Source organism: Gavia stellata, chromosome 1 (assembly GCF_030936135.1).
Source record: "Gavia stellata isolate bGavSte3 chromosome 1, bGavSte3.hap2, whole genome shotgun sequence".
Taxonomy (NCBI): domain Eukaryota; kingdom Metazoa; phylum Chordata; class Aves; order Gaviiformes; family Gaviidae; genus Gavia; species Gavia stellata.
Window position 1 is genome coordinate 88,225,038 of NC_082594.1, and position 144,179 is coordinate 88,369,216.

General features: G+C 42.1%; 4 protein-coding genes across 7 annotated transcripts; 2 read left to right on the forward strand and 2 right to left on the reverse strand.

The window, feature by feature from the left end:
- The first annotated feature begins 9,599 nt into the window (after positions 1-9,599).
- Positions 9,600-40,259, forward strand: PRDX4 (peroxiredoxin 4). The gene is given in 10 exon segments (XM_059817302.1): positions 9,600-9,723; positions 9,816-9,825; positions 31,021-31,129; positions 31,131-31,410; positions 34,061-34,178; positions 35,210-35,326; positions 35,907-36,029; positions 36,686-36,816; positions 38,484-38,518; positions 40,128-40,259. Coding segments are annotated over 10 exon segments (1,098 nt in total). The 3' UTR covers positions 40,179-40,259.
- A 5,238-nt stretch (positions 40,260-45,497) lies between these two features.
- On the reverse strand, positions 45,498-69,865 carry ACOT9 (acyl-CoA thioesterase 9). Of its 4 annotated transcripts, none has more exons than XM_059817122.1 (16): positions 69,817-69,865; positions 68,223-68,314; positions 66,625-66,651; positions 63,569-63,614; positions 59,738-59,908; positions 59,604-59,641; positions 56,253-56,336; positions 55,555-55,658; positions 54,343-54,416; positions 52,153-52,220; positions 51,106-51,217; positions 49,881-49,971; positions 49,305-49,390; positions 48,424-48,511; positions 48,085-48,235; positions 45,498-47,832 (listed from the first exon to the last, which is right to left on the reverse strand). In XM_059817122.1, exons 1-16 carry the CDS (start codon positions 69,828-69,830, stop codon positions 47,774-47,776), a joined length of 1,305 nt encoding a protein of 434 aa, XP_059673105.1. In that variant the 5' UTR covers positions 69,831-69,865; the 3' UTR covers positions 45,498-47,773. The 4 variants fall into 4 exon arrangements, with proteins under 4 accessions (XP_059673105.1, XP_059673113.1, XP_059673124.1 ...); XM_059817130.1 differs by lacking the exon at positions 69,817-69,865 and adding an exon at positions 69,303-69,321; XM_059817141.1 differs by lacking the exon at positions 66,625-66,651.
- A 6,206-nt stretch (positions 69,866-76,071) lies between these two features.
- On the forward strand, positions 76,072-79,113 carry SAT1 (spermidine/spermine N1-acetyltransferase 1). The gene is made up of 6 exons (XM_059819131.1): positions 76,072-76,305; positions 76,642-76,693; positions 76,783-76,866; positions 78,060-78,161; positions 78,245-78,285; positions 78,597-79,113. Exons 1-6 carry the CDS (start codon positions 76,240-76,242, stop codon positions 78,765-78,767), a joined length of 516 nt encoding a protein of 171 aa, XP_059675114.1. The 5' UTR covers positions 76,072-76,239; the 3' UTR covers positions 78,768-79,113.
- Positions 79,114-97,232: 18,119 nt separating this feature from the next.
- On the reverse strand, positions 97,233-133,572 carry APOO (apolipoprotein O). Its single transcript, XM_059821172.1, has 9 exons — positions 133,541-133,572; positions 128,365-128,475; positions 125,864-125,983; positions 123,213-123,267; positions 122,089-122,184; positions 118,537-118,628; positions 112,846-112,953; positions 100,572-100,666; positions 97,233-97,591 (listed from the first exon to the last, which is right to left on the reverse strand). Exons 1-8 carry the CDS (start codon positions 133,547-133,549, stop codon positions 100,598-100,600), a joined length of 660 nt encoding a protein of 219 aa, XP_059677155.1. The 5' UTR covers positions 133,550-133,572; the 3' UTR covers positions 97,233-97,591; positions 100,572-100,597.
- Between the last annotated feature and the right edge of the window lie 10,607 nt (positions 133,573-144,179).

Here is a 144,179-nt window from a genome sequence, read left to right on the forward strand (position 1 = left end):
GAGACGTACAAGCACTCTCCGTGACATCTGAGTCTCACTAGAGGTTGCAGTGAGGGACCGAAGGGGCAGGTTTTCAGGGACAGACATTCTTCTTCCATCCAGAGACACAACAGGACAGAACCACAAGAGTATCCAACCTCTTAGCACAGCCAAAGCTGCAGTTGACACACAACAGTTGAGACAAGCCTTTGCCTACTGCTGTCTTACTCCCTCCTGGGTTTGGGTCTCATCTTCAAAACTGGTTCTGGCAATGTTCCTGAACTTTAAGACCCTTTTCTAGCTAGTAGACAGAAGAGTCACTGAGGAATTTAGGTGGCACAGGACAGGACAAAAAAATAGAGATGATGATAACTTCAAGGAGAAACATAATCTATCTATGGATCACTTCAAGTCCAGTTCCCAGCAATCACAGGTACCATGGAGGACCACTGCTCCCTTCTAGTCACCACAAGCCACAAAGTACTCCAGCAAGCTACAGTGAACTCCAGGTGCATAGTAAAAAAAAAAACAAAACCCATAAAGGATCATGTGCCTCGAGATGCAGTCAGAAAGATCAGGATCATCACCAATGAATGGCACTGGCATTTGGGCTCACTGGCCTTGCCCTGTTAGTGGCAGGCCATCCCACATATTTATTCCAGAAATTTAAAAATTAAATAAGAATCAAAAATCAAGTAAGTGCTGTTAACATCTGTTAAAAATGTCTAGACTTCTTATTTCTTTCTCTGTTCCTTTACCTAACTATCTGTGCTGCTTTAAAAACAGGAACTCAGGTTGCTGTTATCTCCACCGTACATGACTGAATGGACCTCAGTAAATCTGAAGGCCCCTCCCCACAACTTTTGCCCTCTGCTACATAAGGGATGTTACTTTATGAAGTTATTTTAAGGACAATACGATACTCTTAAATTAGGTTTAATTTCCTTTCAACAGGGCCTCAAAAGAGGAAGCTTATTTACAGTGTTCAAAAGTACTTTTATTTCCATATGGCCTGAACCTTTCTAATAAGAATTCGTGCAAGACAGAGCACAACATGAATTAATTATCTGTGTCTATATTCACTCGTGAGCCTATAAACATTTGCATCTATTTCCTTCTTGCTTTTTCTCCTTGTTGGATTTTTTGTTTTCTTCTCAACATAATCTGTTAGGGAACTGGTAAATCATTTACATTAGTACATGTTGCCATTTCCAACCTTGAATGTAACCATCTAAAGAAAAAAAGAGGTCAAGAAAGTCAACTATTTGTGTACTGTATGTAGTCTTGTATATTTTTCCTAAATATAATTTCCATTTTTATCTGGCAGAAGCTAGGAAGCTACAGCAATGATTTCTCTTAAAATGACAAAAGCTTAACAAATTATGGAACGAAATTTATGCCTCCAAAGGCCTATTCGCTCAAAATGTCCTGTGTGTCTCAGTATGAGTAGAGTTACATGCCTTCTCATTTGGACATCAGACTGTTCCCTGAGTGCCCTTTCGAAAAGAACATCCTGTCTGTAACTTGGACACTCATTAAATAGAAGGGAGGAAATGCTGTTTATAATTGTGTGCAGAGACATAGAAAATTATCCCTTGTGCATAACTGTATATGACAATTTCAATTATTTATACATATGTGTATATATACGTGTGTTTATATTTTATATAAATATAATAATATAAAGATATGATTAATTACTCACAACTAGAATACGTCTGCCTATTCTGGTGGTAAATGATTTAAGATATCTCCCAAGGGGTGGTGTCATTGCAGTGGAATTGGACAAGTGGAGTGGACAATTGCTATTGACGACTTGCTTTTCAGGCGGAGATGTATTGACAATATAGTCCTTGGTAGGTTTCCGTGGCAGATCTCTAACTATAGCTGCACCAGCTCTTTATATGACAACATAGGGAAAGCATTCAAATCATGTGAAGACTCACAGTACTAAAGCATCTGAAAATATTTTATGAAAATATTAAATATTTTAATGAAATGTAACTGTGTGGTAACTGAACTGGTTCAGAAGGTGCTTAATGTAGTCACGTATGGATGGCAGTGTTCTACTACATCTATCTGAAGATCTCTGTCAGTCCAAAATTAACCTGAGTTTTAATAAAGGCAAAGGAAAAGAGTAGTAACTTCTTAGCTTTTAGATTCTACCATTATGACCATGAACAAGTAGCTGAATTCAGTCACTGATCTTACATTTGAAATCACTTAGATGTCACCCAGGACATGCTGATGTAATAGCCGAAGACAATAATTAAGCAAGTTATAATACATTAGTGCTATACAGATACACAACATACAAGGAAAAAAAAAAAAAAATCACCTTAGCAAGAACACATGGAGGAGACCTAGTGCTTTTCCTGAAAAATTGTCTAAACTTCTCTCTGTAAATCTTTTTTAGGAGCACGTTGGGTTTTAAGGCCAATGTTCCTCACATATTAATAATGTGGGGACATTGATTTTCTTCATCAAGGCAGAGCTATAATCCATAAGACTGACAACAAAAGAATTCATGGTACTTTGTCCAATTTTCAGCTGATTATCATCCACTCCAAGCAAAGCTGCAGTAAGCAAAAAATTAACTGACTCATTCAAAAACAGACAAAACTGCATTTCTATCAAAAACTAAAATGTCCTTCTTTGGGAACACGCCGGCAAATTTAAGCGAGAAACTTATTTGTCCATGATCTACTTGGCATACAATTTATTTCATATATTATTATTTACTTGAAGTAAATCAATTTAAGCATTGCCAATAATCAAATCTTTACTTATTGAGCCCTAGTGGGCTTGTACCCAAAAAATCCTGATTTGCTCCTGGACAAAAGGCAGTATACCTGTTTAGATGGTCCCCGGTCTGACACAGTACGTCTTTGCTTACATTAGATAGGAGTACTGGCTATAATTTGATATGCAGAATTCAGAAAAAGAATGAGATTACATCAGTTTCCCTAGATCCCTTTTTTCCTTCTTTTTTTGGTATTCTGACAAATGCAAACAACTCACTATTTTTAAGAAGTCAATAAAGACTGTCATGTCCCTGCAAGTAAATGAATGACATTTAGACTTTCCACTATACAAGTTTGACTATCATATGATTGATTTTATGCTGGAGAATTTAGTTTAGGCAAGCAGTACCACTAAAGTCTCATGCATTAAAACAAGACAGACTTTCATTTGAGATCACCTGAAAAACAGAGTGAAACTGTGTGTCTAAACTCTTCAAGAACACTTGGATTGCTTGACCTTGTAGGAAGCACTCTGAGAGCTACATGTATCACCCAGGGAAGTGCAGCGCAGAGTGAGGCTATGATGTTTCCCTCTGCGTGGTCTCCTCTTTGCTACACACTTGCTATGAATGATAAAAACTATCTCAGAAATGAAAGCACAGATTAAAAACTGGGGCCAAGATGCTCTCAGAACAAGAGCATTAATAGCAGAGCAGCAGCTAGCAAAGTTTACAAACTGTCTGCCATCAGAAAAAAGCAGTGCAGAGACTCTTCAGCAAACTTCCTGGGGAAATAAGGTGGGCAGTGGGTGAAGAACTTGTTCTGACTTCAGGAACATCTGAACAAAACTGGCCCCAGCCACACCAGCGACTCCAGAAGGCCACGGAGAACTACAGCTTCCATCCCGGTACCAAACCATAGGTCTCACTCATCCTGGAGAAGGAGTGCCTGAGAGATTTCAGCCCACTGCACACTAAATCTAAATCCTACATTCACAAACTTTAAAGAAGAAACTGGACTGGACCCCAGCTCGTAGTAAACACATGCTTAATTCCCTGTGAAGGCAAGCGCAGGTAATCCATTGGGAAGGGACAGACCTATGCAGGGAACGCCTTCATTGCTTGTTGGAGAAAGCTTTGAAACTTGGATTTGAACCACCATTCTGTTAGATGTCAGTGTGATTTAAAAGCAAGAAATTCAAAAAGCAATTCAACTTATTCTAATTGGACTGGAAATCGATAGACAACTTATTAACTTGTAGAGCTCAAATTCTGTTTTTTAGCATTCTCACAATGTCAGTCCAGCTACTTTCTTTAGCTGACTAGTCTACAGTTAAATCTCACCATCTGATTTAATTCTGAATTTTCAGATTAATTTTATCTTTTCTTACCAATGTTCTGTCATTTGACTGGACTTTCTCACCCTGCTTATTAAGGAGAGAGTTTGGCTTGAGTTTTAAATTATGACAGCTTCTTCCCTGGGACTATGCGCTGATAAACAATGCTATGCAACTTCCGTAACCATGTTTTTAAGATACTAACCAAAGCAATAACAATTTTATCTGAAGAGCACAAATACATTTGAGGTGACCAACAAAGACAAAACAACATTTTATTAACTTAAATATTCTACAAAGTCAACACAATAAGAGTAGGCTGACTGAAAAACACATTGGTCAATAAAGCAACAATCATCATTTCAAATCACTCAGGGAAAAATATGTTTATATCAGCTGTTTTTAAAAGTGGAAATTAATTTAGCCAAATTTCCGAGGGGAATAAATGACCTTTTGCCAGAGCTGCCATAGCAAAATTGTAATTACTTTCTGACTTCCAGCATGATGGCAAAACCCAGAATCCCACACGGCATGTGAATGCAGAGTTCCATCAAACAGAGATCAAGGAGAGGATCTTGTATACAACCAATGCTAGTCCCCTTCGGAGCTATATATATTTATAACTACTCTGATTTGGGCAAAAAAAGAAAGCAGAGCAGGATGAATGTGCTAGCTCAAATCCATGATAAGGTGTGCTGCTGCATTTTGAATGAATTGCAAGTGGCAGGTCAGTTTTACCAAACAAGAAGGGAGTCACAGGTGTTACATCTCAGGAAAGCACGGGTTATTATTGCTAGATCAATACATGATAAATAACAGTGTATCCCACACAGACCACGTATCTTAAATCAGCCCTGCCAAACTATGCTTGTTGAAGCAGAGCTAAAAATGACATTGAAATTTTTCATGCGGCTTGTACTTCCGAATGAATCCGTTCAACCCGAGGAGACATAAAGCAGGAGCGGAGCCTCTCAGAGAAACTGCTCTTATCTAGAAGCAGCATTCCTGCTTTGCCAGGGCTGAGGGCATTTTTAATGCACCTAACCAGCAGTGTCACTCAGGCATCCCTTCCCACAGAACTGAGTCCTAATTTGAGGAGTATGCGAAGCATAACACAGAAGCGAATCACGACAGCTTTATACCCTGTGCCCTCCTCATGTCCCCAGACAACTCCACATTTGCTTTCAGAGACTAGTTTCCAAACTTTTCTGACAAATGAGTCACTACCCATCCACCCACGGTTTTTTCAGCAGAAAAAAAGCCTTGTGTAATTTCCATTATGCCGAGAGATAGCAACGCAGCTGTGAAAATGGCTATTGCCAGCAGGTCGCTGTTCACGAAGAGCACGGCGCCCGCCAGCGTACGGATCCACGCACCAGGCTCTCCCAGATCACAGCGTCTGCAGACCACCACCCAGAAACCCCCACCTCAAATAGAGGGACAGGGCTGGCTCCCCAGGGCCCACTGTGTCAGGTTTTTCGGTGCTGAGAAAGGCTCACCCATTGCATCTGGGTGGCCACAGTGAGCCAGAGCTGCAGGAGAGCTTGCCTCCGCGCCGCAGCCTTGGCCCCCATTGCTGTGCACAAAATGCTCTCTGAAAATGTCTGAGGGCTCCAGTTAACATAATACCACTATTAACAATTATCTCATACATCGGAAAATGCAACTTTTAAGTATTTTTTCCTGAACATTTGAAGGAACCATCTCCTAAATACCACCTTTCCTTTGAACTTCTGAGTTGACCCGGGTAGCAACTCACTCCATGCCTACCTCACCCTGCCTGACTCCAGTTTTCCCACCTACATTCTCCCCCGTGTTTGTTTTCTCTATTATCAATGTGCTTCTGCTTAGTCTCATTTTAAAATTAAGCTCTCATGTCCGTTTGTTAAAGTATCTTGATCTAAACTTGTTCTGCTGAAAAAGTAAATGGCATTGAGCATATTTGCAATTTCTTGAGCAAAGTATAATCTGAGCTGAAATACACCTCTAAAGATTTCAGAGCTGCTGCAGCTCCTTGTCATATTATACCCTGATAGTAGCCCTATCAGCTAACTAAAGATTTTACCTTCTTTGAAAATGTATGCCCTTTTTTTTTTGCTCTTTTCTTCTCAGACACAAAGTTCTGATTTTTTTAGTAGCACCTGATTTTTTCTGGAAGACATGTCCTGCAGATAGACATTCTGGAAACAGCAGCAATAATTTCTGACCTATTATGGGCAAATCAGCAGTATTAAATGATCTTCAAAGCACTTCTGTGGATGGTGCAAAGTGTATATAGGCCGCTACAGCCAGTTATTGACAAAATTATCTACCTTCTGGTGCCGTTACACAGAACAGCCTAATATGCATAATTACAGTAATTATGTGGAGCACAGCACAAACAAAAACAAAATTATATGCTGCTTCACACTGGCACTCTTTCAGCCAAATTCATTTCACGTTTACAGTATTGCAAATATGGACACATTATTAAAGCAGAATTTTAACATAATTATGAGTACTGACTCCACATTAAATTGCTGTTTTCCATCTTCAGTAAGTTGCAGGTAGCTGCTGTGATGTCATTTTGATGGTACACTAAACCACCTAAAGTCTAACAAGACTATAAAACTATCTCTGCTTTTCTTTCAGCAGTGTCACTGAAAGTTAAACACTACAGCATCTGTAATCACCTGCTGCCTTCAAGCTAACAATCCCTGCTTTACATAGCACGAGGAGCTGGCAGGAATTACCAGACAAGATATCTTGACTGGGACCAAACTGGTCCAAAATCACATCTTCAGGTAATTCTGAAAAGAAACATCCTTTCTGTTTTAGAATTTAAAACATACTTTTTAATTTCCCCCACAAAAAGAAAAAAGTCTAGAGAAAATATTTTAAGCGCTATTATTTCATTTCACTTCAATTATTCTTAAGAAAAATGAAACTTTGGAGCCCAAGCTCTGAGACTTCCCACACCGCAGTAACAACCTGCATGAGCACAGCTGTTTCCAGAACATATATCCCTCTATACCCTCTGATAAAATTTCAAGCTACTGGTATTTTAAGCACGTAGTTGTATAAAAGGAGAACCCCTGTTGGTACACAAGACTGGGCTGCCACTTTGGTTCATGGGTTGCTGGGAGCCATACTGGACTTTTTCCTCCTGCCAGCCCCAGCAGCTGGGCAGGGCTCCGGAGCAAGGACAAGAGGGAGCCAAGGTGTGCTGGCAAGTGTTTTAGGGGACAGTGCTGAAGGTACCTGGAAAGGACTCATCTGGCACCAGAGATAAGGCACTGCTGTGGCTAAAAGAGTATCCAGAACCCATCTAGACAAGCAGCAAGTGATTATAGCTCCAGCGTGTGATTGAAAGCAGTGAGTTATTGCCGGCGCAGAACACCTGCACTTGGAAACTCAGTAGATGGAAGAGGAAGAATAAAGGGTGGCCCTGCTTAAAGCCTCCAAGGGAAGAAGTTCGATACCAGCGCAGTTACGGAAGTCTTTTTCACCTAACTATTTGGATACCAGCTGTTTCACAAGTGGTTTCATTTATTCAGGCTTCGATGTTTGGGAGTGGGAAGGAGAAAGAAGGATCGTTGCAAGCAAGCTGCTGAGGAAAGCAAAAGTCTGAATAATCTGTTAAAGGACTAAATCAGTAGAACATTTTTCCACACTGACGCATGTTAATGATGTCCTCCTTCAGCTCAGAGTGAATACTCTGGCAAACATTAAAACCAAGACCACCAGAAAATGCAAAGCGAGGGTGCGTCAGCAAAGATTGCAAATGTGAGAGGAAACTCGTGAAGCCCCACTGTGGGTCAGCAGGGACAGGGTGATGTTCAGACTCGCACGGACTTATCAAGCATGGGAGAGGAGACCTTGACACCAACAGCCAGACCTCTTCAGCCACTGACCCGACCTGAAAGTCCCCAGGTCTGAAGAACCACGTGAGCAGAAAAGCACTGTTTCTTTCCAGACATTCTTTCAGTCAGCTTTGGTTCTCAATTTAAGAGTGAAAGCTAAAATGCCAACATTTCTTAAGGAAACAAGGATCTTGGTGTCTGCATCCATGCCTGTTGGTCTTTTGTTTGGGTGCCTCTTCCCTAACCTTTTGTGAGCCCATTGGCCAATTTTGATCTAATAAGACAAGCAAGAAGTTTTAAAGATATTGTTCCTGTACGTTTCCAGAAAATAGCAAGTGGGTGGAAGAGAAAGACCTCATTAATGCTGCCTGTAAGGGAAATGCTGTTAAACAAACTCCCACCTCTTTAGAAACCCGATTGCACAGGAGAGAGAGAAAGCAAGCAGTTACAAATATCTCAAGTGTGGGAAAGGCTTCACTGAGTGCTCACACCTTAGTAGGCTGAAGAGGACCCTGACACAAAGCCCGAAGCCACAGGAATCCAGACTTTCCTTTTTCATATATTTTGACATTTGGTCTTACCATTTGGGATAATTCAATCTTTTTTAGTTTCAGGACCTGAAATGAGAAGGGGACCAGATGTGTTTGTGCTTGGGGTCTAAGTGTGCACATCTGTGAGCTCACATAAGCTTCATATGAGAAAAAAACACGCCTCAAATAACACATGAAATTACTCATGTATTTTTAACTGTCCTGAGACTGGGGAATTTCCATCTGTAGTTGCTGATAATTGATGACCATTGATAAAATTGATGGAGCTCTGGTTGTTGAGTGGACTTTATTATACGGGCAGGGCGACAGCTTACAGGAAAGGAAAGGAAGCGTTTTGTTACCACAAAACAACTTAAAACTAAGATGAAAGCTTTATAATCAGAGTTGTGGTTGTGGTTCATGTATTAGAAAAATATTCTGCTTCTGTGCGGAGATGTTATCCAGCTGAATAGATCAGCTTTGACTCTTTGATAAAATTATCTATTTAATCAAATTTAGAATCAAATAGCAGCCAATTTCCTACGAACTTCTTCACTGTGAATATTGTTTTGATTTTTATTTTTTTTTTTATATTTTAGTATGTTGCTTTCTGTGTGGTCTGTCACTTGATCTCCACCAGGTGCAGGGACTCAGGCCTTCACTTTTTTTGGCAGAAAATCTCCTACAATTCCCCTGAAGTTCAAGCCTCAACTCCTACAGCACTCTGACTATATAAAGGTCTTCAAGTTGTCATTTAGGAGCTATGGCAACTGCTTGAAGACAATGGCCCAAAGCAGTTTTTCAAACATCTACTTTTTTTACCTTACATTTCTTTTAATCTTAATTTCTACAGAAACAAAATACAAAAAGATAACAAGATTTTAAGTAGGGCAGATGATATTTTAATTTAATTTCTTTGATCACAAGATTTTCAAAAATGTGTCCATTTCAAAAGAAAAATTTCTACTGCAAATTTTTGGAAAATAAAATGCATTACATAGAAGGTTTTCAGCTTCTCTCTTAGAGTCATGATATTTAATTTCCGTATCTGGTTTATTTTTTGGGAGTGTTCTGTCCATTTTACTTTATCCCATGATGTTGTTACAATGAATTAATTTTATGCTTAGATCAAACGACCTCCCTAATAGGTCCATTTATCCTTTCGGCCATGCTGCTGGTGCTCCAAGGCACAGTGCTGAAACTGCTGAGTCAGCACATGCAAGCCAGCGCAACACCTATCAGCTCCCAAAAAACAATGCAGCCACAACAGTACAGTGCTACACCTGAGCCAGGTGAGGTGGAACAAGGTGCTCACGCTACTGTAACAGCTCCCTGTCTGCGGCAAATGTGACAATCACTGGCTCGGGCATTTCTGCACTTGTAGAACAGAGCAGGTAGGTATTTCCCTTGGGGGCGAAAAAGAAAAAACAAAGAAAACCCTATCTGTGATGTGATTAGATGGAAATTAGCTATCTATTGACCCCTGTAGGCATTTCAGTCCAATACTGAGAGCCTCAAAAACTAAAGAGTGAGGGTTTCACACACTCACTGTCTAGTGCTACATGCCTGCCTGTAGGCATCTGCATTTTCAACTGTAAAGATCCTCTGATGCTTCAAGTTCAATCCTTGAGCATGCCCACACAGTACTGAGCAGACAGGGACTACCTCAAACCTGGGCTCCCACCAGGATTTACAAACCTCAGTATTTGTCTGTTAGCGTGTCTCACTGCTTCTGCCATTTGCAGGTGGCGCTACCAGGGCCACTTGAGGATAAATCAGCCCACAGGGGTTAGGGACACAACAGAACCTGAGCACACCCAGGGCAAAGGATGATTGCACAAGCACTCTAGTGGGAAGCCACCCATGGGAAGCCACCATCCTGCTTTAGGTCCAGGACAGGACAGATTAGCCTGAGCTTCTTCCGCCCGCACCAAGTGGACAGTGACAGTCAGGTGATGCACCACCAAGAGACAGTCACTGGATTTCACGTTGGCCAAGAAGGAATTTTCCTAATAAGCACTGATTAAGAGAGGCTGGAATGGTTTTGCTGCCTTCCTTGTGACATCTAGAGCACAAGCTTATCAGGAGAGGCTGAGGGAGCTGGGGTTGTTCAGTCTGGAGTAAAGGAGGCTCAGGGGAGACCTTATCACTCTCTACAATTACCTGAAAGGAGGTTGTAGCGAGGTGGGTGCTGGTCTCTTCTCCCAAGTAACAAGCGATAGGACAAGAGGAAACAGCCTCAAGTTAGGCCAGGGGAGGTTTAGATTGGATATTAGGAAAAATTTCTTCACTGAAGGGGTTGTCAGGCACTGGAACAGGCTGCCCAGAGAAGTGGTTGACTCACCATCCCTGATAGTATTTAAAAGACGTGTAGATGTGGTGCTTAGAGACATGGTTTAGTGGTGGACCTGGCAGCATTAGGTTAACAGTTGGACTTGATGATCTTCTATGTCTTTTACAACCTAAATGATTCTATGATCTTAAAAGGTATGGAAAGCTGGCATTAGTATTTACCAAACTCTGTCACAAATTAAGATTGCTCTGAGTGCAAGTCACCTACAGCCAAAGGCCAATCTTTCACAGTTTGCATGGGTAGCAGGTTGATAAATCTGGAATCATGGCCAGTCCCCAAGAAGAAACTTGTCTGAAAGCTGCATGGGACTTTCGTTTTTCAGGAAAAGGGCAAAAAGCTAAGGATCTCAAGAGGCCCAGTTTGATTCAATAGAGAGAAACCCTTTTCTTCAACTATCCGTACAGGACACCTGGGCTCTGTTCTCTGCTCCTTTGCATGTTCCCATGAGAAGGTCTTAACCACTGAGTGAAAATGTATTCTGTGTTCACAAAATCATAGACTGGTTGAGGTTGGAAGGCAGATCATCCAGTCCAACCCCGTGCTCAGAGCAGGGTCAGCAAGAGACAGTTGCTCAGAGCTGTGTCCAGTCAGGTTTTTAATATCTCCGAGGATGAAGACTCCACAACCTCTCTGGGAAACCTGTGCCAGTGCTAGATCACCCTCACAGTAAAAAATATAAAAATAAAAATTATTCTTATGTTTAAATGGAATTTCCTGTATTTCAGTTTGTGCCTCATCCTGTCACTGGGCACCAAAGAGAAGAGTCCGGCTCCATCTTTTTTACACCCCCATCAGGTTTTTAGACACATTGATGAGGTCTACCCTGAGCCTTCTCTTCTCCAGTCTGAGCATACCCAGCTCTCTCAGCCTCTCCTCCTATGTCAGATGCTCCAGCCCCTTAATCACCTTCACAGCCCTTCGCTGGACTCTCTCCAGTATGTCTGTGTCTCTCTTGTACTGGGGAGCCTATAGCTGGACCCAGCGCTCCAGGTGTGTCTCACCAGTGCTGAGTAGAGGTGAAGGATCACCCCACTCAACTTGCTGGCAATACTTTGTCTAATGCAGCCCAGGAAACCATTGGCAAAGAGTTGCCACAAAGGCACATTGCTGGCTTATGTTCAACTTGGTGTCCACCAGGACCCCTAGGTCCTTTACTGCAAACTTTCTTCCCAGCCTGTATGTACTGGTGCCTGAGGTTATTCCTCCCCAGGGGCAGGACTTGGCCTTTCCCATTGCTGAATTTCATGAGGTTTCAATCAGCTCATTTCTCCAACCTGTTGAGGTCCGTCTAAACAGCAGTGCAACTGTCTGGTCTATCAACCACTGCTCCCGATTTTAGTGTCTGCAAATTGGCTACACTTGGACACAGATGCCCCCTTACTTGAAGCAGTTCCAATTTTATTAGTCAATCACCTGAAAGCACTGAAAAAGCCTCTCTCTGGGTAGAATATCAATATTTACCTGTCTTTTAGCAGAAAGGCATGAGTTTTGCCTAGGGGCACTTCTTCCTATAAAGTTCAACGTTAAAAGAAGCAGTGCCACTATAAAACCTGTATCAAATGACTTAATAAAAGATGCCATCTCTCCCTAAAATGTCACATCTCTTATTAGGCCAAAATGGTTGCTGCAAGTACTACTGCTATTGCTACTACAAAATTTCAATCTTCTTATTTGGGCTTTAAGAGTAGGTTTTACAGATTCTTTACCAGTAGTTAAAACCCCCTGCCTCTTACCTCTGCATACTTGAACAGATTGCTTCATATATTCTGTTAAATTAGTATTAATCACATTTATTACCTGAAGATTTAAGCCTTTATTTGAGAGATCCATATAGAAAGTAAGAAGGTACACACTGTCACAGGGGCACATTGCTGAGCTGTCTACTTCTTCCATTAATCAAGGCACCGAAGGGAAGATCTTCACCAACAGCTGTACCGGTTCTCACCAGGCAACCACCTCCCTTTAACATCTGAAAAGCATTTCTTATTTAACAATGCCAGATAATTAAATAATCAGGGAAGCATATACCTAGGGAGAATGAGAAAAGTACACACCTATGGAGATTGTTCAGTCCCAGGCACAAGTGTGAGAATGGGGCGGGTTTTCCTCTAATTAGTATTGAAGCTAATTTCCTCCTTAACTCTTTATCTTACTGCTCATTTGAATGTCTCAGAAGCATTCGTTTTGCATCTAAGAAAAGCTGCCTTTCAAATGCTTGCACTTTGACTGATGTTCAGATTAGATCTCCTCGCAGAGAAAAGCGCTCCCCAGGATGGCTCTGCTTAGCAGGATGCAGGGCTCGGTATTTGTGTGAATCAATCCAGACCATTTCAGGGTCACTTTTAGCAAAAGAAAGCCTGCCTGTTAAGACCAGATAAGAGTGAGGTCATTGATTTATTTTTTCATCATTGTCTGGCAAGGTTTCAGTTGAAGCCTAAACTCATTATCTCTGTGGAAATACAAACATAAGTTGGTCCCTTGAAGCAAGTTAATTTAGTTTGAAAACAGTTAGGGAGTTACCTTCTGAATTCAATTAGCTAACAACTCCTGATGGGTAAAGGTCACAGGAGATCAAGGCACTGTGCTGGTTTAAGTTTAATGCAACTCCAGGTAATATCAGGGCAGCACTTTTCCCCTTCCTACTGAATCATGGCTGCAGCTTCTTGCCACCATCTCCAAAGTCTCCATCAATAAGACAGGTAAATTTATGCCAGAAGGGAACACTTTCAGGAATGAGAACAGCAGCAGTACCTTTGAGCCACAGCTTCTTCAAAGTCTTCCCTTTGTACAGGAAGGAAATCAGCAGGGGAAGACCCTGCCCCTTCCAACCACACTGAACGAAGCCCCTCTACTCACCTATGTTAATCAGAATAACGTGTACATTAAAATCCCAATCCCTCTCTGCAGCAAGGCTGCAGCCAAATGTGGGATCCGTTTTCTATTCCCAGATGTAGAGACGCTTCTTACAAGGACTCATGCCCACAGGAGAGACTGTGTTTCTGCAGAAGATATGACACTTCTGGATCACTCATGGGCCACCAGCCACAGAGGCTGTTTCAGGCTGGGCTGGGAAAACATTTCCAGCTTAACGGCCAACTTAGAAATAACACTGTGATAGAAACACTGACAGGCTTGATCACAGTATAATAACTGTTGGTATCACTATAATGGAGGGGAAGTAAATGGTGCAAGGGCGGCACATTGTAATTGTTCTCTCAAGGAAACGCCGGGCTCTGAGCTACCCTGGGCAATCACGAGCTACAAGCAGCTCCCTCTTAGAGAAACGATTTTTCATGTTACAATGTGAAAGCAAATTTCTTGCCAGTATTACCTCAGCTCATTAGCTGGATTGTAATTCTTGTGTTTTTCCAAACTGATTTCCACCTTAATTTGATTTTGAGCACCTGATTAAATTTACCCTCCCTGAAGAAACAGGCATTCAATTTAACTCCAGCCTGACATTATCCTCATACCAAAATACAGTTCTCATGGTTGCACTTTTAGCTATAATTTTATCACTATTTTAAAGTGGCATTCTCTAACCAATGATAATATATTGGCTTGCTCCTGCATGTCCGTGTTTACACACAAGCCCAGAAAGCAATTAGAACAATACACTGTACGATGCAAAAGGTGGAGCAGTAACTCTTCAGAGAGCTACAAAACATTGAATTACAAGATGAGGAAAGCCATGTATCATGCATTACTCAACACACTTTACCCAAGTGATTCTCTCCATCCCACCAAGATGCACCGCGAGATAACGTGCAAGGTGCAGCACCAGTATTCATTTTACTTCCTCATCCCATAAGGAATGGAATTCAGTACCCAAAAGCATGGGTGTATCTTTGGTTCATTACAGTAGTCCTCAGGGCTCTCCCCTCCTCAGGTGGCTGCATCAATCTGACCTTCTGGATACTTTCTCTTCCAAGACTCCGAGTGCACATCCAGGCTAGGTCTAAATTCTTTAAGTAGAGATCAAGCCTCGGGACCCTGTGGGTCTCTGCAGTATTTTATGTGCCTTTCTCCCAGACTGATTCCCCATAAAAACGTCATGCAGAAGGATTATATCGGATCAGATCAAAGATCCACTTAGTCCAGTATCCCACCGCTGACAGGAGCCAGCAGCAGATACCAAGGGAAACAATTTTAAATAGGGGTAACCATGCAGGCATTTTCTCCACTCTATCCTCCCCACATCCAGCAGCCTGCCACGCAGGCAGTTCCTCAGGCAGGAATGTCATCTTGCTGCCTAATAGCCCCTGATGGATTTTTTTTCCCATTAATTGGTCTGGTCGGTTTTAAGCCCATCTAACGTCTTGACACCCAGCAGATACTGTGAGACTGGTTCCAGTTTAATCACACAGCGTGAGGACCAAGTTGTTTGCTGTTGTTTGCTTAAGCCACTACCCGGTAATTCCACCTGACGTCCCTTGTTCTTGTTCTGGGAGAAACGCAAATAATCATTTGCTACTTATTTTCTCCATGCCACTCATGATTTTAAACACCGCTATCGCATGCCTTTCTACCTTCTCTTTTCCCGTCTAAAGAGTCTATTTAATCAATCTCAATTCAGAAGCCGTTCTCTATTTCTGAAAACACTTGTCAGGTTTCTCTGTCCCTTTCGGGCTCTCCTATACCTTTTCTTAGACAGGGAGACCAGAACGGTGTGCAGTAATCAAGAGGTGAATGCACAGCAAAATGATTATTTTGTTTTCTGTGTCTTCCCTAGCTATTTCTGACAATCTATTTGCTTTTTTGAGCATCGCTCTGCCCTCAGCCAACATTTCTTAGAATTACTGACAGCCACTCTGAGGTCTCTTCCCTGAGCGGTTAAGAGGTAGTTTAAAGCCCATCTTCAGCGGTGTACACTCGGGTTTATTTTTTCCCATGTGCATTATTTTGTGCTTATTGCACTGAATGCGGGCTGCCATTTTACTGCAATACCACCCGGTATTGTGAGATTTTTCCACGTTTTTAAAAGTAGATTTTTATTTTTCCTATCCTGGATAACTCAGTTTAAGAAACATCCAGCATGTCCCTGTTTAGCACATTTTCTAGACCACTTATGAATATACCAGCCATCACAGATCTGTGGGAATCCCTGTGGGATTCCACTTCTTATCTCCCACTGAAATGCCTAACAGTCTATTCCTACATAAGTTCCAGAGGGGATCTTTCCTTTCATCCTGCTACAGTTTCACTTCTTTAGGATCTTCTGACTGAGGAGCTTATCAAAAGCTTTTGGAAAACCTGAGCACACCATATGAACCAAATCACCCTAATCCACACGCTTGTCAGTGCTTCAGATGAACAGCAGCGGATTTCTCTCAGACACAATTTCTCTCGACAAAAGCCACACCAACATCTTTCCAGAGTCCTTTTTAAAAATTGGTGTCAAATTGCCATTTTCAGTTTCTGTAGTCCTTTAGTACAGTGGATTTGGGGGGAGGTTGTGTGGGAGTGTGGGTGTTCTTGCTCTGCTACTGAAAGTTGACTGAATCAGAGTACGCTGCGGTTGCAATGGCCAAGAGTGCCAAGAGTCCCTGCAGCACCAACCGTGCAAACAAGACCCCGCTTGCTCTTCTGAACGACACCAAGCACTTTTCTCCTCCCCGGGTTTTCCTGTTTAGTGGCTTCAGCAAGCAATCACTCACGCTGCTTACAGCGGCAGTCTCCCTCCCCATCACAATGCTTTCCCAGCCTACCCAGAGGCAGCCAAAGTCACCCATTAACACTCCTCGGTTTTTTTCTTCAGCTGCTCGGTTCTGTGGACTGTTTCCACTCCCTTAATGCCCTAAACACCCCCTGCAGAATAACCTTCCCCTCAGCAGCCAGACCTCTCCTGCAGCCAGGCTGCACTTCCCTTGAGAATTCAGGTGCTTCTGGAGCTCACCTGGAGTGCCGGGGATCTACTTTCATAGGGGTGAGGCCCCTGCCTTTCTCCCCCACATTCAGCCACCGCGATGAACATCCTACAACAGACTTGTCTTTTAAGAAGGATTAGCAAGAGTCTAATTTACGATTCATAGGGGTAGCCCAGTGATGAAAATTTTGAACCCACACAGCCATACTGGCCCTTCACTTTATGATTCTAGGTTCGTCATCTTAGTATTAGGGCAACTCATCTAAAGCCTGAGACGTTAATTAAATTACTGCCAGTGAGAGTTCCTCTAATAACACCCACCTATTCTTCAACATAGCTGAAGATCTGGTGATCTGGTAGTTATTCCAAAGTACTGTGATATTATTCCAAATAAAATTTAACTATGCAAACATGCTTTGGTTCTTTCTAATTTTACTTGGTTTAATGTTAACAATGGGCTTATTCTTATCTTACTCTTATCCCTTTTCAGATTTTTCATTCAATGCCTTGAAAAATATAAATGTGCAAATTTCAGTGGCAACTTAGCTTTCCAGAATACGTCACAAGTTCTTAGAGCTTTATACACACAGTCAATAAAAAATCCACCAGGATCTTAGGTACTGCTTTGCATGTATGAAGTGATACCTGTAAAATAATTTGATCAGAAAATTCATTACAAAATGTGAGAAATGGCCCAGAACCTCCAGCCTAGTGGATGCAGGAGTTTATGAAGTGGTGTAAAGGGAAAATTGTTTCCAGAAGGCGTCAGACAGGTAAGGTAGTAAAGATAAAGACTTCCAGACAAGAAATCGGAAAACAGACCACACAGAGATACAAAAACAAATGCCATTAGAATTCAAGATACCAATGCTCTAGTTAACAGGTAGATCTGTATACACTCATGCAAAGCAAGACTGGGGATTAAAAATGTTCCTGTCTCTGAAAACAGATATTATGAAGTATGTTAATATTAATGGAGTATTCTCCATTGAAGAGGTAAAACCTTCCAGTGGAAGAAAAATAATTAATTTGAGTTTTCTCACTGACACATCTATGTGTCTGTGTGTGTATATAAAGATGGACATGTGAACCCACAGAGCATTGTGAAAGCACGTGCTTCGAGCTTTGCAGTATTCTTTAAATTGAAACGTGAAACAGTTAAAGTGGTACTACTTTCCCCTTGTGAAACACCCTCAGACATTTCATTTCAGATGAAACACCTTTTGGACAGGACCATTTCTATCACTGGAGCTACAGTAAGTACTACTAGGCAGGAACTGCAAAATTTAGGGCGGAAAAAAAATCTCCCTCCACAGCACTCCAGAAGCCAGGAGGACACATGTATAATGAATATTTCAGTACTTCGCACTCAAAAAGAAAGGAAAACCCAACAGCGTTAGATCCCAAACCCAACCACATCAGGACAATCACTGCACAGAAGCACAGTTCGAATGAACAGTTTCCAACTAATTAATTAATTCCACCTTCCCAGCTGCTCTTACACAACAGATATGGGGCTCTGGAACTTGAGGGCCAGACTAATGAGGATATGGACGGAAGTCCATCCAGAGGGTTGCCTAGGGTGAGCCAGTCTGCCCCACGCATTACGACTACCTCTACTAAGACAAAAAGGAGGGTAACTGTCATAGGCGATCCCCTTCTGAGGGGAACAGAGGGCCCAATATTCCGACCAGACCCAACCCACAGGGAAGTCTGCTGCCTCCCTGGGACCTGGGTGAGAGATGGCACTAGGAAACTCCCTGGTCTGGTACGGCCCACTGATTACTACCCGCTGTTGGTTTTGCAGATTGGCAGCCACAAGGTTGCACAAAGAAGTCTAAAAGCGATTAAAAGGGGCTTCAGAGCGCTGGGGAGACTGGTTGAAGGATCGGGAGCACAGGCAGTGTTTTTCTCAATCCCTTCAGCGGCAGAGAGGAACACTGAAAGGAACAGGAAAACACACCTGGTTAACTCGTGGCTCAGAGGCTGGTGCCGTCGGAGGAATTTTGGGGTTTTTGACCATGGGGCGGTTTACACGGCACCGGGTCTGCTGGGTGCAGATGGAGTTCAACTATCCCCAAGGGGGAAAAGGATTCTCGTTTATGAGTTGGTGAGCCTCATCAAGAGGGCTTTAAACTAGATTTGAAGGGGGAAGGGGATGAAGCCAGGCTCCCTAGAGATGAGCCTAGGGGTGGCATGACGATGTCGGGGGCAAAACCGATAGCCCAGCTCAAGTGCATCTACTCCAATGCACACAGCATGGGCAGCAAACAGGAGGAGCTGGAAGTCGTTGTGCAGCGGGACAGCTCTTCAGGAAGGAAAGGCAAGGAAGAAGAGGGGGTGGGGTGGCTCTGTATGTTAGGGAGTGTTTTGATTGTATAGAGCTCAACGATTGTGACAAGAAGGTTGAATGCTTATGGGTAAGGATGAGGGGGAAGGCAAACAAGGCAGATATCCTGCTGGGGGTCTGTTATAGACCACCCAACCAGGACAAAGAAACCAACGAAGCATTCTACAAGCGACTGGCAGAAGTCTCACAGTTGCAAGCCGTTGTTCTTGTGGCGGACTTCAACTTACCAGACGTCTGCTGGAAATATAACACAGCCAAGAGGAAACAGTCCTGGAGGTTCCTGGAGTGTGTGGAAGATAACTTCCTGACACAGCTGGTAAGGGAGCCTACCAGGGGAGGTGCCCTGCTTGACCTGCTGTTTACAAACAGTGAGGGTCTGGTGGGAGAAGTGAAGGTCAAAGGCCGTCTTGGGCTTAGCGACCATGAAATGATAGAGTTCTCAATTCTTGGCCAAGTAATGACGGGGGTCAGCAAAACCACTACCATGGACTTCCGGAGGGCAGACTTCGACCTTTTCAGGACACTGATTGAGAGGGTCCCTTGAGAGACAGTCCTGAAAGGCAAAGGGGTCCAGGAAGGCTGGACAAGAAGTAAGTCTTAAAGGCACAGGAGCAGGCAGTCCCCATGTGCTGTAAGAAGAGCCGGCAGGGAAGATGACCAGCCTGGCTGAAGGGGGACCTCTTGCTGGGACTCAGGAAAAAAAAGGAGAGTTTATCACCTTTGGAAGAAGGGGCAGGCAACTGAAGAAGAGTACAAGAACCTCATTAGGTCAGGCAGAGAGAAAATTAGAAAGGCAAAAGCCCAACTAGAGCTCAATCTGGCCACAGTCGTAAGGGATAACAAAAAATGTTTTTACAAATACATTAACAACAACAAGAGAGCCAAGGAGAATTTCCATCCTTTATTCGATGCAGGGGGGAACATCATTGCCACCAAGGATGAGGAAAAGGCTGAGGTGCTTAATGCCTTCTTTACCTCAGTCTTTAATAGCCAGACCAGGTATCCTCAGGGTATTCAGCTCCCTGAGCTGGAAGACAAGGATGGAGAGCAAAATAAACTCCCTGTGATCCAGGAGGAAGCAGTTAACAACCTGCTATGCCACCTGGACACTCACAAGTCTATGGGGCCTGATGGCATCCACCCAAGGGTGCTGAGGGAGCTGGCGGAGGAGCTTGCCAAGCCGCTCTCCATCATTTATCAACAGTCCTGGTTAACGGGGGAGGTCCCAGATGACTGGAGGATTGCCAACATGACGCCCATCTACAAGAAGGGCCGGAAGGAGGATCCGAGGAACTACAGGCCTGTCAGCCTGACCTCAGTGCCGGGGAAGATTATGGAGAGGTTCATCTTGAGGGCGCTCACAGGGCACGTGCAGGACAACCAAGGGATCAGGCCCAGCCAGCACGGGTTCATGAAAGGCAGGTCCTGCTTGACCAACCTGATCTCCTTCTATGACCAGGTGACCCGCCCAGTGGATGAGGGGAAGGCTGTGGATGTTGTCGACCTGGACTTTAGTAAAGCCTTCGACACTGTCTCCCACAGTATTCTCCTGGAGAAGCTGGCGACTCGTGGCTTAGACAGGTGCACTCTTCTCTGGGTAAAAAACTGGCTGGATGGCCGAGCCCAGAGAGTGGTGGTGAATGGAGTGAAATGCACTTGGTGGCTGGTCACAAGCGGAGTCCCCCAGGGCTCAGTTTTGGGGCCGGTCTTGTTTAATATATTTATCGGTGATCCAGTCGAGGTGATTGAGTGCACCCTCAGCAAGTTTGCAGATGACACCAAGTTGGGCGGGACTGTTGATCTGCTTGAGGGTAGGAAGGCTCTGCAGAGGGATCTGCACAGGCTGGATTGATGGGCTGAGGCCAATTATATGAGGTTCAACAAGGCCAAGTGCCGGGTCCTGCACTTGGGTGACAACAACCCCAGGCAACGCTACAGGCTTGGGGACGAGTGGCTGGAAAGCTGCCCCGCAGAAAAGGACCTGGGGGTGTTGGTCAACAGCCGGCTGAAGATGAGCCAGCAGTGTGCCCAGGTGGCCAAGAAGGCCAACGGCATCCTGGCCTGTATCAGAAATAGTGGGGCCAGCAGGAGCAGGGAAGTGATTGTCCCCCTGTACTTGGCACTGGTGAGGCCGCACCTCGAATCCTGTGTTTGGTTTTGGGCCCCTCACTACAAGAAAGACATTGAGGTGGTGGAGCGTTTCCAGAAAAGGGCGACGAAGCTGGTGAGGGGTCTGGAGCACAAGTCTTATGAGGAGCGGCTGAGGGAACTGGGGTTGTTCAGTCTGCAGAAGAGGAGGCTGAGGGGAGACCTTATCGCTCTCTACAATTACCTGAAAGGGGGTTGCAGAGAGGTGGGTGTTGGTCTCTTCTCCCAAGTGACAAGTGATAGAACAAGAGGAAATGGCCTCAAGTTGCGCCAGGTGATGTTTAGGATGGATATTAGGAAAAAACTCTTTACTGGGAGAACGGTCAAGCATTGGAACAGGCTGCCCAGGGAGGTGGTGGAGTCACCCTCACTGGAGGTGTTCAAGGAACTTATGGACGTGGCATTGCGGGACATGATTTAGTGGGCGTGGTGGTGTTGAGTTGATGGTTGGACTTGATGATCTTACAGGTCTTTTCCAACCTTAATGATTCTGCGATTCTGTGAAAACCTAACGTCCATAGCAATGTTTCCAGCTCCGCATGCTTCACTAATGTTTCATTTTTTCCATTAACGTATATTTCATATAATATTTTAGCAATATTTGTGTCTCTTGATACATTCCTGATGCCCAGACTCAGTTCAGCTTCCTCAACTCTTTATTCCACACTAATTCCCTCAGGCACCTGAGTCAACCTTTCAGAGATGACATTCCTCCAAACCCAGGCCTGGCCCAGCTGTTTTGAGGTATTTAAGCAGGGCAGAGGGGTCCGTGGGGCAGAGCAGGAGCAGAGTAACTCCAGACTCCTCTGGTGATGCCTGTAATCCCCTTTTCTCCACCCGGCCTCCAAAAATGACAGACCCCTGACCCTGGTCCATATCGCAGCAGCAGTTGTCTGCCAGGGAAGGGATGGTGGAAGGAGCTGCTGGCCTTTTCCCCAGCCAGCCCATGGCAGGACAAGCCTGCGGGCACAGCAGAGGCTACGTGGCTGTGCAGACCCCCGTGCACGCTGCCCTTACAGCCGCCTTGCATAAGAGCCAAGACCAAATCTGATCCAGGGCAAAAGGAGAAGAGTCCTCCAGGTCTTCTGCCTTCAGCTGCCCAAAGGCTGGGCACAGTTCTTCAGGAGCATCACAATACTTGTTTATTTTCCCAAAATGCCTCCTTTGAAAGCCTCACAATTATCTGAAAACTCATCTTTCATTTAAAACAACAGTTTTGGGCTTCCATGGCGGTCCAGACATGTGAACCTTACACGCATACAAGGAACAAGAGACATCTAAAGGTCTCCACATCTATTACAGTTAACCGCTTTTCATCTCTCAACCTTTTAGCACCTGGATTTGGCAACACTGCACAAAAGCTCAAGGCATGTGGCTCATCATTTCCTTTCTTCCAGGCTCGGACCTGTTACGTGCCACTGGGGGTGAGGAAAGGGGACAGTTTCAGTCCAGTGACTTCCCACACTGGTCTGCCAAGAAGCAGAGCACTGCTGCCCAAGGAAGCTCGCACTCTTCAGTTGTGGGAGCAGCGCCGTCACCGACAGCAGGCTTCGCACCAGAGACCTTCAGGCTAAAAGCAAAATATTTACAGCTTCTGAAAAACAGCCAGCCCCTGTAGCTACAGACAGGGCAGATTCGTGTTTTCTCTGTGTGGGTGCGGAAGGATTTAGCACATTTGCTGACCAGGCTATACGTTCTGTCACCTGAAGCCTTCTGCTTGCTCTTTGTTTTCCAGAAAAAACACCTACCCAGCATGGAAACAGGTCTACATAACCTGTCCCCTTGGTGAGGGAGGACATACTCCAGGTTGCTGGTGACAGTCTGTTCCCTCCCTTCTACAATAACAATCCCGCAGTGGCTCTCCTGCCATTATCAGAAGCACCCAGGAGCACCAAGATGGAAACATGGATGTGCTGAAGCATGAAGCAGCATAGGATTATAAAGAGCTACCGACCCTTAACAAATAATTTGGTAAATATAAACAGCGGTTGCCTACGGTGACCTATTCAAATATGCCCAGGCGCCAGGCGCAGCGAGCGGGTGATTTGCAAGGCGTGCTGCCTGGGGAGGAACAGAGCACAAAGCCCATGGCACAGCCAGGCCTGTTCAGTTATCGATGCCAACTTGCCACAGCTGTTTCTGTCTGTATCCATGGTTTTCTAGTAAGTAAACTGACCTTACAGGTAATAAAAATGAAATCTCTGAAGAGATGATGCCAGGCATTTTTAATGAGGCGTTTTTAAAATTAATTATTCCTTGCTAAACAGTAAGAGGCTCCAGTCTGTTGGTTAACGTGGCTGCAGACTCACCAGGATGAAAAGACTTGTGTCAGCCCTCTGTGAAATGGCAGCAAATGTTGCAAATGACCTTGAAGACTACTTTCCTACAGGATGATCAGGAGATACGGAACCTGACTTTTCCTTGTTTTTTTAAAGTGCTGCTTGTTTCATTTCCATTAAAAATACCATCTGGCAGAAATCTTATCTCAGAAATCAACACGCAGGTCTAAGAGAGGAACTCTGCCCCACAAACTATTCTGTGTTATCAGCTTTCTTAACTGGGAACTTCAGCTCACTCAGCCAACTTTTTGTAACTATTTCAAAGCACAGGCCTGAGGAATAATTCCATGTAACAGCTAGCTGTGCAGCAGGTCAACACATTATTTTATTCATCTCAGCATTACTCACCATCTTCAAAATCTTAGAAAGTTTTTAAATCTTTTTAAAAATAGGGGGAATTATTTAGCAGCGCCTCCCACCCAGTGAATGGCAGAGATGACACAAATTTTGACAAGATGGCTGCAGCTCCAGAGCCGTTTGGACATACCCGTCCCCATGTCCAGGGACAGGCTTTGCTGCTTCGAAACGCATGGGGAGCAGCCCTCAGCATTAACGGGAACCATGCACGTGCAGAACTGCTACTTTATTTTCAGATTACCTGATGGCATGAACCAACCCATTCCCTTTTTTATCACTTTCGACTCCATACTGAAAAAAAACAGTCATAATATTTCGGGTTTTGCTCTTGTACCGTGATTTAAGTGCATAAGTTGCATACCATTCTTTATTTTAGGCTTCAAGAGCAGCAGGTAACAAGAAAATCAACTGCACTCACCTGTAGCAAGTACTAGTATCTTCTAAACATTTTCCTCCATATTTTGATTCTGTAATGGTGAATGAGATTGTCGGGTATAAATGTATCAATGCTTTGCATGTAGGTAGTACACTTTAAGTGTACTATCTTGAATACCTATAGTATCTTGAAATCCTTATGCTTTCACTTAAGAGTTTGTAAACTTGCAACCTTTTCTAAACTTCTAAGAATGATGCCTTTCTCAAGAAAAAGTAAGCACACAATAATAAATAAAACTCCTAGCTATAAACGATGGGCTTTTTTCCCTTTAATTCTGGGAAAACAACAGCACTTGATGTCAAGTTTAGATGTGGTAGATTAAATATTGGCTCTTGCACAGAGGCATGGCTTCCCAAGGCCCCTTGGGAAGTTCACAATACAAAGCAGAGAAGGAGCTTTGACTCAAACAGGGGTTATGTTAGCATTGACCTAAATTAATGTACAGTTTACTACCAACACAACTTATATGCTAAATTAGACTATAAGAGCTAACTGAAGGAGATTCAAGACATATAGCTATGGTCTGGGGAACACAAATATTAGATCTATTTCACTTCCAATGACTAAGAAATTTTTCTTTGCATGGAAACTTCTAGGACCAAGCAGACAAGCAGAAATAGTTGAATTTCTGAAATGTATGCAAAATTAAATTGGAACAGATGAAGATGTTACCATAAAAAATGGTAAAGTCTTCATTTATTTACAGCAATTCTAAATGGAGCACAGAGATTTCTGAAGCAGCAGAGAGGAATGAGGACCTGTGCATGCCACTTAGCTTAGTTAAAGTGGAGATGATAGCTTTCTGGACTGCTATTTAAACTCCCAGTAAACTGTGCAGATAGCAAAAAAGGAAGCAGACACAAAGATCCAATATTGATTTTAGTACTCCATAGTGACCAGGTTAAAATTTATCTTCTGTTACAAATTTCCACCTCTTTCACCACAAGTTTTGTGGCTGTTTTTTTCTTACTTTGTCCTCCTTTTTAAGAGACTACAGAATCACAGAATTCTACTAGTAGGATACTACTTCAGTATCCCCAGCATCTTCACTCTCAGAGGCATAATAGAGAAAACTTCTTACTGAAAAATTCTACAAGGTTGATTACCTTTATTGTTGTAACAGGTTCACAGGAACTGGGGTTGTTTATGAGTATTGAATATAGATTTCATCTTGCATTTCCTACACATGTGGACCTTGCATTTTAGAAAAAAAAAAAAAAAGAAAAAGCGCTTCTGATACTAGATCCTCACTTGGAGAATACATTACTATTTTTTTTAGTCGGTATAACAGCATCTTACTGCCACCTAGCGAGAAATGTAAAAGCGACTAACACATCAAGGTGCCTTAGTATTTCTGGTCAAAAGCCATTTTTCTCTTTCACAAGGCCCAATAGAAGAGAAAGGTGAATTTAGATATGGAACAGTGCTAGAAAATAGATAATACAAAAAGCTTTTCAAGAGAAGACTGAAGAGGGGCAGGCAGGTATAAGGAGAGGAGATGGGAATTTTTTAAGACCACGTTATCCCAGTATCATGGGGTACTCCACAGATCTTGATGTCATTGCCCATGCTTCAGGCAGTAGGGTCTACTTTTTCAACAACAGTTAAACATTGCATTTTCCTCCCCTCAGCGCGAATGCAAGGCAGCTAGCACACCCATAAGCTTGAGCAAGGCTTTAGTGACCACCCATACAAAAGGCATACCCCGGCGTCATCAACAACCATCAGCAACATCTGTCTCTCTTCTGGTTTGAGGCTGTGGTGCAGGCACTTGCAAGGGCAGGACGCAGCTTCGCTTTTTGTCTGAGCTGAGGTGACAAATTTTCTACCTTTCCCCAAAGGCTGACTGAGCTCGAGACTTAGACCAGACTGCGCTAGTCTCAGTTCAGACCCGAGAAGGCAGAACCCAGGGTAGGACCCCGAGGGCAGGAGCCTGTGAACCCTCGTGAATGACAGTGATGGAGACCACTACACTTGACACAGTGGGGTTACTGCTCTGTGGGTGAAGGTCTCTCTTGTTCAGCAGCAACAGACAAAGCTAGCTAGGTTATTTTGGCTAGCAAGCTCCCAGCTGTGATGGACTCAGGGCACGTCAGCAGCACGCTGCCAAGGGCAGGTACAGACATCCAGCGTTGGTTTTCCAGTGCAATACCTCAACCATCCTTCATAGCCCACTGACTTGTAGAGGACAGCATATGTCTAACAGGTGCTGTTCAGCGTTGGCTTTCTCTGCCCTCAGTTGTCAGTGCGACTGTCTAAAAATGGTGCTAATGCTCAGAGACATTATGGGCACTTTCTTTGAATACATGCTTGTTAAAGGAAAAAAAAATGGGCTAGAGTGTAAACACACTTCTAACCCACACCCCAGGTGACAGCCAAGGGAAAACTGACAGGGCTCCACAAGCACTACATTATTTATTACGTCAAGAAGGTGGTTTCACAAACTCATCGATTCTCTCAGCACTCAGAGAGGTAGAAGAAAGCTTGGAACAGGCGGTGCTTTAGGAACCATACTCCCCCATTGCCCAGTGACTAGGAGTATTGATCACCCTTTTTTATCATGCTCAGTCAAACCCAAACACATTAATAACATACTCAGTCCTGTTCCCATCACACAGGCCCTGCAGGGTTTCTGACACTGATGCCGCAAGAAGCAGAGCCAGCTGGAGGAGAAAGGGAAAGAAATGAAGCAGAACTTTTCTATGTATGTTTGCAGAGGAAAAACATAAATTCACCTCCGAACGCTAGTGTATTCCCCAAAGGTAGGTTTTGGGAACAAATAGACCTATGATACCTCTACACTACCGAGTAGCAGATTTGAAGAAGTTTATATTTACTCAGCCATACTGCTCAGCTAGCTGACAGTATTAGCAGCAGTTAGAAGTCAGGATGAAGTTCCTGTCAAAGCAAATGGCACCACCCAGCACTTCTCAGCCTGATACACTTTTTCTTCAAGGACCCTTTGCAGTCAGCACACACACAGCTGATCCCACCAGTCTAGCCTTATCAAGAGCCAAAAAGGAAAAGACTTCTGTAATTGTTAATTTTAATTATGATCATTCTGATCCAACACCACTTACAAAACAGAAGTTTTCTACCCTCCTTTCTCCAGCACAGTTTTCTACACTACAGATTTTTCATCATGCATGACAAGCAATGCAATATATTTGTTAAAATGTCCCTGTAAACCAAGAGGAGGATAAAACCAACTGCTAGTTTCACCAATGCAATATTGAACATCTGCACCATCTGTTCCAGGAAATGGTGACAGGCGTCTTGCTACAATATACTATGCTAATTTTTCCAAGATATTTTTATATTAGGTCATTTAAATGACAGTGAGGGGTTTTATTACTACAAGCAAGAACACACAGAACCTCCACAACCATTTCTAAACTCCTTTAATAGCCTAAATCACTCCCTGCTTCCATAACTTTAGTGCCACCGTGGCAATGACACCCTGCCACATTCAAGCCCTTTGCCAAAACTGAACCATCCTCGTGGGCCTGAACATGGCATGACATGCAAGAACACAGCCTGTAACGTCGTGGAGGAAAGGAAGGATTTAAGAGTTTTCACTTTGCACATGGTAAACCTGACCAATTTCAGAAGAGCTGTACAACTGGATGAATGTAGCACAGTGTTTCTCTTACTACATATTAACAGCACCACTTAATTTCATCAATTTAAACACAAAAATCAGCATTCAGTTCAAGTATTTGATCACTGGGCAAAGAAAGAAGGCTGCCCGTGTTCTCTGTTTGGATAGTGAAGATTGATATATATTTGGATTTCATTTACGAAATTTTTCATTTTTTAATCACTTGCAGAAGCCTTGATAGTACAGCAGCAGCCAGAAAGTCTTTTGTGTTGCTCTTTTGAACTCTGTTCCATGTTCTTAATCACATATGAACCTCTAAATTAGTGCTATTTAACTAACATTATATTCTGCAGATAAAACCTATTTTTGTCCTTCAGCATTTTCTCCACTCACAAGAGGCCTGATTCTTTTCTTTTTTTACTGCATTGATTTTACCGGTTTTCGCTCTCATTTATAAGTATTTGGGAATATCTTTTGACTGAGGTAGTTAACACTATGCAAAGCACATACCTCTCAACTGCTCTTTTTTTCAACTTTACTGTATGACTACTTTTCAAATTGCCATTTCCTATGGCTCAAAACACCAGCAAAAAGAGAAGAGCAGGGACAACCAAAATAGCTTTCTCTGTGAACTCGCAGAGGCCATGACTGTCACTTTCCTTACAAGCAGTGAGATTGAGGAAAGCTTGATATTAAATTCAATACTACTAGAGTTGGATCATGTAAGACAGTAATCTGTCAACACATTTTAGCAAGCTTAAATGTTAAGGCACACCTAAATCTGAAACCAGTGGGAGTACAAAGATTGTTGAAGTGCTTTTTTCCACCAGAGCTAGAGCACTTAATATGAGCAAATGGGTTTTGTTCATCCTCCCCTTAACGACATGCCCTTGAAAGGGGAGGGAAGTCAAACTTAAACAGCAGCACTGAAAAGAAGATCAGATTTTATCCTGCTTCCAGCATTTTAGGAGGTATAATCAGAGAGACTGGCCACCATCAACTCACTGTGAAAAAAGCAGGACAAGGGGATCTCATGTGCCATCAAGTCCATTTCCCCTGAGGCAGACATTTAATACAATTTTGTATAATTTCACACATGCTGATCAAGTCCGATAGCTATGTGGGTATTTTGCTTCTGTAGCTGTCGGAGGGTTGTTCCAGAGCCTTACCCTTCCCATCCTCAGTAATCTTCAATCCCTTCAGGTGGGCAAATACACCCAAGTAAGATTATTACTGTGACTCTAACAGTATGAGTGGCATGCTACAAGCATGATCCCTAACTTGTAGAACCTACACTGGAGCTTAAAGGCAAACATGGCAAGAGACGGGAAAGGAAAGGAGCTCCTTCTGGAGAGCAGTCAGAGCTTTGGGAGAAAGGAACACTAAAATCACAGGTTAAGAAGTGCAAGCATGCCTTCCAGGTCTTGTTTCTCCCACTTCCGTGAACTTAATTTTGTGAAATATCTTTTTGAAGGGTGGGTTCTGTTGTAGGAAACCAGAAAAATAGTAGGATTTTTTCAAGACACAATATATAATCATAGGAGCCTTGCTAATCCCTTGCTTCTTTTACAGAGCCTGTATTCTTTGAAAACGGCCCTCAGCATTTTCTTTTGGCTCTGCTCTTTGTGTACCTGTTTTGTATCATTTTTAAAAGAGAGAAATTGTACTGTCCATTCTGGTGTGGGTACCATACTGTCCTGAAGGTACATTTATCACAAATCATCTGCAGAGACAGGATGCGATGCAGATGTTCCTCTGCTAAGAGCCTAACTTCGTCAGTCTGGGGTAACCTTTTTACTGAACCACTAGTTTTCCCAGAGGGAAAGAGGTCAATGGTGTCCCCACCTTCAACAAGGGATAGGTCCAGCTCTCTCACCTCTTAATTTTTAAGGATTCTCGTTACAGTTTAACCAATACACTTGACAGACAACCTGAACCATCCCAGTCAAACAGATATGCCTTGCGTAACCTAGTTCAACCGGACACTGTGCTGCAAAGCCTTGCCTGCTGCTTGTCACAGCCTCCTTACTGTCTTCAAAATCTTCCTTGTTATGAAATATGCTGCTGAATTACCTTCTAGCTATGCTTCTGTTTTGTGATATGAACCACAATCTACTCAGCACTGGGCAAAATGACCTCTCACGAGGCAAACTTGAACCAAGACATCTGGGCCACGAAGATGATCAGAGGGCTGGAACACCTCTCCTACCAGGAAAGGCTGAGAGAGTTGGGGTTGTTCAGCCTGGAGAAGAGAAGGCTCTGGGGAGACCTTAGTGCAGCCTTTCAGTACTTAAAGGGGGCCTATAAGAAAGATGGGGACAAACTTTTCAGGAGGGCCTGTTGTGAGAGGACAAGGGGTAACAGTTTTAAACTAAAAGAGGTCCGATTCGGACTAGATATAAGGAAGAAATTGTTTATGCTGAGGGTGGTGAAACCCTGGCACAGGTTGCCGAGAGAGGTGGTAGATGCCCCATCCCTGGAAACAGTCAAGGTCAGGTTGGACACGGCTCTGAGCAACCTGACTGAATTGAAGATGTCCCTGGTCATTGCAGGGGGAGTTGGACTAGATGAACTTTAAATGTCCCTTCCAACCCAAACCATTATGTGAGTCTATGAATTAAAGGCACTTAGCAGCCTCATTTCTGTTTAACCACACTCTTAACGCAGCCACCACGTGCATTACATGAAGCTCATTCACAATTCGCTGCCCAGCTGGCAGCAATTCAAGATTTCAGACCTAAGGCAATACACTTTTTCACATTTTGTGTATTCGTTAGGCCAGAACGTACAAGCTGCACTTGGCATAGATTGGTATGACCGCGAGTGATGAAACGCCCACAGAACCCACACTGCCACAGATAAGAGAGATACCGGTCAGGAAATCTCATATATTGGCAGAGTTTCCTTCTGCAATCACACGCACTGGACGCCCTCCCTCCACGTGAGAGAATGCACGTGTATTTTTATTTTCTCTTTTTCTCTAGACACGTACATAATTTACCATTTCCTCTGGAGCTTAAGCACGAGGCCACAGCCCCGCCGGCGCGGCCCGGGCCCCGGGGCCCAGGCGGCAGGTAGCGCCCAGCCCCACCGAGAGGCCGGGTCTGGGGGCCTCGGGCCTCCGCCGCTCCTCACGCAGCCACCGCGGGCCGGCGGGCGGCCGCGCCGGGAGCGGCCGCGGGGGGCTGGCCGTGCGGCTGGGGGCGTGGGCGAGAGGACCGGCCAACTCCGCCCCGCCACCGCCCCTGCGCCGCCGCGCCGCGGGGACGTGCACTCGCTCGGCAGGCCATGGAGGCGGCGCGGCGGCGGCTGCGGGCGGGCGGCGGGGCGCGGGCCCGGCGCTCCGCGCTGCTGCTGCTGTTGCTGGCGGCGGCGCTGGGAGGCGAGGCGGCGGAGGCGGAGGAGCCGCGCCCGGCGCGGCAGCGGGGGGACGAGCAGTGCCATTACTACGCGGGGGGGCAGGTCTACCCCGGGGAGGCGGCTCGCGTGCCCGTCTCCGACCACTCGCTGCACCTCAGCCAGGCCAAGAGTAGGTGCCGGGCGGCGCTGGGGCTGCCGAGGGAGCGGGGGGCGCGCGGGCGGGGGATGCCGTACGGGCGCCCCGTGTCGCGCTGCCGCTGAGGGGCGGCCCGGGGCCGGGGCCGGGGCCGGGGCGGGGAGGAGGCTCCCGCAATGCGCCTCCACTCGCGCCGCGGAGGGAGCGTGCCACGGCGCGCGGGGCCGTTAACGGCCGCGGGGTGGGCGGGGGGCGGCCGCCTCCGCGGGCGCAGCGCGCGGAGTGGGAGAGCGGCGGGCAGCGCCACGTCGGGCGGAGCGCATTGGCCCTCCGCGGCGGGCGGGGGCGGCGGCCGCGGGGCGCCCTGTGCCCGCCGCAGCAGGGGCAGCGCGGCCGGGCGGGCTTGCGGCCCTCCCGGGGTCCCGCGGCCGCGCGGCTCTTCCCCGGCGGGGCGCCGCTCCCGCTGCCTGCCGTCTGCGCCGAGAGCAGCCCCGGGCCCTGCGCGGGCCCCCCGCCGGGTCACCGTCGCGGTTTGGTCGCGGGTGTCCCTGTGGAGGTGGTACCCGCCACACGCCCCGCGGCTGCCGGATGCCTTCCCTTCCCACATCGGCTTCTGGCCGTAGCAGCGTGCATGCTGCCTCCCGGGAGGCCTCGGGAGGGCCGGCCCACCCTCCCTTCCAGCCCTACGTTTTTATCCTGGTAAACTGACAACGAGTTTAACGTTTCGGAGACGTTTAGCGAGGTCTGTGGTTTCAGAAACGGCGAGAGAGTTAAGGGAAACGCTTTAAACAATATACAGAAGTGTTTTGTGCTCACACTGCGGTTAGAAGTACTGAAGAGTCACCTCTCGTAACGCTTACCAGTTATTACTGGGCTTGTTTTGTCGCTCGCTTTTGTGCCTACGCTCTCTTGTGATTTAAATACTTTATGTAATACTTTATAGCAGACCTAGATGCAAACATCTTTCATGGAGCCACAAGGTGTTCAGGGGCACCTGTTCAAGTCTCGTTCTGCAGAACAGAGAATGGAGAGAAGTCATGTAGAAACGATCTTCTCTGTGAGAATTCACAGCTTTAAATGCTTTTCCTCTACCAAGCCAGGACATAACTTCTGCTTTAAATGTTTGCAAACAGATGCTGCAAAAAAAATGCTGGAAAACCATTCAAGATATTTGTAACCAATACTATTTGGGTTTTCCTCCCTTTGTAATGTAAGTTATTACAGCATTTCAGACAAGTGTTTTTAAACCAAAAAGAATCACCTTAATTTAGAAAGGGGTTAAGATACAACACATTTTATTTAATTTCTTTTCCTTCTTCCTCCTAATCTGAAGGTCAGTTGAAGAAAATGTTTTGCTACAAAGAGATTAGATTTGCGGTGTCACTATTTTGTAAAGAGCAACATATTTGAAACGTTTTTGGAGAGCTCCAAGTAACTTGGAGATTAATCCTTGCTTTCACTTGGAAATAGTCCCCTACCTGCAAAAACTCAATAAAAAACCGTGAGAAGTCCGGGGCTTGAAATCTGATCAGAAGGAATTCTGCAGAAGACGTGAGAGGAAGAAGAGCGTTTCTTCAAAAAAATTCAAACTGAAATTATCAGTTGTACCTACTGACTCTCTGTACTTGTATTACTGCATCCCTTGTGGGTTGTATCAAGTGAAACCAAAGATGACTGCCTTCCCACGCATGGGGCACAATCTGGCTGATGATTTGGTGTATTTTTTGCAGTCCTTGGTGTACCTGCTCACTAACTATGTTCTTCAGCTGTGGGTTGTCCTCAGAAAAGGGGAGCCCAACAACACAGTCATCATCCAGATAATAATTAAGATTCCATATATTTTCTCAGCAGCATTTCCCGAATTTCCTGGAGCTGAATGTCAATGTCCTTGACATCACAAGTGTATTCAGATCACCTGTATCTCCAGCATACCCTACCTTTTGTCTCAGAATTCACATTACTAATGAAAACAGTACCTGGCAGAATCATTTTTAAAACTTTAAATTCATTGTTAATCCCTTTTGATAGGAATAGTAAATACACTTCATGCATTTTAATTGTTTTTTTTTTTTTTTTAACAACACAACTCTCTTCAAGTTACAATTTGCTTAGGAGTTTTAATTAATATACGCTGTGTTTTTAGGCATTTGCCCCTAAACATGTTGTAGCATGTATTTTCTTGTGGCCTTAAATTCCAAGTAGTTTTTCGTGGGGTTAAAGAGTAGCAATACGAATTGCAACCATCTTATGCTTCTGGTTCCCAACAGCTATTCATAACAAAATAGCGAGGGTTCCTAAAATCTTAAACAGTTCTCCTTCAGTCTAACAGATGTTCTGCCATGAGCTGGCAGCGCACACGTGGTTTTTTCAATATGCCCAGATAAGGTTTGTGTGGCCTTGATTGTCAGTGATTCAAAGGCCTCATGTATAAGCACAAGTTGGTCACATTATTTACTTTCCATATGTACTGAAACCTACATTTCTTCATGTCCTGTTACTTCTGACAGCTGTGAACTTTCTAAAGTGGTAAGAAAGTTTCATTTTGTAACTGTGTGCAGTAGGTTGTTTTTCAAGCAACAGGAGGTAGAACAGTTATCCTTGCACAGGAGCTAGCTAATGAACAGCTTTGTTTGAACACGTGCTTCATATTCTGACTTTTATTTGAACGGTTTTTGTATTTCAGTCTCCAAGCCAGCACCTTACTGGGAAGGAACAGCAGTCATTAATGGAGAGTTTAAAGAGCTGAAATTAACAGATTATGAAGGAAAATACCTTGTCTTCTTCTTCTACCCTCTCGACTTGTAAGTAAGACCACTGGAGACATACCAAGACTGAGTGCAGCTACACTAGACTCGCAGTTCATTGATTTTTCTCTTTTTTTGAGGTCTTGTTTTTTGTTTGGTAAGGGTTTGGGGGAGAAGAAAGGAGTGGCAGAAGAAAATATATTCTTTGCATTTGTGTTTTAATTATGCATTGGTAAAATTGTAACACAGTCTGCGTCCTAGTAAGTGTGCCCACTAATTTGTGTCTCCACAGAAAAAAATAACTTTCCGTCTGTAGTACCCAGTCAGGCAGCCTTTACATTTTGTATGACATTGTAAATCGCTGCTGCAAACAGAAGACAGCATCCCACCTGTATTTTCTAGAGTGTATGTAGTGTATCTAAGAGATGGCATTTTCCCTTTAAGCTCATCCCATAACACCCTAAGAACACTTAACATTACCCTCCTTTATTTGGAATGCAGTAACTTAATTGGTTGAGTGAAAACATTTCTGCTTTCTACCAGACAATCCCATTCATTTCCACAAAATGAAGAAAAGAGGACAGAGATGCGCAACTACCTAATATTATAAAGGAAATAACGTGGCTCTTGGCCCTTAGCTTCAAGGCCCTAGAAACTGATCTTTTCCACTTTATTTCTTCTGTAGTGCAGAAAGGGAGAAAGTTCAAGTCAAAATAGTAAAAATTTGCAGACATGCACAGTAACAACAAATTATAGTATGTTCCTCTGGAAAAAATGGCGTATTGTGCTTAAATTCAGCCACTTAATAGTCATAAAGTCTCAAAGAAAGTAACTGTAAAAATGCTTGTATCCAAATTGTAATCTAACTGTAGGTTTATCATCTTCTTCAGTAATAAACCATTTGTAACTAAGCTACAGTCTGAGGCTGGAAGATTTGTCAGGCAGCATTTCGGTTAAATACTTGAAGAAGCAATAAAAAATAAGTAAAAGCTGAAATAATTTATGATAAATCTACAATTTTAAGTTAAACAGAGAACTTGGTGGATGTTTCATGAAATTTTGACTTTATCTTATCTTAAATTATCTAGCACATTTGTATGTCCAACTGAGATAATCGCCTTCAGTGACAGAATTGGAGAATTCAGAGCAATAAATACCGAAGTAGTAGCATGTTCTGTGGATTCAAAGTTCACTCACTTAGCATGGTATGTATCTTATTCTTGTCTTCCACTAAAAATTATTCATGGGTTCATCTTAGCTGAAGAACTGTATTCCCAGATTTTTAGCCTATATAGGTATATCATAATGTGTAAAAGCATGATGCTATTGATACAAATGTTCAAAATATTTTTCAGTGGTAAAAATTTTTAACCCTAATGCATGAAAGTACCTTTATCTTTGAAGCTTGTTTAATATGTATTGCTCGAAATATATCATGTCTCAGTCAAAAAAATACTACAGATTAAAAAAAAAAAGAGACAGATAAGGATGCAAGTATCTGTAAATTAATCACACTGTCCCAATTCATGAGCACGTTGGTATAAAGCAAATATGACTGATAGGAAAGAGGTCATTATTAATAGGTGTGGCCAAAAATGGCAAAAGATCTACTGAACATTTTGCTCAAACCATGAATAGTATTCATCTCCCTTGTGTGCAGAACAAAAAAAAAAGTCACTTGCACTAAAACCTTCTGTCTGTAATGTTCTGGTTTGTGACTTCCAACTTTGTGCAGGGAATATAAATCTTTATGAGAAATACATCTGTATCTCATTTCTTTCAAAGGATTAATACTCCTCGAAAACAAGGAGGACTTGGACCTATGAAGATTCCACTTCTTTCAGATTTGACGCACCAAATTTCAAAGGATTATGGAGTATATCTGGAAGATCAAGGGCATACACTTAGGTATTTCACTTGGTTACAGTTCTGGTTTTGTTTTTTTGGTTTTTTGCTGGGGTAGTACTTGCTATTTTATATCTAAAGAAGCATTTGAAATTTTTCTTCAAGAGCAGTTTTTACTTGGGGATTCATGCTGAGAGGCAAAATAAATAATAACACAAAAAAATAGTCAGAATGAGTCAGAACAGGGGTGGAGGTTAATATCCTGTTTAAGGGCAGTCATCAGTAGATACCTAGGGCAGGCCAAACATGCAGAATTCCCCAGAACTGCAGTTACTCAGGGACCTCACAAGTCCAAGGGGAGTCAAGACTAAGGGTAAACTAATGGCCTCAAGAGATATATCTTTCATAAATTTGATTAGTTGCTTTTGGGATCCCTGTAACATCATAGCATCTGCAACATCCCCTGGCAGGGTCTGTCAAAGCTTAGTTTTATGTTCTGCAGAGAAGTATCCTTTTTTGTTTTTTAACTTACCCTCAGCTCATGTCATCTGATACCCCAGGTAAAGAATAGTAGGTTTCTAGTATTCTAAGGTGGTGGCTATTGTATGGTGTTTGCAGACATCAAATTCTTCCCATCCAGCAGACACAATCATGCGTAAACACAACACTGTAATTAGTTCTGTTTCCTAACACACACCAAAAAAAATATGTTTTCACAGAGGCCTTTTCATTATTGATGATAAAAGAATCCTTCGACAGATCACAATGAATGACCTTCCTGTTGGGAGATCAGTGGATGAAACGCTTCGTTTAGTACAAGCATTCCAATACACCGACAAACATGGAGAAGGTGCTCTTTTAAATACTTTCATGTTGAAGATGGTTTTACTTAGACTGGAAGCTGTCTTTGTAGCTTTTTGGAAGAAAGGTACTCAGTAGCAGTAGAGACTAGCCTCGTGCAGTGAATGAAGTGGTTTGATTGCCATGGTACGAGATTCTGTGGTCTTGGTACCTCCATAGGTTGCTTCTAGTGTAGTAGTTCACATTTTGCTTCACATCCATGAGAGTGCAGAGCATAAAGCATTCCTTCGTCTGAATTAAGGCATTATGTACCATCTGTCAGAAGCATAAATCTGTACAAAATATGAGGTCATGAAGAATCAGGCCCAATATTTCAGTACATTTTGGCATGCTAAAATAATTGAGATGCAGGCCATCCTTGTCCTGTGTCATTCATTGAGGATCTGTGACAAGTAATTGAGAGTGCTTCATGTCAAGATACGTGGTGATACTGTGAAAGCTAGACCGCCATTACTTGTGTTTTCTTTACAAGTGCTATGTGATCATTTCCCCTGACAAAGGAGCTTTCACTGGCTTCAGGTCATTACTTTGCCTCAGGAATTGGTATCTCCCCAGTTCAAGGATAGGGTGAACTTTTCACATCTCTTTAAATAATGTGTTTAAATCAACACGTTCATTTACTTAAAGATTTGTTTAAATATTAATACACATGTTCAGTGGCTTAACTTCCATTTTAACTCAATTTCACCTGATATTTGAAAGTACCTTTATCTGAAGATACAAATCATTATTATGCTTTGCTGTACAGATTTAAAAAGCTAAATGCTGATACTTAGGCAATGCATTTTTGACTAAGGAAATTCAGCCTCTCTTATTTAGTTACAAAGCTGTCTTACACTACATTGATCTGCAGTGTGTTTCCAGAGTACTGCATTTCTTTCCAGCTCTACATGGAATCTCACCAGCTTTTTCCATGAATGCTGAGGAGAGCCTCCCTAGATGCCTTATTGGATTCTTTGCACAGAACAGGAAAAAAAAAGTTCTTCACAATTCCTAACTGCATTTGCAGTATTTTGTCTGACAGCATGCCTTAAAGCAGCGTAATATGGCATAACTCATTGGGCTAAAGCCTCAGACGCAGAGCTCTGAACAGATGAGAGCTTCACGCCAGAATGTGCAACTGTACGGGTGGTCACAGGGCTCTCAGCCACACTGCCTGTTAATTGCATGTTATAATCCCTTTACTCCTGAGCAAGGCTTCAAATAAAAATCACTCAGTGCCTTGTGGAATCTTTGAACTGATTTCTTTGCTAAAAAATTTCCCCTAGCATTGGTTTTAAAGAAAGAAAGGTAGATCTCTGTGTAGTATCCTGAATTTCATCATGAAACTTTTGTTTCTACTAGAATAGGAGTTCATTCTCAGATACTGCTTTGCCGGTACTTTGTCTAGAAGGGCACAAGAATTAAACCAAGGCATAGACATTCATCCAGAGACACGCAGTTTGCAGTTAACAGAAGTGGTAGGTGGTATCAGGTATAAACTGTTATGACACCATCCCATGTATAAAGAAAACTGCGTATTTAATAGTTGCAGATACTTAAATGTGACACTTGTGTGCTGTTTTACTTCAAGTTCAGAAAGAGAATATTAAGTCCACTAAAGTAAGTGTGTGTAAAAATACCCTTACTAACTTTGTCCTTTTTTTTTTTTTCCAGTGTGCCCTGCTGGTTGGAAACCTGGCAGTGAAACAGTAAGTCACTGTTTATATTTAAATGCATGTACTACCAGAAAACGATCAGTTATCATTTCCACTAAAGCCAAATCCAAAGTCTTTGCAACTTTCAATGAGATGATATGAGTAAACTCACATTATTATAGTTACAGCTTTTAGATTACTACCTATTTCATTAGGAGCTCATTTCCCTCACACCAGTCATATTCCAGTTGTTTCAAATTCCCTGTGTATGAACAAAACTCTCTTGAGCAGCAATGAGTTCATGATCAAGAACTTTTTTTCCTGTTAACACTTGATGAGAGGAAGTTGGAAACTCTTGAGTCTATCCTAGCTTCTCAGTTATTTGTCCATATAAATTCTTGGTTCTGTGGAGTCTTACTGTGAATCCTAGGCACTACCCAAAAAAAGAAAGATATGAGTTCCCAGGCTGCTGTAGTATCTGACAGAGACAGCGTGCCACTATCAGAACTCCAGCAGAGAGCACTGCTTTGCTGCGCAACAGCTCTTCCTCCTTTGCTACTACTCGCCTACATGTGACTACAAGCAGAAGAGCTACGGTTCAAATCTACACCCATTGAACTCGTTTGTGTTCTCTGGGCTTGGATCAAGCCTCAGCAGAATAATGAAACTTTCACTAGAGGTCTGAGCCACCTAGTTCAGATGAGATCCCTGTCATTTATTTGACCGTGTGGCTTTCTTCTGAACCACCTGGTGATGACAGAGCATTGTTGTTTAAGAGCTGTCTCAACAAAAAGCAGTCCCAGCAGCCCCTAAGCAGAGTAGTGAGCATTGTAATTGATAGTAAAAACAGTGGAACATTAAACCATGTTTCTTTGCTGGATGTGAAAACTTCCCAGGATGACTTGAGGCTAGGAGTCACCTCTTTCAAGCTAGCAGAAGAGCATCTTAGTGGGGGAAGCTGCATATTAAGACTGCAAAATGAAAGAGGGCTGTCTGGCCTAACAGACATATTTTGGCACTGAAAAGTTCTGCCCTCCATAACCATGGATTACCTAAATAATACGACATTAAGATATTTTCTAAAAAACACTCTTACAATGCTGAGATTAACAGCTGCAATACTACCAATTTAAAGACCTAAAACAATAGCTAAGCATTCTCTTTCTCCTCCGTGCAAAAGATGCAGATTATTTAAATAGCAGAGTAGTTCAAAAAGACTTTCTCAAAGATGTAGCCATGCCTTCTAAATGTGTTTGATTTAATCAGATCAAACCAGAGGAAGCCATGAGAGTGTGGTGGCCAAGGGAAGAACTGTAAGTAAATTCTAAGACTCTGGATTACAGACGTTAATTTATTATAAACACCTTGCTTGTGGGGCAAACAGCATAGATGTATGTGCTCCCAACTGTCAAAATTCTTCCTTTGGTAGGCTGCACTCTCTCTCTTCCCCCAATTAGTTAAATCTTTCTGCTTACTGCTGTTAGGTACCTTTAGAGTTAAACAGTAATCTAGTATCAAGTCAACTGATAAATTACTCTTCAGTGTTGCTTGTGGGTTGGTCTTAGCATCATATTATGAAATACTATGCTGTTCTGGTTTTATGGTTTGTTGTGTTTGCGTGGTTTGTTTTTCAACTAACATTTTAATTTTCTTTCTTGCACAGATAATTCCAGATCCAGCTGGAAAACTGAAGTATTTTGATAAACTAAACTGAGGCTCTCTCCTATGACCTATATAATTCAACACATTCAACTTGATTTTTGCCAATAAAATTTCATTAATTTTGTTATTTTAATGAGTTTGACTAATATGTAACTGCAGTAGACCACTAAAGGTCTTGTTGTTTAAACAGGAGTCTAACCTGTGTGAAGCATGGGTACCTCATTAGTTATCAGAGAATATTCTTGTGAAATACATGTTTTCTCTGTAAGTCTTGTTTAGATGCTTTGTTTTCCCAAAATTTACTTCTCTTAACATCTCGGGTCTAGATTCATTACTTTTGCGATCGATAGATTACTTAATTTCTGCAAAAATCTTGTCTGCTTGGTCACATTCTAGGAGCTACAGCTGGAAAAGAGCCACTTGGTTACAGTACATTAGTCTGTAGTCCATAGGCAATAGCAGCTAACCCAAAAACCAGAAATAAGTTACAGTTGCTGAATTAAATTTCCAGTCTGTCCAAAGCTGGAAAACATCTTTAAACTACTAAGAACATATCCTACGCTATATAAATCAGTACAACTGCACTGAAAAAAATACAGCTGTGCCAGTTCATGTGGTTCAAGAGCTGAACCAGTATTTTTTTCCATGCTTGTATTTGTGGTGTACGTGCTGATAAGATTGACTCCATTTCACACAGTCAGAATTTTTTCCCTGGCCCTACACTGTTAACAGATGTACATAGCGGTGAGTGTCCTGTGCTGATCCACTCCTTAACCGTGGCTCCTAGTTTTGAGGGAGTAATTGCAGTCTTTTCCCAAGATTAGTACTGACATGTCCAGTGACCATCAGAAACTTGTGGCTCATGTACATGAATACCTTCTTTCAAGGGAAAAAAGAACAACTCCATGTAAGACATACTTCATACTTACGTGCACTAGAGATCTCTTTCATAAGAATGTCTTCTCTTGCTCCTTCCCACCTCTCCCTCTTTTTAACATGGTGTTCTACAGTCTGAACAACTGGGAAAACGGCACCTGGAGTCAGTGTCAGCCCTTCACCAGGGTCATCGTAGAAAAGGCTACAGAGAAGGCTTCCTCCCTGCTCCAATCCAGCACCGCTACATTATTACTCTTGGATGGATCCCACACTCATGAGAACTTGCTTCCCCTTCCCCCACCAGGCCATACAATTCCCTTCCCTAGACAGACACTTCAGTACAGTTCTGCAGAACTAGACGAGCTGTTTTATTCTCACTGTAAAGTTACCTGATTTTGTAGACTTTGATGAGTATTAGGCAGCTCTCCAGATTAGTCACTGCAGACAGAGATCAGAAGCAGCTGCTTGACTTTTGCTTCAGCTCTGATACAAATAACACCTAACCACATGCCTAGGGCAGAGGGAACCACGGCCAGAGCAAGCAGAACTCCACCAAGCCCCATCCCTGCAAGGCCTGGGGAAAGGCCTTGCTCCTGATCCCATTCAGAGTGTAACAGAGGCACAGCAGGACCAAGGCCAAATGCCGACAGCTGGTAATGTGCTGCTGCAGCTTATGTGATCTCAAAGACCAGAGGGCAGCATGTAAAGAGGCGGTTTCCCACATTACTAGGCTGCAAATCAGCCACTTGAATTTTACTCAGGATTTGTTTACAGCCTTTATCAACCCTGGAACACCAGAAACATCATCAACACAGAGAACATTCAAGTAACTCCAAGCAACTGCTGCGTGACAAATGGAGGCCCAGCTATTACATGGATATTCATAGGCAGCCCAAGGCACAAACCAAACCTAACACTCGTCTCTGCCTTAGAAATAGTGCTTGTGCCCTCTTCTTCAGCGGCTTTGCCTGCCTCTCCAGCCAGGTCGATCTCACTCACACCTAACGCTCTTCCAGCAGCAAAAACCTCTGTGGCACTAAGCCAGCAAATAAGACATTATAAAGACAGAGATGAGTTATCCCATGTGTTGAACACGCTCCATCCAGGCCACAGTTCCTTGCAGAGCCAGGCGAGTAGTGAGTTACAGCAACAAAACCATGGGTTGTATCGCTGTAGCACATACAGCAGCAAGAGCATCATACAAAAGCACATATCGAAAGCTGTACGAACCCTCAGCCGAGAAAATAGGACTGCGAACACTTACTGGCTAAAGAAAACTGAGGCCATCTGCACACTTTGATTATAGCAGATTTAGGTCCAACAGCAGTGTAGCTATGCCAAATTTGAAGGCCCCGCCCTCCAAACACATGTGGTAAGGAATGGGCTAAGGAATTTTTTTTTTCTAAAAGCAGTTCAAAAGGAATAAAATGTCTTAGGGAAACGGTCCTTAAGCAAAGACCTGAGTCACTATGTCACATTACATATTTGAAATGAAAGATTATTTCTATGGAAAAAGAGAATGGGTTTTTACAGATTTGGATATGCTGGTAGGGAAGTTTAGGAAGGAAAAGACTAGGCAAAAAAAATGCAAAAGTGCTGGTGTTTGCAGGGGATAAGTGAGAGTTGGGGGCGGGGGGAGCGGGAAACAAAGGCAGATCCTCAGTTACACACTGCCTCCAGGAAAAAGGGAAACAGAAGGACAGAAGATGAGATCCCTGAATAGAAGAATAATATAGGAAACCGGGCAGGGGGCAGGGAGGGAGAAACACTAAAGTCTGTGGGTTTGGGATCATAAGGATTTGCAGATGTGCAAGACAAACGGCAAGCTGAGGACCTGGCTTATCACTACCTACTAAAGTTACTGCCTCCCTCTTGCTCTACGACTGAGAACTTGGTTTCAGGGTACCTTGGGATAACATGTACCATTGAATGGCATCAGCTGATTGCTATACTGCCCTCCACCACGTAACAGCCTGATGAGCAGCTCTAAGCAGTACAGAGCTTCCTTGGGTGGTTGTTCCCCCAGCTGCAGGGAGAAGTCAAGGAAGGAGTGACAGAAAGCAGGACTAGAAACTAACAATATATGAACAGAGCAAATAAAGCTCTTGAAAGTATAAGCCCCTATTCTGAACTGACATTTCCTGGAAGAATCATGCTCTTTAACCTTGGTACACATACTATATATATATATATATATACACACACACCTGATAAATTCAGAGGCTCATGTGGCTGTTTAATTCTTTGTATTATATAATCAGCATGTGGAGGGTTTGAGATCTTCCAGCAAAACCATCAAGAAAAAATTAATTTCAGAATCAGAGTCCAGTATTACCAGTATCTCAGATAGGATTATCCAGCAGGCAAAGGAGTTTAAAGGTTTGCTTTAACTTTCAGTGTTTCGATTAACAGACTGCTGCAATCATCCTTCTAGTTCTGGTCTCAAAGTCTGCCTCTTATACTAAGCACATATAAAATATTTCTGAGCTGAAGGACAGTTACTGGGAGACTAAGCGACACCTGAGTGCTTTAGTATCACATATGGTCTGCAGTTGACAAAGATAAAATGTAAGTAGGTTCAATTAAACAGCTGAAGTTGATCCTGACTTCTTAGTGATAATGAATGCTGAGGCAGTACAGAAACCCACTCCTCTTCCACATGCACATCATTCATTCTTGCTTAGTGCTTGGATTAGGGATTGCCATGGCCTTGTTGGCATACCTGGAAGTGTCTCATGCACAGGTGTAGAAGCAAAATCTTCAGATAAGCACAAGCAGGACAAAAATTAAAATCCTAATTATTTTTTAGGCAACAAATAAAAATGATATCTTCTGAAAGAAAGAAGATCTACCAGCAAACTTCACTGAAGTCCACGTTGTGACAGACATCCTTAGCACTGCTTGAAATATGACCCTTTCAAATGTTGGTGCAGAGAGTTGAGTCTAAGAACCTGATCTCCAGCCACCGGTTTGAAAATAGCGATCCACATCACAACAACCTCAAACGAATGCAAATAGACCAGGCAGTGCCACCTGCAATGGTCTTTCACAAAACAGTAACAGAACAAATGACAGCGTGGTCTGTTCTTCCAGTACTCTTCACCTGAGGTTTGAAATAGCGGAAGAATTAAATCTCACACAACTCCGCTTCCCAAACCCTGGGATGTATTCACGGGCCTCTCCTGGAAATGCATGAAATGCAGGTGCACAGAGCTGCCATTGTGAACTTGTTTTTTCAAAAGAAAAAGCAAAGAGCTCCTGCAAAGCAAGTAATTACTAGCAATGAGACACCGCCTTCAACTTCCACTGGGGTTTTGGGCAAGCCTCTCACACATATGCCTCGACTGCTCTCTCAGCAGATAAAGAGATACTTTATACAGACAGCAGTGAGGTCTGCACATGAAAGCCAGCTCTCCAAGCAGAAAGGATGTAGCTGGAGTAGGAACTTCTGTGACAACACCACACCACTGCGTTTGGGACGGGTACTCCAGCAAGCCTCCCTCACTGAGCAACACCTGCAGATGTTGCCCCACCGCCGGCAGATGCTCTGAGAAAGTTCTGCCTCCCCAGGCAGCCAGTCCTGCCTCTCCTGTGGTGCAGAGCCCTGGCACTAGCTTACTTGTGATGCCTGTAAGAAGAGACTCACTTTTAGCAACATTTAATTCTGGAGATTACCCCCTCATAGGCTCCCCACAAGCTCGGCGGACACAGAGGGCCCAGGGGACCGGTCCCTGCTGCAGGACTGCACCTGAATTTTCTGCTGAACAGTTACCAGATAAAGAAGTGATGCTGTGAGCAGGGCCCAGAACCCATACCACTGTCCTTTCTGAGTCCCCAAGCACCAGTCCCCAGAGCCATGCTCCCCTCCTCCAGATGCTCCCCTCCTCCAGAAATCTCCCGTTTCTGCTACGTAATGGAAGGTAAAAGAATAAGGAGCAGCCAATGCCCAGAAGTGCCTCCAGCCTCGTGGACTGGAGCCCTGCAGGGATGAGGATCCCCTGCTGTCCAGGCAAGTGCTCCAGTATATTTTCTATGCAGGTATCGTCATCCAACTACACCTTCCACAAAAGGAGTCCCCACTTTCTATTTCATGAAAGTTGAATACTTACCCTTTTATTTTCCTGTTAGCTAGTGCCTAGCCCGTGAAGAAATAATCTCTCCCGCACCTAGTTAAAAATGCATTCAGAGGAGGACCAACAATCAAACAAGTCTGTCACCAGACAAAGGCTGGACTGACCATGTAGTAAAAGCAATTAAGCATGCAGTAAGTTTAGAGTGGGTTTCTGAACTAAACCTTCACTCAGTGGCCCATGCTGCACCAGCTCCAGCGAGCTTCTTCCCAGAATGCTATACACCATGACGTGGCTAGAAAGGAATTGTGCGTATTTGAAGAAGGGCTACCAGAAGCTGTTTACAGTAAGTTTGAGTAAGTAATTTTAATATTTACTTTTTTAAAACACAGAAAAATTAAAACATTTAAAACAAAGTGCTTTTTCGGCCACTGAGCTCAGCCAGTCCCACAGAAATCTCCTTTTATATCACCATTAACTACTGAGAGGGTTAGGGTAGGCAATCCAGATACCACAGACTTCCTCCTCCTCGCTGTATTCCAAGACACGATGGACACAGAAACATTTACTTCCCACTACAGAGCCACAGCCAATTACACAGATAGGTTCACCATAAATAAAAATATTTTATACCAATACGTTTAGGCTTGCGTGGTAATGGTTAGTCACTTACAGCAGTGATGGGTTGGTCATTAAGTTGAAATATAAACTCAACATTAATTACCATGTTAAAATATTTTAATTCTGAATGTGAGATCGGACAACAATTTTATCTCACACAGAAAGGTATACAGCAACGTGCATAAATAATACCCTTGAACAAAGATACATTTAGCCTACTATCAGAGAGGGTGACAACTTGGAGTTACCTTCTCAGAGGAAAAAATATGTGAGCACATATTCTATGTCTTTCTGTTTATTACTATATATATTTTTTTTTATATCTTTTATATATGTGTATATATACCCACACAAATTCTTGTGACTGTACATATATTTCTATAACTACTGTGATTGTGGTACATGATGAAATTATCATGAACTTTGAAAACACACTAATTCTTCTAAGCATCTTCATTTGTGGAATTCATTTTCTTCACTGCACCCAGAGGTTTTGAAGTCATGCCTTCCTCCCTACTCTATTACCTCTTTTTCTTCTCTCCAATCCCTTCCCAAGGCTGAATTTAGAAATTATGATAAATTCATATTTAAATACAGCTGAAAAGGCAGCAGAGGAATAATTTGGTACCCCCTTAACTTACAAATGTTATACAAAAGTGACCCAGGTAGGACCACTGGGTCAATGATAAAAACCTGCAGATAGTCAGGAGTAACACATAGTTCTGAAATAGATCCCTCCACTTCCTGCCTTCCCACTTATTTTTTAATAGCCAGCAGTGATCCACCCAGCGAGGGGAGAAGAAGCTGGGATAGAGTTTCAGTTCTTTATTTGTGTGGTCAGTCAAGTATATTCAGCTTCCAAAGAGTTTTAAAAAGGAGAAAAACAGAAAATACAATACATATCCACAGTGTCATAAGCATTAAAGAAAAAGATTACAACATCATACAGCTGAATCAGCACTGGAGTGTGACCAAAGAGAGAAACTCTATGTAAGGAACCAAGAGCTTACTATCACTGCAAAGCATTAATCTGATCCGGATCAGGCAACCAAAGAAATAATCCAGCTGAGGAGGTTTTCCTCCAGCTGTACCACCCCTCAGTGGGATAAAAATCCTCCACCATTCAGCTGCTGACTTGGGAGCTGCTGAACACAGATCCTCCAGACCCCTAACTCCAGCATCAAACATAACCATTACCGTTTGAACAGTATTTTACCTTTTCTGCTCCCAATCCCTAACAAACCAAAACGTTATGCTCTACAATACCATTTCCCAGTTCCACCCAACCTCACCAAATCAGATCTCTATTCTACAGGCCATGAGAAATAATTCATTAAGGAACTCGCTCACAGTTATAGCAAAAAAAAAAGTTAGAAGAGGCTGGCAAGGACTGGCTGTACGCAAACAGAATGCCAGAAGAGACCATCTGGCCACCTCATTTCATTGCAAAAATTAGTTTCCTCCCAAGGGAACATGAAACCATCCAAAACAGAAGCTGCAACAACACTGTAAAATCCCTGCTGATGGGAAACACCTGCTTTACATTGTGCACACACTAGTAACTTCTGAGCTTATGCTGCTTCCCAGATGCATGTGTCCTTGTTAAAAAAAAGACCCTAAACCTAATTTACACAAGAATGTAAATCAAATGGCTTCATCTGTGTACATCTACTTATTGCACACATTTTTCTGATAGAACTTCTATCCCTTATCAGGGAAACACAAAGGAGAGCTACTAAGGGAAAGAAGGCAGATGGTGACAAGACAGCAAAGGTCATGATGAAATCTCTCAAAGCAGACAAAAAGAAGCTATCTAAGGCTTAAGATTGTATTTTTTCAGGCTTTTTTCCTAGCATCAGCATGTAAAAGTAGAGTTCCAACAAATCCTAGTAGCAGAGAATAAAAAATCCAAATATATGCAAATACATAAATAGCACTTAAAAGGTATTTTTTGTTGTGGAGTTTTGTTTTGGGGTGGGTTTTTTTTAGTATTGCAAGCACCTGCCTGTCAGCCATCTCTGGTGACAACTCTTTCCAAGACAGCATGCTGCTACACTGCTGATGCAGCATTCAGTGTGTGTCAGATTTCTTTCATGATTGCAGCAAAGTGTCGCTTCCCATCTAAATACAGCATGGACTCTGAAATAAGGTGGAGAAAAGAGAGAACCACATTAGTAACTTAGTATCAATACTGGGCAACTACATAGAATGGTAAGATTAAGAAGCAATCCACACTAACATCAAAGCATAAAATAAATGTGGTTTGCCATGAAATCCTGCTAAATTATTCAAATGCCAATAGTTCACCTATTAAAATCACCAATGTTCCAACAGAAAGTAAGCCATCTTCTCTACAGAGTTACGATGACAATGCATTAATTGGATACTTGCCTCCATAAGTTTTGGGGACAACCCGTGGGACCTCATTTTCTGATATAAATGTAAAATGGAAGATATTGGTTGTCTGGTGCTCCCTGGTATCTGCGTCGTAAACCTCACTGTGTACTCGAACCTGGATGTAGTTTTTTTCTGTGTAACAGACCTACACAGTTAAGGCAAGAGTTACAGTTGGTAATTTATCACTGGCACTGAAAATCTGTAACAGACTTCATTGCACAGTTTAGCAATAAAAGCCACACACTCTCACAACGCACTGTTCGTTATCAGTTATTAACAGTGACTACAGCAAAGATAAGTTTTTCTCCTTTTCAAAAAGAAATCAACTCCTACCTGTCCAGAAAGCAGTAATAAGGATCCAACCTCAACTGGCCTCTGAAACATTATATCGTCAACAGATACAACAAAAGGTCTGGAACCCCTGAGCAAGAAAAAGAGAAATTTCTTCTCAAGAATAACGAAGGTATTTGAAGAAAGCTAAAATATTTCATTGCCAGCATTTTAATGAAGGGTTAATAGAAAATAGATCTCTTAAACACAGGCCACAGGAAGTGCTAAAGATGTCATCACCCAAGGCAAAAATAACTGGAGGAAACCTCTCACATGCATAAAATTACACACTCTCTAAGGATACATTATTGCATCATTATTGTATCTTATGACTTACACTTCCTAGGCAATCTTCATGCCATCATTGCTTAGGCCTCAGTTTTCCAAGCACTGACAAAAAACACTTCTTTTTCTAGTAGGCTATGCATGTTCCATTAAACTTATGCATAGATCTTTGCTGGGTGATGACCTCCGTCACACTTTCCAAGTCCAAGCAGTTACTAGAAGAAGTTCAGAAACCATTCCTCTTGTGTACAGAATGAAAAGATGTAATATTTATTTGATAGAATGTCTATTTTACACGGTTAGAAAGAAAATGTATCTTCAAAAGTCAATCTTAGTAGCTTGGTAAGATAAAAGAAAACAGAAAAAGGATGTATTTTCTAACTTGTCATGTAATGCTTAAAAACTAAGCTCAAAATCTCTTCGTAAATACAACCGATGCTCTAAGTAAAACAATGCTGTGCACTAATAGCGCAAGATTCTACTAGACACCTAGGTCTTTTCTATTCAGATTGTCATTAGGTTGGTTAGCTTGGCTTCCCGAACTATGTATATGTGCACAGTGCTCTGGATTATTTCAATATTCCAGGTCTACAACTCACCCATAGCTGCAAGCAGTTGCCCATCCCAGTTCAAATGCCTTTCTCATGAGAAAACCCCCAAAGATCCTATTAAAGATGTTCCGTTCCTGTATGTAGAAACAAAAATCAAACTGCTATATTACATATACTCTTTTCAAAGCATTGTGTTGAAGTCTGCACTTCAGTTCACACTATTTAACAGAACTCCCAGCATCTGAATGTATAAAAAGCACTACTGAAATACATATGCAAAAGTCCAAATGGCTGAGGAAACTTTACTTAATAGGAGCTCACCTGACTCATTTGACAACATAAGATAAAACCTCAAAATTGTGTCAGCAACCAGAAGCCCAACTTAAACACTTTGCAAAGGAATTTCTTTACATAAAATGAATAGTCTGGTAAGAAAACAAGGTAATTAAAAGTGTTCTATTTTGCAGTGGTAGTCCATACAGATAATGAAAAAATGGCAAAAGCAACTAAGATCTAAATACATTGCAAGGACTGCAGAACAGAAACAAAATAATGGATTGACTAGTCTTACAAGACAATTCACAAGTAACTGTTTCTGTAATTCATCAATATTTTTCAAAATACCTGAGGATGGCAAATCTGTAGGCCTTTTAGCTTCGCATCTTCCATCCATACTGAATTGGGTGGTAATTTACGACTCTGGAAACTTACTGTCCTTTGGAAGAGACAATAAACTTTATAGCCCACATTAGCAGAATTCAGCAAGTCAAAAATGCACAAACAGCAAATGCAGACACACACTGGGAAAAAAAAAAGAAACAAACCCCAAACAAACAAAAAAACCACCAAAAACCAGAAATGCTATCACTAAAAGCTGTTCCAACTAACCTTGAAGCCTTATCTAAAGTGATACTTTGATTTGTTACTGCAATAAGCCTACACTCCTGACCTTTCAAAAACTTCTGCTAATGTTCAAGCTTACGTGAATGAACAAACTCAAGAAAGGTACGTGAAAGAAAAGATAAAATCACAACCACAAAGCACACTCTACCAGAAAAGCCTTACTCTGTTTTTAAGTCGTAATATGAATTAAAAGCACACAATGAGCTAACAGAGTAATTCAACATCAAACATGCAGATGGTTTGAGGTCTTCAAATCCAGACAGGTGTACAAAATAACTCTGCTAATTTTAAGGAAAGGCATGTCTCACTGTGGTAAACAGCTTTCAAAATAATAATTGTATAATATTAGCAAGTTAAAGAAATTATAAATTATCCACAAATACAACATTGAACTAATGTCATTAGGTATTGTTCTATCACTATTGGCACTGGACAATTTCACACAAATCTCAAGTATAAGAGAAGTACACCAACACTAGTCTCCCTCAAATAATGTTGCCAGATAATATACTTAAAACATATTGCAAGATTACGTGATCAAAATATGGCCAACTCCTGCCCTCACAGGGTTTTTCTAGATATCATGGCAGAAAACTCTTAGAATGTGCTGCAAAACCATTCCATTCCCTTACTTGGTTAAACATCATTAACCTTTTTCCTCAAGATTATTCGTAACAGCTTGCTCAGAAGCTCTTTGTACTAACACTGTCACTTTCACCACAGCTAACACTCTTGAATAACATAAGACTCTCTTAAGAGGCATAGATGTCATATTCAATTTTGTACCTGTGTTTCAAATAAAATGCCCCAGCGTTTAAATTGCTAAATGGGAAAACAGAATGTATGCATTTACTCCAGACTACCCTCTTACGAGCACCCACTCAAAAGGCACGTTACTTTTCCCTCTCGTAAGACTTCAGTTCTCCTTCACCCCTCCCCTTCTTGCCTTGTGTCCAATGTATTAAGGAATATGTCATGAACAATGTTTCTTTCTTCTGCAGTGGGAGCCATTTTCAGCAAGGAGGAAGTGCTGAAATCAATCCTCTTCAGCTTGTTCACTAAACATTAAAAAAAAAAAATAGAATTTAAAGAAACATATGGCTTGGCTCTGGAGATTTTAACCTGGCATCAGCTGTCTCTTTCCTTTTTTCTTTTCCCCCCTGTAAGTTAAAAGCTGTAACTTCACAGTCCCATAGATTCAAACATAAACTTGGCTTTTAGAATTGACTGCATCAAAGAAAAAATAAGGCAGAAGTTCAGTTACCTCACCAACGTGATGAAGACCTTTTATACGTATACTATGATACCCACCCACCCCTCCTACAGAAAACTTAAGTACTCCCCTCAAAGTACGTGAAAACATATCAAACAAGATACCCTACAGAACAAACAATCTTCTTCAGGTTTTGCCAATGGTACAAGAAGGCAAATTTATGATAGAACTCATTACCATAGGCCACAATGATTGAAATTTTAGCTTAGAAGATCTTCTGTCCAGTTTATTCAGTCTTTAATGTTACTCCAATTCTCTGCTTTAAAATTCCAGCTTGAAACAAAAGAAGACGGAACTACATCCTCCTTCCCCTGTTCTTCCCCCTTCTTTTTCTGAGTTTCTTTCCAAAAGACAGGTGAGGAGCTGTGATACACCCCAGCAGACCCACCATGGGGGCAATCAATCAGCCGGAGCATTAGGAAAGCCTGCACTGCACTCAGATCTGAAGTGGAGCTCACATCCTGGAAACAGTGAAGTCTACAGGGGATGCAGAGCACATCAGGAGTGCCCTTGTCTGTCAGTTTTAGCCAAAGCATTTCCAATAATGTGATAGCAGGCTTTTAAACTCTGTTACACTACTGACACATGAGAGAGAATGAAAATCTGATTTTGAACAAATTAGGAGCATTTCTAAGCAACTGAACTTCTGAAGTCTACTTCTTTCCAGCTACTAAGTTGAATCTGAGGCAGATGTGCATACTACCAGGAAGTATGACATACATTCCCCTTGCTTGAAGATTTCTTCTTCCTCAGGGGTCTCAGGAACGAGTGGATTAACAAATGCTGGCCTACGGACAGGAATTCTTTTTAAGTTACAAACATTATAAGAATTTGTCCTGTGAATACATTACAACAGTCTTCCATGTTTGCTTACATACATGTTACAAGATGAAGACATACACTTTAGGTTATGTGGCAGGTGCCAAGAGAACATCATATTAGATTTAACTCTGAAGAGGCAGTTAAGTGATCCAGCCACTATCTAGTATAATTCAGAAAGAGTAAGCGATATGTCTATGCTTCTTAAAGAGCTAAAACTGTACTCATAGATTATACTGAAGATTATTCAAGCAGAAAGCTGCTTAGAAACTCAGGAAATGAAGATGTGATGATCTAGGATAGTCTAAAAGAGATACAGAAAACTTGAACGGTACCATTCCTCCTGGAACAGAAAGAGCACAGTGCCATAGCTAGCAAGTATTCTTACAATCTACACGTTCCCATGACAGCCTTATCAACAGCCAAAAGCTGTTTACCACATGTACTACTTATCAAAGATGATATGAGGCTGCCTTGAGTACAAATTTGTATGTTTATTTTACTGCACAAATAAGTTTACTCTAACTTAATTATAGAACATTTAATTATTTCTTTTCACAAGTTTACTCTAACTTAATTATAGAACATGTAATTATTTCTTTTCACAAGGCAAGGCAAATGCTTATTTTCAAGAGCCATCCTTCCCCATAATTTCCAATTATTATTTTTGCTGAACAGTTCACCTCTACCCCAAGCCTTTACTTGGACTGGTGACAAGAAGCATTCAGAGAGGACCTTTTCGCTTGGAACAAACTGCTCTTTCCTGGTTTGCTAAAGCTCTGGATTTTGGAGACACACCAGCTTCTTCTCCATTGCAGAGCTCATTCTCCCTCTCCTCAGCTCAGGACACATCTACATCAGTTCTCCTGCCCAAGCCCCAAGCTGCCGAGATGCAAGTTTGCTATGGTCCAAAAGCCACACAACCATGTTACTGTGGCACTATAACCAACCTAGCATACCCTGTTCCTCTCTGAAAGGCTTCTACCTCACCCTGCTTATATAGAAAGAATGCTTCCAAAACACAGCTGGCTTGCGGCCAGCTGGCTTGAAGAATAGCCATTGAAGTTTTTAATCTATCTGCACAAGTCCATGTAGGCTTGTCCTTAATCAATCTGCCAGTATATAATTGCATCAGATTTGATGCAATTCTTTTGCAAAATAAGTCCTTAAAATGGGAACCATAAATACAAGTGTGTGTGTGTATATATATTTTTAAATGTATAGTATGTTAATGGGTTCTACAAATATCTCATAAATCTGAAGGAAACCAACCTAATAACTACTTAAAATATTATCAGGACTAAATAATTATGTCAAGCAAAACCCCTTCATTACACACATCCCTCTTCAGTAAATATAGGCAATTATTTAAACTAGTTAGAAACAGAAAATTGTTTATTATTTTTGCAGGCTAGACAAGAAAGAGGTACAAAATACAACCATTTTTTTCTAGTGCTGGAGTCATCTAAATCAAAACTGAAAGTGAGCAGCCTGTTAGTCTAATGACTAAGGAATTACAGAGAGAGTGAAATCAGAAAAGTAAGAAAGTTAATTTTGTTTTAGTTCTGTGAGAATACTTGTCAGTTCCATGTTACTTACTTAACCAAGTTACTTGTCAGTTCCATGTTACTTACTTAACCAAGCTGAGTTATTCTGATGACACCTATCATGTGTCTATTAGGGAATTAATGGCATTATTCACTCAAAGGCTATTTAACCACTGAGACTCAACCTTTTCATTTTTTTAGGGCAAGAAAGAAATTAATTCTAACAACTACTGTAGAATGCAGGTGGATTTCTAGCCAACTCATTCAATTCTATGATTATCAGGCCAGTCATTCAAACACAGGGAAAATCTATTAAAGAAAAGGGTCAGATCCCAAGACTGACGGCAATCCCAAGTATCATATGACTGCTGAAACCAAAGCTCTGAAGCTTGCCCCAGGAAAGTAACACGTGCCAGCAGGAAACATTGACTATATGATTTATTTATCACCTACACTATATGGTTTCTACACACACATAGCTGCCATGTCCGCTATTTTTACCATAGCAGGAGTCTGAAGACTGTTTTCCTGTCCTAAAAATTACCGTTTATTTTCTGGATCCCGAGCCACCATGACAAAGGTTGCATCTAACACAGGGCTGTAATCACCGTCATGTAGCTAAGAGAGACAGGAAACAATTATATTTTTAAACTCTAAAATTGTAAAAGTGCTTAAGCAAGCTATTCAGTTGACATGAACTATGTGATCACACTGTTAACGGTGTTTACTTTCACTTTCTGTTATTCCTTTCAAGATCTCTCACAACTGGTCAAAGAAGAAAATAACATAAATTAAAACTCTAGTTTCAGGAATTCTGCAATGTAAACAGGAAGCAGGGAAAGCTTATTAACTACTGGTTTCAACTGGGGGGCGTGAGGAAATCAACACGGGAATTGTAAAAGGACCCACTTACCCTTTATTCTGAGAAATGCCAAAACAACAATTTGTTGTCAAAACCAAATTGCTGCTAATGCCAGCAGCAGGAGGAGTTCAGACAACAAAGGTGTAACATTATCTTCTACATCAGAGACTTTACTTAAGGAGACAAACTGAATCAAAAAATATTTACCAGTCTATCTGAATTATGTCCACTAATACCACTTAGGTGTTTATGGCATATCTTTGTTACTCTAAATAATTAAATTACTGAATGAATGTTTCAGTTAACTAATCAACTGACAGTAAATATTCGATAGAAACGTTAAGGATTTTTTAACTGAATTATTAATATACCTTCTGCTTCCTGCACAGTGTAGCCTGGTTACACCCCTCATTTAATTTATTTTATATTATTTAGTATTTAATAACTTATGACAATAATTATGCTACACAGTAGATAAGATGAACACAAGAGATACAATTTAATACTGAATCTGAATATCAACATTAAAATGTATAAATCTATAAAATGCATAGATATAAGGAAAATAAAGTTTTCCAAAAGCAGGGAGAAACTTCTTTAAGAAAATGCGGAGCACAGCCACTTATTTGTTGTGCAGGAGTACTGTGTTCCAGTTTAATGACAAAATGCTGGTTAACAAAAATGCATGTCTTGACAGAAGGATTAGCAACAGAGTATCTTGCTGCACCTAGACTACAGGAAGTCGTCTTGGTCTTGAAACACCAGGGCTGTTTCAAGCCCTTCAAAAACAGTTATTCTAGAAAATATGATTTAGACTGCTAATGTCATCATCCCGAATTCACCCTGAAGCACCTCATGACTGTTGTAGGATGGAGAGAAGTCACAGGAACTAACCTGCAGCATATGCATCTTCACTTCCATTGAGGTCCTTCCAACCCAAGAAATGTTGCCTGTGAATTTGATGTCACAGTCTGGATATATTATCTTCTTGCACAAATCTACAAAGACGAACATTAGAGGTTACTGGAGACATCTAATATTAGAAAGACTGGATTCTGTAAGACCTTTTTCAGTTCCGTAAGTGGCAACATGCACAAAGAAAACCCAGAAAGGACAGCTGTTGCAAGGGACCACACTGCCAGCCTGCAGTTTCTGCCTTACCAGACTTCTGAAGCCAGAATAGGAGGAGGAAATAGGCATACAAGTGGCAGACGTATGTCAGACCCACAGAGGTGTTCAGCAGAACATGTGACACAAGCAAGGTCCAGTTCCACCAGAACAAACATTGTTTAATAATGAAGCTAAGAAACTCACATGCCAAAATAAAACCAAACACAGATGGGCAGGAAGCACGAAAGTCGTATTTTGAAAGGAAGGGAAATATGAAGTGCTGAAAGGCATCTACAAAATCCTCTTCCCTTCTCCCTTCAACAAAAGCCACAGTAATCAGATTTCAAAGCCAAAACAAGATGAAGTGAACTAAACAGGAGAGGGAAGAAGGTAACCTCAGTAACAACCATGGGAAGGCAGTAGCTGCTGAAAGAGTAAGACAGGCAGATGAAACCATTTCTACTGATCAAATCGCCACTTACTGATTTTATCCACCAGAGCTGTAACTATTGATAAGGGAGACCTTGGCTGCATTTCCTGCTTGGTGTGAGTGTAGCAAATAAGAACTGTGGAGAGACCAAAAACAGGAGTTAGCTCTCAGTTCTTCTATACTTTAACAAAAACTTCAGTGGAGCAGATCAAAGCCATCTTTGTGAAGCATGAGAAGTACCTGCAAAACTAAAGTATCATATTGTAGGAGTGCACAAAACCTCCACATTTTTATGTAACTCACAGGATTGCTATAAAGAAAACAGTGATTCAGCAGCTGTCTCAGCTATATGCATATTTACTTATTACAAAGAGACATTTAGCTGAGCACTTGAAATCAACCCATCACTCCTCTACTTCCAATCCCACTTTGTCTCCCACAGTATTCTCGTGGAGAAGCTGGCGACTCGTGGCTTAGACAGGTGCACTCTTCGCTGGGTAAAAAACTGGCTGGATGGCCGAGCCCAGAGAGTTGTGGTGAATGGAGTGAAATCCAGTTGGAGTCCGGTCACAAGCGGAGTCCCCCAGGGCTCAGTTTTGGGGCCGGTCTTGTTTAATATATTTATCGATGATCTGGATGAGGGGATTGAGTGCACCCTCAGTAAGTCTGCAGATGACACCAAGTTGGGAGGGAGTGCTGATCTGCTCGAGGGTAGGAAGGCTCTGCAGAGGGATCTGGACAGGCTGGATCGATGGGCCGAGGCCAACTGGATGAGGTTCAACAAGGCCAAGTGCCGGGTCCTGCACATTGGCCACAACAACCCCAGGCAACGCTACAGGCTTGGGGATGAGTGGCTGGAAAGCTGCCCTGCAGAAAAGGACCTGGGTGTGTTGATTGACAGACGGCTGAAGATGAGCCAGCAGTGTGCCCAGGTGGCCAAGAAGGCCAACAGCACCCTGGCCTGTATCAGAAACAGTGTGGCCAGCAGGACTAGGGGAGTGATCATCCCCCTGTACTTGGCACTAGTGAGGCTGCACCTCGAATCCTGTGTTCAGTTTTGGGCCCCTCACTACAAGAAAGACATGGAGGTGCTGGAGCGTGTCCAGAGAAGGGCGATGAAGCTGGTGAGGGGTCTGGAGCACAAGTCTTATGAGGAGCGGCTGAGGGAGCTGGGGTTGTTCAGTCTGGAGAAGAGGAGGCTGAGGGGAGACCTTATCACTCTCTACAATTACCTGAAAGGGGGTTGCAGAGAGGTGGGTGTTGGTCTCTTCTCCCAAGTGACTAGCGACAGGACAAGAGGAAATGGCCTCAAGCTGCGCCAGGGGAGGTTCAGACTGGATATTAGGATAAATTTCTGTACTGAGAGAGTAGTGAAACACTGGAATAAGCTGCCCAGGGAAGTGGTGGAGTCACCATCACTGGAGGTGTTCAAGGAACGTGTGGACGTGGCATTGTGGGACATGGTTTAATGGGCATGGTGGAGTTAGTTGATGGTTGGACTTGATGATCTTACAGGTCTTTTCCAACCTTAGTGATTCTGTGATTCTGTAATCTGTTCCCTTTACCCCTGCAGCTCACCGTCTCAGATCCTTCCTACCTCCTATTTTGATTTCATGCAGGTTGTCCAAGGATACCTGCTATCTGGGGACTTATTTTCAAATACTGATTCCTTTAAAGAGGTGCAGATCAGATAAACTGTGCCTTACAGGCATAAAAGCATAGTCAGAGGTATTTATCACAGTGTAATTACTACTAGCCGAACAACTATTTAAATTAATTAGCTCTGCTGACGAGAGCACATCCAAGTAAACAGACTCCTTAGAGTAATTCAAGGCTGCAAAGATTTTATTTCCAGTACTCAGATGATTTTCATTCAACACACATCTCCATAATCAAAAGTTTGTACTTTTGAGGTAAGAGAGGAGGAAGATCTCCATCCTTCCAGGTAATCTTTTTTTTCCCCCTAAAATTACTAAAGTCACAATTCTAAAAGCCGTAATACCTATCAACTCATGCCATCAATATGATTAGTAAGAGTCTGAATGGGATTTATCAGAATCCTATTGCCAAAGACAAAAAAACTAGAAGTCAATCAGAACTTTATGTAGCACATTTGCCAAGATCACAGAATATACTGGGGGGAGGATGAAATGGCACATTTTCCTGTGAAAACTGCTGACCACCATACTGAATATTGTGTAATTGGAACAGAATCTTGATTAACCCAAAACAACACATGCCCAGTGGAACTGACTGAAGCCCAGTATGACTACAAACAAGGCAAAGACATTCTGTGCTGCAACAGGAAAAACCCAAGATCTTCACAGATTTCCAGGGAAAATAAGCAAGGCACAGAATGAAAAACAGGCTCATCTCATCTACCAGTAGAGGGTAGCCAATAGTTTCAAATTTCCTTTTTGTAGTTCAGGACAGGTACTGAAGCCAGTATCTTCCACAGCCCAGAAAGAAATATAAATCATCTAGCTGTTTTGTCTATCCTTGATAGATAGGTGGCATCCATTCACTTGTTTCTCTGCCTTCCTCAATTTTGCCCGGCTGGACCCACAGAAGGTCTTTCTTTTCTGCCACAAAAACTGTTCCGTTCAGAACCTCCCCTTAATTATTCTTTGTCAAAAATCTCCATCAAAATGCTCCCAACCAGCTACAGAACTTTGATGAAGAATGAAGTCATCTGGTGACATTTTAAGAAACAAGTATCTCCAAGTTATATTAACAACCTAGCACTTATTTTAGCTGCAAAACAAAAGTCAAAGATCTTGAACTTTAAAGACCATGAATAAATGAAAAGGAGAAAAAAATTAAGAAAGCTAACTCATGAAACAACTGAGTTGTTTCTACCCTCAACATCAATTCAGAGACAGAACCCAAGAATCTATACCGAGTGTTTTTCATTTGTTCTCAATGGATACATTCTGTACTTTCCAGCTTATACTCTCTTCTTCCCAAAGGGAAGACTAAAATATCTGCCCCTCACTATCTGTTGAGTTTTGTGTGTTGTTGGGGGGGGGCGCGGTTTTAAGAGAAAAATCATATGTTTTAATTTGAAATAGCATGCTCTGCAAATTTTCTCTAATTTAACATTCAATGCAGATTAATAACCTAGGATCATTTCTCAGTAAATTATTCTTGTCGCTGGTCCTTTACAAAACTGGCAGAGGCAAGAAGCTGAAACTGAGCAATTTTGCTTCCATCTGTTCTTTATCATCCTTCTTTCTCTTTCTGCATTAGTATCTTTTCTTTTTTTTCCTTCCCTTCTGGATGGGACATTGATGTGATTCCCACTCTGAGGTCATACTATATCACAGCAAACAGCACTCAACAGTACTCAAACTCACTTTGTCTGCATTACTTGTGTATTCTTTACAAGAGCATAGATACATACCTCCTAAACAGTCGAGATCTTCAAGTATCCTTCCAAACCTGTAAGATACAGGGGGGGTTAACAATTAACTACCTACATCCATAGCAAATGGAAGTTAACACTTTCTGGTATGTGTAACATGGTTGCTTTGTTACCTTACACTGTTGTATACATTCAGATACTTTTCTCTTATTTCAGGTTGACTTCCTAGAGGCAGAATAACTTCCAAGTAGCTGTCTTTCATTCTCCTAGGAGGGAGATCTTCCTGCCGTTTTGCCAGTAAAGTATGAAGAGCTTTTCTTTCTTGCATTGCTTGCACGTGATCCCTGGTAAGAAAAAAAAAACAGTCTGTCTGGAGCATGACAACAGAACTGCAACCCTAGCTAAAAGATATCACACTGAAGATAATCAACATTAAAACAAAAAAGTAGTAAAAATAGCAAGACACAGTAAGCGTGCCTTGAAAAGAAAGTGAAATGCACATAATCAGATATGCTAAGCAAGGCTACTGCAGAAAAGTTTTAAATAGTTTTGTGTACGTGTGGCAAGCACATACTTAGCACTAGACAGATGAACAAAATTTATCTAATTCTGAATGCTACCAAAATGGGTCCCCTTGAAAAGAACAAATCAGACATAATTTAACGTATGAGGTTTTGTACATATTCCTGTCTTCCGTAACTACTGTATCACAACTCTTCCTATAGTGCCAATTTTAAAGGACTGACTGTCAACTTACAATCTCTGCCAAGAAGTAAAGTACATGTATAGTGCTAGTTAGTAATGACAACAGAGAGAACTAATCTGCTAAGATTGCTATCATCCACAGGTGACTCCTCCCTTTACAGCATCAGTTCATACAGCATACGCTAGATCAGCAGACTAAAAGAAAGGGAAAACTAAACTATTTCCCTCTCTCTTCCTACCCAGTTGTCTTACAACTATACAGGAAAGTTATGGAAAGAAAGAAAACAGAAAAGGGAACACTACCCTTTCAGAGCTGCTTTTCCAGCACCACCAGGTCAGAGGGGTTGCCACTCTCAAAAGGGAGTAAGGGCCAACTTAATAACACTTTTTTTTCTGATCTACCACGTTGGTTCCTTGCACAAGTATCTCCAAGATAGAACAACCTTGCCCAATATTCGCTTTTACCTGTTCCTCCAAAGTTCCCTCCCCTTAAAAGTGCAACCTGACTGAACAAAGCAAGTATGTCATAACATCCCTACAATCAATAACAAAGTATTAAAAACCTAAGGGTTAAACATGCAACAGTTCCAGTATAAAGCCAAAGAGTATGCAAAACTATGAATCCATTTCATAGAGCAAGAGAAGGCATAAAACACTAAGTAACCAAACATAATTTTAAATTTGTGGATATGTGCCATTCATCCAGTACTGCATGCTGCATTGCTGAGATCTGAGTGCCATTGTGTTTAACAAAATCAATTAAAAAAAAAAACCTGAAAGAACCTTTTCACCAAAAAGAAAATTTAAGTTTTTACTTTGGACGAATTCTGGGTATTAGCCATTTAAGATGAAGACTTTTTTTGGCTTGAGTTTTATTTTTGGGGAGAGAAGAGGTACAAAGCAGTCACACTTCAACATATTTATATTCCCTCTTTTCTGTTTAATAATTTTTGGGAAAATACGAATAATCCATGATCAAAGAGAGTAGAAGTCTAGCAGAACATTTCAGTTAGTTTTTTGTTTGTTTGTTTTACATATGAAATATGGTTTATCTCATCTGGGCAACATGACTACTGCAGAGTTCAGAGAAAACAGAAAGATAACAACCTCCTCCAGAGGGTTAATGTTTGAAGTTATGCCACTCCACAGCAATAGAATATACTAGATGAGTAAGGAAAGATACAGTGTCCAGGATGATGCATCTTTATGCTTTTTAAAAGATTTGTTTCCAAGGTCTTTCAGTGAAAGGTTTAAGAGAAATTAATCAGAGAGTAAATCAGAAATTTATCTACAAACACACAGAAAACAAACAATAAAAATTCAACTATATTCTGTTTTCACCAGTCCCATCCTGGCTCCTCTGAGGTCAGCAGCAGAAATCTTCTTTACTTCAGCTTCAGAATGTGCTCTTCAATATATGGAAATATTGGGCTCAAGGCAATAACATTTTTCAACAGATAAATACTGTTACACACTGCAGTACCAGTCATACAGTAACAATACTTCGTCTAAGTATTAACTAATACCTGCCCTAAACATTCTGAGAAATGACATTATTTATTTCTGAAATGGCCACAACTCTATCTAGACTATAATTAGCAATGAACAGATTAATAGTTTTAATTATAAATCAAATACAAAACCAGAATAAATATATAAGCAAGCTACTTCTTTCTAATACAAAATGCCACTGGCCTTTACAAGAGAAATTATGAACCAAAGTTTCCTTTTAGCAAAATTAATGGCCAAAGGCGTTCCTCCAACACGCATCTCTCCCCTCTCCCAGCAATCCAGATGTATGCGCATCAGTCCTTCCCTAGTTCCCATTTCGGCACCCCTACCACGCTATTTGCTTAGGTTTGTCCTCTTTAGTCATTCTGTGGTCTAACTCAATTAAAGCACTGGCTGTTCAGTTTCCTCGTGTATCAACACTTTGTCACTCCATTTTAAAAGTGAGATCTCAAAGGCTACACGGTCCATGTCCTCCAAACCTCCCATATTAAACCCGCCATTCTGAAGCACTCCCAGCTATGGGCTCCCCAGCTTTCCTTCTTCACGGTAGCTGAAGCATACAGTAATCTGCAAACCATTTCTGCTGTATTTTATACAGCACAAGAGACGTGTCTATCTAAGAAAAACACTGCTGTGGTGATCCTGGCTTCAGTCTACTCTCCTTCCAGGGTGGGAGCAGTGAGGGGAAAACAAATGGATGGAAGATCAGCGTTGACCAGAGCCCTCTCAAATCACGATCCTCGGATGATATTTCCATATGGCTTTCTTTCACCCCAGCTATTCTGGGCTGCAGGAAAGGCTTTTTTAAAAAAAATCAACTTCTAGAGCCCTTTTCAGCTGACCTACCAAAAATTTCAAGCCCCTTCATACTTAGATTCTATTATTACTAAGCAAAAATCAGCTTCCCAGATTCAGGCATTTTCTTCAGCATGCCTACAATCCTGTTTAGACAAACTTTGTCAGAACGCCTGGACACATCATATACTCCACCCAGGCAAGCCTCTCCATTTCCCCATCAGTGCACAAAGTGTGAAACAAGAGCTAAGCAAACACAGCCATAAAAAAATCAACAATCAATACAATAAATATGGGACCAATCAAACAGTAATATGTAATTTCCCCAGACTGCTATACTGACTTACTCAGAATTGTTAACAGTAGAGGATTACAGTCAACTCTGGCTTATTCAATGTAATGGAGGGGGAGGAAGGTAATCTGCATAAAGCCAAAACATCAGTGATTTCAACTGTATGTAAATTAATCTAACATTATGTTACAGCGGAGAAAAGAAATGCCCAAGATGCTCCTGACTAAGGAGACACAGACTTCAAGCTGACAATTTTCCAAAGTGACTGGGTGCTGCCAGGCCATTCGTAATGCAGCCTGCTTCATGCTGAACCAGCTCAGTTGCCTCTGAATCCAGTGCAGGACAAATCCACCACGCAGGTAATCCACCAACAGGTAAGTCAAGAGGTAACAGCAACATAACATTTCCAGTCAGACTCTACAGCTCTGAAACTTCCATCAGATTCAAAGCTAATGGTGAATCTTGTAAGCATCAAGATCAGGTATGTTGTTCCTTTAGTGCTAAAGATCTTCTGCCAGAGAAATCTCAGAAGTTTGTGATCCACAAAGTAACAGTTCAGAAACCTTGTTTGCATTATTTTTTAGCTGGATCTTTTTTCTTCCCCAGTCAGCAAGCTAACATTGTTAACTTCCACTACCACAACCCTGAGCTCTCTCTGGGTTCCACAAATAAAGTAAAATACATTTAATGTACACTGTACCTCCAGTTGGTAGATGCTCCCACTATATCCCTCAATCTGCTCCGCACTGAAAAAAAAAAAAAAAAAAACACCAAAGCAAATCAAGCATAGTTCTGCAAGTGATGATTGTGAGGTTGCCTCGTGCTAAATGGCACGATCCTCATCCCAGAACAGGAAAATTAAGCAAATTCATGCAAATAGCAGCCCAGAAACAAAAGTTTGGCCAAATTGACTGTTGCTGTTAGTGGGCATATCACAGTAATGGGTTGAGTAACATGATTCTGTAGCTTATTGTGTACAGCCAACAAAGAAAGCATCTCATCTCCAGTGTTTGTTAATGCAATCAAACACCTGCAATGCTAATAACAACTGAAAGGGACAGCGGATCAAGATCAGATTGAGAAATTTTGATGTGAAAATATTTCAGCCTAAACACAAACAAACTATGGAGATAACACAGATCAGAAAGTCATAAAAGAACATAAAAAGGAATGGTACAGCTTGGAGACAGGGAATGAGGAGAGTACTTTTTAATTAGTCCCACCCATGAAGGGCAGGTAATGTCAGCAGACTGGCTGCTGCCAGCAGGGTTTGATAGCCTGAATTTTTAGCAGCTTCAAAGAACACAGTGTTAAGACAGGCCTACAAAATTGCTTCCAGCACTGTCTGCACTATCAGAGTTAATACTAGCTCTGTACAAGTTTTTTCTAAATTTCAGGAATAATCTGCATAAGCAGTTTTTCTACTCTTTCCTTGGATGAGGCTATTAAGTGTGCTAAGGTCCCACCAAATCTATCAAACTACTCCATCACTGTTAGGCAGATGAATGTACGCTATTTGGACACATCTGAAAACAAGCGGCAACAATTCCCACTCTCAGAGTAGAAGAAAGTTGAGAATTGTATAGTAGGGATTCCTTGCTTATTTACAAAGATTTTTATACAAGGTGGTTCAAATATTAGGACAAAATAGTTAGGGATGCATCAAGGAAGGTCTACCAAAAAAAAAAAATCCAAAATTTTGTGGTGAAACAGAAAGAGGGCTGCTGGTGACTCACAAGCTGATCCTTTATACTTCTAGGTCATGAGACATCATCAGGTTTGCCACTTTGCCAGCTAAATGCCCAGTCAGAGCATTCACAGTGATCAGCAAGCTGTCTGGGAACCCTGGAGCAAGCAGAGCCTGATTTCCTAGGTATTTAAATCACATACGCTTCTCAGCCAGATCCACCCAGCTCTGCCCTGCTCCTCCCGGCTCCTCCCCATACAGTCACTTCAGTTTCTGCTGCTTTCCTGCTCAAGTCCCCCACACCTCCACTGCTGCAATACCCCTAACCTCCCCTTTCTTGTTCCTTCCCCTGCAAGACCCTCAGCTCCCATCCCTACACCCCCAGCCTGCTTCTGTTTTACCTGCCCTCTATAGAAGCACCACCAGCTTGAGCTGTGGCTAGCCTGGAGCTACTCTAGGGGCTGACTGCCAGCCAGCCAGCACACAGATCCCAGTCACTCGCCAACTGCCAGCAAACACCATGGTCCGTGGTTGACCCGAGCACTAGCTCTGGCACACTAATGAACCTCCGATTTGGAAGCTTCTAGAGACACGGTTCTCTTCAAGATTTGTGCTCATCTATTTTGGCTGACATCAAGTAACAAAAGATTCTGGAAGAGGGGGACAAGAAGATAGGCAAAGAGAAAAACAGATTGCTTAGGCCTCATTTCTTTAGGAAATTTGGCTAGAAACATGTTTTGAAATTAGAAGAGTTCCACTACTAATTCTAAGAACAAAAAATTTTCAGTGAAAGAAACTGATTGAAAATCTTACAGTTGAATTTTTTTTTGGAAGGAGGAGGGTCTGATTCTTTTTTTCTTAAGAAGCAGTGGGCTTGTTTACAGAATAAGTACTACTTTCCTGTTACTCATATTCCACCTGTGAAGCTGCCATAGCGTGCATTCGATCAATACGGTGTCAGCAGAAACACTGTTACAGCTTCTAGAACACAAAACCTCAATTTTCCAAAAGTGTGCAGACTGTGCTGGGATGGAGGGGTAATAAACCGCATTTTCTCCTTGTTTAAACTAAGTTCACCTTCCTTTTTAGCTCTAAAGAGGTAAAAAGCTCTGAAAAAAATCTCAGGTCCAAACCTGCAAACATGTATTTACACTGTTAGTCCCATTTAATACTTCTGATTTCAATTTTAGGCATACAAGTAAACACTTGCCAGGCTGAGACCACATAATTTTTATTTTAACAATAAAAGGGACAAAGTGTAGAAGTTTTTCTAAAACATTGCCAAGCTAAATCTAGTCCATTTTACAGGCCCATAAGTACATAGTTTTTATCTTTTTTTTTCCCCTGGCAAAACTATATTGCTCTTTTAGATATTAGTTATCTTACAACAGAAATTTAAGTAAGCAATTAAGCTTAAAAATCCATAAACTCTTTCTCTTTTCTTATTTAGCAAATGTCTTAGATGTGCAAAACAATTACAGCAAATGGGGTTTATCCATCATTATCAGGTTCCTAAACTGTGGTAAGTGGATCATTAATGCCAGAGTAGCAGGGTCTGCGTTTATTTGCACTGTGCTGTGAGGAAGGACACAAGAGCAGCTGGACAAGGTCTTTGCATTCATCCCTGCCAATGAGATCCATGCCCCCTTGTGCCGGTGCCTCCCCAGGCTGTATCCAGGTTCAGGTAGACCACTAGGACGTATTTTACCACCAGTTTTGGTATAGAGCTTGGTCTGGACTTCAGTGAAAGATGCAGATTCAAATGTCTACAATGAAGTTAAGTACTGCAGGAGTTGCTGTGTAAGAGCTTTTGTATCCCACAAGCCTCTTAGAAACGTGTTATCCAGCATGCCACCAGAAACACAGTGTGCTGACAGAGATCTAGTACAACAATATTGCCACAAAGAAGATCAGAGCCATTCACCGAAGGCAAAGAGGCTTTAAGCAAGTCGACAGAGAATAATAATAGCGTTTCATTTCTCATGAATGCTGAAGTAAAGAAAAACAGTAGCTGAGTAAGTTTAGTGTTATAGCAAATATTAAAATATGTACAGATTACCACAACACACCATTATTCACATGAATAGGTAAGTGTCCTGTGGAGTGGAAAACACAGGTTAGATTAACAATTAAAAGAAACAATGCAAATTACATCTATTAAGGGGTTACCTGACTATTCTACCTGAGTACCATTTACACACATGTTCCTTAATTTTAGTAGGCAACTGTAGGCAACCTGTCCTTGCCCGATATATAGTCAGTATCTTTGTGTTTTCAACCAAGTCAGTCCTTTCCTTCAAAGCCAGCTTTCCAGTTCCTTTATCTGCTGGCTCTGTGTAGCGTCTGCTTGCAGTGTAATTCCAATCCGTTTTTCAAATTTGGGGCTACCACGTACTGTTGACAAACACTATTAACTTTGGAAAGAACATCTGGAGAATTTTTCAGGAAGCAGGATGAGAGCTGTATCAGAGGAAACTTCCAAAGTCCTGCTTGGTGTAGCCTTTGGGAGAACCATGGAAGAAGCGAGGGCATTCACAACTGGGACCCAAAGTTGGGAGGAAGCATGCAGCATGTGAAAAGCTAGTAAGAATAAGTATTTGGTGCTTTGCATAAGCTACCAAATTAAAGGAAACTAGTTTAAATATCAGAAAAAGTTTGTATAACATTATTTAAATGTTAAAATTTTGGAATAGAATCTCAAATACTTAGAGTTATTATAATCCAAAAAATATTAGTATTCCTTGGAAACAAATCAGGGACAAGGCCAGGATGGCCTCACTGCTTCACTATTTTTAGTGGCCTTCTAGGTGGAATCATTATGAAATATCCAAATAAAAGAGCACGGTAATAATTTCAAGTATGCAATATTCTATATCCTTTAACCTCCCAAATTACTATTTATTAACAATAATGAAAAAAAGTTCTCTAACAACCAATAACCCTCATTTTCTCTTTTACTAGATAACCTGGAGTTTCTATTTAGAGAACACAGGGGAAAAGGAGATCTCAGAAACAAGCAGAACTCCACGAAGGAATTATTTGTACCTGACTCCAGCCCTTTTCCTCCTCCCCTTTCCTCAGTACATGGGATTCGAATGCAAGCAAACTTTTTTTAAAAGCTTCTGAAACAGGAACATTCTAGTTTACTATTAGACCGCTAAAACAATCTTTCAACACAAAGCCCTATTGACAAGAGCATTTTCACGAGGCAATGCTGCTGATCTGATTAAAAGATTTCTCTAAGTTTACGAAATTAATGGTATTAACACATTAAAAGTTCTGTAAGACATTATTTCCACTCAGTTCCTCCATTTCTCGGCCATTCTCTCCCGTCACCGTAGTACCTATCTGTACTACGTTGACTTTCTATCTAGAGGGAACTTGAGAAGCAGTTGTCCCTCTAGAAAAGAATCACACACTCTTCCAAGACTAAAGAACCAGATGAGCCCCTAGATCTGCAACTTCAATGATTATGCATATTTGTTGCCATTAATCTCCAAACACATACAGTGATTTTCTGCTACTTCCTAAACACTTACACTATGAGCTAACAGTCAAAGGCACGTCCATTATCCAAACCATATTAACACATGATGGGACACCATCTGAAAGAATAAACTCCTTAGAAATATTTCTAAATCTTCTGAAGTACAGCCAATTTTTTTACCTTCAGACATGTCAGGAAGCGCTGAGGAGCCACTGGTCCCAGAAGTGAGTGTCCTAGCCAGAACAGAAGGAAGCTTCCACATGGTGCACAACCTATAAGCAGAGCAGAAGAATTTAGTGTCATTAAAACTAATGCCATGAAAATAACTTAGGATTTATTTTTAGAATGGCACTGATTACTTCAGAAACCCTACCCCTTATTTTTAGCCTGATTTTTAGAACCAGATACAATCAATACAACAGTTCAAGCCAGCTGAAATTCAAACTGACACCTGTCCTTATCTGAAAACAGGAAGGAAGACTGATTCGCTGGTGGTAACTGTTCTCTTCACAGACTATTCAGATGCCCTGGGACAACCAGCTTAGACCGAACACTAGCTTTTACCCTGCAGACATCCTAACACACACGGGTTCTGTGTGCATCTAGGAAATCATCCATGACCTTAACCATACACTTCTCCTGCACTTGGCTTGTGTGCGTAGTGGTAGAAGATGGAATATCCCAGGAAGGCTATCACAAGGTTTCCTACACAGTCCCATTCAGCTAAACCCTGGTCTTCTCCTCCATGGCTTAGCACTGCTGCAACTCAGAACAAGCCTGAAGTGTAGGATATAATCTGCTTAGCTGTTCAGCAAGAAGGGACAATTGTGAAACCCCTCTGAGAATGTAATCCACCCAGAAATTCAGTAAGTGTTCAACCAGGTAGTAGCCAGCGCGACTCCTCCAGGCAAGCAAAACTGTGGTAACACAAAAATACACAGAGGGTCAGCAGGAGTAAAACCCCTCGTGATAGTTCACAGTGTTATCCTGACAAGGCACAGGGGTTGCCTGTCCCTTAATCTTTTTCAGCTGAGGTGGGTGTTTCACCTCAAAAAAGAAAAAGAGGCACATCCCCAGGCACCAGTGGAAAAGTAGGGCCATGTACACATCTCTCTCCATATATATATATATCCCTCATGTACATATCTACACATATATATCATGTACACACAAGTTTCCTTTGCCTGCAGATGTACCAGGATTAGTTAAGAGAGTAAAAAGGGATACACAAAAAAACCCCCTCAGCAGAGCCTCTCTTACCAGAGATGACATGTATGGTAATGATGAGAACTCTCTATAACTGGTGCAGCTCCTGGACTCAACTCGTGTCTCACAGTAAATGACTTCCCGCTCACCCCCGCCCGCACGCCCGCAGGACCTCACCAAGCCTGGTGCCACCCAGACGCGCCGAGCGAGGTGACGGACGCTCCCCACGCAGACGGGCCCGCACCGACAGGGCCAGACGCCACCACCCGAAGCGCGCCGCCAGCGGCGCTGCTGGAAGCGTTAGGGTGCCACGCCCTGACATCGCCCCGCCGACAAACGCCGCGAGCCCCCCGCACGGGGAGGGGAGGGGAGGGCAGCCGTGGAGGGAGGGTCGGGGCACGGCACCCCCCGGGCACGCCGGCGGCGGCCCAGGGCCCAGCCCCCCCTCCCCGGCTCCGCCGGGGGGAACCGCCGCCTCCTCCCCTCAGGGAGCGGCGTCTCCCCCGGCCGCCCCCCACCCGGCCCCGTCGCCGCGGGCAGGGTCTAAGCGGCACGGGGGCAGCCTTACCGGGTGGCCAGCATGGTGCTCGCCGCGCCGCCACCGGGGCCGAGGCCGGAGCCGTCAGCGGGGCCGCCGCTCGCCCAGCGCTTGCGGGACCACGCCTGCCCCCGGCACGCGGTCCTCCAGCACCACAGACTCGCGGCTCGCCGGGGCGCAGAGTGCTCCCTAAGCCGCCCGCCCACCGCGACGCTCTGTGCCCTCCCCACGCAGGGCCCTGCGCAGCCGGCTCCCCTCCCGGCTCCGGGCCCGCCGGGCGGAACCGCTCGGCCCCGGCCGCCTGCCAGCGACCGCGCCTTCCGCACGGGGGCGGGCCGCCGGTCCCTCCGTCCCTCTCTCCCCCGTGCGGCGCGGCCGCTCCCAGGGGCGGAGGTTGGGGCCGCTGGCGACCGTTAGGCGTCGGGCGGGCCGCGGCAGAGCGGGCAGGCCCAGACCGCCGGGCTCTGGGTGGGACTCGCTTCTAATAAGTACCGTGATTTTTTTTTTTTAATACTTGTTCTTAACTCCACGGTGTCCTGAGGAGGAGCGGGCTCGCGGGCGCACAGCTGGGCACTGCCCTGGCACCGGGCCCAGACCCCGCCGACCTCGCCCCAGCCCGGGCCGCGAAGGCGGGCGTTCAGCAGGCCTCGGAGGTGCGCCCCGCGCCGGCGGGCCCGCGGCGGCCGGTTCCCGTCTCCACACGCCTGTGTGCAAGCGGGGCAGGGGGACACGCGGCCTCCTCCCCTGGCCGGTCACTTGGTGGCACTGTTAGGGAAGGTAACGGAGAGCCCCGGTACTTTCTAGGAAAAGGAGGTTCGAGAGGAGGCTGCCGAGTTAAATAAGCTGCGCGTTTTCCGCACGCGAATAATCAATAAATGTAATTCATTAGAACTGGTTTTATTACCGGGAACTAAGAACCTCGGAAGGAGAGAGGACGACCAGCCTGCGCCCGCGGTCCCAGGGCGGAGAGGCAGCTCCTGCTCCGCACGGAGACGCGGCAGGGCCGGTAAGGGTCTCGCTTCGGGAGAACGGGCCTCTGACCGTGTCAGCACCTCCCAGTGACTCGTCCGTCGGCGGCCAGGTGCAGCCCGTGGCTTTCACACCGACCAGAATGTACCTGGTTCTCACTGGTCATCTAAATTTGCCAGCAAAATGGTGCTCGTAGGAGGTATGAGTCTGCAATGAAATTGTTAAACATACCTTGCTAAAGACTGACCAAAGACACCAGTGAGATTGTGTGAGGGTGTGAGAAAACATGTTCTAGCAAACAGTGAAAGAACATTAACCAGATCATTTACTATTTGCAAGAGTAACACCTGATCAGTCTTTTTCCTCTATGACCTTCTTTTTGATAAATTGCTTCCCAACAAACTAAACTAAGGCTATGTGAATTGAAAGATAGGATTCGTGTCTCTTTAATATGAGACTTGTGATATGTCGCAGTTTTCCCTTTTGAAAGACTGAGAGAATGAAGTTGCATGCCTTGCACACCGAGCAAAACGTGCCCGGAACCAACCCTTGCTACTAGCACGGTTTTTCTGTCATGGATGTGGTGCGAGCGCTTCCCTCCTGTTTCATGACCACATAACCAGGCACAAGCGAGGAGCCCGGCAGGCAAGACTTGTTCATGGAGGAGGCAGAGAGCGGGGAGAGCTGCAGGCATGGCACAACAGAGGAAAGGCTCCTCTCAGCTGACCCACACCCCCAAACATCTTACCCGCAAGTCCCATCCCCAGCTACAGCCCTTGTATACGCCAGCCCATACAGTCACACTCCTCTTGCTACGTGACCTCGCGTAGACCAGCTCTGCGTGTCTAGAGAGGAAAACGTCGAGAGCACTATTGCAAAGCTGCTCATTTATCTGGTGGTGGGAAACCTGGCAAAGGTGCGTGCTGAACGTTCAAAAACCAAGATGCCATGAAATCACCTCTGGGCAGTGCAAAAGACCGTGCCAAAAGACAAAATTGTGATTGTGGCCTGTAAGAAAAACACCTGCTCATCATGCCAACCCCCATCAGTTTTAAGGAAAAACGGAGTTTCCCTGGGTTTCTCTTTAGAGCCTGAGATATTGCACGCTGTAACACTGATTTAAGTACATCGCAGGATCAGAGCCAAAGGGACTTCTACTGTATCCAAAACATAAAGCTATAAAATTGAGGCCTGGTTTGACTTTTTTTCCAACATTTCTCTCTATAACTTTTATACCGCAAATTATTTGCATGCATGATGTAGATGATTTGTGGATGCAGACAGATAATTAGTTATGTCTGAATCCCAAATTAATCAAATTGCATAATTACAAATTACAAGATGAGATAGATCAGCTTACAGAAACAGGGTTCTAATGACCTAAAATATGGCTTCAAAGATAATAATGGAAAATGATGGTCCTTTTATTTCCAATAAATAAAAAATAATGTAGTTTTATTATGTGAAACTGTTGATTTTACATTTGCCCCAAATTTTGAGTAGTGCTACTGCAATATTTATTTACTGTTTTGTACTATTCTGATAGAAATGAGTATTTTTTTCTATGTACAGCCTAGTGTTGATAAACTGTCATTGCTTGAAAAAAAAAATCTGGAAGCAACTGTGAACTCATAAATATCAATGCAAGTTCTGAGTATTAAAAGAAATCATTCAGTTGAAAGTGCCAAGAATCCTGAACGTTGCCCAAAGACTACTCTGGAAAAATAACAGGTCAACACTGAATATTAATTGCATTTTCTGTATTTTGCTTCAGAGATTTGACAAGACATACAATTTGGAGATATAATTTGGACTGAAATACTTGAGAACATTTAATATTGTAATCAAAAATTAACTCACTGCATTTTAATGTGGAATAAGCAGTTCTTCTCCTTCCCTCTTTTATTTATTGTAAACAGAGAACCTTTGAGGAATGAGAGAGGCATTCATATAGGAATTCAAGGAATCTTCCTACTGAAGGAGGAAATCAAAAATTAAAATACTAGAAGTAAAGGAGAGTTTGATTAGTTGAACAGTAAAGAAAGCAAGCTGGTGCCCACTTTCAGCCTTTCCCTCCAACCTCCAAGATAAGAGAATATTCAGAAATTTAGATGCAAATAAAAATATTTTAACATACAAGTGTCAGCTGAGGTCTCCTAACTCTTTGAATAAATTGTTCATTTGCATCGCCATGAAAGGATCTTGGGGAATTAGCATGGCTATTTCCTGTACCTTGAGACTAGACAAGACCTCCATCTCCGGAGAGGATGTGGGGAAAACTTGCCTCAGTCACATATGTAGCACTCTGTGTGCTTTTATTAATACCAGTTCCTGTTGCATGCTAAAAAAGAAAGTGCTGCTAGCTATTTTGCATGAAATTTTCTGTCTCCCCACTTACAAGTAAGATTTAGGGAGGAGAGAAAATGAGAGTAAGAGGAACAACGCGCATGATCTTTTTAGATAATTCTAACCAATCTACCCCTCAAACACAGAAGTACCAGCCCTCCTGGTGGAAATGCAGATGGATTCACAGTCAGCAGGTTCTGCATGGAAGAAAGAAGCTGCTGGCTGGTAACAGAAAAGCAAGCTAATCCAGACTTCAGTGTATATTTCATTGTAACAGGTTATTTCAACATCGGTTTACCTTAGACACATTTGCTAACCGCTTTCCAGCATACATATTTGCATAATTTGAGAAAAACTATACTTTTCAGGACACTTACCACTACTCATTCCCCTGGGGAGAACTGCAAATAAACAGGCTGACCATTCAAGGATAAAATTCGAGCCCTGTGCAAGTCATTAGAGATTTCACCACTGACCTCAGCTACATCAAGACGACATGAAACCTGCTCAAAGATGAACAGACCTGAGACAAAAGGAAGAAGCTGTAAAGTACAAGGCCCATCAGTCTGATTCATTCACAAAACAGTTCTTTTCAAACCTCTTTGTAAAATATTCTTACCTTTCTTAGTACTCTTTCTTATGCTGAAAAAATACCTCTAGTAATATATAACTAAATAATTGCAGCATAGTTTCTGAGATCTCGGTATCTTAATTATGTATTTTTCATTTTCCCTTTTTTTTTTTTATTCATGCATTTCCTATTTTTCATGAAACTATTTTTGATACTTTAGGAAATTCTTTAATAGTTTTTTCTTCTGCCTTGTGAATTTGAAAGGTAACTCCAATGAACTGTATTCACTGGGGTAACACAATATTAGCATATTTCTTAGCAAGTTAAAGCAGGACTTTCAAAAACAGTCAAGGTGGAAAATGCCTTTTTTCTGCTGAAACTTCAACTTCTAAATTCATGTGACTTTTCTGACTTGAGAATGAAAGAAACCAGGCACTTTCTGCTCTTACACAACAATAGGTTTCCTGACAGCATGACTTCCTCATTGTGAAATGCAAAACAAAAAGAGTTGACACAACACAAACACTGTTAAGTCTTTCACAGAGACAGTGTTCCCTATTTCTGATCCCAATCAGATCATTTCTAGGGATTGAAAAAATGTGTATTCATTAAATGTATGTAGTTAGGCTGAGTCTATTCTTTGCTAGTTTATTCAGATTCAGCCTCCCTACCAAAAGCCCTGTCCTGAAGGATTTCCTGAAACAAATCTTAACATTTCTACTACTAGCCATTGGCTGTGGCTTTGTGTTTTGGAAATGCTTCTGTTCTTTGGGCATCTCCATTTTTGCTCCAGTAGAGAGTAAACTGAGCCAGTTAGGGTGTTTGCAAAAATACTAAATTACTCTTCCAGGACTGTAGGCACTTTCCACTGTGTGCCAAAGGATTTTCTTGGCTAACACTAGCCACCAGAATGCACGCTTCTTTATACAATTCTCTTGTAGTATCATGTTCCATGCTGGCCTCTCTGTCCAAATATCTAAATGAAGGTGAACCTTGTAGGTTGTTGGATACACTGAAAAATAGGGTGCGAGTGTTGTCAGAGTGTTTGGCAATACAGGTTTTAAGGATTGTAACTGCAGCAGTAGCATAACTTAAGAGTTTTCCCATATCCCAAATCACTCTTTAAACAAGTCAGATTAAGCTAAATGTAAAATAAAGAGCTCCTTTACAGTATCTAAGAATGGACATGATAGTTGCCAAGTTTATAGAAGAGGGTGAAAAGAAAATCATGCGTATGCCAAAGAATTATACTTCTCCTCTGGGTGGCCTAGCTGATAGGTCTATAGACACGCGTGGTCATCTAGATCAGGATCCTGCTCTCATTCCGCTGCATACATCTACATCTGTAAGTAATGTTCAGAGGAAGAGCCGGACTGGGGATAATTCCTCCAGCCTTTCACACTCCAGAGCCTTTTTGGGGAGTTTATTCAGATTGAATTTCTTCATCACACCCACCTCTCTCCTCAGGGACATCCATGCCTCCATCAGGAAGGAGTCTCAGCCTCCCTTAGGGCAGACCCTTTCTGTTTTGCAAACACTCCTGGCCTTGTGCTTCTGCCAGCACTACCCCTTCCTCTCCAGTCAGGCTGGTAAACCTGGTCGGTTACGGTGCGTGTGTCAGGCTGGACAACGTCCCAAGCCTGAAGTGGAACTTCAGTGTTTTGAACCCCTTTCCACCAGGACGCTCCAGACCAGGGGCGTACCCTGGTACCAGACACACACCCCCCGCTCCCCGCAGGGTTTGATACGGATCACTACGTATTATTTCAGGCAAGTACAGAGGCTTTTTTTTTTCCCCCCCCCCGCACACCGGTGAAAAATACCATGCTGAAAGCCGCCGTACTCCCCGGGCGCAGAGCCTGCGGCCACGGCGGCGCCACAGCCCCCAAGATGGTGCCGCGGCGCTCAGCACCCCCGCAGGGAGAGCCCTGAGTCCGCCGCAGTCGCGCTCGCTGGGGCACCGACGGCCTCACTTTTCGGGGAACAACCCTCGGCGCCCCCGGAGGGGAAGCCGGGGCCGGGAGAAGCACGCAGCCCCGGGGGGTGGGGGGGCTCCAGACGGGGACGGGGACCGCGTGCCCTGAGCCCCGGGCCCCCCGCTCTCCCCCCACGCCGCTGAGGGAGAAGGGGCGGGGTCTAACCCGGGCGCCCTGCAGCGTCGCCCGGCTCTGCGAGGGGGCGCCACCGCGCGGGGGGGGGGGAGTCACGAGACACCCCACACCGACTGTTGCTGGCAGGCTGCGGCAAGATTCCGGGGAGGAGCGCTATCATTGGCTGAGGGCGAGCCCCACTGTCGCTCCCATTGGCTTGTGGGCGGGGAGAGGCGGAGCGTGAGCGTCTATAAATAAGGAACCCGGGGCAGCTGACCGGCACAGCTCGAGTCGGGGAGGCAGCGGCAGCCGAGGGAGGGTCGCCTATCTGCTCAGCGCCGCCGGGACATGCTCGCAGCCTGACTGACCGCAGGTGGCCGCCGCGCCCGGGACACGAATGAAGAAGCAGTTGCTCCTCCTGTTCACACACCGGGGACTCGTCAGCCGAGGGGGCCGCAGGGGGAAGCGCCGTCGAAAATGGCCTCGTTCAGCATCCGCGCCGCGCGTCCTGAGGACTGCCCCGACCTGCTGCGACTGATCAAGGTGCGGGGCGGAGGGAGAGCGGCGGTTGCGGGGGCGCGCGGAGCGGCGGCGGCGGCGGGCGAGACCGGCCGTTGTGTGCGCCCCTCGCGGAGCGCTGCCGGGGCGGGGGCGCGGCGGGGCCGGGGGTCTGGTCAGGCGCTGGTCTCCCCGTGGCGGGCGGGCGGGTTTGGGGCAGATCCGCAGCCTTCAGCGGCGGGGGGGGGGGGGGCACCTTTGTCCTTCTCTCTGAGCAAAAACAAGCTCTTGCGCAAGGCTGGGGGGGGAGCGGAGCGGCCAATGGGGAAGCGGCTGCGGGGACTTGCGGGGAGAGTCCGCTCACATGTCCTTCTCTTCCAGGAACTAGCGAAATACGAGGACATGGAGGATCAAGTGGTGCTAACTGAGAAAGGTATAGAAGCGGCATCTCCTCGCCGCGCTGGTAGCCTAGGGAGAGTATCGGTACGGTAGCTCAGGTGCTGATTTATTCTCCTTTTCTAGAACTGCTTGAGGATGGTTTTGGCGAGCACCCCTTCTACCACTGCCTGGTTGCAGAAGTGCCAAAAGAACAGTGGTCGTCTGAAGGTGAGACTTTCTCATACTTACTTTTAGATGCTAAATACACGAGAGGCATCTTATGTTGTTGGTTATACATAAGGTCTCACCAGTGAATTGGGGTAGGAGGAATAGGTTAACTGTTAAATGCAGTAACAAATAGTGATACTCTGCTGAAGTAGTTGCTAATATTGGAGGCGTGGGAAGATCAGGTATAACGTAATGTACTTGACTCCAATTAATTAAATGGCTTTTCTTGTTTGACCCTGACTTACCTTTATGTAATCCTGTTGAATCACATTTTTTTCTTTAATTTGTCCCCAATCTTCAGGTTACAGTCTCTAGCTTCGCCATGTACATGGCCCTTCTGTGTACATGGATGGGCGGGGAGGTAACTAAAAGATCCGTTACACAATAAAGTAGATGATCATAATATGAGGTAAGGTCTACAGGGACAAGTGCTATTCCCAAACCTTTACCAAAGACACAGTAGATCAGAAATCTGTTTGCACGCTTCTCTTACAGTATGTGCAGAGTGTTATGGCAGCTGTAGTTAAAGTACTCAAGGTTTAGGTTTGAGTGGGCTGCTGTTGGAAGAGTTAGTTTCTCTTTCCTGTTGAGCCACAGAACTATAACTGAAGCTGCAGCTTTACTTACCGTGATGTTATGGTGCTGAAGGTAAAGAAAACGCATGACAGTCTCAGCAGAAGCGTAAGTTGAGGTGCTGGAAATGCTGCTGTAAAGATGGCCTGTGAGTGTGCCTTCTCATGTAGTGTAGTTACTGAAGAATATACGTTGAAAGATCACAGTGTTCTTTAGAGTTTGATAGACTGTTTTAGTTGCTAAGGAAGCAGAGTTGGGGCAATTACCTAGATTGTGAACTGCTGTGTAAAGGTTTTACTTGTATTCTGGAATGGAAATACTGATAAATCAGTAGGGTATGCATTTGTAGAGAAAAAGCCTTGTGTTCAGCACTTACTATGATCATGCTTTTGAGGAATTTGGGGTATGGCAAGGGCAATCTTCATTCTGTTAGGTTGATACAAGTTTGTCAGAACTTTTATTTTCATTTGTGTGCTTACTTGAAAACTTCATTCTTAATTCTAATCTAATAGCAAATGTCTGCATGTCACAGAGAATCTGTATGTTTAAACATGTGTGTAAGACTTGGTATTTTTGCCTTTTAAATTGAGACTAGCTGAAGTTAACACCCTTTGTTTCAGAACACTGCATTGTGGGCTTTGCCATGTATTATTTCACTTATGATCCATGGATTGGAAAACTGCTGTATCTTGAAGATTTTTATGTAATGGCTGAGTACAGAGGTATGTATTACAGAATTAGATGAGTTGCTTCCTATAGGGCGGCTTTGAAATTAGAACTTAGTTTCTTGTTGTTTCTTTTTTAGGACTTGGCATTGGGTCAGAGATTCTGAAGAACTTGAGTCAGGTATGTCTATGTGAGAAGTCTAAACCTGCAGAACTGAGGACACATGGCACGGCAGTGTTCTTGCTCCTCTTCTAACTGCATGAGAGCTTCTCCTTCAGCACTACTCAGAATTGAAGGAGGTGACAGGACACTAGACAGCTTAAAACATTGTCTAGAGTCTGTTAAACAGTGATGTGCTGAAGTGACTGATAGAATGAACTTGATGACTTCTGGTGATAACACAGTTCGTTGTTAAGTAGTCTCGCAAGTTCTCACTAGGCTTATCATCTGGGGCTGTTGTTTGAAATGTGTCATGTTGCACACTCTTGCAGGTTGCTGTGAAGTGCCGCTGCAGCAGTATGCACTTCCTCGTTGCAGAGTGGAATGAACCGTCCATCAGGTTCTATAAGAGAAGGGGCGCCTCTGATCTGTCCACTGAGGAGGGGTGGAGGCTCTTCAAAATTGACAAAGAATATCTCTTGAAGATGGCAACGGAAGAGTGAGAGATTTATTCCAGCAAATAAATTCTTTCTGCGAATATATATGCTCTCTGAATAAACTCCTTCTTGCTTTCTGTGTGCAGTTTGTAGTGGAATAAAGTAGTGTGGATGCTAATAATGAAAATGCTATGCAGGTGTGGTCATAGAGTAATTGGTGCTGTCATCTGGAGTTGAGGCATCTGTGAAGTTGAGTATGTGCTTGTGTGCATCCTTTACCAGTGTGGGCTTGTAATCTTTGTATATGGAAACTTCATTCTTGTAAGTGTCATTCAAATGTGTACAATGTACACACTGGTAGAGTTTGTTTTAATTATTGCCTTTTATAAAAATAAATAGTGTTTTCACTTCATGGCAGTAGTTTTGACTTTAATTTTCGCATACAGTTTTCAGTTAGATAACATGTAAATTAACATAAGACTCAGTGTTCACCCAAATGTTTTCACAAGCGAAGCATGATTTACCACAGTCCCAGAGAGAAAAGGTGCGCTTGCATGCCTGCGGGAGCCAGTGGTCAGGTCCTGTGCTGGACATTATGAGGGGTTTGAGACCAGTCTCTGTTCCCTGCATGGTCCAGAACATCCTGTCTAGTGAACATACTGTGCAAGTGAACTAAATTTGAGTTACAGTTGGTTCATTTAGAGTCCTTCAATTAGGCTGCTGGTCTCAGCTGTCCAGAAAGCAGCTCCAGAAAAATTGGAGCTTGTGGCCTTGCCTCCTTGGGATTCTAGGTAACTGCATAGCCTTGAAGGGGAAGGTGCATCTAGCTGTAGTTTCAAAGCCTAAACCACAAAAATGTTTGGTCAGGAGTAGGAGAAAGTATTTCTACAAACCACAAAAAACCTCCCTTATGTGGGTCTTAAAACACTGAACCGGAATGCTTTTGGTAATCCGGGTTTATGTACATGATTCCAGACACTGTACAGAGGTTTTTCATGTGCTTCAGTGCTGTGTAGTCAGTGGTGAGCTGCCTGTGTTAAGCAGTGAAACACTCAAATCCTGCATGTTTAAACCTTTGTACAGCAGTAAGTGAAAACAATGCTGCTCATCAACTTTTTAATCAGCTTGGAAACGAAGGTATGAACTTTGCAATACTGTGTTTGCCTTTCTTGTAAGTTGATGGTGAAAGTAGATGCGTGCAAGTTTTACAATGCTCTCCTCTTGCTCTGTAGTAAACCCACAATAAAATGCTTCTTTTGGCCAGCACTGCTTTCAGTTCAAAGGAAGGGAAGAGACCTGCCTTGTAATGTGCACTGGTTTAAATAAAACAAGGTTTTAAATGCATTTTGATCGACACATAAATCATGTCATCTGGAAGATGTCTCCTCATCCTAGAGAGTAGTGGGCAGTAACTGCTTCAACTATGGGTAACCTTAACTAAATCTAAGAACAAGATGTCCCTCTGCCTAGCAGCCGGTTGTGCAGGGCATTTAGCATGAAACTATTCTTGTTTTCTGTTTTGTTTTTGTTTTTAATGAAGGCATAGGCAGTGGAGTGCCAGCTCTGCCCAGGTGTGAGATACAGCTGTCAGCTGTTGCCTCAGGAATGAGAAAACGAGTAAGAAATACAGGAGCTCTTGGAAGACAGCAGGAGGTAGCATATGTCCAAGTGGTTGTCTGGACAAACACAGGCTGGACTGAGCCCAGAATCTGTCACATGAATTACCCTGATGTAGCAGATCAGGTTCTGCATCAGAAACAGTCATTTCTGTGCCTGCACAGCACCTCAGCTGTGAGAGCTTCACACTGCACACAGGAGCCTGAGGCTCAAATCCCACTCCTGCCCAAGGGCAACAGATCTCTGTGTTTCTTGCTTGACAGCAGATTAACTGCTAGGCTACAAAATGCCCTGTGCTTGCAGAGGTGTTTGATACTTGCTCTTGTTGAGCCTGTTCTACTATGCAATTCAGTAGGCCAAAGAACATGTGAGCAAGCCCACTGGATCAACTGGCCCAGTAACTAGTGCTGGAGGTGGTATGGGAAGGAGGAGACGGTGTCCAGCAGCTCTCACTGAGCCTCAGAGTGTTGTATCTTCTCATCAGTAAAGCTGCAGTAACTTCACTGGTAACCCAGTGAGCTACAGTAACCTACTCGTGCATCTCAGTCCTAGTGGAATCTGGTTTGAAGTTATTTTAAGCTGGTCCTTTTGGATCCGTCTATCAGTCCAGAAGGTGATCACTAGCAGACCAGTTCAAGAATGTTTTTCATTTTCAAATTAACAGTTCATTAGATATCTAGGACAGACCTGCTTAAATCTCAGGCCCCAGACTTCTGGAGCACAATAAAGCTATCAAAGCTGCATGACTGAATGGAACAAGCTAACTAATTAGGCATTATAATTAGGAAAGTAAGCAGCTTAGTCAAATTTTCAATCAATTTAAAAGTGTTTATCGTATCTTGTTCCTCTTCTTCTGCCAATGCAGTTTACCATTCCATTTTCTAAATGAATTCTGCTGAAATAGATTCTCAGGGAGTCAGAGAAAACAAGCGAGGCAGTATTAAATGAGAAGACCTTTTCTAGCCAACTGGGATAATTTTGAACATTCACACATGAAGGTAAAGACAAGGACTAACCTTTCAGATGTGACTTTCACTGAGGTCCTTCTAAGAGGCAGGGTTTTTAAAACCAGCAGAAACAGTTATGGTACAGAGTCTCCAACAGAGTGATGTGGTAATGCTGTGGCTCAAGAAAAGACCTATTTTAAATTCCCTAAATAACTTTTTCTCAAGCTACCAGGGGACCAAAGTGACTCTGTGAGTACAATCGAGACAGCTGAGTATTTTCTATGGGTTTAGGCATGGGAGAAACCTCACCCAGCTGGACTTTCTTTGTTTCCAGGATCATGATCACACCACCAAGCTGCAGTGCGAGTGGCTAAGCATAGGCTTTGAGCTGGTCACTGGTATCACACCAGTGGGAATCCATCACAGCACAGGCACAGGGCTTGTGTGGGGCCTGTGGTACGTCAGCCTTCTGCATTACCCTATTTCCTCTCTGCAGAGTGCCTGCCTCTGGGGAAGAGTTAGAGAGCAGGTGTTACAACAGACAGCGCTGATAACATCTCAGGGGAGGTGAGGTGCAAAGATCCTCCTCGCTCTCAGCTCTCAACCGCATGACCCGGGAAGTTCTCCTCATGTCGAGCCAGCCAGCAGACGACTTTGTAATTGCAGCATCTCCACATTCCCATCGGGTGGGGAGGGAAAGGTGACCTCGGACAAACTTGCGGCCGGAGGACGCGGCGGAGGGCCGTACCCGGCAGCAAGAAGGAGTGCCAGGCTCACCGCCCCCTCTTCGCTTGGTGTTCTCCTGCTGGCAGGCTCCCGCACAATGATCCGAGCTGTAGCCATAGTGACGGCATGGAAGGAGGCGTTTTTGCCTACATAATTTGAGTTAAAACATAATGTATGTGAGAAAAACAACCCTTGCTCCACCCCCCTTTTTTAAAGAGCCTTTGCTCTCAACGTAATTCAAAAAGCCAATGCAAACTCTTCCCCCAAAGAGCATATGAGTGCTTTAATGCATTCCTGCACACGGCATTCTTGTCTTGGGAGACTTGCCATCCTGGAGACTGGCCAGCTGAATGCGGAGGTCTCACTGACACAGCTGCAGGGAAAACACCAGCTACGTACGGAGCAGGGACTCAGGAAACCATTGTGTAATTCACCGCTGCACACTGTTACCTCGGGCTGGAGGCCACCCCCGAGGTGTGCTTCATGCCTCCCTTCCTTTGAGTTGACCAGAAGGTTTATTTCCTTCAGCTTGCACGAGTTTCCTCCTCACAGCGTTCGCTCCCCTGGGCTCTCCCTCCACACGCCTTGGGGGAGCAAAAGCTGAGCCGAAGGAGTGCGCACACAGCCATGCACACACGGCCATGCACGCACACACGGGCACGCGCCGACTGATGGCAGTGCCGATGAAACCGGCAGCACACAGCTGTTTGCCTTGGTTTAAATAATTCGCTTCACGTAACAGACTCAGCTTTGCCCAGTTGTTTTGCTTGCCTGGTCAGGATTGCTTAAATGCTTTTTTTTTTTTTTTTTTTGAACTCAGGTTCCAAAAGTGGCCACAATTTAAATAAAGGCACTGGCTGCTATCTGAAACAAAACAACACACGACTAGCGTGCCTGCCAGTAATGTTTCATCTCACTGCAAACTCAAAGCAGACTGTAACTTCTCCATCCAGGGGCAACTCCCTCCCTGGACTCTTCGTTCTCTCCCCCAAGACCTGGCTATCTTTTTTGCTGTCGAGCAGGTTTTTGCTAAGTGCAACCTTGATGGAGAGCTTTAGCGCCCATCAGGAGCTCAGACTAGTCCCCACAGGGAGCTCGTGGAGGAGAAGTGTAAGGCTGAAGCTGGTGGATGGGGGCTCTGGGGCAGGAGCACAGCCCAACACCAGTGCAGCACTGCCAGGTGGACTTCTCCTATTCCCCAGGCCTTGCCCTACTGTGCTCTGGCTTTTTTGCTACCAGAAACGCTTGTTGTGGTTGATAACAGAATAAAGCACAGGTACACACCTCTACTGAAAATGGGGGGGGGAAGGGATGGGCAGACGGAGGAATTCCATCTTCAAACCAGTTTCGATTTCATTTCACAGATTTACTGGAGGCCAAAGCATGAGATAAAAACCCCAGGGGATAATTAGCTCATGAGGATGAAAAACAAACACTGGTTGCAGAAACTCCTCTAAGTTAAATACTTTTGTTTGTTTGCATTTGGACCGTTGCGTATTTCTATTATTCACACAGGTGTGAGCTGGTCACGTTCACTCAAAGGGAAAAGGCATCTTCATTTTCTTGAGCCCTGTTTCCCTTCGTAAGATGAAACCAGGTGCCCGTCCCCTCCTGAAAGTTTGCTGTACAGCATGATGAGGTGGCTTCGTGTCTTCCAAGTCACCTCCCAGGAGCCCACCGTGCAGGGAAGGGACATGAACCCCTGAAATTCCTACTGGAAACCTTCCTCCACCTGGGGAAAAATGCATGAGAGAGACAGTAGCTTTCCACATGAAAGCCCACCGGTGTTTCCAAGCAACCTGGATATTGCAGTGGTGTTTTCCAAACACACTGGTAAAAGTGCAGGGTGAGAGTTTTCAAAGCTGGTTACTGTCATTAGGGACCCAGATACGACTGCAAAGATACCTTTGAACAGTCTTCCTCTAATTGCTCTCATGATGGGCAAACTCCAGTCTGGGCTCTTCACCATCTCCCTGAACTTTCACATTTGACCCGTTTCAGTCACTGATGACATACATAGAAATACCACCGTCCAGCCTGTACAGGAGGAAACGAAAGGACTCATAGTTTTAGTCTATAGTCTTGTGCCTTTTGCAATCAGTTCATATGGTAGAATTTTGGGTTTTTCCTCAGGCAACTTCCTACCATGGGCTAACATGAATGTACAAGAACATTTCCCACCACAAAGCCTGAATACATTCTAGCTACAGCTGCAGGCACCTGGGTCTTCCCCCCCCCCCCCCATTTTTTCAGAGCCAGTGTGGAGGAAAGGATCAAAATCTGCATTCACCACTTCTAGAGGTAATAACCTCTGTACAGAGCTGTCGCTTTGCCATTGGGGCAGAAAATGTGAAGAAAAAAAGAGGCAGGAGGAGAGGTCTGCAGCGGTGAAGGGGTGTCAGGTGCAGGGGCTGACCACATAGGCTGCCACAGGGAGCAACGTGCCCCATGGAGGCAGTGGCATCAAGGAAAATAGTTTAGGCTTTATTCTTTCCAACTAAATGTAATCAGAAGAAACTAGAAGACTCTTATTTCGCAAAATCAGAAGTCTCAGAGGTAAATTCCTGGGATACATTAATACTTTCTGGATTATTTTTACCTCCCATTGATCTCATTAGCCATAACCCAACAGATTAGCAAGCATTGGATTTAATGGTGCAGGAGCAGGGATTATCTGCTGCTGAAGAGCAACAGGCAGAACTGGCAGATAGAGGAAGCAACAAGCGCTAGCATCAAAGAAATAACACTATATTAATCCAGTTTTAAACAAAACTAGCTGAAAATTCAAGGGATAATAGCAGTCAGTGTATGCTGTTCCTTAGCCAGGCAAGAAAGCACACCCTTTTCATGTAACTACATATCTCTGCAAGCTGTCAGACTGTAAATAAGACTGATAAAACAAAGTCCACTGCATTACAAAGTACAGCTGGTCCAAACGACGATGATGTGAGGGCAAGGTTGAAGAATCCCAGAGGAAAAAAAAAAACACCTTTTCATAAACAAATACTCAGGATTTATAGGCATCAGTTGACTACCTTCTCAGCACAGAGAAGCAATAAAATGATCCTGCATTTCCATGCTGAGTTTGCAGTCACCAATATTTAACTGAAATTTGATTACAGAAGTCCTGCGGGGAGTCATGCCTAGGGGAAACCTTGCATGTGTGAGAAAGCTCTGCAACGGCCAGAACCCCAGAGCTCCTTTTCTTGCCATTTGGACTTGGTGTCAGCAAGCTATTATTTTCTGCTGTTAAAAGCCAAAGCATTTTTTTCACCCCTGCAGTTCAACGTACTCAGACATTCCTCCTTCACTCCCAGGCAGGACCAGGTTTGCCTCTATGCACCCATAGCCACGTGTCTCTCCAGCACAGTTCAGGCAGTTAGGGCTTCCCTTTCACCGGCTTACATCTGGTTTCTCAGCTAGGGTATTTTCTGGAATAAACACAGGACTGCAAAAGCCAAAGATCCTCTTAACACAGGTCAAAAGCAAGAAGGGTTTGTGAGGTGTAGAGGAGGATGTGACGGTGTCTCCTGTTTTTTTAGAGAAGCTGTTGAGCCTTTGGGATCCAAGAATTGATGGTCCTTTCATTTAAAATATAAAGCATCAGGTCCTCCTCTCTGCAGGAGTAAAGAATGTAGAACAAAAATAAATCTGCCTAAAGCCACGTGCAGCTTGCAACAGAAGGGTTAGAAACACAAGTATGCCGTGGGCTGCGCTGGGCCAGCCCTCACCTCTTGCTGGGACGCAGCCCCAGCTCCGCAGCTGGCTGGGCTGCCCCGCACGCTTCATGGCCCCAGCGTTATGGGGACAGTGGCACTTGCAGCTGGTCTCTCTGTTTCATGACCTTTTCTAAGTTCAGCCACAGTGGTCTTACTTTGCGCAGCTCCAAACAGCACCCGCATCCCCCCCAAACCCATCACAGGTGCTGCAGTGTTTCAGAGGAGCTTCTGTGGGAGCTGGTGCAGGATGGAGGGGCACAGAGGTGGCCACGAGCTGCTGGAAGCCCTCAACCTCTTGGTGCATAAGTACCTGCCCTGCACTGAAGGTCCCGCCGAGTACTCCATGGGAGAGCTGGCTGCCTGGGGAGACGATCGCAGACAACTCCAAGAGTGAATGTCTCATTGCATTGCCCCTGGTGCTACTGCAGCCAGCCAAACCTCCCCGGCTGCAGCGTGGGGAACATCGTCTGCAGGCTCGGCGCTGCTGACACGCCACGCGGACGCATGCCGCCGGCAGCCAAAGCCAATGCACCGTCCCTTTCCAGGGAGGCTGAGCCCCAGCAATCTCAGGACGTGCCAAAGAGTCTTTGGGAAGAGCCCGGTTTAGTCTGAGACAGCTTCTCTGCCGGAGGGCTGAGCTGTGGCGGACAAGATTTAGCACCCGCGGGGATGTGAAAGCTGGAGCCATGGCTGTGGGCCCGCGGTGGGACAGGACAGAGGAGAAACCCACTAAGGTAAATTCGGGAAAAGGCGGGGAGCAGAGGTGGGTTCGTCCCTCCTCAGGCGCTTGGGCACCTGACTGGCCGGCAGGGAGGCCCGGGCACGCCGGGGGTGGGGGAAGGCCGGGGGTCCGCTCCGCCGCTGGGCCCCCTCTGCGGCCGTTCTGCACCACGGGGCAGAGGAAGCCCACACTTCTCCTTCAGGCAAGGAAGCGTCTCATCTGAAGGGACTTTCGGACGCAAAGGCCGTGTTATGGGGCCACAGACACACACTCGGGTACCCGTCTCACAAGCTGCTGCCCAGCAGCCTGGGTAAAACGTACACCGAGTTTTATAAGCGAAGAAATACAGCGCCCTGCAGCAAAACAGCAGCCATTCCCAAAAACAGCTTTCTGCAACACAGTTGGCACGAAATATAAATATTTTTTCCAGAGAGCCCCTTTTACCAAAACCCTGCAAACTCAGCCACTGCCTTGGCCGGGCAGTTGCCGGCGGTTGGGGCCTGCACACCCGCGTTTCGGGGGAGTGCCAGGGTGTCCCCAGGGCCGAGCGGGTACGCCCAGGAGGATGTTCAGGGCTGCCCTTGAATCAGCCCTCAATGCAACACCTGCCAACGACCTCTGTGGACTGCCGGCAGGGCGACCGCCGTTAACTAAATACCCTCTTCTTCAATGTAGTTTATTAAATCACAGAGCCTCATAGTCACGTGTGACTCGTATAATGTGTGAGTGAGCACATGTACATGACTTCCTCTTCTTTTGCTCCGTTAAAGCTATAGTTAAAAGCCTTTTCCCACAGAAATGTAGTGGAATTTTACTTAATTCCCAGCAAATACAGTACCTGAGTGACAACGTGCATAAATAATGCATAAGTTGCACCTGCTCATGATGCGTTTTTGTGTTATTTCCATTAAAAGAGTAACGGTGAACTTCTAATAACCATATCGCAAGGAAGCCTACAGAGAGTGTGCTGAAGACACTAAACGCTGCGTTTGTGTATGAAGTAATTTATTCTAAGTAAGTGTTTTCTTCTTGAGACAAGCAACTGTACCATTAGAGCATCAAATAAGAGACTTTTCCAACCATCAATAACGAGTGCGTACTATACCCTCTGTTTTGGGAATCGCTGCCCATTGCAACCAAGAGCCATGTTTTGTGTATCCTTTGCCCAGCCAAGAAAGACACGCTCCACCCGGCAGCCCTGGCACGTCCCTGGCGGCATCCCAGCGGGGCAAGGAGCTGGTCCCTGCAGCGATGGTCCTCTCTGCGGCGACCAGCTCCTCGCCCCGCTGGGATGCCGCCGGGGCAGCCCCAGAGCGCCCTGGCCGGTACCTGCCGGCTGCCTCCCTGGAGGTGTTACGGGGCTTTGTGGCATGGGAGGAGAGCCCACATGCCGCTGAGCCCCGCGGCAGGCCTGACTAATGGCCAAGCCACATCTCCGGTGCAATCCTGTTTGCTTACAACAAGCCTGTCTCCCCTCTTTTCCTGGAGGGCAGGGGGTGGCCATTTGGGCTTTTTTTCTTGCCTTTCATTTTGGAAAAAGGGCAGGGGGCCCTGCAGCGAGCCCCTGGACCGCCCGTGTTGCCCTGACGTGCGGAGCCCAGGGTGTCAGCATCGCCTCAGGACCACCCTCCTCAGGCCATCACCTGGCGGGAGGTCTCGGCGCAGCCTGATACCACCGGTTAGCACCAGCGCTGCCTGCAATACCGGCTTCCTGCAAAGTGAGCCCTAAAAATACCAGTCTGGCATTCAAAACCTGCCAGTTTCTTTTTAGTCAGAGCCTCTGGCAGGTTTCAGATGCCCAACAGGTATTTTTAGGGCTCACTTTGCAGGAAGCTGGTATGGAGGGTTGGCACGGACACTCGTTTTTATCTGTCCTTTCCTGCCCTTTGACAACCCCTCATGTCATTGACTCACCTGAACGTGAACACTGCCCAGGCAACTCGGCGCTCAGCAGGAAATCCTCACCTCTGCTGTGGCTGCTAAAAGGTTACGAGACGCAGCTGTAACCTTCAAGCATGCACCAGGACAAACATCTGGCGCACTTTTCAGCAAAGCATTTAATAACATTTATTAATCCAAAACCACCACCGGACTGGGATTATCATATGATATATTATTTCAGGGTGTCTACTTCTGTTTTCAGTAAGACAATTGATGACTTAAGCTTGTCAAACTATACAGAGAATTAAGGCACTGTAATTGCACAGGCACGCTTGGAGAGGCCCAGATAGTTTCTTCTTTGTTGTAAGCACAATTTGGCTTCTCTCTTCCTTTTTTTTTTTTTTCTTTAGGACAAATTAAATAGATCAGATGAATAAATCAATGGCTAAATCTCCATCCCAGGAGAAGCAAGCAGCTCTTCTGTACACCTTACTACAAGTAAGTTGTCCTCCATGAATTTTTTAAAGATCTATTAATTTCCTTCTCCTGAAGTCAAAATGTTTAAATGTCAAAATATTTACAGAACATATTACCTACAACAATCAAAAGAGAAGTCAGTGTGAAATATGTATTTGAGCATTCCCTTCCAACAGTTAAAACTTGATCTAATTCTCATGCTTGTTATCAACATACTGTTGAAGAACTGCTATTTCCAGCAAAAAATAAATCCCACCTAAGGAGGGGAGAAAAACTCTCCTAGATGTATTAGCAGGCAGGGTTTCTCCACTGCACACAGATTAGCACTCGGTCTCCGCTATGCCCTACCACAAAACAAACAACATAAAGACCCCTTGCAACTACGAGGGTACATTAGGAAAAAGTGATTATAGCAAGACTTACGGGGCTACTGTAGCACCTTGAGTGAAATCAGTGTTGGGAGGGCTGTGTCGCTGGGCGCCTGCCCATTACCAGCCCTGCACATCCTGTAGAAATAAGAAGTTTTCCTCTTACACAGCTGGAAATCGCCCACAAAAATATCTTTTAAGCTTTAACCTGGGGAGGATCGTGGCCCTCCTCCAACTGTACTGCTGAGCTGGGAATGGGAAAGGGGAGAAAGGAGAGGTAGGAAACCAACCCTTACTAGTGGAAGTAGAAAGTCAATAATGGAGAGCACGCATACCAAAAATCTACCATAGTTTCTTTGCATGCTTTCACTGCATCCTTTCTGATCACAGCATACACTTTTGCTGTCCCTTGCTATGATGTTTCTTTTTTCTCTGGTTTGTCATCATCCTCATCCCTGCACTCAGCACAGAGGGAAGGTCAGGTCCGAGGAGCTCACCTGCCCATGGGTACCACCATGTCCCCCCCCGTCGGGGCGGCTGTCCCCCGTAACTGCCTTCACGTGAGCAGGAAACGGAGCATTAGAAAAACAAAAGCAACACCAATCTCTTCATAAATAAATACTTATATCCTTCAAACACATCCCTTTTATGCAAGGCATGCTGATGCCTTTGATGGTTTTGGCAAAACCTTTCAGACGGTTTTGGCTGCAGAGGGCCAAAAGCGGTGCAAAGCTGCCGTTGGCAGGCTTTTAGGGACAGCCACCCAGATCTGCAGCGTGTCCCATAAGGGAGGAGAGGCTGCTGCTGCACCAGCATGGGGAGACAACCTGCACGCACCCACGTCAGCACTGGGCGACGCGCCATGGATCTGTGCGCCATGTGTTTAGGAATAATGGCTCGGGGGGCACCAGGACCTCTCCAGACATGCCGGCGCAGAGCCAAGCCCCCCCATACTGGGTCAGATGAGGCCACAGGGTCAACACAGGCATCACCACTAAAAATTAACCTGGCTCAAAACCTTGACCTTTGAAATCAGTTATATTTAAAAACAAGAGTGAGCTTATTGTTCTCCAGCTCTCAAAATAATAATTGACCAGGTTTTAAGGAAACACTAGCTCAAAATCAGTAATAAAAGCTGCTAGCAGTAACCATACATGAGAAGGAGCTAGAGGAATCCATAAATGAGAAACCTTGAAAGCAGGGGGGATGAGGTGTCAGAATTCCTCAAGAAAATTACCGAGGCAAGAGAAAAATGTTGGGAAGACCTCAGCAGGGCCCCCGGGCCACAGAGGCGCTCCAGGCAAAGCTGGGAAAGTCCACCGGAGAGAGAGGTCACAAATGCAGTGAGAGGAGAAAGGCGAGAGAAAACAAGTTGCTGAAGAGAATTAGGTCAACAATCAAGTACGGAAACGTTACAGCATCTTCTGCCTAGGGACCCCAGGGTTGAGTTCCCACAGACGTGGCCAGAAAGGGTCCCTTTGTTCCACTTGGGAGGGACGGTGTTGAGCTCTCCCGTGCTCCAAGAGCATCCCTCTGGGGCTGGCAGGTGAGCTGGGTGGTTCACAGGATGCTCCTCTGCCTTCCTGCAGGCAGAGCAGTTTTTCAGCTGCAGGGGAAGAGGGGAGAACTTGTGTGCAAATAAAACTGTTCCCCTCATGCCTTTCACTCCACAAGGAAAATACAAACATATGGAAAATCCTGCAGGATTACCAGTTAAAATTACCATTTCACACCTCCTTAATGGTTATGATTTTATTTATGGCAGTTTACTTACGATTGGTGGCTATGAGTTTATTCATGGTAGGTAACCCTGTAGCATTCCAGGGCAAAAATCAGGCTCCAAGGACAGCATATTCTTAGCTCAGGGACTTGTGGCCTGAGGTATGTAACAAGCTCTGCACATCCATGTTATATCTTAGCTTACCCACCAGGAACCTAAAGTCACATGGGTTTTTTGCTCCCATAGTTCTGTTACTCTTGGGTGTGAGTCACCGGCTAGCCCAGGGCTGAGGGTGTTTTTACACCACCACTCCTCTAGCATTCCTCAAACAAGAGAGTCTCCTTAGCAGGCTAACATCATCTACAAATAGGAAAATAGCGTAAAAACAATAATGCTAAAAAGCAACCAGTAAATATCTGTCTTTTTCAAGAGTTTGAGAAGGGTTGTGGTAGTAAAAGATGTGTTCATATTTATGTTGTTACCTCTTTTTCCCACACGCTAAGACTTGTCCCCCTTTACTGTTTTCTTCTTGGTCAAAACACGATTGCTGATTTTAGCATCTGTGTATTTTGCTCTCTTGTACAAGGATAGGTTGTACTGATCTTACTCCACCAAGGCAAAAGTACAGCCAAAGGTTGTTTGGCCTCAGGGACATGTCCTTGTACAGTTGGATGCTGTGCAAAAGCTGCTAAATGGCAGAGGACTCCAACATTATGTATGAATTGGCTCACGCTGTCTTTTGGCAGAGATGGGGGAGAGCCCAGCAGATGCACATTCCCTTCTTCCATCAGCCAGTAACAGCTCATCTTTTTTATTGTCAGATGAACCTGGAGGCGAGCACAGAAGAGAGAAACACAACAGACTGCGCCTCATTGATCTCCCACCGAACCACAGACGGGAAAGTAAGTCCTTTGCTGCTGGTAGCAGCTGAGTTTTCTCCAGCATCTTCATTCAGTTTAGCATACGAAGAGTTGCGCCGGGCCCCGAGCCTGCCCGGGCTTGCCAGCGAGGCTGCTGCGTAAGCACGGTGCGTGGCACCGCGGCGGGGGCCGAGGCTGACTCACTCGCAGCTCCTGATGCCATTCCTCATCTCTGGCAGGATATGGAAAATGTGTCAAGCCTGGCACACGATAGTAAACATATTCCTTTGGGCTGGCTTTGGTGCTTTTACCAGCCCGTTTTAGCTCGGGCAGTTTGTAAACAATGCCTTTAAGACAGAAGATCAAAAAACCCACTGGTGTGGCTCCTCAGTAAAGGCAAAGATGACTTCAGCGTGCTGTGTTGAATAACAAAACTCTTTTTTTTGTACAACGCCAAAGTATCGGCACAGTGCTTTGAACTGAGGTTACCTTTATGATTCATGGCATGAATGAGCACTTAGTGGGCGCATACAAGAGCGCTGTACAAATCAGGAAATGGCTCTTTCAGGTCTCCTTACAAAAGGAAGTGAGTCTGAAGCTTGCTAAATTTACAGAGGGGACATTCGAACTATGTTCTTGAACTTAATCTAGGCCATGGGATGGGGGGGAAGGGAAGAATCCCTTTTCTTTCACTGTAGGTTGATAAACTAACTCTGCATGTTTCTGTACACGATTTTTAACAACAGAAAAGAAAGTAAAGGGGCTAGAACTGTGGTGGTGAGGGCTGCCTCCGCAGCTGCCTGCCTATGACTCTTAGCTGATGCGTGCACACAACCACGAAGTCTCTTCTGGCTTCATGTTTCAGCATCCCCCCCATCGCTGGGAAAAAGAGAGCTTTTCTACACCCCTCAGGTAAAGGCATGAGATGGCACAGGGGGAGCATCACCGCACACCTCTGCTCGGGGCATCCTTCCTTCCTCCTCTGCCTCTCGAGCCGGCTGCCTGCGGAGCAGGGGCACAGTGGGCTCGCAGGGTGCCTCAGCACTCCCGGCCAAGTGCTGGATGTGGCTCATTTTCAGTTCAAAGAAACATTACTTCCTCAAAGGCACGGGTGCTGCACCCTGGGGTTGAGTGAAGGTACTGCAGGTTAAGACACGGTCTTGGGAGGTTCGCATGCAGTGAGACTGAGAGCACCGTATTTTGAACTATTTCAGTATGGGAAGCAGTATGGTTCTGCGGCCTTCACACGGTAATGGCCAAAGAAGGAAGAAAATAGGTTCTCCTCCTGAGGTTATTCTTTTATCCAGGCATGCGGTTGCTGATCTCACTGCTACCTTAAAATGCACTCTGAGCAAGCCCCCAGGCAAGACGAAGTGCTCGTCTGCACAGCAGTCTCAGGGCTGCAAGTTACCTTCCTTGGGTGGAAAGACTGATGAACCCAAGTGATGAAGGACAGCAGCAACAGCCTTCCTGACACAGCATCTGCCCTCTGTCCAAAAGTGTGTAGCAAGTGACCCATCTTGCTACTTCATGGGACTGTCTTATGAACTTTAGGTTACTGTTGCTGACCAAGATCTGGACACTCAGAATACATGTAAAGCACATCCTTTAGCTTTAGTCTCTATCAAATTACATTCTTGAGTCTTGTGCAGGTTTATATTCACACTATAAACAACAAGAGAAATTCCCTGACCAAGATGTCCCATTGCCCCCACTGCTGTTTTCATGGTGGGCCACAAGGACTCTGGGATTGTGAGTCCGAGCACAGCTCAGGCTGCTGCACAGCTATTCCCAGACACAAAGTAGCAAGTCACCCAGGATCTATCTTCCTCTCCAGAAGATCCAGCAAAGCTTACCAATAACAAGATCATGCCTCAGCAACAACCTGGTGATGGAGCATCACATCCAGCTTACCTGCCACAGCTGGACGCAACCCACATGACTGACTAGCTTTGTGTGTTACGTGGTAGATTTAGACCTTTAAATGCACCCAAAACAAGAGGCTAGGAGGAGTCAAGAGAGCCTGACAGCTTAGTTTGGCGCAGGCATTGCAGCTCCATTTCCCATGGAGAAAAGTGTTTCAAGAGGAAGAAAACTGGTAACCAGCTGTGAGACATCCTGAGCCCACCCTTGATTTCTCCAGCTTTCAACACCAACGCAATGGCTACCAGTAACACCAGCTTGAAAACGTGGCTGTGAAAGCAACATGCTGGTGGAATCCACAAACTTCAAGACAAGATGAAAGTCCAGATCAGACTTTGGTCTTTAACCAGAGATGGCCAGCAATGACCTTCACTGACATGAAACAGGAGAAAACAACACAATTGCATCAATATGCCAACATTGCTTCCAGAGAGACCTTGAGAAAGCTGTCGGCTCCAGTCAATTTAAGAAGCATACAGTCAAAAAAATACCAGACTTGAGGACGGAGGGCTGCTACACAATTAGAAACATCTTTTTTTTCTGCTAAAACATCTCCTGCTTTGTAGTTAAGATATTGTTACCAAAGATTTTCCTTGTAAACAAGAAACTTTTGTACCTGTCAAAACCATTCCGCAGCAGGGTTGACCTAGCCAGCTGCCAGGCTATCCAGGTGCAACAGCCGACCTTGCTTTGAGATGCTACATCCAGGAAGGTCCAGCGGCAAGTTATGCAGGCCTCCGCAGCACGCCTGAAGAGCCAAAACACTCCTTGTCAATAGCATGCATTATGATAAAACTGGCTTTACAAGGAGCTTGGGATTTATGGGGAGGTAGGGGAATAACCTTCACAAAACAAAAAAAAGGGAAAAAGAAATTCATGCAGCAGGAGCTCATCTTTGTTCTGAAGCAAATATGCTCACACTGAGATTCTTCTGCCAGGGCTAATGAACAGAGCAGTTCATTAAGCCCCTTCAACTCCCAGGGCATTCTTTTCTCTAGGTCTAACACACGATTCCCTCCATATCAATCTTGCTCTTTATTGCACTGCAGTTATAGCTCTCTTTGAAGCTGACAGATGCAATGAAGAATGCTCCAAAACACTTCAGTCACAAGCTCTGCTAATAACTCTGTGTCTGGGGCCTTCTACAGTTAGAGCACTGAGTCTAACCCAGATTTTTGCAATGAACACCTGTGGCAAAATACTGTGCTTTTATTCAAGGCTGCAAGATTGTGCTTATTTACCTGGGCTAACAGGATTCCAGGCTGGTGATGCTCTTTCTAGCAAGAGGAGAGGCTATGCTGTCCACTTTTACTCAAACAACTAACACTACCTACAGGAATTGTCATCTGAGGATTGAGGGCAGCATAGGCCAACCTGATGATCTCCATTTCTATCATATTCACATGCTGCAGAGATTAAAGATCGTGTTTTTAAGAGAGAGCACTGCAACCTGGCCCAACATATCTGCTAATGGCCACTATGGCCAAGGATGCTGAGATGAGAACACTATTTCTTCAGTTGCACAGACTCCAGTGACCAAGCTGAAAGGCTTCAAGTGGAAGGATGACCAAACTGTTGACGTGAAATTTGGGTGGGGAATATACCATTTTTAGCTTGTGTTGTAATACCCACAGGCAAAGTCCGGCAAAAGAAAACGCATGCACAAATTAGTTGCATGCATCTGTGTATGTGTACATACGTACATATATACATGAACAGTGGCCAGCTGTTCTCCTGTTCCTCATTAGGAAAGCCTGTGCCAAGTGAGCTGAATGTTTGTGATCTCTTACACTCTTACCAGCATCACACTTTTTTTGTTTATTTCCTGTACTTGTAAAAACAGAAGACATAAGGAAAGGATTTCAGTTCAGGCTATCTTGCTCACATTTTGGAACCATCTCCTCATCATGTGTCTATGCAGGTGCTCTAAGGCAGTCATTTCCTGCTAGATAAAAGCATTCTGTTTTGATGTCTATCATTTGGGATGTTTTTAAGCAGCAGTGTAAATATGCAGTATGAAGATGTGATCAAGCAAAAAGCATTTAAGTCAAGTGATACTTATTTAACCCAGGATTTTTTAAACATGCACACACATACTTAAGTAAACAGACAAAGATTAAAAGCTGTTGTGTTTGAATAATGATTAGCTAATGAAACAGACTGGACATGAAAAGCTTCACTTTGCTCTCCCAAGCAGTAAAAAGAACGGTTAACAAATGTGTCAAAAAGGAGAATAAGGAAAGCACATCTTGGTGGAGTCTAGGGGTGAAAATACCTGATTTATCAAGTAATGTTCTTAAATGCCAATGTGGTATATGCCAAATATTACTGAAAAAAATACAGGCATCTAAATCTGTATTCTTGGTAATATTCAATGCTAATAATTTTCTCTAAGATATGAGAATGCATAACTGAAGGACTGTCTTTAAGGGAAGAAACAAATCTATGCTTGTATTGCAAGAGTGGTGTAACAAAGCAGTTACAGCTATGACCGGTATTTCCCAATTTTCCTTTCCACTATTGACAAAAACACTACTTTGATCCTCCCAAGCCTTGTTGGTGAATTTAAAGTAAAAAACAAAACACTCCCTCCCCCCCCCCCCCAAACCCCACGCAAGAACTCTGCTCCCTTTGCTAAATCAACATCCATCTTTACCAGCCTAAAACAATCATGAAAACATGCACTAAACATGTTGGGAGATATTGTTTTTCTGCCTGAGGCAACCACATGCCTTATGCCTGTATTAAAAGAGAGTTGGCCTGTGTTGTAATGCCCACACAGACTGGTATTTGCATTGCCAAGGTCTGTTTGGTTTTCTCTAAAAGTCTGTGCAATACACTTAGCCAGAATACCTAACCAAGTAATAACAAAGATGTTTAAAAGCATTTTGAATACAATTTACTTTGTATTTTCTTCCGTGTTCTTTGTAGACAGTTAACATATCATAGAAGCACACAATTCCATCCTTCCCCTTGTTGTCATATTCACTGATTAATTTAGGAACATTTAAGACTCACCAATAGAGCTTTAAATGCTCCGAGCTACTTGGATTACAGTAACTTGTGAAGCATAATGCGCCAGAAGAGAGACTCACAGAAATGGCAACAAATGGTGAAAGGGTTTTATTGTGCAAAGATTTCAAAATGCTGGAAATCTTTTTGTATTTCCCTTCACTTCACTTTTTCCTCCCCTCCCCTTGCTGGGAATAAGGAAACAGCCAAGTTAATTCTATAGTTGGTTCCCACCACCATAACGTTCTGGTTCCCATTGAGCTGTGCATTCAAGCAAAAACAAGGACAAACGTTAACAGCTCCATTCCCATCCATCTACTAGACAGGAACTCACAGATGCTTCATTATATACCTCCTGCTGGCACTGATGAGGCAGAAGATTTGTATAGAAAGGAGGGGGAGACTCAGACAAAACAGAAGAGTCATTGTAATTGTTCTCATTCGTAATTCTATTAGCTAATGTTAGCCAAAACATCATGCTACTTTAAGCTTTTCCTCTCTGTTAAAAAATACACGCATTGTCAACAACATCTCGAGAACCGTTCACAGACTGTGCAGATGTCACATACATGAGTTTAAAGAAGATAAGAGGAAGGATAAAAAACAGGACCATTTTGAGTAACTGGAATTTTATTTTATATATAAATAATAACAGACAGGAATTTTGAGACTTGCTACTTGCAATGCTGATCCTGCAATGGGACAAGCATGGGCAGACTTGAGTCCCACTGCAGAATTGAGGACTGACCCAAAATACATAGTGTCCTTTCACAGATTCCATACCAGCAGCCCAAGCAGCACACCGTTAGTCTTTCCTGAGGCAGAAGGCAGATTAGTCACATTCAAAATCAAAATGGATTCAGATGGTTTTCCTCTTTTTCTTGGGAAATTGTTGCTCATATCTACATTTTTTGTTCACCTATAACCAAGAAAAAGGGACAGAGGATAAGGGGGAGAGGGAGGGAGAAAGCAGAATTAAGTATCATAGGCCTTTTCTCTCCATTGTCAAAGTGCAATTAGAACTTTGTTCCTCAAATAGGTTTTGATCAACTTGCTACATCAAAGAAAATTCTCAATACCAATTTACTTCTAGTAAAGTGATTTAGCTCTACATATTACTGACATTAGAGCACTAATGATTATGTCTGCTCTAGAGAACTTCATTCCTACAGTTGAACTGTATGGAAATATAAAAGAGAAAGAACAATTCATAGCAACAAAACAACTGGAACCTTGTGTAATAAACTAACTTGCTCAAATAGAATTCTTTTTAATTTCCATCAATTGCATTTTTTCCTAATCTCACTTACTCTGGTGTAAAGCTCAGGTAATTTAACTCAAAGAAATGGAATTCCATAAATATAGAACCTCAACAGAGTGAAAATGAAATATGCTATCTTCATGGAAAAACACAAAGCCATGTCAGTTCCGTGCAACTCTTCAGTACAAGAGCTGAATAAAATTAAAGCTTGCTTCTCCCACAATGGGATATGGTTTGAGCTGTAGTTTGCATGTAATTATTGATGACAAACATACTATAATAAAGGAGGTGCAATGCTGCTGGTTTTTGGAATGGAGAAATATGTTACTGTCTCCAACCCAAAATGATTCTGTCCTTGGCTGACCATTCACAATTCAGAGACCCATGCTGTGGCAAATCTTTATGAGGAAAACGAGATTGTATTTATTTTAGTAATCAGATTCAACTAGGAATATTGCCAACAGTTGAAAATACAATTACTTTCAGGACTGATCTCATTCAGAATAAACAAGTATGTCTTCTCAAAGATCACAGCAGCATTCTCCAACCTTTGGGATCACCCAAATCCAACAAAACATCTGGACTTGGGTATGAAGTTAAATAACTGGATTTTATTTCAAGCAGAAGTAACAAATCACCACCCCCGCAGAAGAGCTGAAAATTGATACCGAATTGAACTTTCACCATCTGGTTGCTCTAGGTCAAAAATCTAGCAGTTCCATTTATGTATCTCCTCCAGGAACACGTGGCAAAACAAGATTTCAAAACCAGCAGCACCCAGGTACTTTAAGCACCTGAGCAATTATCTTAACTCTTTAAAAAGAAAGACAGTAGAACATCTGAGACAGCAGCCGTTAGTGAGGTTCTCCTCAAAACTTACTTATACAGCATGAGTATATTTATGATTAAAAACCTGAGGACAAAGGGTCTGGATACCAACTTTAGTATAAGTCTTCCTGACAGCTTTGTTCCTTTCCTTCCACCCATCCCCCCTTAAAAAGAGAATGTGCCTTAAGCAAAAAGCACTAGCATTTCAAAAAGTGAATAATCAACTACCAGAAATTATACTCACATAGTAAGACATGCTAAAAGAAAATAAAAGCTATTTACAGGTTTCTCTTTGCAATGAACCTTGATATTTGTACAGTGTCCCAAATACATAAACAAAAGTTCAATTTTCCTTGCTTTTTATCATTTAGGAGCTCTGTCCTAGTTCACAATAAGCACAATATTTTAGTGAATTTTAGAGAAGTTATTCTTCCTCTTGGTTCTCCTGGGTATCTTCTCTCAAAACAAAACTGTTCTTCCTATTTTTTTTAATTTTTATTTTACATGGCTATTTCATAAAATACTTGGAAAACACATAAATACTTTATATTCATATGTCTGAAGGAAAAACTCAGTAAATCAGCCAGCCAACATACCTTTTTGCCTTTGTGAGAATTAGCTATAGCAATTAAAAATACATTAAGGGAAACACAACATTAGAAACTAGTTTTGCTTTTAAAGCTGACCATGTAACAGTGGAATGCTGTTGCTCAGCACATGTATGCGTTCCATCACATCTGCAAACATTTGTGACTGGTGATGATGCATGGAAAAAAAATTGGTGCAGTTTTCTAAATCCAAACTCCATTTATACAGTTCGCAGTTAGGAAAAGAAAGAATTTTACTGGTAAATGGAACACTGCATACAAAAATAATGATGAGTCCCTACAATGTTAGGATTCCTTTCTGATGAAAAATACATCTTTAACATAACGTGGAAATAATATAGGGCAAAGACAAGCAACTTGGAAACACATTCAGAAAAGACATCCTTTATCAACTGATAGCAGAGTAGACTACCTGGTTACTAAATTATGTCAATTACATTATCATTAGTAATAATAAGCCTCAAATACAGAGCACTTTTTCTCCTATGAAAGTGAACCATCTTAAAGTTGAAAAGGTGTTTTTGTTTTGCTTTTCTAGAAACTGTAACAATCACAGGACTTGCTTGAGTTTAGAAAGCAGCCCAGTGGCCAAGTCAGAAACAAAATTGGCATCTCAACTCGAGTTTTTGGCTCTGAGAACTGGGAAACACTGCCTCCATTTCCGCCATCATTCGCTCCCAGCTGATGAAGCACATCTCATTAGCGAGGTGCATCAACATGAAAGGTCAGGCACATCATGAACTGTTACAGGCTGTAAGATAACACAGCACCCTGGCATTGACAAATCTTTAGAGAAAACGTATCAGTAGGAAAGAAGTTTCTTTCCCCTCCTTCATGCCTGCACAGGTATGACAAAGAAGGCAAAGAGGTTTTTGATACAGGAGGCAGAAATGGGAAGGGGAGAAGGAAAAAAACCCAGTAGAGTAACAAGGCCTTGCTAAATTAACTCAGAACCTTTGGAGGAGACATACATTTACTTGCTATACTCTAAAGATGAAGAATTTAGATCAGTTAAGAGTAAAGAGAGTTAAGGAGCATGCATATTCTTGAGAAATGTTAAGATGAATAAAATTATTACCTCTCTTCCCCTCTTCATTCATCAATATGAAGAAGGTAACTACAAGTCAAACTTGTAAATGTTCAGCTTTTACAGGTTATTTTGCTGCTGTAGCCACATACCGTTAGCAGTCTTTATCCTTTACCTGTTTCATGCCAAGTGATCGGTGTTCTACTTCTGGGCTTGCTCTTCATTTGAAGCAGCATGGATTTCCAGGGGCTTGTCACCATCTGCATCACCCTTGAGGAGGGAAAAATATGCACAAAATTTCAGTTGAGGAAATCCATGATTAGTGTTTTTGCTAGAACAGAAACCCTCTTCAAAAGCTGAAACAAAAACTTCTTGCAAAATCAAGTGGTTGATGAGATGAATTCAGTATAATATACTCAAATATGATCTTCTCCCAAACCGCTTCTAGATTTTAATCTTCCTGTAGTTAGCTGAGCAATTAAAGGATTTGAAAGAACAAGTAGTCCAACAGAAATGCTTTAATTGACTCATTTTGCCTGTACTAATAACAGAGGATGAATTCCCACAGAGTAGTTGCTATTTTGCATTCTCTGAATTCTGTGTGGATTTATACAATAGGTCTCTTCTAGGACATATCCTTTGAAAGAGTGTTCTCACACTTTCCCCAAAATACATTATAGAAATCAAAGAACGAAGAGAGGCTTGTTAGAGTGTCTGATCTATCTGTTTGCCAAGTATGCTATAACGAACAGGCATTTGATTATAGTTTTAAATAGGTATCAACAAAAAAAATACTTAAAAGGGCCACACACATGGCTAGGGGACTGAAGCACATGACACGCAAGGACAGGCTGAGAGATGTGGGTCTGTTCAGCCTGGAGAAGACCAGACAAAGGGGGAACCTAATTGCTATCCTTAATGGGCATTTACATATTTGGAAGAGCTAGGCTCTTCTCAGAGGTTCACACCAAAAGGACATGGAGCAAAGGACACAGGAGCATGGCAAATTTCTATCTGATCTAAGGGGGAAAAAAAAAAAAAAAAATGTTATCACACCACTGATCAAGCACTGGAGCAGGTTTTCCAGAGAACTTTTTGAATCTCCATCCTTGGAAATATTCAGCACTTGACTGCACAAGGCCTAAGCCACCAAATCTAACTTGGAAGCTGTCTCTGCTTTGAACAGGGGCTTGGATGAAATGATCAGAGGTCGCACCCAGCCTCAATTATTCTTAAATTCTACACATGAAAATTAAAAGGCGTCTTCTTTTTATTCTAAAAAGATATTTTTACCAATATGACTTAAATGTGATGGAAAAATGTAATAAAAGAAACCAGAAGAGACTGGAAAACATAAACATTTCACAGGATGGGTCAAATTTATGTCGCAGCACAAATTAAGCACTATGAATAAGGCACCGAGTCTATGAGACCCTGAATATGCTATGCTGGACTCAATACATCAAGATTCAATTATGAAGGTAATTCTTAAATTTCTTATTCAAAATATGCCTAGCAAAACCTTTAAAAGGTAATTCTTTCTTTCAAAGACCTATTTTGTTTTGATCACTACCCCAAATATTTCATAGTAAAGGAAATCACGTCCACAAACTACACCCATTTCAAAATAATGATCTACTCCGTAATTTTCCTGTACAGGAACTTGTAAGTTATGACATTTTACTACAATTTATAATGAATAATCTGACTCATGATGCCTCATCTGAGGAATTACTCAATGCTGAACAAATGAACTAAAAATAAGTTGTTCACAGAGAGTTCTACGTTTTTCCACTTGCTTGGTTTAACTTGTAAAAAGCAAATACCATCTAGGTAAGCTTTTTTGGTTTTTGTCCTGAAAGAGAAAAAAACCCAAAGCAACAAACACACAGGCGCACAAACACACATGAAAATAGGGGTCTTGCTCAGTTCCTTTGTTTCTATGAGCTCAGTAGATCTCATCACAGGGCTTGTCTTCACTAGCTCTATTAAGTCTGAGTTACTTAATTCGAGCCAATCCACTGCTAAACTGTCATTCCTCACACTAACTCATTTGCTGAATTAGCAATTAAGAAGTTCTTTTAACTCCATCCACTGTACGTGCCCAGTACATAAAGAGTGAGCCTGAGTGAGACTAATTAAACAGTAATATGGGTAGCCAGAAAAGGACATCCTTTGAGCTAGCACAGGACATAAGCACGCCTAATTTTACAACAAAGCGTCAAGGTCCTCTAGTCACACTCAAAACCAGATCAGAAGAAAAAAATGCTTAGATTAATGACCCAAAAGACAGGATGCCTCTGTGCCATGATGCCCTCTCATAATTAGAAGCGGGCACATATTCAAGACGGTCTTTCTAACTTTCTGGCTCAACACAACCACTCCATAATATATCTGGGTGGCCAGAGGAGTTCACACATCAGAGTTCTATCCCACAGCAGAAGGGGAAATATTTTGCAGCACTCTTACGCACCTCACAGTTTCAACCAAAAGGTGACTGATAAGAAATCTCCATAACACATTCATTAGTAAAGTGTTCAATACATTGGGATTCCATGGGATTAAAAAAAATATTAAAAATTCATTATTTGAAATTGAAAATAATATTGGAACTGAAGGGACTGTACACAATGCTTTTTGTAAGGTTCCAGTACATGAGTGATTAAAAGACACCCCAGCTTAGCTCACAGTATCTAACAGACATAAATTGAGACCTCAATTTGAAATGACAAACAAAAGAAATGTTATTATTTCTGTGAAAATTTTCTTTCCATACAGAGAAAAATGCCCCAAAGCAACCCAGCCTAATGTCAAAAACCCAAATGTGGGGTGGCCTTTTTCTCAAATTACAGCCTAGTATGAGGCAGAAGTTAGTTTCTGTTGCTCCCTCTGAGCAAGTCTTGCAGATGGCCAGGCCCTTTTACACTGGTGCCTAACTTTAGAAATTGTAACTCCAAAGGCAGGTATACATCTCTCTCATGCTTATGGAAAACTGAAAGGTAGAGTCTGGCCACCAGAAAAAACCAACAGCTGCAAAAGAAAAACAAAGGCTCGTCTGGACTCACAGATTAATAATTTACCTTTTCTTCTGTCCTCTTTTGTTTGCAATGTGTTGCTTAGAATAAAGAGAACATCACTGGTTTACCTTATTCATCCTCCCCCTGCCAATCAATACCTTTTTCTCCATCTTTTATTTTTAGCTGAGCTTGAACGTAACTCTCTCAGAAATATGAAGCACTTTTAAAAATATTACTCTTAAGTTGCCCTAAAAAGCTCAACTTTTTGTGTAGTAGATTCTGTCTTTCCTACCTCTAACACATTTAAATTCAGCACAGCCCAAACTAAAGATCCAATCCAAAAGAAGTAATAATTTTTACAAGTGTTACTCAGTTGTTGTTCTTACTACCAAACTATAAAAGGAGATCGTATGACGGGGAACAGCGTTTTCTGTGACAAGTAGATGTCTATCTTTTAGTTCAGATGACCGAACTCTTGCTTGTCTGTTCAGGAGCTACCGAAGACAAGTCTTACATTTATTTACTGGAGAAAAAAAGTTCTCTCAGCTGTTGTGTTTTAAAAGATGCTCAAAACACAAGTGACTTAAAAACTCTTAAAACACAATTTAAGGTTTGCTATGGTCACAATCCATGACACTTACAATAAAGCTCCGCAGTCAACACACTGACATCACAACTTCCAGAGCTTTGAGGTGGGGAAAATCCAGGTCTACAATTTCCCTGATGCTTGTTCTGAGGAAGCGCAAGCAACAGATACCCAAAGCTGAGCAGTCTTTACACTTAGAAGCACTCTGTCACCAGCTAACAATAAAATACCCAGAGACAGCTATATAGATATAGCTATATTGTTAATATTTGTATATTTTTATATGTGTAATAAACACATATAGGTTAAAAATACCTAATATATATTAGTATTGTTAAGTCACAGATGGTTTCTATCAACAGACCAGGCAGGAATGAAAACCTAACAATAAGCTGCAAGAGTTTCTCTCAATCTCTGAAGCTGTTTAAACAACCAAATGACAGACAGCAAGAAAAAAAGAAAAAAAATACCAGTTTTCTGTAAGATCTTATTACTGATTGGACCAAAGTGGGAAGGAGCACACATATGAAGAAAGGAACAAGACCTGAAAAGGAGGATGTTTTTAGAGTTCTCGTGCTGTTCTGGTTTTTCACATTTCAGCCCCTTCAGTAAAAACAACGGATGCCCGATTCATTGTTGGGGGAAGAGAAAGAATCCAGAAAAGCTGAAAATACAGCAAAGGTCTTTGAGTGGTATAAAGTCAAGGCAATGTGAGAAGTAACTGAAGAAAACTGTTTTTGTATGTGTTTCAGTACATATTAGCTCACTGGCTGGAACAAACCCTGGATTTAAGAGACTTGGTGCCATAACACATGCCCTTGTCACTTGAAGACGAACTCATAATAGTAGGAGAGCTAACAACTCTACAGCACAATACAACAGTACAAATTATGGATGTATCAAAACCACAGGCAGAAGAGGAAGGGCAAAAAGGCTGTACTGCATGAAAAAAAAATAATCAAATGAGCTGACAAACAGGACCCAATTGTTAGAAACTTAGAGGTGGTATGTATTGAACTGTGGCTCCAAAATGCTGATTTTAAAGCAGTTTTCTGTAAAGAAGTTATAAACCTTTGTATAGAAAACCACAGTCCTTAGGTTTATGCTGTTGCACAAAATCCTCAAGCTGCTATGGTTCGTCCATCCACCTGACCCAAGGACAGCTATTAAAGCTGATAAACTCAGCCAGTATTAAATAGAGCTCACTGTGGACAAAAAAAAAAGCTGTAATTCACTGGCTTAACAGTTCAGCTAGTTCAAGACTTTTGGAGGCACTGGAAGTCAAAAAAGTGTAGAAGATAAGAAATGTAGAAAAATATGATCTTGCACAAACTATGACAGTATTGGGCAGAGCAGAGGGACTAGTTACTCACAAAGACTAGCTGAAAGCAATGTAGGGTATTAGCCTTCGTAATTGCAAAACCCCAGTAATGACACTTTAATGTCGCCTAAGTCTACTCAAAAGGGTTTCACATGCATCATTCTAAAAAACTGCATAAAGGTGTAAGTTGGTATGATTCTCCACAAATTTTGCAAACTAGGTTTAAAATAAACAATGTTTGAGTGACACATCTTCCATTTCACTATTGCTTCCCCTAAGGATTTACAACCTGATAATATAAATGTTAACACTAATTTTACTGATTTTTATGGAATGACTTCCTGTGAGTAAAGGTAACTCAAGTAAGCAAAAGATTTTTGGAAGACAAAACCCTTAAAATATTCCTGCCCCCTCAGCACGATGGTCACATTTCTTCTACCATCTCCTCTACCTGGGGGAAGAAGTAGAACAAGTTGTCCACTTTATTTCAAGATAAAGTATACAGAAGCTGAATAACTACTTCTGCTGTCTCTTACTAGGAAAATGTTTCATCCTTCTGGAAATTAAAAATGTGAACACTGATGTTTACTTATGGCACTTGTGTAGTTTTAGCAGAGGGCTTTCATCCTGACATCCTGAAGAGCTGACTCCTTCAACAAGCCAGCTTCAGGATACCAGAATGCTATACTGTAAAAAGCATATTCAAAACCATATTCAAAACCATATCAGACAGACTAGCTCTATGGAGGGGCTCTAACCACAGTGTTTTGAAATGTAGCAGCAGAAGGTCTTGGAATTCATCTTTCTTGGCAGAACTTAGATTTCAGTTGATATGACCTCAACTTGGCCCATGTTTTTGTTTCATAAAATCTTCAGAAAATTAACATACCACATCTATTTTAATGACATACTGCTGCGCAAACATGAAGTTATGCACAGCTGTCGTACCTATGACTATCAAACAAATTATGAGCAACATAACAAATTAACACAAGCCAAGAAGAGCCACCCATATATTGCTTGACTATTTGTAAGAATCCTTTGTGTAGCAACAGGAAAATGCTAGAGTGAATGTCACAAAAACAAAAAATAACATCTTTTGCTCTGGCATGGTTTCATGAAATGGGTTACATCTGCTGTAACAACAACTCAAGAATAACATTTATATTTGCCTTCACTAGCTAAGGAATCTAGCTGCCTAGTATAACAATAAGAAGTAAATACACAAAACCAACCCAATTATTTAACAGGGCTGTCAAATTAAGAGAGAAATCCCAGAAACTATCCTAGAATGCTTTGCCAATTTTAATACATGACAGAAGTATTTATTTTCTTCCATGACACTTCTGTATCAGTAAAAGCTCCCATAAAAATGCAACTTATATTTATAACAGAAATTCTTCTGCTGGAAAAGTTAATACTTATTTGGTGGATCTAATCATCTGTATGAATAAAAAGTACTTTTTTGCACTAGTATAACCACACATCACTAGAGACAGACTGAAAAAGTTTTTCTAGGGTAAATTTCACCTCTCACATCTCATGTTAGGGTCACAACAGTGCTTATATGTATAAAAAAGGTAGAGGTTTTCATTATTAACTGTGACTGACCACATCCTGATAGAACATCTTAACGCTATCTTAAAAAAAACACCCCAAAACAACTAAACCAAAAAACCAAAAAAACCCCAAACCTACCCCCCCAAAATTCTCAACTACGTATATTATCCTTCCTTCACCAAAAGGAAGTTTCAGAGCAGACTTCTTCCATTAGAAATACTTTTCAGTCCACATTCTAGTGACTCTGAAAGCACGTGACTTTTCACCACTGCTGTTCAGCTTCTCTAGACACAGGGAGACAATACCCTCTCTCTAATAACTTCAGAGGACAAAGAAACAATGAGGCTGTATACTCCAGTGGTAAGAGATCACTGAACATCTGAAATGCAGGCAATTTCATCAAGTGCGTAGTGCTTCTCCATTTGAGTCACAGGAATTTTCTATCTTGCCTAATCCATGAAGTTAAATAGCAACAGTTAACACTAACAATGTCTGATCAATTAGATGAACTTTAGGAGGAAACCATTCAATAGCATTTCACTCCTCTGTGCAAGTAAGGTATTTTGGCAACTAACGGGTATGATTTAAAGATTCTGCAAGGAGGAAGAGAAAGAAGTGTGTTTACTTAGTGGCCTCTGCAATTTTGCATGTCATTTGTTTTTCTGCTGAGGTAGCAAGTGCTTGAATAAGCCTTATAATAAGATGAAAGCTTCAAAAGTTTTTGTCTTCCAATAACAACCACATGCTTTCTTTTGAAAGCCTGGGACACAATAAAATAAAAAGCTCAGCTAATTTTTACTGTTGCTGTCAGTTTGTCTTTCCGAAATATTTTTATGTCGCCGATTTTTTTGAGATACTTTTTGACAGCCTAGGTTTTAGGAAAGGTACTGCATGATTAACTAACCTTTGTTTATTCAAAGAGCTATAGAAGTGCATTTACTGAAGCGTCTGGGACAATACAGGAGGAGTATACCCTAATGAAAGTCTCCACTCTCATAAGACTCAGCAAGTGACAGGACACGTGACCATTTCTCCAACACGGCTTGTTTGGAACTAGTCCCACACCTAGACCTACCTAGGCCACTCGGTCCCATACCTGCAGTCTGTTCAAGTGCAATTGCCTCTCCAAAACACCTCTCTCTCAGTGGCTATCCCCTTTACATCTTAGGCCTCTGGGTTGCAAATACCATGTTTTGGTCAGATAGGACTTAGAATCACAGAATCACAGAATCGTTTAGGTTGGAAAAGACCTTTAAGATCATCAAGCCCAACCGTTAACCTAACGCTGCCAAGTCCACCACTAACCATGTGCCTAAGAGCCTCATCCACACATCTTTTAAATACCTCCAGGGATGGTGACTCAACCACCTCCCTGGGCAGCCTGTTCCAATGACTGACAACCCTTCCAGTGAAGAAATTTTTCCTAATACCCAGCCTAAACCTCCCCTGGTGCAACTTGAGGACATTTCCTCTTGTCCTGTCACTTGTCACTTCGGAGAAGAGACCAACACCCACCTCTCTGCAAACTCCTTCCAGTTAGTTGTAGAGAGCAGTGAGGTCACCCCTCAGCCTCCTCTTCTCCAGCTCTCCTCATAAGACTTGTGCTCCAGACCCCTCACCAGCTTTGTTGCCCTTCTCTGGACACGCTCCAGCACCTTAATGTCCTTCTTGGAGTGAGGGACCCAAAACTGAACACAGTATTCGAGGTGCGGCCTCACCAGTGCTGAATACTACACTTCCCCTGCTAGCCACACTGTTTCTGATACAGGCCAGGATGCCATTGGCCTTCTTGGTCACACTGCTGGCTCATATTCAGACAGCTGTCAGTCAACACCCCCAGGTCCTTTTCCTCCAGGCAGCTTTCCAGCCACTCGTCCCCAAGCCTGCAGCGTCGCATGGGGTTGTTGTCACCCAAGCACAAGACTCGGCACTTGGCCTTGCTGAACCTCATACAGTTGGCCTCGGCCCATCAATCCACCCTGTCCAGATCCCTCTGCAGAGCCTTCCGACTCTCGAGCAGATCAACACTCCCACTCAATTTGGTGCCGCCTGCAAACTTACTGAGGGTGCACTTGATCCCCTCATCCAGATCATCGATAAAGATATTAAACAGAACCGGCCCCAATACTGAGCCCTGGGGAACACCACTTGTGACCGGCCGCCAACTGGATTGCACTCCATTCATCACAACCCTTTGGGTTCGGCCATCCAGCCAGTTTTTTACGCAGTGAAGAGTGCACCCGTCGAAGCCATGAGCAGCCAGTTTCTCCAGGAGAATGCTGTGGGAAACATCAAAAGCTTTACTAAAGTCTAGGTAGACTACATCTGCAGCCTTTCCCTCTACTAAGTAGGTCACTTTGTCATAGAAGGAGATCAGGTCAGTCAGGCAGGACCTGCCTTTCACAAACCGATGCTGACTGGGCCTGATCGCCTGGTTGTCCTGTATGTGCCCCATGATGGCCCTCCAGATGATCTGCTCCATAATCTTCCCTGGCACCGAGGTCAGGCTGACAGGCCTGTAGTTCCCCAGATCCTCCTTCCAGCCCTTCTTGAAGATGGGTGACACATTTGCTAACCTCCAGTCAACTGGGACCTCCCCAGTTAGCCAGGACTGCTGGTAGATGATAGAAAGTGGCTTGGCAAGCTCCTCCGCCAGCTCCCTCAGTACCCTTGGGTGGATCCCATCCTGTCCCATAGAGCTGTGGGTGTCTAAGTGCTGTAGCAGCTCACTAACCATTTCCCCTTGGATTGTGGGGGCTTCATTCTGCGCCCCATCCCTATCTTCCAGCTCAGGGGGCTGGGTACCTGGAGAACAACTGGTCTTACTATTAAAGACTGAGGCAAAGAAGGCATTAAGTACCTCAGCCTTTTCTTCATCCATCGTCACTATGTTTCTCCACCGTGTCCAGTAAAGGATGAAGATTCTCTTTAGCCCTCCTTTTGTTGTTAATGTATTTATAGAAACATTTTTTTTATTGCCTTTTACAGCAGAGGCCAGGTTAAGTTCTAGCTCAGCTGGTTTGCAACAACCCAGAAGCCACACATCATTGTTAGCCTAGTATGAACCGTTACCAGTTGTGAGCTATGCCTCAATCAGGAGGTCCACAGTAAAAGACCAAGACTTTCTGCTGCTTCAAAGCTGTTTTCAAATCACCTGTTATTTTTGCCAGGCTACATTAAACAACTAAAATAAGAGATGGGAAGCAGTCTGCAGCTAGGGCAGCAGTTCATCAACAGAATAAGCATAGTTGCTTAGAAATCAGGAATTAAAGATGCAGTGAGTTTAGAAGTGAATTTTAAACCACAGAAGCTTTACATTACACACCTGAACTTTTATTTCTTTAAGTAGCAGTTAAAAAAAAAAATCCCTAAAAACCTTACAGCCTCTCCCTGGCACACATTTAATCAACATGCACAGTTCTCCAGTCTCTTACACTCTGCTTCACTGAGCCATCTACATATACTTCCTAGAAGTCAGTTTGCTTATCTGTATCAGAGAGGTACAACTACAAAGACAGCTTGCTCCTGTGAGATAACAGAAATGTCTAGTAGATAAACACCAAAAACATCATCAAGATACTTAACTCCAAAAGCTTCAGGCAGGTTACAAATTATGATCAAGACATTACATAACATAATGATTCATTAAAACAAGTTCCTGTTTCTTCACAAGTCTGTGCTAATCTTCAACTACTATCATTAATCAATCACACTGCACTTATTTTGAAACTTGGTAGCATTCTGTAGAATGCAAAATGCATCTGAAGCAACAAAACAGAATCTTATTTCAGTTTCTTTTTTGGGGGGCAGTATTTATGAATATTTTCTCTAACATAACAATGTCACTGCGTATGGCTCTATTGGACATTACTATCCAGTCATAACATCTAGCGCTTTGTAGAAGCAATTATAAATATACAAAACTAAAACCCTACAATTCACTAAGGTTGTGTATCGTGTTTGACCAACTCTACAGACAAAGTTCAACTATGTGTCCAGTTCTGGGTTCCCCAGTACAAGAGAGACACGGACATACTGGAGGGAGTCCAACGAGGGGCCACAAAGGTGATTAAGGTACTGGAGCATCTCTCCTATGTGGAAAGGCTAAGAGAGCTGGGACTGTTCAGCCTGGAGAAAGGAAGGCTCAGTGTGCATAAATACTTGAAGGGAAGGTGCACAGAGGACGATGCTTGGCTCTTTCCAGTGGTGCCCAGTGACAGGACCAGAGACAATGGGCACAAACTGAAACACAGAAGGGTCCACCTGAACATTAGGAAACACTTTTTCACTGTGAGGGTGACTGAGCCCTAGCACAGGTTGCCCAGGGAGGTTTGTGGAGTCTCCATCCTTGGAGATATTAAAAATCCATCTGGACACAGTCCTGGACAACTGGCTCTAGGTGGCCCTGCTTGAGCAGGGGGTTTGTACCAGATGATCTCCAGAAGTCCCTTCCAACCTCAACCATCCTGTGGTTTTATATAGAAACATAATATACATTATATATTAAAAATCTGTTATAAATATAAGGTCTTAATATATACTGCTTTAAGACACCCAAACATATAAGCAAATAGTTATATACCAATACAACCACTAACTCAAAACCAAGGATAAATGCATTCACGTACACTGAGTAATGTGACTTAAATATAGCACAACTACTTTGATGACGTATAAATCAACTATGGAAAAGCACACTTGCTGAGACATGGAGATTTAAAGTAACTAAAAGGCACACATGCCTTAAAAAGGTGGTATGGTATAAGCATGGACCACAGGAGTGCCGGAAAAAAAGGCTTCCCTTCTCTGGTGAAGTACGCAAGGAAATCATACTGTATCACTGATGCTCTGTAGGGGAATTAGGGAAAGCTGCTCTGTAGGGGGAATAAGGAAAGCTGCTCCATTCTAAAACTGAAAATAAGCATGCATTCATTTCGTTGCATTAGCAATGTTAATTCAAAAACGCTGTTTTAAAGAAACCTCAGTGCTTGCCAAACACTGGGAAACAAAGCCATTATGTTAGCATTTGCTATGTCATCAGATGCAGGCACCTCTAAGGCAAGATATCAGTCTGCTTAGCATAACACAGAACAGTAATGCCAGACCAAAAAAAAAAGTGTGACTTGTAGAACAGAAAATAAAGACAAACGTTATTCTAACTAAAAAAAAAAAATAATTCACATATGTGAGTGTTAGTCTGACCCCTCATACAGTGTTTAACAATTGGAAATCTAGAAAGCAGAAACTTTCAGCAATGACTGCGCTTGGTACCTCACCAGTATGCCCAGTTCAAAGCAGATTCAAAACAAACTCAATTTTTATTGGCAGTCTTCTGGATGTGAACTGATTAAATCAAAGTTTCCTAAAATAGGGCTGTAAGTATTAAACCACACAGCTAGTTATCAATGACTAAATCCCTAAGAACTGCATATCCCTATAAATTGACATTTTTATGACTAGATAGTAACGTTTAATAAAGCAGCACACAATGACATCATCATGCTAAAGCAAATATTCATGAACATTCAAAGGAAAATACCAAAAAGGGATAAATTGGAAACAAGATTCTATTTTCTCTCTTTCAAAGAGGAGATATGTAATGAAAAAAAAGTTATTTCAGATTTTTAAGATGGAACTTGTCAAATTAAATTATCTTTTAAAAGAAGTTCATTTTTTTAAATAATCAAGACCATAAGAGCCTTGATCCCGAGCATTCCAATCACAATACTCCCAACTTTCCTATTAAACACTTAGGAGATTATACTAAAGAAAACTTCCAAACATTTTTGAAAGTTTAACTTGAAATAAGCTTAATATTTTTCCACAGCTTAGAAAGATATAACGAACATCTTTGTCTTCAGAAATAAAAGCTGAGGCAGAGTGGAAAAAACACACTATTGTTGGTATGTTCTTTGTCTGAAAATGCAGTGGTAAATTCAGAAATCAAGTTCCTCAGACTTCTTACCTTATCACTTCTTTTCCCAGATTTCTTCTTCTTAGGATTATCCTTCCAAAGAGATTCTACAGCAATATATGCCTGAAGACTGCAGTCATACAACTGCGTACTGGCAACCTTTGAAATAAAAGATATTAGAAAGCATGAACTTAATAATCTGGGAAATATTATTTTGCTTCTTGTTTAAGTGGAACAAGTCTCAAAACACAAGATCTTTAACATCTTCCGGTCCAAGCTCAGGATATACAGCATTAATAAACATCTTGGAAAAAAATGACACATGAGGAATAAGAAAAGCTAACTTGCTAAAAAACTGTTTGAAGACTACCTGAAAAATATATCTGTTTAAAAAGGGCTGGAATGATGCTGCATGGAAACAATTCTGGTTTTCTCAGTATTCAACAGATTTAACATATGCAAATTATTTCTTAATTTGACCCTATTTATTTTAAAGGCTAAAAAAAAAATCCCCTACTTAAGATTGTCACTACTTTGCAATTTTACCTTTTCACTGGTTTGACAGAACAGTAAGAGTACCCCTTTGTTTCTTTTTATTTGCTATTTAGAAGGAAGGCCTAATTTGTTGATAGATGGCTGTAATGAATAACCAGCTGTGAACTCTCAAAACAGAAGACAGCTAGGAAAGACTGTGTTTGCTATATTATACCAACAGGTAATTTTACAACAGGAAAAAATCTAATAAAAAAGTCTAATAAAGAGTATCTCCTGCCTCTTACATAATATGGAACTGTAATATTCATAGCATCCTTTAAAACTCGAGTGTTAGCCTCCAGGCTCAGGTCAGTACTCACTTTCATATCACTATCAGTTTTCTTACAAATAAAGAACAGCAAAAATGGATAATTCACCCAACTAGACAGCTATCAAACTAAAAAACTTATGAAATCAAGAAATAATAAGGTATCACCCTATCTCCCACAGCAGACAAAGCTGGAAAACCAAAGGTATGAGAACAGGGCAAGCATAAATGGTGTTTCTGAAACAGTTTTCTGATGTTTCCGAAACAGTTTCTGAATTACATTTTTAAGTTTCTTCCAGTCTCCAACAATTCGCTGCTCAGAGATTTCCTGAGCCAGAGGTGATTTCTGTGTGTATAACAATACCCAAGGAGTTTCCCTCCTATGAACTTGTTGCACTTCCCCTTGAACCCGATGCAAATTTTAGCATCCACAACATCCTCTGCCAAGGAGTTCTGCCACTGGGCACACATGGTACAAAGAACCACTTCCCTTTGTTTGTCTGAACAAAATTAAGTACAAAATTAAGTATACCAGTTATGTACCACAATGGTAAGGGATGTGCTTCTGGGCAGGGATCATGTTACTACCTTACAGAAGAGGCTATTTAATAATTAGAATTAAAAGAAAACAAAGGCAAATCAGCAACTACTTTTCCAAGTCACAACTAAATCCAAAACGTAGGATGTTTTAAATACAAGGAGCTAGCATATTTGTCACCGCATTTGAGAATTACAGTTGTACTTTGATTTTAAACAAGTCTGTATGATGCACCGAGTTTTCTCTATATTTGAAGGTGATAAAGGTCATCAGAAAAAAGCACACGAACTGTTCCAGGGATGAATGTATTAAATCGCAAAAATCCCTCAATTCAAACACTACAGGTATAGACAGTTACCATCTTTTTCACTATGAGTGTTCATTCTCAAGTACTTCAACAAACTAGTTCTGAAAGTCAGAGGAGCCTATGGCTCACCTGGAAAGATAGTGTGATCAGTTGTGCAAGCAGTACAAACCTACCAGGACTGAAAGATAACGTCAATAAACAAACAGACAGAGGGGTTTTTTGTCTGCAATGTTACTGAGGACACAGCTATCAACACAAAATGAGAAACAACAACAACTATCCATAAGCCATTTCTTGTTCCTGCCTAAAAATACTCCATTAAAATACTTAAAAACACTCAAAATACCTAACAGTACAAACTTAAAAATATTATTATTACAGGAGTGATATGATCAAGTGAATTATGAATTGCACTAAATGAGAAACCGGCCATTCACACTGCTGGAGTAAAGTAGCTACATCATCACAAGGTACAGCAACCCAAATAGTTTAGTCTGTCACAGTCAACCAGTGTTTCAACACTGTACACACCTCCCAGGAGCTGGGACCCATGCACACGTTCAGAGTTTGCATGGGTTGAAAAACACAGTTCTAGGTAGACTGTAAGCTGCAAGTTACAGGGTCAACAGGAACATAGCCGAGAAATTTTTATAACCACCCAACGCACCCTCTCATGAACACAATACTAGAGTCGTGCGTTAGGCTTGTGCTTTATACCTCTCTTTGTCATGGAGCAGTTGAAGAGGAATCTGGTGGGTACTGCAGTTGACACCACTATTCTTGGGAGTGGCAGTTCCAATCAAGAAAAGTAAAAGGAACAATCATAATACAAACAGTTCATTCAATTGTTCAAAGTGTTTATTCCAATATTCACACAAAGAGTTCCTTTCAAAGAGGGACAAGTTTTTCCAGTCAGTCATCTGGAATTCTTAATTTCTGGAAGATAACAATTTCCAGCTTGTTTGTGTTAAATTACAACATGCTAAAATACCACCTCTGTTCAATGCAACACTAAGTAAGTTTGTATGCTAAAATTTGAACAAACAAGTTCAAAAGTCAGATTGAGTGGTTCTCAACAGGGATTCTGAAATCGTTTGAAAGTGACCTTGGGCCACAAACACCCGTACTAGGTGCTACTGGGGTAGCATCAGCAGTCTCTAAGGCCTAATGTGCATGTAAACAAGCTCCCATATTTTAATTCCACACAAGACCATAAGCACATAATATTGACTATACCGTATGTTATATATCAAGATTATCGAGCAGAATTATGGTTAGCAATTCTTTATCTGCATTGCATGCTAAGAAACTAAACTGAGAATCTGCTGGCTCTTCTACATTTATATTGTTAACAAAGTAGTCATAGTGCAATTTCACAAGCATTTCATTTCTGCAGCAAAACCTCAATCAAGTGACCCCAACTCCTTCTTTTCAACACACAGCTCCTGTAATTGTATCATGCTCTCAGCTGTGCCAGTACAACTGTTTATGCTGTACGGATTGAACTGGGCAAGGGACAAGGTATAGGTTCAAAAGACACAGAAACAATTTAGTTTGTTGTCAAAGAAATAAACTTATGTACTTGGAAGCTTTTCTTTCTTTCAAGAAGGTGGTAAGCATAATATGCACTACTTTAGGGAACTTGAGAAGTTCTAATAACAAGGAACAAAAATGAATTCTAATGATAAAGAGACCAATTTAAGTAACTTCATAATGGAAAGTTTTTTCCAGATGGAAGATAAGCCACAGTAAATACAAAATATTTTTAATGTATTATGATTAGCTGGAAAGCAATAGAATTCCAGAACACTAGTTAAAGTTCCACCAGAACAAAGTAAAACTTTAGTATTAAATTCAGTTCCCTTACCACATACAGAGTCTGTCCATTTGTTCAAAGTTAAACAAATTAAAGTAATACTAGCAGTGAGGAAATAAATCCCTTACAAATTTGTGATTTATCAGAATGATTACTAAAGCAGGAAAAAAAAATTAGTCTGTGCATTTCTTCCACCTCCAGTTAGATGAATAGTGTCTGAAAACTGCTTACTGCCGATGATGAACTCTGTTGCTATAACTACACTTAGCAACTCATATATTTTAATTAAAGAAAAAAAGTTTTCTCCCAGACAGATGCATCAAGTGTTGTACCTCAACTGCAAATATACTTTGCTGTGTTTACTTCCAACTCTCCAATAAAAAGTCTTTATTAAAGGTGGGGAAAAAACCCAACCACCACCCAAAACCTTTTTAGTCTTTTAAAGTATGGTTAAATCTAGAAGTTTACCAAATGAAGGGAACTATACCACTGTAAATGAAAAAGCAGTGATGATGTACTCACATGTGGAAGAAAAATAAAAATAACATAATCACAGAATCGCTAAGGTTGGAAAAGACCTGTAAAATAATATAGAGAATAAATAAAAAAATTTAAAATTTATGTTCCAGAATATTTCCTATACTGTTCCATTAACTTGGGTAGTGAGCTTTGTACTGCTGGCATCCCTGTCTAGACTTACAGAAATTTTTTCAAAGGCCTATGAAAACATTTCAAAATAATTACTAGAGATGAAAGTGCTTCCAATTTCGGATTAAAGCATAAAAATTATGGACAGTAAGATACGATATGCTTAAAACTTTGCTTCTTTAAAGAAAAGCACAAGAGAGATTAGAGGAACCAAAACAGTATCTAGGATATTACTCTCTCCACAGAAGTTTCCAAACTCATACGTCTAGTGTCCTGACCAAGTCAACAAAGCTAAACCTATTCCAATCAAGTTTCAGGCTGATGGTCTCAAATCAGATTTTTTTGTCACAGTCAAACTAAGAACTGTGAATTAATCAAAGGCCAATTATGTACTTCAAAGTTTTCATAAAATAAACAAGGTATTGTGAAGCTGTTAGTAGCAAATCCATAGTTAAGACTGAACTGAGCTTCTTTAAAAACAATAACACCAGTCTGAACACCACTGAATCACTTCCCACTTCACTGTTCAGAAAGCAACTAGAATTTCAATACAGTTTCCAACAGAAATGTCTAAGCTTCTTAAATTTTGATGGTTTTTTTCTTGCCACTTGCATAATCTTTAGTCCCTGAGAATAAGTCACCAGAACTATAAGCACTTAGAGCATCTGAATCCTGGAAGCGCTAAAAAAAGATACCATCAAAGATCAGGGTATCACCACGCTGGCAGAGTTCAAACACAGTATTTTTTACTCTTCCTACATCATGACCTTTCAGTTTTCAAAGAACATCATACATTATTGAGAGTAGCATATTTTCGTCCTGACATCTCAGTGTCATTCATAAGTCACCAAAAACTGGATAGCAAGTTTACCAAAGCCTGAAATATAAAGTATTTCTGACACACTAAAATATGTGCACTGTGAGTGGTTAAAAGCTGGATTTGAAAAAGAATGTGGTAGAGGACTGAGAAATCCTCCAGTACAATTAAGTGTGGACAGCAGGGCATATGAACTGACATCAGTATGGGCTGTAAGCAATTCTTTCACAGGAAACCCACTTAAGCAACTGTAAGTTAACATGTTTCTTATGTGCCTGAAACAAACAAATGCATAAACAAAAAGGCATCCAATAAGCAGCAGAATTCTTATCCCATTCCAGAATGTGCATGCTATCTTTCTTAAAACTATCCAACAAAAAGCAGAAAACTTCAATAGCAATGTTTATCTCAAAATGTTGTTCCTATGATTTCTCTATAAAATCTCCCTTACTTTTTTTTCTTTCTTTCAAACCGTTTTCATTTGCTCTCAAGATATTTCAGGTTTCCTTAATATTGTAAGTAAACATGCAAACTGCACTTACTAAGCATATTTACATTAATTTATAATTACTTGAAGTTAGAGATTCAGAAAGGAAATTATATTCCTCAGACTGAAGAATAAGTCACTAAAAGAAACAGAATATCTGACTCTCTTTCAGCCTAGACTGCATATTCTTTGACAAAATACCTATCATTTTGTTAAGTGCCAAGCACATTAACATGGTTTTTAAAAATGGATTACCAGTTAATTTGAAGGTAAGAAGCAATAATCAAAGTAAAAGACACTTCTCCAAAGAAAGGTATCATCACTGACCTTTGCAATAGAAACTGCTTGCTGAGGGTAATACATGGAGGCACCAATACCCATGAGACCTGCAGGATACACTAACTTCTTTATCTTTGAGCCTGTTTCATAACAAAAAAAAAAGAAAAAACGCAAAATATCGTTAGAACATATGTTAACCAAGACAGCTGAATGGCCCTACCCTTTGATTTATAATAAAAAAATTTTATTAAATAGTTTAGCTTATTTTCTGTTCAGTCCTACTGGTTTCTTAAGAAACATGATTACTCTGATCAGTAATTATTCTTGTAACCTTTTTTAAGAGAATATGTTTAATAACATCTTTCCATAGTGAAAATTACCTTACAACTATATTTATTGTAGTAATACATAATTTATTTCAGTACTGAAAAACGAAGTAAAAGCCATGATTAAGAGTTATTTAAGAGAATTATACCAACTGATATTCTTTTCTAAACTAAAAGGAAAAACCCAGGCAAAGAAAGGATAGGATAGCATTCTTTTGATACATCAGCCAGAACAAGAGATACTTCAATACAAACTTCGTATGTTACCTTGACTCATAAATATCGATTCTTCCACAACTGCTCTTATGACTATTTTTTCTTTATTCACTACAGCAATTTGCAAAGCATTTGAAAGTACTGTTAAACTAAAGTACTTACAATTATGCTACATGCCTATTGCTCAGTCCCCAATTAAATTTTGAACATTTTAATCAGTTTGAACTCTCTATTCAATTATATAAGTCTAAAATAATTTAACTGCTGGAAAAGTTCATCCTCTTAATCACAGCTGGCCACAGGTTGTGTACGCCAGCTGGACAGTGACAATATGCATCACTGAATCAGTTACAGGGCATGCTGCAGTTTATCCAGTCAGAAAGGAACATAGAAGGCAGCAGGTAAAGGAGAAAAGCAAGCAGTACAGGAGAAAAAAGGTCATGGAATGGACATACAGGAGTCAGGACACAGTAGTTCTGTTCCTCATAGAGCAGCCATTCTATATGTGAAGCCACACATGCTTCTAAAAAAGGAATAATGAACTTTGAAGAGGAAATTTATATTACAAGTGTTTAGTGTTCCCACTAACATATGCTCATGATGAGATGAGAAACTTAGCAGTTAACAAGAGACATTCATAAAGTGATGTTGCTAGTCTTGTGAAGAGGGAACTTCGTACCAATTAGCTATAAGAAAGCACAGAAAAGGCAAGCTTCTTTGCATCTTTACAACCAGAAAAATTACACTTTTGCTGTAACTTCTGGGAATGGGGAAATCTTCCTTAGCAATAGCTTATCAGTGTGCCTACAATATCACTTCAGGAATAAATGTAATAGTTGAAGATATTAATGCCTTCCAGCAGACTGCTACCTGCTGGAGATACAGGAGTATTCTTAAACTTCCCTCTAATGGGTATCCATTCCAGTAATAATCAACAAGGTTGGAACAAATTATCTTCAACGGCATTTTAAACCAAGCTGGATGACTGCACAATATTCACATGATTAAATTCTGAATACTGTACCTTCTACTTAGTGGGCAGCTGTATCTTCAAGTGTTATGGTTAGACCTTAAAGATTTTATCTGTACCTTCCAAGAGGACAATTTTTCCAGTGAGATCAAGGGGGAAAGGAATAAAAAACCAAAAAAGATGACATTTGGTTCTAACTTCCTGTAGCATCAAAATTAGGGGGCACTTCCTTCTACAGTTTAAAAACTTTCTGGAAGTAACAGTCAGTATCGTAAACTATAACCAGACAAAAAGTTCTAAAATTATGGCTTCCATCCTAAAAGATTCACAAATCGGACATTTGTATTATGAGGGATTTTAATTTTTATTAAAATTAGGACCCTCTAATCTTTCAGATCCAGTCCCAAAGCTGCACTTCTCCCCTTCCCCCCAATTTTGCTACAGTTGTAAAGGCTGGAAGCTGATCTCATTCATAATCATGTAACTCAAGAAGCAGAAATCTGAAGAGAAAGAATTTCAAACGGGTAAAGTTGGAGATCTTGATTTGCATTAAAAAAAAATACGCTAGAAAAAAAAAGTACTGCTTTCATCATCTTCACTGGAAAACTAAATATTTTGAGGAGTGCATATATCCACAGAATGCTTTCCATTTCTACATAGCCAAGCACACATTTCCAGTTTATTCACAGAATCACTAAGGTTGGAAAAGACCTGTTAGATCACCAAGTCCAACCATCAACCCAACACCACCATGCCCAATAAACCATGTTCCATAGTGCCACGTCCACATGTTCCTTGAACACCTCCAGTGAGGGTGACTCCACCACCTCCCTGGGCAGCCTGTTCCAGTGTTTCACCACTCTCTCAGTAAAAAAATTTTTCCTAATATCCAGCCTAAACCTCCCCTGGTGCAACTTGAGGCCACTTCCTCTTGTCCTGTTGCTAGTCACTTGGAAGAAGAGACCAACACCCACCTCTCTGCAACCTCCTTTCAGGTAATTGTAGAGAGCGATAAGGTCTCCCCTCAGCCTCCTCTTCTCCAGGCTAAACAACCCCAGCTCCCTCAGCCGCTCCTCATAAGACTTCTGCTCCAGACCCCTCACCAGCTTTGTCGCCCTTCTCTGGACACGCTCCAGCACCTCTATGTCCTTCTTGCAGTGAGGGGCCCAAAACTGAACACAGGATTTGAGGTGCGGCATCACCAGCACCAAGTACAGGGGCACGATCACTTCCCTAGTCCTGCTGGCCACACTGTTTCTGATACAGGCCATGATGCTGTTGGCCGTCTTGGCCGCCTGGGCAAGTCCTCACCAATATTTAAATTCTAGAACTTTACAGTTCCATTACCTACAAGCTTTCTTCTTATGTTACTTTGTTTCACTGTATTAAGAATATCTCAATACAAACACAAAACACTTTTTCACAATTAACTTTTCTTAAAATAAATATATTTCTTTCTTTGAAATAAATGTTATGCTTTCATAACTAGTGTGATGAAATTAACTGTATCACATTTTGTGCTGGTTTTGGCTGGGGTAGAGTTAATTTTCTTCGTAGTAGCTAGTATGGGGCTATAGCACAAAAAACATGCATGTATTTATAGTACACCCAGAGTTCACAAGTATTTTTGCTGAATATCACCATCTGCAGCAGCTCTGTGCTTGGACACACAATACTTCGAAGGAATTTGAATTTACTACTAATTGTACATGCATCATAGTTCAGGAACCTCTGTATTTGACCATACTTTATTCCTCTGTAGTTTTCTACAGTGACATATGTGATCAAGAACTTAAGTAACTAAGAAGATTTTTAGACTAAAAATAAATCCTTTCCTAGCTTTGCTATAATAAGCTAGAACTGGAAAAGATCAAAGAGTAGATTCCAGTAACAAATACAGTATTCATAAACAATAATTGATGGTTATTACATGAAGTTTCTTTATAATTGGAGGAAGACTGTAGAAACATGCTTGTACAGTTAAGTCAGATCTCATGTGTCACAATTAAAAAATCAGTATCCAAAAAACCACAAATAAATTATTTTTCCCAAATCATAACCTAAGAAGTTCAAAAGGTTCCCACTTACCTCTAGCAAGAAACAATCCAACAATTCCAGCAAAACCTATCACACCAAGCCTTGGATAAAATCCAGCAGGGGGGGTTTGGAGAAATTCATAGCCCTCTGAAAAGAAGTCAGAAAGAAGTGCTTTAATGTAATGTGAAAGTGTTTTTGAGATAAAGAATCATCAATACATGCTGGCAATTGTTACAAAAACATAAAGAGTTATCAAAACACATTTAACTATCATGCACATTTTAGATCTACTGGCATAAAATTCAAAGCCTTTGAGATCGGGTCTAGTGACACATGAATGAAACTGAACATCGTATTGTATTTACCAATTTTTATAGAAGCTTTTGCCTTTGCTCCTGGGCCACCTGTTTTGTTTTGCTCTTTTGCACCTCGATTATATCTTTTTCAAATTAGTGATAAAAACCTTTGCAAAATGTATTCTTACATTTACGGGTTAACAAGTAAAAAACAAATCACAGAACAAAGGAAAGACACAGCATAAAGAAAGTTCACTCCAAGATGGGAGACGGATGGGGGAATGGAAAACTATGAAAAACTTTCCACGCAAAGGAGTTCAAAAGACTGAGCCTCTTACGCTTAAGGAAAAGGTGTGATATCTGAAATGAGCTCTAGATAGCATCCGTGCTCAGTCCTGATGAGCCAAAGTATAAAAGGATGCTTCCAAAACCCAAAATAAATACAAATTATTTTGGATTAATTCAAAATTCTTAGGAGATCCAAGGAAGTAAACCAAAATGAAAAGGCAAAACATTACAAGCAAAAGACCTAACACTTACGACAAGTAATAAACATTGCAGAAAGTTTCAGTTACTAGGCTGGGTCAAGCAAATATTACTGACTGGGAATAAATTGTGAGGCTTTTTTTCCTTCTTAACTGTCATTTTCAGTGACATTGGTCAACATAGATGTAGGTCTTGGATTTTAATTGTTTAGAAATGTAGTGTCATAATGACCTACAAAGGAAACTTAAACAGATACACAGTGCAACTAAAGTAGTCTTAAATGCATTAGAAATTACATATATATAATGATGCATAATGGAATTCCCTTTTAACAGAAGATATAGTACAGTCCTGCATTTTAAATTGCTAGTTAAGAAAACTAAACTGATTTACCTCTACCATGCTCAACAGCTTTTTCTAATGTGGGCATAGCTTTGGCATAAAGATCCTAAAAAAAAAGTAAAGAAAACAACAGTAAATAGATACCAAGTAAGTAAAATATTAACTACGGAAAAAAAAAAGTAAAAAGTGTTGGGTCCCTAAAATAACTTATGTTTATTCCCACTTCCACCCTTCACTTACGGGGCTATGCTTGCTCAACATTACGCTTGGCATTACTTACAGCTTTTTCTCAAAGTAGTCTTTGGACACAAATGAAATATCATACCTCAAAACACAGAAGTCAACTTCAATATTTCATTGAGCTCCTGATCAGATAGCTGAAACTGAGGATTATCTCAGGTTTCTCAGTGATCATCAGTATCACAAAAATACTTGAGTTGATGCAAAGAAAGGAAGTACAACACTGTAATAAACTCCTCACTAGCACTTCACAGGGGTACATGACTCACTGCAAGGTGATAAATTCTACTTTCCAAGAGACTACCTTAGGTTAACAAAACTGCATTTTTGAAGTGACTTGAAAAATGAGATGTCCATACAATGTCCAAAGTAAATCAAAGAGCACTGCATCAACTGCCACAAACAGCACTGCAGGAAGTAAGAGAATTCACACTGCCTCTTATCAACATAGAAAAAATAAATCTAAAAGAGAGCAACGCTGCTAATTTATTATGCTAATAATCCTTTGTAGATACTGTGTAAGAATATCTATCAATTAGGGAACAAATTCATAAACATGTATGCCCAAAGCTAAAGCAGAGAATGGTCTTGCAATACCACTTGAGCTGAATCTGTGCAGAAGTGAAAGCATTTGTTTAGGATACTGCATGAGGGATAATATCTTTAGAACTTTCATTTCCTCACTGGCAAGAGTGACTTAAAAAAACTTGTAATGAAAAAGTGTTAGCATGTGACACACAACATAACTATAAACAGATGTTGGTCTTATTAAAAGCCAATGAAAAAACAACGTGCTTTAAAGACCTCAGAGACTAAGTCTGATCTTCTGTCACAGCTCACACATAACTGGCTCATTTCTACATCTGTGTTTTGAACTGACTTTCCACTACAGTTAAGCAAGCAATTTTGAAAAACTAAAATGGATATACTAACATAACCAATTTTATTCTCATTATCCTGGGTTATGTATTTAATTTTAAAGACAACTGAGACACACCTAAAATGTTATTTTCTTCAGCATAGCAGGGGGTGGGGGTGGTGTAAAACCAAAACTATCTCTGACTACAGTTAAGTGAGCAAGATGACCCCAAACCCATAAAGCTTACATGCCCACTTCATAAAATGAGTCAGTAAACCACTGCCAGGAAATGGCTTGTTGCGTGTGAGCAGAAGAACACATCTTATGTAAATGATCACCACACAGACAAAAAAAAATAAAACAAACAGGAAGACACCAGGGCAGTGAGACATAAAGCACTGTTCAAGGCTTACCTGCAGTTAGTCCAACTGGGCAACTAACCTCGTCTCAAATTTGATTGCCGGTTACGGTTACCACAGGCAACCAAACAGAACCCACGTGTTTAGGAGGTCAGAGCTCTAACTATACTGTGGAAAATCCCCTTTCTCCTTCAAAACTGGTCAGTACTCCTGCTGGTGGCACTTCAGAAACACATCACTAGACTGAATAACCCTGCATATTTCTGGAAAAATACTTCAGTACTGTTAAAGGTTAGTACCACAACACAGAACTTCTAGGCAGAAAGGACAGCCTGATCTGAACAGCTTGGCTTTCTATGGAGAACTGGAAAACCAACTTGCAGCTTAAGAAAAGGATTCACAACAGCCAGAGTGCAAAGTAGAGAATCACCTAAAGTTGCCAAGAGGCAACCAGATGACAAGGACGCGTCAACATTTGTTCGGTCAGCAAAGAGCAAGAAAGCTATCATATGACTCTGCAATCTAATATCAATAATTTAGGCCTTGATTACAAAGATCTTGGTTTTCCTCTACGCTTGAAAGACTATTTTTATATTTAATGACTGTTAAGTATAAACATGCCACCTAATAAAATACATGAGAAAGTTCTGGGGTAAGGTCTGGGGGCAAGGTTTGCCACTACTAGTGGCCTGGGATTTTCTCTCTTCCAGAGAGCTGTGTTCCTTCCCTCAATATTCCAGTTCAGCAAATACTGATTAATTTTCTGCAAAGCTGTGTTTTGTCACAGTTGCAGTGAGGACAACTCAGTATCACTGCTCCAAAACACACTTCTTGATAATTTAAGGCCTTCTCGTTGAGCATGGAAAATGCAAATCCAATCACTCTCCTGTCTTCCTCAGTCACAGGACAGTACCAAATCCAGGTATCCCTAGATAACTTTAAGCTTAAAGTTTATTTCAGATAACAGTTCTAAGCTTTAGTTAATTTTCTTTTAATTCTTTTAGAGGGATACAAAATGCGAAAAAGCAGGGGTTTAGTTCAGCGAATTAGTAGAAAGGTTTTGTGTGAGGAGGGGGTAAATATTATGACCTGAACTGAAGTAATGCAGCATTTTGGAAAAGTGCTTGTACAGCTATCAACTTTTACTTTGCTGTTATCTATTAATTCTGTCTCTAAAAAAAAAAAAATCCCAGCTCAACCCTTATCACTGAACCACTACCAGATGCGATATAAAACCATTATACCTGACACCATGCTGTATATGGCTCCATAACATGCCGTAAACGCGAAACCCCCTCTTCCAATTGGGTTTGTGGATTCTCCACATATTTAGTCTCACGAGCTGGAGAGGAGTAGAGTGACAGCTGTGAATATTAGCAAACAAGAGGTTAAAAACAAAGGTGTAATTGCATAAGTAGGTCTTCAGGGCATGAACAGTCTAACCAGACAATACCTAACACAGTGCTTACTACATAAACAATGCATAATAAAAATTCAGGCATAGCTGTGAGACAACCATTATGAGCAAAGTTTAATTATATACTATGATGGAGATGACTTCTAATTGCTATGCAATTCATCCATAGCTGCTATATGATCCAAGTCACACGTTATAAATTAATATTAAACTAGTTTAATAAGAACACAAAAGGTAATTGTGAAAAATGTTTCTGGTCTTAATCAGCACTTCTGGTTCCCAGTTAACATACTAAATGTGCTAGAACTCTGAAATCACAATCGATCATTTTCTATATTTGCACAAGCCATCATTAAAGAGTCTAAGCAGCTTCTAACAAAGGTAACATCCAATACAAATTTGTCTGTTACTGAGCAGGAAAATGGTACGACATTCCAATGGTGCAGTCATTAACCACATCAGCAACTGACAGCATTAAGAGCAGCAAGGGGCTGAGCAAACAGGACCTGTAACATCTGCAACAACTGTAACACCTGAAGAACAATGGGCATCTTCACATAATAAATACTAAAACACCTTATTTAGGGTTTAGCATCACAATGTATTTATTAGTTACCTAAACATATTTAAAATTGTATTCCATTTAAAAAAAAAAGACCAAAGTCTACACTGTTGAAGATGAACAGCAAAGTTGAGATCAAAACAAAACCTGTTAAAATTCCTAGCAGTTTATATACTACACTGTTTAGTATAAAGAGCTTATATTTTATACCACACCTATACTACATTTAGTAGTTTATTATGAACTGATGTTTACACGTATTGTTGCATCAAAGTGTAGCTAGCCCTCTTTTCAAGCTAAACTGGAAAACAGCTGTATCTCTATCATAATAAAAAAAGTGCTAACCATAACAAAATATATAATGACATAGGGTTTGTCAAATAATTCAATAACTCATGCAGCTGGATTTCCCATAATACTTTGAAAGACAAGCATTTTAAGTCTTACTTCCCTAGGAAATCCGGTCATCTCTGGCAATCATAGTCACAATCAGTTTAACTTTGATCCTGTTAGACAACCTAACAGCCATGTCTGGCACAAGGACAGAAGTCTCAGAGATAAGGAAGTTCCCATACATCTTATGAAACTAGACAGCTGACAGTAGAGATCCAAACTAATGTACGCTGTGAATGGTAAGAAAGGCAGCCAAAACTCCACGGCTTGCACATTCTGCTTTGCTGAAGCTGATGGGCAAGCCAGTTATTCAGCACATATGTAACTTCAAACTGCTTCCTCATTACTGACTCATGCCAGGGGTGGTGTAGGGCACGCGACGGCCCAAGCTAAGGTTACTTCACTGGGGTGAAGCCAGGAGACTGCTTCAACTATTGATCCTCTCCTATTATGCAAGTGAACTGCCCATGCAGACACATCCAAAAGACCTAAGTATACACAAAAATAAGTTTCATGTAGTTTCACTGCTCATGTAACAACACTTCAGCTTGGCTTGAAGCACTTAATTTTAAACATCTACAAACTCTCATGGGTATAAAGCTGTATTTAGTTATGAACTACAATTTTATTTTTTTTAATGTTGGAGACTGTTAAAAGCCTACGCAACAATGCTGGTGAGTCTACAGTTTGACAGGATGTTTTAAAGCTCTACTTGTGGTATAACCAAGACATTTGTAACATCTTAGAGAAACAATAAAGTAACAGGTTTTTATTATCACTACTTATTGTATTTATTGTTGCTTAGGTCTGAATGCTGTAAAGAAAGGAAAACTGATAAAATTCTGTAGGCTGCTCTATGAGATTCAAAGCATTGCCAGACAAGAATTTTGCCTGTAAAAAAGAAAATATTTTTAGTAATAAAAACTTTTGATTTGCTGTTTTACTGGAAAACATAAATGAAATTTTATTAGAATTTCCAACAGTACTTGTAATAAAAAATACACAGTGTTACCTGGATAAAAAGCAAAGAAAATATTCCTGGGGACTTGAAACATGACCACAAGTAAATCTAGAAACATGAAAAGGTAATTTCTGAATGAACAACAGAAGGCTTTAATGTAGGCAAAAGATCTTGCACACAAGCAAGCCTGACAATATCAAGCAGAGGGCATCAAATGCAACCCTCAGGTAAAAGTAGCAAAACCATATCAACATCTCTATTACCGAAAATAGAGAAACAAGTTTAAAGGCAAGAATACAAAGGGCGAAGAGATGTACCTAAATGCTTTCATGCATCAAAATATAATGTCTTTCAGAATTCCATAGATATTTCCATATAGACAGAAGAGCACTAGGGCTCTAACCATACTTACCTCCTCAATTTTCAGCAACTCCTTTTTGGAAGTCTCCTTCTCTGAAGAGGAAGCATAAACCTGGATAGAGAGCAAGCTCAGGCTAACAGGGGTGGCCCCTAGCTGAATTACCTAGAAACAATATAGGAAGAGATGTAAATCATTAAGTTCAAACAAAATGGCAACATGTTTGAACACATCCATGTAGACAATGTTTATGTTCCCGTATATGTTAATAAGTGATATATTAAGATGCTTAGAAGGTAGGAGAAAGGGGAGTCAGTGGTACACAACCTAATACTCTCAGATACTCAAATGATAATACCTAAATTATTCAAATGGTATTTAGAAAAGCCTACGGCTAAAGGAGACAATAGATATAAATGCTAACCTCATCATCTTGGAAAAAATCTTCTGTTTTCTCTCATTTGAAACATGATTTTGGCAACTTTCTTACTATAGATATTAACAACGTTATATTAATATATTAAACAACTTTGTGAATGTCTGTAACACCTCCATTTTTCTGTAGTTAGTACCAAGAAGTTTAGCATTTTATTTCTAGTTATTGTCTGCATCTATATTTAGGAAAGAAAAGAGACCTACAGTTGCAAGTATCAGAAGATAATCACTGCTTTCTAAGAATTTTAGGAATGTCTCCTACTTTTCTGTGAGAAACACGAATTACAGTGCATTGTGACCGACACTTGACTATTTTTGAATACTTCAGGTTCAATCCAGTCACACAACACAATCACCACGAGTAAGGTGAATATAATTCTTCCTATACTCAGGACATACACTAAACTGTATTTCTTAACAGGAGAGACTGCTTTAACTTAAAAAAGAAAAGAAAAATCTTAGCTGTGTAGCGAATCAAGAATGCACAGAAAGCATTTTCCAGCAAACACACATCCTTATTAAGAGCAATGTTTAACTCAAGAAGTGGTAGTTCCAATGGGAAACCTTTCAATATCTCATATTCATGTTACTGCTCAGAAAAACATGTGCAGAATTACAACAGCCTGTGGTTTGTTACATCAAGTTACAGCATGAGCGAACCTAACAGCCTGCAGCCACCAAACTGGAGAGGCCTGGCTCTGCTCGCGGCATCTGTTCCCCGAAGTCCTGCTGCTCACCTTGCCCTAGCTTTGGTGGCCGGACGCTTCCACCATGAGGCAATTCACCTCGCCAATTTGGCAAAAGATTAATCCTGAAAGAGAAGCGGAGAGCTTTGTGCGGGGTTAGTAATTGAACCCATCCGTGAAACAGCCTGACAAGCACCAGAGGAACTGTGTGGCCAGGGAAGAGGGGATGAAAAAGGAGAAGGCAGCAAGCCCCCTTCCTTTTCAGAAATAGTAAGGATACATTACACTGACCTAGCTCCTTGTGAAACTGAAGCCTTGGTCAAACCAATACATCCTTCATGCTGTTATGATGATATCCGACCTAGCATCAGGACAATTACTCTGAAACTTTGTTTCTGCCCATTGCAGAACTGTTAGAAAATAGCTTTAAAATTATCCAGAGTACATGCTTATTGCATACAGATTAGTATTTACAGCTTTAATTTCTTCCACTGCTTTGCAGATGGAATATTTGTTAAATTTAACCAGGAGACTCCTCAAACTCAAAACTAGACCATATGTTTGTCAAACTTCCTGAAAATGTTCGTTTACTTGTAGAGAAACAGCACACAAGAACTAGGTCATAGGATTTCTTTTCAGAAAGACGTAAGGGATCTGATGGATCAAAAGGTATGGAAAAACTTGCTTAAAACTGAAGTTTTTCCTTATTTGTATTCATGGACTCATTACAGCACTATAACGAAACACCACAATGACCGGCTCAGCTGTTTCACAGCCAAGGAAAGACATGAACAATCTTGAATAATGTTTGTTTAAATAAAGGCTTTTCAAATACTTTCATTAGCCAAGATAAAAACGTGAATGCCACTAACCATTAATAACTGTAGAATATATTTCCTCATTCTTTCCTTTTTTCACTGCAAAACTGTTCTGTCACTGCAAAAGCAAAAATCTGAAATGGACTTTCATTCTGAAAAATATGCTTTCAGTAAAATATTACTTCCTGTGATTTTTGGAACATGTGAGAATGAAACACACAGCTAGGAAAGATATCAAGACATTCACAACTCCATTCACCTTCCTCAAAGCAGTTCCAAATTTATTTAAACTACAGTTACCAGTTACCTGAACAGCCATATTCAGTGCAAATATTTCACATGAGCCTAAATTTCAAACAAGTCTAAAACTACAGATGGCTTTGGTAGAGTGACTATTACATCGATGGCATATACTACACTCAAAAGAGGTTAGCAGCAGAGAAGGCTTTTGAAATAAGCCTTGAAAAGCACAACTTCAGAGAGAGCCACTCAGGGATGGGTGTCTAAAACTTAATTCCTGAATATGGCAAAAGTTTGTTACATGAATACACATGCAGAGTTTTTACATTTTCTATTTTACATTTTTACAAGTGTCCCTTGCAGTAAAAACAAACAAACAAGCAAAAACCCCAAAAGCAACATCACATATAATTAATGATTGATAACCTCTGTTTAGGAAAAATAAATCCAGTCAATAACAGATGTGGTTTTGCTGCTATTCAACACCACTTACATGGTTCGAAAATTATCTAGACATCACCAGCAGAAACAGTAAATCCAAATGCTTTAAATATTTGAGATTTGTATATAAAGACACACCCAAACAGCAGAGCATAAGAACGGAACCACCTTGGTTTCACAAACAAGTATCAGTGATGACAGAACTACTCATACTGAAAACACCGTATTATCAAAATACTGAAGTGCAGACATTTTCCAAAAGTTTCTTATTTACATTTTAAACAAGACAAAATTAACCACTAGAAGTGCAAGAAGAATCTCTCCTTAAATGCACTGTTGCATGCTATACTGCAATAGTCTTCTACATCAGCTAAGTTTATGGGACAAATACAACCAGTACTAAAGTACTGTATACACACACACACACACTAAAAGGTTTATTCGATAGTATGAAAGGTTAACTGTTCTACTTTCCGTTTCCAAAATTCACTTTAGGATCTCATTTCTTAATTTCATATAACCACATATTACTAAACCAATTGGTTTAATAAAACATTTTGATTGAGCTGTGCCTTCAGGCTGCCTGTCTTCCAGCTATTCAGATGATACCAAAAACGTAGAGCTGACATTCTTCTCTGTAGGCAATGCTCTGCATTTACTTCAAGTAAAAAGATATTACGTTTATTCCTTTATAGAATCATAGAATCATTTAGGTTGGAAAAGACCTTTAAGATCAAGTCCAACCATAAACCTAACCCTGCTAAGTCCACCACTAAACCATGTCCCTAAATGCTTTCTTTCTCTAGCTGAAGAACTCAAATTTATCTGTAGACATACACAAATTCCATCTGAAAGTTGGAGGGAAAAAGACTATCACATTTCATCTTCCATTGTCTTGCTTCACTGCCTTTCTCAAAGTTCTTAGTTCTTAACTAAAAAATGCCTCTGGGAAGAATAAATCCCGTATTAGTTCTCAATACAAACAGGGAGGAAGAAAAGAGCTAAATATTAACTAGAACTTTTGTCTTTTTTTCCCTTGTCTGTCGTTTCTCAGTTCATTTGTTACTGTTACTGTCAGCCTGTCAAAACTGGGGAAAGGAAGAATAAAAGGAAAAAAACCCTTAATCATACTTTGTGAAGGCTGATATTTGCCCTAATGTATGAAGCTGCTTCATTTTTCTCTTCTTTTTCCATTCTTCCCCCTACCAACCCCAACTAAAAAAAAAACCCAAACCCCAAAAAAACTCTTGAGCAGTCCTGTTCCCTGTAGCACAGATATCAAGGACAAGAAGCCACCTTCCCTTTTTGCTCTTAGAGGCAAAAAGTTATGTTGGCCTGAAGCACTGGAATCTGCCTAACCTCAATGGTTGTATAAAAGTAGTAATATTATGCATAGCACCTCAACCCACAGGTTCATATATAACCCCTTTAATGACAACTCAGGATCTGTTAGGGAATTCTCATGATTCTGAGATAAAATCCTTACATAAGAATTCCAGAAATTGCCCCAACGTTAAAGCACAAAAAAAATGAAGTTGCAACAAGAGTAAAGCAAGCATAGGCTGCTCTGCATATCAATGTATAGATATCTATTGATATATTATCAATATTGGACAAACAAAAAAGGTACAAAAGAGAATGAATTTCAAGAATCAAGTGTTACCAGTTTTTAAAAAACCTCCTGCTTCTTCAGTAGCCACAACAACAATTTGATTGAACCATACAACTTGCTTTTAGCCTGCAGGGATCTGGGGCTCTCCTTATCAGAGGCAAAGACCTTGGAGACAATTATTGGACTTCAGCCCAGATCATGCACGCTCACTCCTTTTCACAGATTTCACTGACAACCTTCAGGCAATAAAGGGAGACTTTCAGGACGAGGACTTCCACAACTCTACGAACCCAAACTCTGTAAGAACACTAACAGCTCCAGGCTGCCGTATCCGAGAAGGCATTTTAAATAACGAATGCTGGTGTTCACGCGTTTCTCTTTGTGCAACGCTGACAGGTCGCTCAATTTTGAAGTATTAGGAAGAGAGAGTACGCAGCTGCAACAAGAGTAAAACTAACAGCTTGCGAGAGCTACAGACAAAACACCCTGGGCACAGCTGCCAACGGACAATACGGATTTTGCAACAGCTTTAGCACGAACGTGAAAAAAATCATCCGCTGGTAGCAACGCCAGCGTCTTCCCTACCGCGTCTACTCAACCGAGTAACTACACCCGGCTTTAAAACGGCAGGCGGAGAAACGGGGGCCCTCCCCGCGCAGAGCGCCCGCCTGCAGGCCGCCTCAGCGCGGGGCCCCTCCGGCCGCGCTGCCGGGCCGCCCCCTGCCGGCCTCGCCCCGCCGCGCGCCGGACAAGGACACCGCCAGAGCGAGGGCCCGGCAGCACCGCCGCCAACCTGCCGCCTCCGCCGGAACCGGCGCGTCCCGCCGCAAGGCCCCGGGCCGGGGCGGCGGCGAGGCCTGAAGGGAGGGGCGGCCGCCTGCCTCCACCCGCTCCCCCGGGGCGGGGGCGGACGGCGGGAAGGCCTGTCAACGGAGGGGGCTGCGGAGGGGCGGCCGGGGAACACCAGCGACCGCGGGCAGAGGCAACGGTCCCCTCACCTTGAACATGGCGGTGCCGAGCGCGCGGTAAGCAGCGGCCGCGTCGCTGCGCTGTGACGCCAGAAGACTCGCCCACCGGGGAGGCGGGGCCGCTAGACTCAGACCCTCGCGGCCGGGGCGGCCACGCCCACCGGCGCCACGGTAACCTGGCAACACCGAGGGGGCGGGGCTTTTTTCCCGCCCCATGTGGTCCCGCCCACCACCCTCCTGCCGCCGCCGCCGCCGCCGCCGCCGCCGCAGCCAGGGATGAAAGGGGCGAGGCGGGGAGGAAAAGGAGGAGGCAAAAGCAGGAGGGGCAATAGCCGCGTAGGGTCAGACTCGGGGAAAGGCGGCACCACGGCTTGTTCTGACGAGGTGAGGACGTGGTTTCTACAGAACGTGATGCTAAAAGCGATACAGGCGCACGTTCACATGTAAGGGGAATACATCAGGCACATTTTGAATTCTTTTTTAAATTTGGACTTGCTTTGGATTTGGATCTTATTTTGAATTAGTGCTTACCGTACGCTGGAAGAAGCTTGGTAATGGAAAATCTTCTAAGTTTCAGTAGCTACAATGCAGGAACATCTCTTTAGAACTTACTTATATAAAAAAAGAAGTGCCGGAGTGCCGAAAGCACGTACACACGATTCTTCAGACCTGCAAGCATGGCTCAGTGTATGACCTTGCGGCCTTCATAATGGATATTCAGAGGTGTCTCAATGCCATTAGAATTTGGATGGGTCAAGAGTACGCAGACCAAGACAGGGTTCCATGCCTTTCTAATCTCAAAATATCAAATTAAAACCGATAAAACTACACCTTTCTCCGTATCTTAACGCTCCTTGGTTTCTGCAGCCCAGGATGTGGCATCTCCAGCTCACGTGAGCAAGTTGGACAGGAGCAAGTTTTCTGCTCCCATCTGCTGCGAGGGAAGGTCTTGTATACATCCTATGCTGTCTGACTTGTTACTCAGTGGTAGAAGAATATCAGAAATAAGGAGTACTAAATTCCCATCAGATAAGATAAACCAAGGCAATATTCCATTCTGACTTGAATCATGGGAAATCTGCTCTCATATTATCAGCATAAACTGCTTCTTTGTTTCTTCAGATTTGCTGGTCAGGATTTTCCACCTTCCGTTATGTTTAAGATCTTTCGCAGCACTCAAGGCCAAGGCAGCAAACACATTAGCGGAAAAAGAGTAAGTCCACCAAATGAGGTGACTTCATGTTCATGTGTCATCATTTTCTCATCAGTTACTAGGATCTTGCTGCTTGCTATCTTTATCATTTTGTAAGATACTGATCCTCGTACTTAATCTTGGTCACATAACAACAGATTTCAAATGCAAACAAGTGCCTTGCTTTTACTGAATACTGTTAATTTTCAGGTAGTAGTGAAAAATTACCTTGCAACTTAAGATACAAAGATACTTGGAAGCATTTGTCTGTATTCTTTGTTCAGATTAACTGTTACATATGGAAAATGCAATGCAGGTTCCATAGGCTGTGCCATACAGTTGCCATCACAGTTCTGTTGGGAGGCCACTCCATCAGGACTTGGGGTGAAGAGGTGATTCAGGCTGCCCAACTTTTGAAACGTCACAGGAGGCTCTGCTGCCTGGGTATGGACTGGCTGCAGACTCCACCAGTGGGTTCATAGCACCTGAATTCTGCTTGGAAGTGCACTCTGTCACCTCCTCCTTTTCCCTGGCACTGGGAGAGAAGCCTACGCTCCTAATTTAGACACCTAAGAACACCAAGAAAATAATGTGAATCCTCTCTTTACGAGTTTTTTCAGGTCCCAGAAAATATTATAGTGATTTTAAAAAGTTGCTATTGATTTTAGAATATGAAGAATAGCACCCTATTAGTCCTGGAAAATGTTATAAAGAATTTTTACGTAAAAGGTAAAGCACCTGAAGAACATGGTGGCAAACAGTTCATCAGGAAGGTTATTGCGGAAAGACAGATGAGGTATGCACCCTCTTACAATCTTAAATTTTCTTTGTGATGATAATTTTTGTTGTTCACTCTTAAAGAAAATTCCTACATTTCCTTATCACAGTCTCTTTATAGACTTAATAGAACCAGCTATAGCAGGAACAAGTATTTTCCAGATTAATGGGGATGTTTAACCATTGCATTACAGAATTGGGCGATGCTTCTCAATGAGCTGTTTGTATAACCAGCAGACAGTCCTTCTCGTTTGTTGGCACATTGGATTATCGTCAGGAGCAATTTGACACGAAGTAAGAAGACTTCAGGTTTGTGCCTTTTCTTTTTAAAGTTTTATTGTATTTTTCTGCTATATTCTTTTGTAGACTGGCCTGGATGAACAGAGAACTTTGGATGGAATTTAGGAAAAAAAAAGAGAGTTTATGACCTTTGGAAGAAGAGGCAGGCCACTCAGGGGGACGACAAGGATGTTGTGAGGTTTTGCAGGGAGAAAATTAGAAGGGCCAAAGCCCAACTAGAACTTAACCTGGCAATGGCCATAAAAGACAACAAAAAACGTTTCTGTAAATACATTAGCAACAAAAGGAGGGCTAAGGAGAATCTTCATCCTTTACTGGACACGGTGGAGAAACATAGTGACGATGGATGAAGAAAAGGCTGAGGTACTTAATGCCTTCTTTGCCTCAGTCTTTAATAGTAAGACCAGTTGTTCTCCAGGTACCCAGCCCCCTGAGCTGGAAGATAGGGATGGGGAGCAGAATGAAGCCCCCACAATCCAAGGGGAAATGGTTAGTGAGCTGCTACAGCACTTAGACACCCACAGGTCTATGGGACAGGATGGGATCCACCCAAGGGTACTGAGGGAGCTGGCAGAAGTGCTCACCAAGCCACTTTCCATCACCTACCAGCAGTCCTGGCTAACTGGGGAGGTCCCAGTTGACTGGAGGTTAGCAAATGTGTCACCCATCTTCAAGAAGGGCTGGAAGGAGGATCTGGGGAACTACAGGCCTGTCAGTCTGACCTCGGAGCCAGGGAAGATTATGGAGCAGATCATCTGGAGGGCCATCATGGGGCACATACAGGGCAACCAGGCGATCAGGCCCAGTCAGCATCGGTTTGTGAAAGGCAGGTCCTGCCTGACTGACCTGATCTCCTTCTATAACAAAGTGACCCACTTAGTAGATGAGGGAAAGACTGTGGATGTTGTCTACCTGGACTTTAGTAAAGCCTTTGACACCATTTCCCACAGCATTCTTCTGGAGAAACTGGGGGGCTTATGGCTTCGATGGGTGCACTCTTCACTGGGTAAAAAACTGGCTGGATGGCCGAGCCCAGATGTGGGGAATGGAGTGAAATCCAGTTGGTGGCCGGTCACAAGTGGTGTTCCCCAGGGCTCAGTTTTGGGGCCAGTTCTGTTTAATATCTTTATCGATGATCTGGATGAGGGGATCGAGTGCTCCCTCAGTAAGTTTGCAGATGACACCAAACTGGGTGGGAATGTTGATCTGCTCAGTAGGAAGGCTCTGCAGAGGACAGGCTGAATCAGTGGGCTCAGGCCAATTGTATGAGGTTCAACAAGGCCAAGTGCCGGGTCCTGCACTTGGGTCACAACAACCCCATGCGACGCTACAGGCTTGGGGATGAGTGGCTGGAAAGCTGCCCTGCAGAAAAGGACCTGGGGGTGTTGGTTGACAGCCAGCTGAATATGAGCCAGCAGTGTGCCCAGGTGGCCAAGAAGGCCAACAGAATCCTGGCCTGTATCAGAAGTAGTGTGGCCAGCAGGAGCAGGGAGGTGATCGTCCCCCTGTACATGGCACTGGTGAGGCCACACCTCGAATGCTGTGTTTGGTTTTGGGCCCCTCACTACAAGAAGGACATTGAGGTGCTGGAGCGTGTCCAGAGAAGGGCGGCAAAACTGGTGAGGCTCTGGAGCACAAGTCTTATGAGGAGCGGCTGAGGGAACTGGGGTTATTTAGCCTGGAGAAGAGGAGGCTGAGGGGAGACCTCATCGCTCTCTACAATTACCTGAAAGGAGGTTGCAGAGAGGTGGGTGTTGGTCTCTTCTCCCAAGTGACAAGTGATAGGACAAGAGGAAATGGCCTCAAGTTGCGCAAGGGGAGGTTTAGATTGAATATTAGGAAAAATTTCTTCACTGGAAGGGTTGTCAGTCATTGGAACAGGCTGCCCAGGGAGGTGGTTGAGTCACCGTCCCTGGAGGTCTTTAAAAGACATGTGGATGAGGGGCTTGGGGACATGGTTAATGGTGGACTTGGCAGCGTTAGGTTAACGGTTGGGCTTGATGATCTTAAAGGTCTTTTCCAACCTAAACTATTCTATGATTCTATGATTTCACAGACAGCAGCTGATGCTTGCAAGTTAATGAGATCAGAAATACCATGAACAAATGGTACAAGATGTGCTTCAGTACCCAAACCACAGGATGACAGACGATAACAATATTTTGTTATGGATTTGGTTACTAAGATTCCCTCTTTAGCAAGGAAGAGTTTTATCTAAAGTGCTGATGGGTGAAGAACGCTAACGGGCCTCTTTCTCCATTGCATTATGCTTTGCACAGTCAGTTATATCTGTGGAAAATAAGCAGCCAGGGTGCAGCAAACGTTTGTGGAAAACTAGTTTTGCAGTATTTTATGGCCGTTTTGTGAGAGCGTGGAGAGTGACCAGGTAGTTTGCAAAGCAGTCGCATTTCTTGATGCATTTTATTCATCCTGGAGGAGTTAGAGAAAGAAAATTTTCAAAGCTCAAAACGACAGGAAAGCTCACAAGAAGACTGATGGTGTTGAGGTGAATCATGGCACCTGCTTTGGTTAGTTCTCAACCAAAGCTAAGTCCTAGGCTGTGCGGGGGACTGGTTGTTTCCCAATTTTACAGAGGACAGACATAACAATATTTCAACTGCATTCTCTTTTTAAGTCTGGTACATGAACAGTAAAGAAAATTCCAATTGTTTCTGGACATACAATCATGTATATGTTACAAATACATATTTTTGTGATCAATTTATATTCAGTGACTACACAGCAATTATTGATACAATTATGTAACACAGAAATATCTGAAGCACAGATAGTTGTTTTATAAAATTTTTAAAACCAAACAATTTTATCAGCTCCAGCATCTTCAGTGCATTTTTTTCTTTAATGTGTAAGTTAATCTTTAAAGGGATTGATATGACTGATTAAAAAGAATGGGAAAACCATTATGGAGAACAATACAAATTTATTAGCTTTCATGTAGGTTTATTGTTCTCTTACAGTCTACCAGGAATCTGGATGAAAGCCCTGCATAATTTGGTGGCAGGAATAACTGCTGGAGAAGGTTGTCTCTGCAAAATTTCCCTGGGACAACGATAACATATGCCACAATGGATTATGCACAATCCAAAACATTGTCAGACAGGCCTAAAAAGGAGCTGAAGTTTCTGCTGCTGAGGCCACAGAATAAAGTGCTTTGGCACAATCGACTCCTAGCTGTTTCTAACATAAGAACCCATACCAAGTGTCAGTTTTATTTTGCATGCCAGTATTTTTCCTCTTCCTTGGTAATTGGCTTTTCTAAATACTTGTGAAAGAAATATTTCCTTTAGAAAGCTGCAGCTCAGAGAAGCTTGAAAATGTTGCCACAGTTCATAAACTATGTCAGCCCAGGCAGAAATGCAATTTAAGAAACTCGATCTCTAATCCTTTGCCTTAGACATTAGAGTCTGAGCTTTCATAATGTTGTATTAGGTTGCTTATTTACAGTTTAATTTTTTGTCAGAAAAATAAGAACAGTCCTTTACTAGCAATACAATGACATTTATTTGCCACACATTTACAGGTACAGTACAAAAGAACCTGGATTTGTTGCACATTCCTGTTAAAATCTGAGTTTGTAACCTTTGCCCACTAAGTATCAGTGCAGTTACCTACTGACACTGATCATTGGAAAACATTATAATTCTGAAAGACTGGCTTATTTTGATTTTCACCTTCATGACAAATCTTGTTGTATATTTAAAAAAAAACCCACACGTTTTTCCATGCACCTTTTATTCACTAAAATGAATTAATTTTTTAATACCATGACTTGCCACTACAGTTTTGCCAGCCTGTTCAGAATTTATTTTTAAGGTCTTTATAAAACAAACTGCTTTTCTGCCTCTTACAGCTTTTTTGTGTTGTAAGTTAAAAGCATGCTGTTTGGCAGATCTCTCTTCAAGTGCTTTTGAATATATGTAGTTAATAAAAAATACACAACAACAAGGGCTCCAATAAACTCAACTTTCAGTTGTTAAGCAGCTTCACCTAACGCCGTTAGCCTGGCTTTCTAAATGCTCTGCAGAAAGCACAGTCGGAGGCGACATGTCAGGTATACAGCTTTTCTAGGTCCGTCTCCAAAGCACACGATCCATTTGTCACATTCCTGTCACTTTCAGCACGTATTTGTTAAACAGTTAATTGAACTGGCTTTTACAGGGGTGCGTGATGATGGACCTTTCCCAGTCTTTATGAAGGGAGTGTAGTTCACATATTCATAAGAATACTCTTTCATTCTTTCTACTTTATTCAGTTTTTAACTTGAAAAATAACAAGGGAGATGAACAGATTTTTGTATTTAATGATACTGTTTTATTTGGAATGAAACTTACCTTGTGCTTTTGCTTTTCATACTTAAGGTGGGTCATTTTTCAACATTTGTCAGAGGTGCTATTTTGGCAGCTACAAGGTCTGAAGTCATACATTCAGAAAGTAAACTGAATGTTAAGGACAGATGCCATTGCAGAGCTCTTTGTGCCTTCCCACTGACCTACCTTTAATTGCAGCAAAGGCATTACTGCATTCAACATCTGGGGTAAACCAGTACTTGAATTTCAGCGTGTGCTGTCTCATCAGCTCTGTGACATTCTAACAGCATCCAAAATATGCTCAGTTTTTTCCAAATAAAGATCCTATATTCTCAGACAGGGGACAGGTAGAAAAGAGAAACATATCATGCAAAAAACCCAGCTTAATCCAACTACATATAGTTTCATTTATCGCCATGGTTAAACACACAGACATTCCTTCTCTATTTCAAATCCTTGACTTCTAACTGCAGCCATCAGTAGCTCTAGTTCCACATTTTTCAATTACTCCCTTCCACCACCGATGAATAATTCTTCTGTTAACAGGTTGGTGATGCTACCAACAGAGATGTCAGCTAATGTGTGGTGTAGCAACTGTCTTCTAAAGCACAGATACATGCTATGAGTAGCAGTGAGAACATAAACAGCTTTTTGATGCTCTTAAGTACCCATCACAACAAAGTCCAACTCCTTTCAAAATTCAAATGCATCTTGGATTTCAGTCGAGCTGGATACATTTTGGAAATTAACTGAGGCTAAAAGGTGAAAGGTCTTGCATCTGCTGCCAGTCACTTTAGGTATTTAGTGCATCAAATCTTTCTACCTTAAAAATTATTTTCACAGTAATCCTTAATTTCTTAGCAAGATGATGTGAATATCTTTACCTCATTTGCCTATAAATGTATTGACATCAGTATCTTCATAAATATATATATATCTCAAATGTAGTACCTTATTTACCTGAATGACAGTTTCTAGGTCTACTAAATCATTTCCAATTAAAGGCATGCATTCCTCCTTTTACTGTGCTGCCTCTTTAACAATTAACAGTGCCATGCTGAGCTTACTTCGTTACTTATAACTGACTTTTAGGATGATAATTTTTGAAGGGTTTTAAATTTCTGTTTTACTTTCTACCAGGGCACATGATATAGCTCTCCCATGACTGAGAAACAGCATGTACCACTGCCTGCTGTGTGACACCTTGCATGATAGAAGTTATTGAGAAATAGGCAAAGATTTGTGTACTTGAGTAGTGAAGCCTACACTTACGTTAGTTAACTCTTGGCTTAAGCTCTGACTTGCTTCCCCCTTAAGCCCCTAAGCTGGGGCTTCAAGCCTTACAGGATCCTAGAGACCAGAAGAGCAGCAGACTGTTCTGCAGGGGTGTGTTGCGCAGCTTGAACAAGAAGGGATACAGACCCAAGCAGCACATGAAGAATCATCCAAATTTCTTCTTCACTGCTGCTGCCACTATCATTTGATGTAATAGAAGAGGGTAAGGGAAAACCTTTATTATTCTATGTCTAGAAGGCAGAATTTGGTTTCATGGCTTTATTTGTTCAGTCTAGAGTAACACCCTTTTTGAGAGGAAAAGACTGTATTTGGCTTTTAAGTATTTTTCTTTTCTAGGTCTTGATTTCCATACAATTCATCAGTCATCTCTTCATTTTACTGTTAGTGGCCCACTACAGTGTCCATGAAGCCAGCACGTTGCTCTTCGCAAGCTCAACAGAAGACAGCAGAAATGAAGAGGGCGTATTTGATTGAGAGAGAGTGAGAGGTATGAGGCAAAACAGGAAGCAAGATGCTCTTTTCAGGACATAATCCTGTGTTTCTGTGGAGAGTACTCATTAGCCAGGAAGTTCTACTCCAGTTCCTTGCTCTTTGGTACCACGGCTTTGGTTCAGGCTTATTTTGCACCTTTCCATTCCTTTGCCTCACATTCATCAAAAACCATCATGCCTGGTACCTTCAACTACTGCTTCCATTCAGGGAGCATTTTCCACGAAGGAGTAACACCCGGCCTTACACATGCTTAATCCTGATGTGCGTTTAAGAAACTCTAGGACACGTTTCAGGGGTCTTTCACAATCACTAATGAAAACTGTCATTTAGATAGCTTCCCTCAGTGATCCCTTGTATGTTTAACGTGTTATCAACTACCACTTCTCTTAACGTGAAGTCATTGATGTGTTTGCTGCCACACCCTCTGGAGGAGGGCTATGGCTGGCATAGTTGCAGCTTATGGTGTAGGAACTGAAGGGGGACAGGGTAGTGGTGCACAGACTGACATTGTCTTTGCTTTTAACTGTTTAGCACAGCATTTGAAACCTCTTCAGTCTCGTAAATTAGTACAATATGGTGCTGGCACAGGTAAAAAACCAATGCTTTAGCTTGCTTTGGCAGTTTTATAGATGAGAAAAATGTCACATTTCTTAAGCGTGATTGAGTAAGTTCTTACTCCTGTATGTGTGTAACAATGAATGGTGTAACACAGGTACAGAAACTGGATGTTACAAACAGAAGCGACTTCTCAGAACATCAAAGGATGGCAATTTCACAAATTGAAGAGCCTGAGGGGTCAACCTATTGCTACAGAAGAATGGGAATATGGAGCAGGTAAATTGTATGCCTGGTCCCAGGCATTATCTCTGGAGGATACTGGACAATTTCCATCCACAGCAGATGCATAAATTTTCAAAAGTTAAAGCACTGGAAAATTGCTAACCTTTCTAGTCACTTTAATGCATTCTGCCCTGCTTTGAACAAGGCTGCAAATCTGAAAGTATGGCTTCCTACACCAGTTTAACAAGTTTAGCAAAACATACATTCTTGTAATTATTTTTTACCATGGGAAAAATAAAAATCTCTGCACTGCAAAGCTAGGACAGAAATAAAACCGAGCAACTCTGATCATTTTGTAAGGCTCATAACTTCAGCAAAGTACAGCTGGTTGATTATTTGGATGTTAACAGTTTTGTACTGAGATTTCTTTGGCTGGAGTATTTAGTTTATTTAACTTATGTAGAGGTCAGCCTCACTCGCCTTGTTTCCAGAGAGCAGTACTGAGCCAAAATCCAGCTCTTTCAGAAACCAGATAAAACACTTCCAATAAGGTCGTTACTTGGATCAGCTCCCAACTTCAAGACCATGAAAAGTCATTAAATTAAAAGCTATAGTTTAGTTAATTATCATCACCTATTTTTTCTGACTACATAATTCTCTTCAGTGTTTTGGATAATCTGTCAGGAGAAACAGTGAAGGAAAAAACTATTACTTGACAATAACTCTGCAGTAAATGAACTGAGAATCAGGAGGGGGAAGAAAGGTTTTGCACTCCAAAGTGTCTTCTTCTGAAACTTAAAGTTTTTAATGTTTTGGGTTTCATTGTAATACTAAAAATTATAATTGGAAGTTGAAGTAAGTTCCTGGTATCAAGTTGGACTTGTGTTAGATAAAAAAAAAATTCTTGCAGAACTACCTACAAGAACCAGAGGAAAAAGTGAGAGCATGTGTAACACAAGGCAAATCCCATAGAACATACCTCAGCTGACCAAGGACACCCAAGTCACTAGAACTCCATCCTGGGAATAAATTAGCCAACAGGGCTTTCCAAGAGGTGCAAGATGACAGCAGAGCAATTTCTTGCTTTCCAGGAGTGAAAATAAAGGCTATAACTACACCAGCATAGGGGAATGCACTTAGGCCATACCTCGCATTGACACCACTGTCACCACCACAAGCACAATCCCATGGATTTTGTATGACTTTGGTAATCTGGGAAGGTAAACACAAGGAATACACTGATCACCTTGGAAATTCTCCCCTGAGACTATGGAAGTTAAACATGGGGGAAATACTTGGTTTCAGTTAGCATTATGCAATTCTTTTGACAAAGAAGGGATGGTGAAGTCAGAAATTCTCATCAGTAGTACTCAAATACATAGAAACAGACCCGTAATATGCACAATTCACCACAGGAGATAAAGATTCTCACATACAAAAAGAATTACACGGTTGGTGTAACTCAAACTTGTGAGAAGAGCCACATGACAAAAACGCAAACAAA

Bases quoted from the DNA above. Each gene is read 5' to 3' on its own strand.
- ACOT9 (XM_059817122.1), bottom strand. The intron at 59,909-63,568 runs GTACAGTGTACA...TTTTCTTACCAG, and splicing joins GGAGCATCTACCAACTGGAG to GGATCACGTGCAAGCAATGC. The intron at 52,221-54,342 runs GTAATTTTTAGG...TCCTGTCCGTAG, and splicing joins CGGGATCCAGAAAATAAACG to GCCAGCATTTGTTAATCCAC.
- SAT1 (XM_059819131.1), top strand. From the start codon at position 76,240: ATGGCCTCGTTCAGCATCCGCGCCGCGCGTCCTGAGGACTGCCCCGAC. The intron at 76,867-78,059 runs GTGAGACTTTCT...CCTTTGTTTCAG, and splicing joins AGAACAGTGGTCGTCTGAAG to AACACTGCATTGTGGGCTTT. The intron at 78,162-78,244 runs GTATGTATTACA...TTTCTTTTTTAG, and splicing joins TGTAATGGCTGAGTACAGAG to GACTTGGCATTGGGTCAGAG.
- APOO (XM_059821172.1), bottom strand. The intron at 123,268-125,863 runs GTATAATGGTTT...CTTTTTTTTTAG, and splicing joins CATATACAGCATGGTGTCAG to GATCTTTATGCCAAAGCTAT. The intron at 118,629-122,088 runs GTAAGTGGGAAC...GTTATGAAACAG, and splicing joins TGGATTGTTTCTTGCTAGAG to GCTCAAAGATAAAGAAGTTA.